Consider the following 138,992-nt stretch of genomic DNA (forward strand, 5'->3'; position numbering starts at 1 on the left):
TTAAGGATAATTCATAGGAAAGTATTTGTATATATATACTAGACGTTGGAGCACGAGCGTTGCGCGTGCCCCCCCGACGGCAAGATAAGTAAGATTCGTGAAATTGTGTTCGGTTTTTGTGATATTCGTGGTTGTGTTCGGGTTTTGTAATGTTACCTTTGTTAAATTTTAGTTGCAGCTTTGGAATATTTTATATCTTACAAATAATACCCCAAAGTTGCAACTAAAAGTTAACGGAGGTAGTAGCAAGGATACAAGAATTTACAAGTAGTAACAAGGAGTAGTGATAAAGTTTCTATAATAAGTATACTTATCTAGAAATTGTTAGATTTTAAAGATTTTTTAAAAAATGATTAATTTAGATATTATTTTAGAACGCAATATGGTTTCTTATTGAGTAAAATAATAATTTTCAAACAGCTTTATCTTAAAATGATTGTGATAATAAAGAACAGTAATAAGGAAATGCAATTTGAAAGGTTAAAGTTATTTAAAAGATTGAATGCAAAACATATGAAAGAATAGTTTATTTCTTTGTTATTAGTCTACATAATTGGTGCAATCTACACTTCTTCAAAGCTTGTTTTTGTATTTGTATATTTTTCCTTTGAGTTGCATAATGAATTTTTGTGCTATTTTTATTCTCGAAATTTGTTTTTCCTGAGTGAATATACAATCTAATTTGGGAAACAGTAACTATCTTGGCAAAAAACCTAATGTTTCTCAATAATGAGGTGTTAAATGAATTTTCTTTCTCTCTCCCTGACCTCCTCTCTCTCTCCCCCCCTCTTGAGATATCTTTTCAGCCTGCATTCTCTCTTTCTCTCTCTTCCCTTGGCCTTGTCTCCTTGTTCGTTTTTTTAATAGCTTTGAAAATTATAGACCGCAGTTGCTCCTCTCTCAATCATTCCTTCTGTTTTATTGGTCGAAACACTTTCTCCGATTTTCATTTTTTTCTTTCCTAATCCCTCTTGTCCCTGTTCCATCTTTATAAACTATAAAAGCTTCGAAAATTATAAGCTACACTTGTTCTCCCAATCTAAATCCTCCGGCTTCTTTATCTTTCCCAGCTTTTCTTTATATTTCTCTTTTTCCTAATTAACATTAATTAGTTGTTCTTGTATGGTTTTACAAAAGAGCTTCTATAGGTTCGAATAGTAGAGTATATTGACTTTGAATATAGTTAGTTAATTAAACATGTAACAAACTTTAAAAGTACTAAAATTAAACAAAGCATGTTTGTGTTTTTTTCACGAGCATTAATTAGGTTATAGATTCCTTAAAATTAATTATTAAGGGTACATATGTGTAATGTGGAGTTAGAGACAGAAAAATTAGTTGAGAATTATTATTGAGAGGGAGGGAGAAATTACTGGGATTGATGTGAAAAGGCATCATTAGTACCAAAAAAGAAAAAGAAAAAAAAAAGATGACAACTCATAAAAAGGGGCAATATTGTCAAAAGTATTAAAATAAGATTTTAATTTTTACCTACCTATAAAAGAATGCAATCTTTGTAATATGATACAATGAGACTGAGAGAGCAATACCTAAACTTGTGCTTAAGTAAATAAGTCTCATTGCAATCAAGCTGAGCCAATAATGAATGATTCCAAAATTCATCGTATTGTTAATGACAATATTAGTAATTAGCTAATGATTACAAAATTAACACTCCTATGTATAATAACTTTGAAAATGGGGTATATTTCAACCGCATTCACTAGTAAAAAATAGTAAATGGGAAGCCCCAAATGGCAAGCGGTTTTGGAATTCCGCTTGCCAAATTGTAAATGGCAAGCGGTTTGGGGTGAACCGCTTGCCAAATTGTAAATGGCAAGCGGTTTTGGGTGAACCGCTTGCCAAATTGTAAATGGCAAGCGGTTTGAACCGTGAACCGCTTGCCATTTGATTAAAACCCTAAAAGATAATTAAAAGGCCCATCTATTCTCTCTCCTCCCCTTACCCCTCAATACTCACGTTCTCTCTCCTCCCTTCTATCTCACGTTCTCTCTCCTCCCTTTTCCCCTCATTTTTCCCGTCCTCTTTCTTCTCTCATCTCCTTCTCTTTCTTCTCTCATCTCCTTCTCTTTCGTCCTCCTTCACGAACTCGATCAAGGTGCGGTGGTGGTGCATGCGTACCCTTGAAGCACGACGGCGACGAGTACTTGAAGCATGAAGACGAGCGACGGTGGTGGTGCGTGTGGATTTTCGAGTTTTTTAGGTCAAATTCGACCATGAAAACTCTAGATCTAGAGTTTTTATGGTCGAATTTGACCTTTAAAACCTTAATTTCAATTCCAAATTGGCGTTTTCATGGGGTGGGTGGAGGTCGTGGTGGGCTAGATGGTTTTTTTTTTTAAAAAGGTGGGTTGATTTTTTTTTTTTTTTTAAAATTTCGATTTTAGATTTATTTTTGGTGGGGGGTACGGTCGTGGTGGGTGGTGCGTCGTGGTTTGGGTGGGGTCTGGTTGTTGGGTGGCGGTTGTGGTTTCGGTGAGGGTTTTGGTGGGTGGGGGTTATTTGGTGGTTCTGGTGGGTGAGGGGTGGTGGGGGGTCGTGGTGGGTTTTGGTGGTTTTCGGAGAGGGTTAGTTGGGGTTCTGATGGTGGTGGCTGCTCGTGGGGGTCGTGGAGGGTGGTGGTGCTGGGTGGTGGTGTTGGTGGTCGTGGCTGGAAGTTTGTATAATTTTTGTAATTTTTTTACTTGTATAATTTTTGTAATTTTTTTTATTTACTTGTATTAATTATTTACTTGTATAATTTTTGTAATTATTTACTTGTATTAATTATTTACTTGTATAATTTTTGTAATTTTTTTTTTGATGAAAATGTAATACTTACATCACTTAATTAATAAAAATATTATTGTTCTTATATATATTTTGTTTGTGTTTCAATTTCAGAGAAAAAAGAAAAAAAAAAAAAAAAAATTATTTTTTATACCCCTAATGGGCAGCGGTTTGGCGCCAAAACCGCTGCCCATTCTCTTCAAATGGCAAGCGGTTCTGAACCGCTTGCCATTTAAATGGACAATGGCAAGCCCCCTAATAGGGAGCGGTTCAAAACCGCTTGCCATTAGGGGGTTTGAACCGCTTCCCATTTTGTTTATTCTACTAGTGATTGGACATTTTAATCTGTTCAATTACTCTAAGAAACTGATATTTCCTATTTGCTTTTCTTTTATGTATCTCTTCCTTCATTAGATTTTCGGCCTTTTGCAAAATTTGAATTATATATGAAATTGACATAAATAAATGTTAATAAAAATTGATCAAAGAAACGAATCTGAATACATCATAATTACATTAAAAATCTACAAAGATTCACAATGGATTCATGGATCATTAAGATTTGTTTTAACAACGGTATGTAGGTGACAGCTGACATGTAATGGAAGTTCTCCAATTGCAGAATAGATGGTTGCAAATTTTGCCTCTGAATCATCAATAGCCAGTTGTAGCTGAGCTCTGGAGTGGTTAGCCACATCAACTTTTCTCATGTATACTTCTATGCATTCTTGTTCAAGCTCAAGCTCAAGTAACATCTTGGCCCTAGACATTTCAGCCTTGCCCATTTCATCCCAAATTATCTGAATAAAACAGTAGAATTAAAAAAAATAGCTAATCACGGATGAAAACATGATAAACAGTTAGCTTGTATTATACCTGAAGTTCATACAAAAGAGACCTACAAGTAGTTTCCTCTTGTGAAAGAGGAGCAATGTCACCCATATTAAGAGATAACCACGAAATTATTAACCTGCAGATATATCAGTTACTGAGATAAGCAAACAAAAAAGAACAAATGTATTAACTTGCAGACATATATTTAAGAAATCTAAATGATGATGAAGGCATATGCAAAAATTGATACTTTACATTCAAGATACTTAATTCTACTATTCTAGCTGCCTTACCAGCTTATACACTTTATCTGCTCTAGAGTGCTGGGGCAAAGCAGGCCTAGACGTATATACACAAGGCACAATATAATGAAAACAAACACTAACCTACATACACATCAAAAAACAAAGCAAAGAAATAAACCAAATCTGATATAACATAGACTTGACCTTTATGATGTTTATGTGTAGCTTAAGCTAATTCACAAAGTCTATCCCATAACTTCCAGGCTTGCGCTTGTGAGTAGCTTGATGTATCATATGTCAGAAAAATGAACACCTTTAATAACGCCTTTAATTGCCCTCCCCTTTTTTATAATCAAAAGAGAGAATGCAATACATATCTATTGCCTTTATTATCTCCCCAGGCTCTTCCCTCCAATTCATCAACCCAAATACAAAGCAAAAGGGATCTGAAGCCTTATGTATCAAGTTAGTAGGATTTATGCATATATTTAAACTAAGCATTTAAAATGTATTCGCCTATAAAATTTAGGTTGGTTTGCTTAAATTAAAGTATCCTATAGCAAATTTTGATAGCTCATACACTAAGTTATTCAAGGCTCATCCAAGCAGCTGCTCATCTACTCTAGGCACATTATCTGTTTCATGCTTCTTTAACAAGTGCAGACAGAACATACAATCAATACAAGTATTTGCCAGCAAAAGTGAGAATCTAATCCCAAAACTGACCTAAGTCTTTCTTTGCTTGCTCAACTTTTCCTTGTTCTTGCAGCTTCAATTTAGGGGGGGGTTGTGTATATGTTTTCTAGAAATACTGCCTTAGTATGCCAAACTGATATTATTAGACTTTAGTTGTTTGTACAACATAATCCCATAGCTGAGGCGAGAGGCAAGTATTAATTGAAATTTTAAATAAAAATATTTGATTCAAAATTCTTTGCTCATATCGTATTGCTATTCTAATTTCTTCGTATCATGTGCACTTTTTATTTCTTTGCATTTATTGGCAATTTGGGAGCCATTAGGCAAAGAAGAGTGCAAGAGGCAATAGCACAGCGCAGCGGAGATGGTTAGCTATTTTTTTACTCCTACACATGTAAACCAAAAGAAGAGAAAGTACCTCTGTCTTACAGCAGTAGTAGAAAATCCCAGAATTTTGCTTGTAGCCAGACAAAACCTTCTGTTCATCAAGAAGCAACAGCTCAGGAAACATAAAATCATTTCAAAATAATAGGCCCAATTTGAACATTAAAAATAAAAAAAATAAAAAATCATGCATTGAATCTATTGATATGCAACATATAAATAATCTTGTCAGTGTGGTTGCTGTAAATACTTCTAGATAACCATCTTTGCATAGATTTTACTAACACAGATATAGAATAACTCATGGTGAAAACTAAGAGTAAATCATAAATGGCCCATTACACTGAAGCAAAGGGACTAATGGAGAATATCTATATATTAAAATATTATAAGCTCCATCCACATCAACTGACCTCTCCACGAACATAGTATCCCAATTCTATATTAAGATATCCTACTCACTTTGCAATATGATTGATACATATTGGCATCAAATTCATACAAAGATTTATACATATTGGCATCATGTTGAGTAGATAAAATTTTATCCGGGTTAAATTAAGTAACTACTTCAACTCAAATTTGCAAGTCAATCCAACAAACTTCAATAGCAAAGCTAAATTAGCATACTTCTTAATCAAGCAGCCATAAGCAGATGAGAACATTTACTTCTTGCTCTGTAAATCGATTCGAACAGCCCAATCCCCTCCATAACCACTGCCTTTTTCTCTCGATTTTAAGAAACTGGTCTCCAAGGTCAGCCCCTGATCAACTATCAGCTGCCTTCCATAATCTCGCCCATTGTGATGAGTCCAACCATAAGTGTTAAGGTTATCGGAATCTTGGCAAACATGCCGCATGACATACTGTCCATCCTTGACACCAATCCACTTCAATCCCGCAATCAGAGACTGCGGAGTCCTGCCATTTACAACCAGTTATTATCACTCACAATTTCACATGCAAAATTTAAACTTCAACATTCAAGTAAAACTTCAATTATACGTCAAATTAGCAATCCAAAAGAAAGGAAAAGTAGTCCTCCATCTAGGTAACTTACTTTTGTTTCAAAAAAGATCAATCATATTGCAAAGTGAGTAGGATATCTTAATACACAAAGCCAGAGAGTAGGGTTATAACCTACAAGCCGATATTATTATTCAGTATTTGATTATAACAAATAGCCCCCATCACAAACGATGAACCAAGCAAAAACCTACAAGAGCAACCAAATAATAGAAATCTGAAATTGAACAATACTATACAAAAACAAATTCCACAAATTGATTATTATTGATTCTTGAACAACAAAACACTGAGCTTATCAATTTATTTACCACTCAAAATTCTCACCAATTTATTTACCAATTTACTAAAAACACCTCAGATTTGACAAAAAATATCCTAACATCAACTGAGCTTGTTTCTCAATCAATCAAATTAAAATCCATCAATTCCACAAAACACAAACAAACATCAACAACAACACACAAATCACATCAAAGATCATAAATAAATCATTACATTCTAGAAATTAAATAAATAAATAACAAATCGACCATGCAATAATATATGAGTTTCTTCACCTCAAAGTCGAATCCACCAAACCTTGCTCCGTCTTACTCCTTCCGCCTATTTTAGAAAGAAAACAGAGAAACTGGAGGATGAGGAAAAAAAAGGGGGGCAAAAAAAACACAGTCAACATATATATAAAAGGTTAGAACCAATTAGAACAAGAAAGAGAAAGGGGAGATAGAATTGTACCTGGAGATCAACAATTCTGTTACAAATCAGACAATAATACTACTAACAATACAAAAAATCAACCCCAAAAAACGATAGATCACTTAAATTCAACCCAAAAAAACGAAAATAAATAGAATAAATAAACCCTTAAAAAATCGAAAAACAATCGAACAAATTAACCCAACGAGATCGAACCTGATGAATGTGACGATCGGAAAATCGTCTTCCACAACCTCAGACTCGAAAAATCGAAACGCCGAGAAGAATCGAAGCACCATCGTCGAAAGGGATGATCGTTGGTCTTGAGTTGCTGAAGTTTCTCTCTCCTAGTTTCCCCTAAATACTCTGTTACCCTTTTTCCTCTGAGATGAAAAGACAAAGGAGGAAGAAGGTGAGGAAGTCGGTGAGAGAGTAAGGGCCAAGTAAAGTGAATGGGAGAGCAGCAATCATCAACAAATAGAAATAAGGGGCAAAATTGGCAATTCATTAATTTTGGGGGCAAGGCTGTAATAGCACCACAAAGTACTATTCACCAGCTACAGTAAATTCTTTTGCATGTTTTATAATGGTTATAGATTATGTACGAGTACATGCAATGAGAGTGCATTTACCACAAATTATACAAAGTATAAGCCGATGTTCAAGAATGAGATGAGTTGATGAGCTAGAGCAATCACAATAAAAAAAATCATCGTTGCTCCGAAAGAAGTCATTTACTTAAGTTCTTACATTACAACTAACTAAATTAATGACTTAGGGAATTATTTATTTTTAACTAATTTTCCATATATGCCTACTTCTTATAGTCATTCTTTAATTACACATAAATTGACAAACGAGTATATGCTTAAAGTTATATCTTTAAAAATTTAGGACATATAATACACATTGAATTATTGAAACACATCCAACAAAAAAAAAACTCATTACTTCACTACTTCTTTTAAATTAGTACTTGTAATAGTTCATAATCTTCTAGATGTCGACAACTTAGAAAAAACCAAAGGTGACTATAAAAAAGAGTAAAGAAAAAAAAAACATATGAAAACGGGAGAAAAAATAGAACCAAAGAAAAACTTGATATTTGAAGCAAAGTTGATAAGAAACTAGTGGTGGGTCATAAAACAAGAGGTCTAAAATTCAACCAACACAATCTTAGAGATAAGAGAAGAATCTAGAAACCCCATTTCTATTGGTTCATTCTCCTCCTTCCTTACTTCACTCCTATATCCCTTATTTCCTCTTCACAAACTCCTCACCTTCCCTTTTCTTCAACATCATTTTACTCCTCAAATTTTTTCATTTTCTCTAAACAAAAAATGGCAGCTACAATGGCAACTACTACAATGGCAGCACTCAATGCAAAATCCTTGACTCTCAACAACAAGTCAACAATTCCATCATCCACAACAAAGCCCATTTCAAAGCCCATTTCACTCCCAAAACTACCCACCACCGGCCCAAGCCCAAGCCCATTAATCACAGCCCCAGCAATCGCCGGAGCAATCTTCGCCACATTGGGCTCAGTGGACCCGGCATTTGCGGCCCAACAACTCGCTGACATCGCCGAGGGAAGCGACAACCGTGGGCTAGCCCTACTACTGCCCATTGTGCCAGCTATTGGGTGGGTGTTGTTCAACATATTGCAGCCTGCTTTGAATCAGATTAACAAAATGAGGAATGAGAAGGCTGTTATTGTTGGGCTTGGTCTTGGGCTTAGTGGGCTTTTGTTAGCAACACCAGAGGCCCAAGCAGCAAGTGAGAGTGCTGGGAGTGATAATAGAGGGACACTGTTGTTGTTAGTGGTTTTGCCTGCTATTGGTTGGGTGCTTTTCAATATTTTGCAGCCTGCTTTGAACCAACTTAATAGGATGAGACAATAAAATTTTTAGTTTGTTAATGTTAATTAAATAAAAAAAAAAAATTGTGTTATTATTGTTATTATAATATTTTTGTTTTGTTTTTTTTTTGGGGTGATGGTGCTAGGAAATTACTTGTAATATTCTGTTTAATTTCTGGCACTGTAATGTTAATTAACCCTTTTTCTATTAATTTTGTCTTTTATTTATTTATTTATTTGGTGCTATTGACATCCTTTTTAAGGGTTGGATCTTGGATCATTATGATGTGGGGGTATAATTGATCGGGTTAGGCTTAATCTTGGGCACATTGAACTATCCGTGTGGTTGAGACTTGAACTATCCATGGGAGAGGTTTGCAATTTGCAAAGTAATATTCTAAATGGCACAAACTCATTATTGAAAATTTGGAAATGATTGTAGGATCAGTTAAAACTTTGCGTACATACTACAACAATTGTTATTGCATATCAAACATAAAGAAAAACAAAGAGGCAAATGCGCATTGTTTAGAAACAAATTCATTGTCAATGAAGAATGAACTGCAATGTTTAAGTCTATTGAGAGGTGATCATGAGATAGATCAAGACTAAGTGAATTCTCCACTGCAAGTGTCTCTCCTAATACAAGTACTTCATATAATGGGCTAACTAGATAAAGCTCACAAACTGGTAAACCATTAAGATTTAATTTCTTTGATGAACTTCGTACATAGCAAGCTATGTGCGCTCACAAACAGGTACACTACGACATCTAGCTAAGAGTAAATTGGTGTATGAGAATGCATGGATGCATCATGCTTGAGAGATACACGAGCAATGGACGTTCACTCATCATTTTCGTGCACACAAGCACACGACGGTCCCTATTAGGTGAAATGATCGTAGCAATGTACGTGGCATCCCCCGAGTACATCATTTGAGGGCATAGCCTCCCTATTGATTTCATTTTAATTTTTAAGGTTTAATTTTGGTATCGATTGAGTCAAGTTCTTGGTTCCTTCAAACAATTAACGTGAGAATGAATTTTCTTCCCTAATACAGTACAATAAAAGTTGAACTGAACCCAGCCCAAAAAGGTTGGGTTTCCATGGTTGGATTCCAGCCCAAAAAGGTTCACACTGGCCCATTCATAATTTAGCCCAATACCACCAATCACTCTTTTTTGACATCGACCTTTATTCATTCTTTCATGGTATAAATTGGTAACATTATGGTTCTTTCAGTCTTTTAGTAAAATGCAAATGAGGAAGCACTTGCGCAAGAATTGGAATTGATTTTATACATTTTTGTTTTCTCAATTTCTCTGATTTTATTTTGGGTTCAGTGACTAATTTTTTTTAGCGACTATTTGCAATCAATTTCATGAAGAGCACATATGTTCCAATATTGAGTGTTTCAATTATAATTGTCCAGGTATCCAACAAATAGTAAATGCATGAGATTCATTATACTCAAATTAACTGCTTAATGAAGATAATAAATTAATTACATGCACGCGTATGCAATTTATTTTTATTATTTTTTGTTAAGAAAAATTGATTTAAAATCGAAAAACACACTTCAAGTTTGAATTGAACCATTTAGAGTTTCATAAAATTTAGACTGAACCAGTATGTATATCTAAATTACGCTTTAATATATATGTTAAACTTTGCAAAAAAACATCTAATTAAGTCATATACAAATAATAATTACTCGTATATTATGGACCATAAGTTTCTCAATTAAAGTAGGAGATTGCGAATTGAAGACATAACTTGTAATCTACTTCCACACCACCATCAAACAAGCCAAAAATGACAACATCCAATGAACACAATAACCCCTCAATGTGCTTAAATTAATACGGAATATTTAGACAATTCCAGAAAAATCATTTTCCTAAAGCACCTTTGATAAAGTTAAAAAAAAACAATAGTTATATTAGTGCACCTCTACTATATTCTTAGATAAGTGCTTATCTTGAGTTTATTCTATAAATTAATCATGAAACATTTAGAAGTACAATATAATATATGTAAGGGACCCTCAATCATACAAATTCTTAGGAAGAAAAAGCTTTGCTTTGCACTTAAAATCATACTTTGTAATAATTTATACCAAGACATTTTGAGGAAGAAAGGTGTAGGAACAATTTTTTATACTCGTAGTAAACAAATTTCTTAAATCGAATATTCTGTCTATTTAAAGTTATCTCGTTAACATTTCCACTTAATTGGGGAGGAGGGAAAGGATTGTGTGTCTACATTGATCTACTTATTCTAAAATGTTATCTTGGTTTAAATTAGTCTCGCCCATTAATCATTGTTGGTGTTTTATACGGTGAGAAAATTTAGGTCAATTCTATAGGAACAATTTAAGATTTTAAGGGTATGTTCAGATTTATTGAATTGAGCTGAAATGAATATTTAAATTAGGAGCTGAACTAAACTACATTGAACTAATTGGAGCTGAACAGAATTAAGCTTAAATGAAATTAATAAGCTGAAGAGAACATACCCTAAATTAGCTCGTTCTTATAAATGATGATTGAGCTAAAGACATTGCATGCTTGAAATTAGTTTTGACTTGAGACTATTGATTAGATATAAAGTTATGCTAGAAACTATTTTTTTTTCTTTACTACGAGTAATGTAAAAAAGATGTTTAATTGCACATTAAAGTTGATTGGAGAATTGAGGGATCATTTTCTCAGAGGTTGTTATTAATATAAAGTATGGTATATTCTTCATGAAATTTATTTCTTAAATTTATTGTATCTAAATTTTTAATAAATAAGAATAAATGTCTCTACAAGACTACAACTATAATTTTGGCCCATAAGTACTAACATTCCTTAATACTCGTACACTTTGTAAATCACTAAGACACTATATATAGAGTATAATTTTCAGGCTGTTAGGTGATTTGTTAGCATCTATAATTGATAGATACTTGCTCTAGCTAAAGTCATCAACCAATCCATTATTATTATTTAAGTTAGAGCAACCATTCCTACGTACAATTAACCACTTCAGCAATTCATTTTTTTTTTTTTTTTTTTTTTTGAAGAGCTAATCCATTATTTATACTAGTTAATTAATTTTATTGAGTTTCATATATTCCAAAATTGAACAACTTTTGAAACATGCTACTTATGTGTAATGGAATGTAACCACTAACCAGTAAATAAACCGACCAAAGGTGGCCAAGTGTTTATTTTCGTGTAACTCTCCTAATGTGTTGCTCACCTTTTAGCTCTCTTTAAACTTTCATTGTGTTGATGAATTTAAATTTCTAATAGTATATAAGCTCAATAATTTGGGACAAAATCACCCTTACGGAAGCATGATGATAAAGAAAAAGTTGGTAAGCTACAAGACCTACAAGGCTACAACTACTATTTCCTTAAAAAAAAAAAAAAAAACCACTATACTTACGTCTTGAGGATTTCTATAGACTAACTATTTATGGAGTATATGATATCATAAAAAATGCTTATATATATAGAATAAAATAAATAAAACAATCCATTTTGAATTGATTATTGCTTAACAACTACTCCAAGTCCAACCATTCCTTTTTATTTGTTATGCTTTGGCCAACATCCATTTAAAAGATTTCAAATGTAACAAACATTAGGAACGGATAGTATGTTTTATATTAGTCTCAAAATTAGGGCATGTTCACATGTATTGAACTGAACTGAACTGATTGGAACTAAACTGAATTGAATAGAACTGAAATGAATATTTTATGAGAGAAGGATATTAGAAATTGAACTGAACTGAAATGATCGAACTGAAATTAAGCTGAAGTACAAATTTGGTTGCTTATTTCTTAGCTTTCAACTTTCAGCATTAGCGGATTAGCTGAGTCATTAATCTCTAACATTATTTTAGGTCTGCACAAGCCACATAATTTTCATGCATGCTTCCGAAGCATGTTGTTTTTGTCACAATTGAAAAACTTTACCTCCAAAACAATTCAACTTAGTGCAAACTCAAAAAACTATTATACATGTAATTACCATCAATTATCATCGTAATTTGATATTGATTTGAATTGAATTAGAACCAATCAACCGTTGACAATAGATTATAATATGTTTGAATGTCATCATTCAATCTAAATGACTCATACATACATCTATAAAGTATGTACTTAGTATGATATTAGAAATTGCTACATTATTGCATTATTGTATACCAAACTAATCTTAATCTAGTGGGAAATATTGTACCTTTCAATATTGAGAATGAAGGATTCAATCTCCACCAGGGACACTTTGAGATTCGGTAAAATCCTTTACTCTCCCAACTCGGCAATACCAAACCTTAAAAAAAAAGTGAGACTGAGGTTCGGTCAGCATCCTTCATTACCTTTAAAAAAACCAAATATTGTTATATAAAATGAGCTATTATGTACAATGATTGTAATCAATAACAATGACAATAAAAACTAATACCCCGATACAAGAAACTGCTAAACTAGTCCATTAAATTGTAATCTAAGTTTTCTATATAATTGTACAAGCAATGCAAGTATCAAAATTCAATATAGTTTTTCATCTTTCCTGTGAATCAGAAAGTATAAATATATTCATGTTCCCAATCAATTAGAGATTATACTACGATTAAAATTTTCTAACATCAAAATTGATCATCATATCTTAAAATAGTAGTATAATTATAAGACACTTGCTTGTACGATTGTCCAATCTCTCACCTATTAATCCCTTATACAGCAAGCCATTGTACTTTATTTGCATTCAATAAATATACTCAAATCTTGTTTGGAAACTTCGTTTTAGATTTGTGAAGATCTAAGAATAGTTTTTTTTAATAATAACAATAAAATTACTTACTTCAATACAAGGTTATGGTATGAAATTCTAATCAAGTAATCAATGCTAGATCTTATAAACTTTATTTTAATTATATGTTACCTACAAACTCGCTGAACTTCAACTATTAATTAGAGAGTATTAAGCTATTATCAATTTATTTTTTCATACTTCTTATATTGCATTGTCAACTGTGTAAGGATTGTCGGCGGTCGACGGTCGACGCCCACAAGGCACTACAATTGACTGACTAATTTAAATCCTCTTGCATGCAGAAAAAACATTAGGTTATTTGTTCTAGTTCTTTATAATTGCATCGAACATTTGGCGTTTACATTATCATTTGTGATTAATACTCGTAGTTTACAAGCTCTGTACTTTTGACTGTTTTTTTTTTTTTTTTTATACTTATTTCAAGATTAATACTCGTAGGTTCAATTAAGAATTTAAGATAAGATCAAAAAAGAAATATTCATTTTGAATTTCTGATAAATTTATTAAAAAAGCGTTCATGATAAAGATAGGATTGATAAGTTTATACTCAGATCCAATAAGCTAATTTAAATAAGAAATGGTAATATAACGTGAACGCTAATAAGCTCAACTATGACAATATGTCAATATGAGTATAACAAATATAGAGCTAATAAGATAAGATATATGATAGAATATGATAATATATTATACAATACACTAGCTCACTTAATCGTCTAAATTAACATATTCGGTAAATATAACATATTTGTATTAATTGACATAAAGAGGCATAGAGTATATGCAAACTTGGCTGACAATTATATATGATTATAAATAGCTACTTTTACATGATATTTATTACCCCGTATTATTAGTTTTTACATATATATAGGTTTAATACATCCGTCGTATAAAAGAATTAAAAGACTTACGATAAATCAATCCGATTTGTATATGATTTCGAAAAAGAGAGGGAAAATTGATAACCAGGCCACGTGAAATAATGCATGAAGAAAGCAAACAAGTGGCAACCCTTATAAAAACCAAACTCCCCTCCGATTAGTTGACTTCCCTTTCTCCTCCACTTTAAATTCCATCCTCAACCCTTCTTTCTCTCCACTCTCCACTCTCCACCACCCCAAGAGAGAGAAAATAAAAATAGGAGAGAGAAAATTAAATAAAAAAAAAAGGGAGAGAAAATAGAACAAACTAAATTCACAAAAAAAATCAAAAACACCATGCAAAAAATATGAAACTATACAACCAAATAACCCCAATTTTCCTCCGTTTTTTCACTTTCTCCCTCTTCCTTTCCCTCCCTCTCCTCCTCCTATTCTCTCTCAAAACCACCAACACCGCCACAATCACAACCACAGCAAATCCGGGTATTCGCATCCGACCTGGATACACCACTTACGACACTTACATCAAAAAACAGCTCAACAAAACCCTTAACCCAAAACTCCGCCATCTTTGGACCACCCGTGATTGGGACCGTAAGATCCGAGTTTTTTCGGGTTTCTTCGCTCATTTAAAGGACGAGTCATTACTTTCAAACTCATCTAAGGCGCTTTGTATTGGCGCGCGGGTTGGGCAAGAAGTCCAGGCGTTACGCCGTGTTGGAGTGTCGGACTCCATTGGTATTGACCTTGTGCCGTGTCCGCCTTTGGTTATTCACGGGGATTTTCATAAGCAACCATTTGAGGATGAAAGTTTTGATTTCGAGTTTTCGAATGTGTTTGATCACGCGCTTTATCCCGAGAAATTTGTCCGGGAGATTGAGCGGACGTTGAAGCCTGGTGGGGTTTGTGTTTTGCACGTGGCGATTACGACGCGGTCCGATAAGTATTCGGCTAATGACTTGCTTGGGGTGGATGCTTTGGTGAAGTTGTTTAAAAAGTCGGATTTGGTTCGGGTCAAGAAGGTTGATGGGTTCGGGTTGGATACCGAGGTTATTTTTCGAAAAAAAAAGTTGATTGATTGAGACTACGCCAAGTTTTTAACCGAGACCGTTTGGTTAGTTAGTTACTAGAGAGAATCCTGATCCATGTCGTTACCTGTTTAGTTATTTTTGGCATGAAGAGATGCCCATGACAAGGTAAAAGTCATTATTCATTAAAAAATACTCAAGTTGCGAGATTAAATTCAGTCTACATTATTTGTTTCATTCTAATTATGCCATTTGATTTGGTTTGTTTGTGGCTAAAACTAGGCTAAAGAGAGTAATCCAATTCTAAAAGGAGAATTTTTTTGGTGCATGATTAAAATATTAATTTTGTTATGTCCATTTTAGCAATTACCACCTTCTATTTTTTTTTTGAAAATTACCACCTTCTATTTTCAAAAATATCAAAAGTTACCATATTCTTGCCCCCCAACTACCATGTGACGTCATTTTGGGCCCATTCTTTCCCTTTCCTCCCTATTTCCCTCACATTTATCATTCCTATTTGGATTCTCATCTCCCATTTCACTTTTTTTCCTCCAAACCACCAATAATTGTTCGTCAATTTTGATTTGGAGGAGTAAATTGAAGTGTTTTTGATTGTTTGGGGGAAAAGAAGTGAAAGGGGGATGAAAATCGAGTTAGGAATGAGAAATGTGAGGAAAATAGGGAGGAAAGAGAAAGAATGAGCCCAAAATGACGTCACGTGGTAGTAGAGGGGCAAGAAGGTGGTAAGTTTTGATGTTTTTGAAAATAGAAGGTGGTAAGTTTTGATGTTTTTGAAAATAGAAGGTGGTAATTTTCAAAAAAAAAAATAGAAGGTGGTAATTGCTAAAATGGACATAACAGAAGGTGGTAATTGTCAAATTTTCCTAATTTTTATATTCTTTTCCAATATACTTAAATTTGTTTGTTTTTTACGTTAGCTAAAAGCTTTGGCACATTCATAATATAATTAAAAATGAGCAAAGGTAATGATAACCATTAAATCATAATGTTCGTTGCTTTTTGATTACTCTAAATCTCTAATCACCTAACTATATTTTAATCATACTTTTATTCCTTCATTAATGATAAGTGTGAAGCTTTGACATAGAAATAAAAAAAGAGAATTAGAAATGATTAATATTGATTATGGTAGGATTATGTCTCAATTAGTGTTAATTGCATGCCGTTATATACTTTTGCACGACAATTGGTCAATTTACATACTTAGGGAGTACATATTTTTATCGAGTGTTTCCTCTAAAAATGTGCACTTGTACTGTGTAATCTATAGAATATTATTACTCCGTAGAAACTAGAAAGCAACAATTTGCTATTTCAAGGGCCAATAGTTATTATTTTTAATTAAAGGATTCTGACTCTAGCTCCTCCATTGGATTATACTTTAACCGCATGTGTTGTCAAATATGGCCATCATAGGATGGACATTTATAAAATCAATCCTAATTTTTTTAAAAAATGCTACATTCACTACACATTAAGGGTCTGTTCTCATTGACTGAACTCAACTGAACTCAGCTGAACTCAGCTGAACTAAACTCAGCTGAACTGAATATTTTATAAGAGAAGGAAATTAGGAACTGAACTGAATTGAGTTGAACTGAACTTAACTCAGCTGAACTGAATTTCAACGTAAGAGAACAGACCCTAATTGTAATTTTGAAATTACCAGTCTTACATTTTTTTTTGTTAACTTTGTGTTTTAGCATTGATTGAATTCACATTATTTAACTTAGCTCATATGTCCTTTTAGGCTTTAAAAAAAAAGGTGCAAGCATTTTATGTTTTGGAATTGTCTTTTGGAAACATTATATATCTACTTGTATTTGATACTCCCTTTATTACTTACACAAATTTTTTATGTGGCCGGGTTACTAAAGTTACTCGATCAAGGGTTATTTGAGGGTTTCGGTCAGGGGTTACCCGATCAAGGCCTTAGGGGTTACATGAAGTGTTACTCGGCCAGGAGTAACTCGAGTAACCTCGACCACATGATGTGGCCAATCACACAATAAAATCCCCCATATAATCTTTGAATTAGAAATAAATCTATAAAAGATAAATGGTAAAAGGATAAAATTATAGTAGGAGTATTATCCACTAAATATAATCTGCAAACAGCCATATACTACTCCGCATTTATAAATATATTTGCGTAACATGGCCCATAAATGCTTTCCTGTTGCAAATTGTTGGAAAGTGATCCGTTAATTTCGCAATTAAAAACTTCTGACTAAGATTTTTTTATTACTCCCTCCGTCCCTAAATTACATTCCTCCTTTCTATTTTTGGTATTCCAAAATTACATTTCTCCTTTCTATTTTTGGTAAGTTTTTTTTAGTAAATCCACTCTCTTTTTCTGTTTTATATTTAATGCTTTCTCACTCATCCTTACCTAATCTCACTCATAATCCTTGTGCCAAATTACAATGAATATGATTGGTTAAAAATTTTCAATTAGGAGCATGTGATTGGTCCTTTTTTTTTGCAAAGGATTGATGACATGTCATGAATAATAATTAATCTATCTTTATACTTCCCATTGCATATCTAATTATTGTTATTTGTCTTATTCTTCCCTCCTTAATTCCTGTGTAAATTTCCAAACAGGAATGTAATTTAGGGACGGAGGGAGTACTAAGTTCAAAAACTGTTTGCTATAATTGTGGGTATGATACCTCTCTAATCTTTAATTTTTTTTGAAGCTATCAACAATTTAGGAGATGAACAATATTTTTCCACGACATTTTAGTGATACAACTTCTAACATAATGTGGTCTATTGTAACTATCTAGCCCAGGCATCAAGAAATGACCGAAATGGGGAGTTTTTCTTCGATACAACTTTGTGTACCTTAAAACAGAGAATTAAGACATACGAAGTATGTAGTAATTTTTTTTTGTTTTTGAAGAATTATAAATGTGCAAAATAATGCAAATTATGGATGCAGTCTTTCTTAATTGGAACATCAAGGTCTCTAAAGCTTATACACATACACGAAGTATCAACTGTTAGTTTTTTTCCCTATTGATATAAACCTCAAATGTCAGAAAAATGGCTAGATTCCCCCCCATCCATTATGGTCTGCAGTATATATGGTAGGTTTGGGAGCAATATATTTGGGATACGTTCCAAAATTGCAATCATCGAAGCTAAAAACATCCTCTTCGAATAGCATGCATCGTTAACAAGTACCTTGGCAGAGAAGGTCGTCTTTTCTGTTGTCTTAAACTCTTAATGCTGATTGTAGTATAGATTGGTTATGCTCTTGTCATAACAGAACGAGATTGTTCACGAGAATTACTATGTATCGGTAATTCGGTATAATGTGCGAGTGTTTGGCAACTAGTATGATCATGATAATTCATATTCTTCCTATTTTGTTCTTAAAGTTATGAATGTTCATGTATAACTGGGTTGAACGACTTGTCCCTGTCCAACTACTTGTTAAAATGTCTCCATTAGTTCGAGTGAACCAACGTCAGGGCCGTATCTGGGCCGGGGCAGCCGGGGCACCCGCCCAGGGCCCCAAAATTTTAAATCCATATTCGTATTATTTAAAAAAAAAAAAAAAGAAAAAAAAGAAAAAAAATTATATACTGAGAATAACGAAGTAAGAGTCAGTTAATCAAGCAAATTATTCCCTTATTAATCCCCTCAAATTAATTCCTCCTAGAAAATAGCCCCTTCATCTTTGGGAAGTTGAATTTGCCAAATTAATTCCTATAATCTAACCAAATACAACCGTATAATCTTCAATTTTCATTCATGAAATCAATTATTTGTATCATTACCTATATTTTTCTGATTTTTCATCTTCCTTCCCAAATTAATTCTAAACAGATGATTTCCCCCATAAACGTTCATCTTTGCAATCAATTTTCAACGGGATTAAAATCTAAGATTTTTCCTATAAATTATACTCTTTCAATTGTTCTGCACATATCAATTTTCTTAATCACTTTTTTCTATTTGTATTTATTATATTTTCACCATAATTATGGAGTTTGGCGTCGATGATCGAAGATGAAATCAGAAATCATACGAGTATTGGTAAGTTCTTAAATTTAACTTTTTTCCAGCAATTAATTTATTTTAATTTATGAATTATTCAATTTTACATTAGTATTTCTGAAATATTAAATAAGATGCTATACGAATTAATTTTTCCAGTTAATTCTCAATGTATCAGTTTTCTTGAATCATGAATATGATATTTGATTATTGATTATGAATTATCAAATTGTCAATTGATAAATTTTTAACTATAAATTTATGATTTATGAATTATCACTTATCAGTATCAAATTTTGTCAAATTGTTGATTGATAGATTTTAATTATGGATTTTTTTGTTATTGTAGGTGTTGCTCATTGTTATTTGACGACTTTTGGTCTTTTGGACTTTTCGGCTATACTACTAGCATCTTGCGAGATTCGGTGATATCATTCTTTAACTTTTATTGTGTTATTTATTTTAATAATGTTTCCGAGAAAATATGCATCCGGTCATGATAAAAGGGAAAAAAGAAAACGAGCTCAACATTTGATTGAATCTCAAAGAGGATCATTAGATAAATTTTTTTATAGTAGTCGAGTTGAAGAACCTTCGAATAATTTGAATAATGTTGAAGTTCCTAATGACGTGCCAATTGTTGATGTTCCTAATGATGTGCCAATTGTCGATGTTCCTAATGATTTGCCAAATGTTGATGTTCCTAATGATGTGCCAAATGTTGATGTCCCTAATGATGTGCCTAATGTTGATGTGGGTATTAATGAACATTTTATCCCTCCTTTTGATATCTATGATCCTAGGAATTGGGGTTTACTTGATGCTAAAACTAGAGATATTTTGATTGAAAAAGGCCCTATAAGAGAATTAAATCTCACATTTCCTACCGATAGCTTTTCTAGGCATTTTTCATATTCTTATTTTATAAGAAAGTTGAGTAATGGGGAAACTTCGGATAGAAAATGGTTGGTTTATTCAAAACATGTTGATAAAGTGTATTGTTTTTGTTGTAAGTTGTTCACTTCTCAAAATAACAAAACTCTTTTAGCAAATGATGGAGTGAATGATTGGAAACATTTGAGTGAGAAACTCAAACTGCATGAGAATAGTGTTGAACATTTGACTAATATGAGTACTTGAAATGAAACAAGATTGAGATTGAATAAGAACAAAGGCATTGATAAAGAGTTGCAAGATGGGATTCTTAAAGAAAAGGAACGTTGGAGACAAGTTTTGATAAGAATAATATCTGTTGTTAAATGTCTTGCTAAACATAATTTAGCTTTTCGTGGGTCTAATGGAATATTGTATGAGGATAGTAATGGTAATTTTTTAGGCTTGATTGAAATGATAGCTGAATTTGATTTGATAATGCAAGATCATGTTAGACGTATAAAAAGTCATGAAATTCACTATCACTACCTTGGTCCTCAAATTCAAAATGAATTGATTTCTCTTTTAGCCCATAGTGTTAGAATTTCTATGATAAAGATCATCAAAGAGGCTAAATATTTTTCTGTGATACTTGATTGTACCCCGGATGTAAGCCATCAAGAGCAAATGACTTTGATAGTACGATGTGTTAATGTGTCTTGTGATAAGATAAAAGTAGAAGAATTTTTTTTAGAATTCTTAATAGTAGATGATACATCAGGGTTGGGACTCTTTAATGAATTGTTAAATGTATGCAAGTCTCTTGATTTAGATATTGATGATGTTAGAGGTCAAGGTTATGACAATGGTTCTAATATGAAAGGAAAACATCAAGGGGTTCAAAATAGATTACTTGGAATAAATCCAAGGGCTTTATATATGCCATGTGCTTGTCATAGTCTTAATTTAACTCTTTCGGATATGACACATTCTTGTGTTAAAGCTATTTCTTTTTTTGGAATTGTGCAACGCATATACACATTATTTGCAAGTTCTACAAAAAAATGGAAGGTTTTAGTTGATAACGTTCCGGGTCTAACTGTTAAATCTTTGTGTAATACTCGATGGGAAAGTCGAATTAAAAGTGTTAAAGCTATTAGATTTCAAGCGCCTCAAATAAAGTTAGCTTTGCAAAAATTGTATGAATCTAGTGGTAATGATGCTAAGACTAAGAGTGAATGTGAAAGTTTAGCTAATTGTGTTGCAAGTTATGAATTTTTACTTGGCATTGTGATTTGGTATGACATTTTATTCGCAATTAACAATGTGAGTAAGAAATTGCAAACTAAGTCTATGTGTATTGGAGCTGCAATGAAGGAAGTGAAAGGTATTATTTTGTATTTTGAGGAGTATAGAAATAATGGCTTTGAATCCAGTATAAATATTGCTAAAAGCCTTGCATTTGATATGGATATAGAGCCTACACTTCCAACAAAGCGTCAAGTATTTAGAAAAAGGCAATTTGATGAGAATAATGGTAATGATGAAGAAATACAATCACCCGAGGAATCTTTTAGAGTTAATTATTTTTTGGTGGTTGTTGATATGGCAATAAACTCTTTGAAAAATAGATTTGAACAATTAGAGGTGTTTGAAAATATATTTGGATTTTTGTTTGATTCAAACAAATTAAAGTCATTAGACAATGATGAATTAAGAAAATCTTGCATCAATTTTAAGACTACATTTTCTCATAATAATTTTTCTGATGTTGATGCAGATGATCTATTTTCAGAATTAAAAGTATTGCAAATGACTTTACCAAATATGTTGATGTCGGCACATGAGATTCTAGAGTTTGTCAAAGATGCCGATTGCTTTCCAAATGCATCAATAGCTTATCGGATACTATTGACTATGCCGGTAACGGTGGCATCTGCCGAAAGAAGTTTTTCAAAGTTGAAATTATTGAAAACCTACTTGAGATCATCAATGTCTCAAGAAAGGTTGAATGGTTTAGCTACTTTATGTATCGAGAGAACTATGTTAGAGCATATTGATGTAGAAACTATTATTAATGACTTTGCATCTAGAAATGCTAGAAGGAAACATTTTGTATAAGCATTACTGTACCAATAAAATTTCTTAACTTCAAATAAAATATCGCGTATTTTATTTTATTTTTTTGCATACCCAATTTTTCTCTTATTAAATTCAATAGTTAGCTAACTAGGGCCCCAATTTTTTATCCGCCCCTAGGCCTCCGAAATCTCAGAAACGGGCCTGACCAACGTAATTGTGTATATGGCTGTCAAATATTAAATACAAACCCCACGAGGCCACAATGTATTTTTTCCGTCTGTTGGAGCGAAATGCGTATTGTACATTAGAGCAAAACCCAACACAAGATTACAGATTTACAGGCAATTTGTGACAAAATTGGGAGAGCAACAAAACGCTGCCCTTCAGATATGGTCAGAAATATCCGGGACCAAAACAGCTCACTAGGCCAAAAAAAGAACAACTTAATGTGAGACTTACACGTTTGCTGCAAGACTTTCTTGTATCTGCTTGAGCTTGGTAGGATTGATTAGCTTTGAGCGATGAGCTACACAAACAGAAATCAATCGGATGCTCCGAGTCATCTCAAGGTTCCACAATATGAACTCCGATGGTTGCTAATCCATTTAATAGCTTGTCATGCCACACCATTTTCTCTAGTTATAACAATCCTAGCTACTTATTGCTCCAATAGTTAAGCTACGGAGTAGTTTTCAATTAATTTTACTACTCGTATTTAAAATATTATAACAAATTTTATTAGATTAATGTTTACCTAGCTAACTAGCTCTACAAACCAGTTTCCTTGCCTGTCATCTTAATGCTGATAATAGAATTGGTTACGTTTGAATCAAGACTTAATTGATACTTCAAATTATGTTTTATGTGGGTCTTGACTCTTGAGGCAATTAGTTTGATTACATTCCCCCCACCTTCTATATTGTCCTCCTTTTGATAAATTGGGTTGATCAACTTGTCCCTATCCATCTAGTTGTGAGAATGTCTCCATTAGTTTGTGTGAGCCAACATAATTGGGTATGTGGCTATCCAAAAATACATTTTAAAAAAAAAAAAAACCACGATGTTTTTCTTCCTTTTCTTGGAGCGATATCGTATATTTGAGCAAAAGCCAACACACGAGTACAGATAATTTGTGACAAAATTGGAAGAGGAGCAGAACACTTCCCTTCAGATACGATCAAAAAAACCCAGACAAGAACAACTCACTAGGCCAAAAATAATGCGAGACTTACACGTCTGCAAGACTATCTGGAACAAACTCAGGAAGCTCACTATCGTTTTGTGACTGGGAAGCCACCAACTTGACCTTCTTGTATCTGCTTGAGCTTCGTAGGATCGATTCCAGCTTCGAGCCAGATGAGCTACTCAAGATAAATAACAGAGAACAATTAGATACTCCTGAAGTCATCTTGAGGTTCCATAATATGAACTATTACTAGAGATGTGCCTGGATACATCTGCAACATCGTTCTTAATTGTGCAACAATTAAAACAGAGCTAAAATTGTAACACTTACTTTGCTTTGCTTCTGTCAATACCATTGGAAGAATCTGGCAAAAGACGCAAACACAAAGACGTTAGAAAACAAGTCGCAAATAGCACCACATAAAAAATTCACAACGAAATCAACTGGAAAAATTGTACAATAAAAAAAGTGCGCTAAATTGTAGAGATTGAACAACAAGAAAAATTAACTTGAGACCAAAAGCAGCACATTTGAAAAATTGTGAACTGCACCCTTACAAAATAAGTGCAGACTCGGTTAATCACTAAGATGTAAGACCTTTAAGCAGAAAACGAATTCAATCAATATCTCCATTGCATTGGCAATCAATGACAGAATAATGCACAAAAAATTACCAGGTTGCGATATCACCACTCCTTCGCTTTCCCCTTCCGAATAATCAGATGAAGATAAATTGTCTGGCGGAATTGTAGTGGTGCTAGAACTAGTTCTATCTTCTTCATCAGAAGATGAACTAGTTCCATCATCAAATATTGCTCTTGAAGAAGCTAACCCTTTCTTTGTTTGTTTCGTGCTCAAAAGGGAATATTTTCTAATGCCAACAGATTTCTCTTCCAGCCTTTTTGGTGGCTCCTTAGCCCTTCCTCCCTCACGAATCTTCTTTACTGTATTTTCAAAGCTCATGTTCAATACTTCAGAAGACTTGCTTCCATCATCTAGACTTGCACGAGAAACACCAGTATTCCTTGAGATGCTGGTAGGATCAGCTACAGTCGAATTTACTTCTTTTAAAATTTCTGATTTTTTGACATTTAGACCGGATTTGTCATGCTTTTGATCAGTGATGGGTTTCTGAAGCTCAGAAGTGTTTGAATTTCGCTTATTCTTTTTTAAGCCAAGCAAGTCACGTCCATTAGATGAAGTATCAATAGAAGATGGTTGATCAAGTTTCTTGACCTTCTGCTTACTAGCCTGTGGTTTTTCAAGCTGCGTTGCTTCTGCCAAGACAGTGGAAACTTCTAGGCTAGGGGCCTGACTGAATTCACCATGCTCATCGTCTTGTATCACTTCTTTGTGCTCTTGAGCACCATTACTCTCAGCATCTGTAACAAGATCATCTGCCCGATCGACCTAAACCCCCCTCCCAAACAAAACAAAACAAAAGTCAGCCACCATGGAATCACTTACAGCTGCTTCACCCAATGAATTAATTTGAGAAATTGCATTTTGGTAACTTGACATGACTTACTCTTCTAGGGGCATCTGTTTCTCTCATTATATTTTTGCCAGAGATTCTGCTTCCATCATCCACACTTGCAAGGGGAACATCACCTTTTTTATTAGTTTTGATAGGAGCAGCAACTGGAACAACAACGTCTGTCAGCGAAGGTACATGTTTGTCTTGGCCTTGCACAGTGCTTAATTTCTGAATCTCAGAAGTTTTTGCATTTACTTGATTCTTCTTTGATTCAGCTAAGTTTTGACCATTAGATGAAGTATCTACAGCTGAAGGTTGATCATGTTTTTTTGCCTTCTGTTTACTTGTCCGTGACTTTTCCAGATGCTTCGATTCTGATAATACAGAGGAAACTGTTAGGGAAGGAATCTTCTTCGAATCATCATGATGCACTTCACCCTGTATCACTTTCTTCTGTTTTTTTGCATCATCAGCCTCTTCCCCCTATCAATAAAAAGAAGTTGAAATAAGTTAGTCACCATGCAATGGCTTTAGCTCCTTGACATTTTAAATATTCCAAGGGCAGTAGCTTCTTGGTAACTTAATTTCACGTACACTTTTTGGTGCATCTATTTCCATCTTTTTATCAGCTGACTGCTGCTTCTCAGGTAAGTTGGGAAGGTCCTTCCCAGAAACAGATAGCTTCTTCCTTTGGCTTCTCCTAAGGGCTTTGCCACTTTCAATCACAGTATTGGGGACAGCCCTTTCCCTTGTTTCTTCATCTGGTTGCTCTTTTAATGAAGAACCAGGAGGGACGCTGCTAATAGCTTCCTCATTTAGAGACCTCTTCTTCAGCGATTTACTCATAGTTTCTACACTCTCTTCGGGTTTGTCAATATCATTCTGCATTTTGCTAGATTCTGTCAGCGCACTAATTTCTTTCCCTTTCAGTTGGGAATCTCTCCTTTCTTTCTTTTTTTTCCTAGAGTGCTCTGATTTTGATGGAGATACAACTTCCTCGATTTCCTTTTCTCTTTCAGCAAAGTTGACTGACTCATTTTTAGAAAAGTCTGGAGCAATATTTAGATGTGACTGTGACACCTTTGCAGCAGTTCTGTGTTCTTGTTCACTTTCATTTGTTTTACTTTTCTTAGCAGTGTTGTCTGACTTCAACAGATCATCATTGGTAATAGCATTGCATGTTGTCAAAATAGCATCAGCCTGTTTCACATCCAAAAAAAAAAAAAAAACAGATTCAGTACAATATTAATCTATTTAGAGGAAATAAACTTCTTGGCAACTAGATTTCACTTACTTTTTTTGGTGCGTCCATTTCCATAGTTATTTCATCTAAACGTTGATCCAAAGATAAGCTGGAAGGATCCAATGCAGGAGCTGGTTGCTTTTTTTGTCTCTGCTTCTTGGGTTTGTCACTTTGAATAACAGTCACAGGGGCTTCTAATTTCTGAATTTCGTCTTGAGGGTCCTTTCCAGGAACAGCTTCCTCGTTTCGAGACCTCTTCTTGGGAGTTTCACTTATAGTTTCCACACACCTTTCAGGTCTGCTAGTGTCATCTGGTAAACAAGTCCTAATGTCATCTTCTTTTTGATCACCAGTTTGCCTTTTGCTTAACAGTTCCTGATTTTCTGTACCAGAGTTCTTGGATTTATTTTTTTTCCTTCTCTTCGCAGGATTCTCTGATTTCACAGGAGAAATATCTTCCTCAATTTCCTTTTCTCTATCAACTAAGTTCATTGACTCCTTTTGAGGCAGCAACAGCTCTGTAACATTGTTCAGATGCAATGGTGTCACCTTTTCAGCAGTTCTTTCTTGTCCGCCTCTGTCTCTTTTCCTTTTCTTAGCAGCATTGTCTGACATCAAAGGAGCAATATCTTGTACAGTTTCCTTTTCTACTTTCAATGGATCATGTTGAAACAACAGCTCTGAAACATTATTCAGCTGTGACGGTGGTACTTCTTCAGCAATTTTAATACCTTTTTTGTAGATATAAGGCTCTTGCTTATTGTCAGAAGGTGCATCACCCTTTGCTAGAGTATCAGGCTCTTGGTTAGAAGTTGCAGCAGGGCTATTATTGACACCATTGTTACTCTTCTTTGTTTTCTTAAATCGGGGTGTAGTAAATGAGGTGTCAATTCCACGTTCTTTGTTGAAAACTTCAGCTAAATTTGTGCTAGTACCTGCATAAGAATTTCCTATAAGGCTCATTTCCGTTTGTCAGAAAACCTTTTTTTTCCCAGATTTATGTATGATTCAAAGTCCAAGTAATGACCTTTTTTTTTTATTCATTTTCCTCTCAATCGGGTAAATATTCTTCTTTCAGAAGTCAGTTCCAACTGAAATCATATGTATCTCCCCCTTCCTTCAAGGAGGACGCAAGAAGTACAAAAGCAACCATACAGTATGGAAAAGAAAAAAATTCCTCTCTTATATTATATATTTAATAACTAGGAAGGAGGACGCAAGAAGTAAACAAGCAACCATACAGTATGGAAGAGAAAAAATTCCTCTCTTATATTACATACTTTGTATTGATAACTAAACTCCGCCAGTGGGTTTCCCGCTGCCAGTCCCAAGCCTGGATAAAGGAGGAGGGTTACGGTAGGCCAGTGACAGCCAGTATAAAACTTCGTCACATCCCATGACATGAGCCAAACAGATATTTTCGTGGGGGCGTTCCCTACTCAGCGACGCGCTGCACTTCCTAGACCCGGGTGTAGTGATAAGTATGCAAGGGTTGCTAGGTCGTCGCCCAGAAGCGACGCGCCACATTGCCCGAGTGTGGTGTCAAATGAGCAAGGGCGTGCCATTGGGGCGTTCCCTACTGAGCGACGCGCTGCACTTCCCAGACCCGGGTGCAGTGATAAGTATGTAAGGGTTGCTAGGTCGTCGCCCAGAAGCGACGCGCCATATTGCCCAATTGTGGTGTCAAATAATCAAGGACTTGGAGTTGGGATCAGGAGGGAGCGTGGGAGAAAAGAATTTAGTTTGCGGATTGGTTCTTGGAATGTGGGGTCTCTTACGGGAAAATCAGCAGAATTGGTAGAAGTAATGAAAAGACGACGCGTGAACATCATGTGCCTCCAAGAGACAAGATGGACAGGAGAAGGAGCTCGAGGCTTGGTTTTGGGGTATAAGGTATGGTATGTTGGGCAAGAAACGAGCCACAGAACAAGGAATGGTGGAGCTAGGAACGGAGTTGGTGTGGTTCTCGATGAGAGGTTGGCAAAAGAGGTGATCGAGGTCTATCGGAAGAACGATAGGTTGATAAGGCTGAAGTTGCTATGTGGCAAGGAGATTGTGAATGTTATCAGTGCTTATGCTCCCCAAGTGGGTTTAGATGCAGAAGAGAAACGACAATTTTGGGAGGACCTAGACGAGGTGGTGCAGGGTGTCCACCACTCAGAGAAGTTATATATTGGAGGGGATCTAAATGGGCACGTTGGGGCGAGCCGAGATGGCTATGAGAGTGTCCATGGAGGCTTTGGGTATGGGCAGAGGGACGCCGGTGGTGAAGCTATTATGGATTTTGCCCAATCATATGATTTAATTTTGGCTAATACTTGGTTTAAGAAGAGGGATTCACACTTGATAACTTTTCGGAATGGAGCAAATGCAACTCAAATAGACTTCCTGCTCACAAGGAGCATAGATAGACAAAGTTGCATAAACTGTAAGGTTATCCCAGGGGAGAGTGTGGTCACCCAACACCGGCTATTGGTAATGACTATTCGTCTGAAAGAGAAGGCGAAGAAAAAAGTTAGACAAGAAGAACCAAGGATAAGATGGTGGACCCTAAGGGATGCAAAAGCTAAGGTCTTTACAGAAAAGGTAATTGAAGAAGCGGATTGGGATGGAGAGGTGGATCCGGACATGACCTGGTTACGAATGAAGAACTGTTTCCTAAGAGTGGCCAAAGAGGTCTTAGGGGAAGTAAGGGGAAGAACTTCGGTACAGAGAGATACTTCGTGGTGGAATGAAGAGGTGAAAGCAGTAATTAAGCAAAAAAGGGAATGCTATCAAGCCTTAGGAAAATGTAGGAGTGATGAAACCTTTGCAGCGTATAAGGAGGCTAAGAGTAAGGCAAAGGCAGCTGTTCGCCAAGCAAAAGAAAAGGCATATCAGGAGGTTTATGAAAAGCTTGATTCCAAGGAGGGAGAAAGGATCATTTATAAGATGGCAAAGAGAAGACAAGAGGCAAGGAAGGATATTGGCATGGTGAAGTGTGTCAAAGATAAGAACCAAATGGTCCTAGTGCAAGAGGAGGGCATCAAGGACAGGTGGAAGGGGTACTTCGATGAATTATTTAATGGAAGTAATGGAGTTGTGATAGGAGATACCTCTATGAGTGATGAAGAAATCAACATGGAGTATGTGCGAAGGATTAGGAGAGTAGAGGTGGAGATTGCACTGAGGAAGATGAAACCTAAGAAGGCGGTTGGCCCTGATGGGGTACCGATAGAGGTGTGGAGGTGTTTGGGTAAGATTGGTATTGATTGGTTAACAAACCTTTTCAACAAGATATGGACGGCTACAAGGATCCCACAAGATTGGAGGAAGAGCACCTTGGTCCCGGTTTATAAAAACAAAGGAGACGCTCAAGATTGTTCTAACTATCGAGGAATTAAGCTTATGAGCCATACTATGAAGTTGTGGGAAAGGGTGATTGAACAAAGGTTGAGGGCATGCACAAGCATTTCAGATAACCAATTTGGTTTTATGCCTGGGAGATCTACTATGGAGGCAATCCATTTGATAAGACAAATGATGGAGTTTTATAGGGTAAAGAAGAAAGATCTTCATATGGTCTTTATTGATTTAGAGAAGGCATATGACAAGGTGCCAAGAGAGATACTTTGGTGGGCAATGTTGAAGAAAGGTATCCCACGAAGGTATGTAGACCTAGTTAAGGATATGTATCGGGATGTGTCAACAAATGTGAGGACATGCGGAGGGTTGACAAAAGATTTCCCTATTACAATCGGATTGCATCAAGGGTCTGCATTAAGCCCTTTTCTTTTTGCAACGGTTCTAGACGAATTAACTAGACCAATTCAAGATGAGGTTCCATGGTGTATGCTGTTCGCAGATGATATCGTTTTGGTGGATGAGACTAAGGATGGGGTTAATGTCAAGTTGGAGCAATGGAGGCAAAGGTTGGAATCTAGAGGGTTTAAGCTAAGTCGGAGTAAGACTGAATATTTGGTATGTCGTTTTGGCACTCAGAGGGGGACAAGCAATGAAGTGGTGAGTTTGGATGGAAAGGATTTGACCATGAGTGAATGTTTTAAGTACCTAGGGTCGATCATCCAGAAGAATGGTGACATTGATCAAGACGTGACCCACAGGATTAAGTCAGGGTGGCTTAAATGGAGAGCGGCCACGGGAGTGCTATGCGACCGCAGCATTCCCTTAAAGTTGAAGGGAAAATTCTACAGGACTGCCATAAGACCAGTGTTGCTCTATGGTACAGAATGTTGGGCTTCTAAGAAAGAGCATATTAAAAAGATGGAGGTTACGGAAATGCGCATGTTAAGGTGGATGTGTGGAAACACTTTAAGAGATAGAATCAGAAATGAGGTTATTCGCAAGAAAGTAGGTGTGGCGGGCATTGTAGATAAATTAAGGGAAAATCGTCTGCGTTGGTTTGGACATGTAAGACGGAGACCCGAGGGTGCACCGGTGCGAAGAGTGGAAGAGTGGGACCATGGAGGGATTAAACGAGGAAGAGGGAGACCAAAGATGACTTGGTTGGAAGGAGTGAGGAAGGATATGAAGTGCATGGATTTACGTGAGGATGAAGTTTTGGATCGTAAGGGATGGAGGAGAAAGATTTATGTTGATGACTACACGGAATAATCAAATTTGGTTCATGTTAGCCGACCCCACTTTTGGGATTAAGGCTTTGATTGATTGATTGATTGATTTGTATTGATAACTAATAATCTATACATCTTACACAGAAGTAGATTTTCGGCCAGCTCATATACATTTAGGACATGGCAAAGATTGGACATGAGCAAGCATTGAGCAACACAAAAAATTAGCTGGATGACAGGGTTTTTAAAATGGCACAATGTTTAAGAGGGCACAGAATTCACCTTCCAATTGATGAACCATCGCAGCTCCCTTTTGCAAATCTTTGACAGTGTTACCACCACCATCTTTCAAATGCATTACAGATGGTTGTATGGCAGAAGAATAGTGAAGGCCCTCACTTGGTTTATGTAGCTGCGTAGTGGCACTAACTTTGTCCTATCAAAATGGAAAAATGGAAAGAAATGAATTAAAAAAAATGAGCGCAGCATAGAGTTATGGCATACACTGATACACCTATACATAAATTTTGCTAAATGAGTTTTACTCACAGCTTTTGAGACATCCAATTTACACGAGCCTCTTGTTTTTTCCTTCAATTGCTCTTTCACACCAAAATTATTATTCTCCACATTCCCTTCTACGTCATTTCTTTTCTTTTTCTTCTTCTTTTTCTTACTACTACTCATGTCTAGAGTCACATGAGGCTGAGGAGATGATTTCAGAAGCTGTAATTCATTTTGATGACATGGAAGTGCTTCTAAGGGCTTGCATTCAATAAGCTTCTGGGACTGTGAACAGCTACCCTGTGTCCAAACTTCAGCAAATACAAACCATGCATCTGCTACCCCATGAAAAGCAGTTTTGAGAAGCATATAGTCTGGAAGATGGTAGTGGCTGCCATTTAATTTCACCTACAACAAGCAACCAAACACCAAGCCATACAGCCAAAATTATAATACAATGACTGATAAAATATATATACTCGTAAAAGATATGCATATGCGATACTATATGTGTAAGTGTGTAACTACGCGCGCACACACAAACTCCATCCCTCCATTCACTTGATTATAATAGACATTATGGATAATTATGGGATAACTTAGGTGTTGAAGCTATTTAAGATTTTAAGGGTCAGCACATAACATGAAAAGACAGGTCTATAAAACAAGTAGAATCATAATCCATGTTTGAGGGTCAGCACAAGACAGTTCTCTAAAGCACAGGTACAAAATAGTGAAAATATACCGAAAGAGCTTTGACTTCAATCCTCCCTAACAGCGGAAAGCACTCGAAATGTTCACGACGAAGTTGCCCTGCAAACAAACAGAAGAATCAATGGGAGTGGTAACCAAATTAGCCCGCTATTTTGAACTTTCTAGTAGTATGCATATATTGATATACATACAACTATACAAGAATTAATAATAGTAACACCAATTGTTCTATAATCTAGACTCCCTCCTCACATTTTCCTGAAATATGTAATAAAATTCTTGTATTTGTTACTAACACCACACCATTATATTCGGCATACTAAGCTTGTAGTATACGATACACCCGTTGCATCCAAAGTCTCTAATTATTTGATGGCATGCTTAAGCTTATTGTAATATTATACACTCGTGCAATACACCCGTTGTATACTAGACCTATTACTTATCGACTCAGCCAAATGTTCCATAAACCCAGATAAAACCCCAAAACGCAGAATTTGCCGAAATTGTAGAATCATACAATATAATAAAAGCCCAGTTCACAAAAAGCGTAAAAATTGCAATTCAAGCATCAAAAATTGATGATCAAAGACAATAATAAAACGCAGAAATTCGAATAATTTAAAAAAAGGAGGTGAGAAGTTTACGTTTGAGAGAGGTGACAGAAGAATGTGAATAAATGGGGACGATGAGATGAGTATTAAGATTGGTATCAACAAAGACAGCCCTTGATTTCTCTGCTTCCATTTGTGAGTCTTCTTCAACCTCTCTTTCCGACATTAATGGACCAGAGAGAAAAAGAGAGGCGGCAGTGATGACTGAAGAAGAAAGGGATATTAAAATTGAGGGAAGGTTTTCAAAGGAAGGATAAACGTCGTCGTTTTATAGGGTTGTTCAATTTTTATTTATTTTTCTTTTATTATTATTATTATTATTATTTTACTTTTTTTTGACAAAGGGTGGTTCAATAATCAATATTGTAAGGGTGTTGTTATTTGTCGCTCCTATTTTACCGGGTAACGCTCCCTTTTTTTCTTGAAATTCCAATCTTACCCTTGATATATAAATACGGTTTTTTCATTCCCGACCCACATTTCTCACTTCTTTACTTCTCTCTCTAACTCTCTTACTCTCAAACTCTCTTACTCTCTAACTCTCAAACAATTTTTTTGTAAAAAAAAAAAAAATTCAAAAATTGTTTTACATGGGTGATTCGAGGCGGATTAGGCTAAGATTCGGAGGGAGGACTTCTGGCGGAGCTGGTGGCAGCGGCGGCGGCGGTGGAGACGAGGTAAAATTTTTTTTTTTTTTTTTAATTTCGGATCCTGGAACTTCCGCCCAGAATATCCGGAAGTTCCATGGAGGATCCGCCTGGAATTTCCGGATCCTCCATGGAACATCCGGAAATTCTGGGCGGAAGTGTGACATCCGCCCAGAATTTCCGGATGTTCCATGGAGGATCCGGAAATTCCAGGCGGATCCTCCATGGAACTTCCGGAAATTTAGGGCGGAAGTTCCAATTTTTTTTTTTTTTTTTTTTTTTTTTTTTTTTTTTGGCCGTTTAAAAAAGTTGTTAATTTTATTTTTTTTTTCGGATTTTGTTTTGTTTTTTTTTTTATTTTGAAGTGTTATTATTATTGTTGTTATGGTTAGTATTATTATTATTATTATTATTATTATTATTATTATTATTATTATTATTGTTATTATTGTTGTTATTATTGTTATTATTATTGTTGTTGTTGTTATTTTGAAGTGTTATGGTTAGTATTATTATTATTATTATTATTATTATTATTGTTGTTGATATTATTATTACTATTATTATTATTATTGTTATTATTATTGTTATTATTATTGTTGTTGTTGTTATTGTTATTATGGTTATTATTGTTATTGTTATAACTAAAATCGGATTACTTTTTAATTTTATGTAGATCGAGGGTTCTGGTGCTCGACATGCAATATCACGACGTCTGAATGCGTCTGTTAGGAGACAGACATCTCGATCTTCACTGGCTCAGCCCGAGCAGCAGCAATACGGGTCTACTAGTGGTTGGTCGAGAGACCAACAGTCTGGTAGTAGTCGGCCCTTGTACTCTGCAAGTGGAGCACCCATATCTGACGAGGAAGACGAATGTTCGGGTAGTCATGCTGGTGACCGGGATGAAGAACAGGACCCTCAGGATTACCATATGGTATATAGGGGTCAGTTTGGGAGATTTGTTGGTAGTGGGTCGAGTCAGCCTACTTCCAGCTCTGCAGAGGCATGGTTAGTGCAGGAACCGATGCCGGGTGGGCCTGAGGATGGGTCAGTTATCCCTAGTTTTGGCGGTCACGTGGCACGGTATATCTGGATGGAGCAGGAGTGTAGTGTTTTGCGCTGTTTGAGTAGGACAAAGTTATGTTCTGACTTGTGTACTTGGCGAGGCCGTCAATCTGTGGAGGCCATTGCGGAGATTGATGCTAGTTGGTTGTCTCACTTGCCCGGCCTGATGTTTAAGAGACTTGATTGGCCGTTGATTTCTGCTTTTGTTGAGAGGTGGCAGCCAGATACGAACACCTTTCACATGCCATTTGGGGAGATTACGATCTTGCTGCACGACGTGTACAACATACTTGGGTTACGGGTTGCAGGCAATATGGTGTCCACTACTCCTAGCACGGACGTGTTACGGGACGAGTGCTCGGTCACCATGGATATGACTCCAGATGATCTGTCTGAGGTTTGCGGCACAAAGACCATTTCGCAGGGTAGTGGGGTGTTGACTGATAAGATTTTTGAGTCGACGTTGGCGGTCGACCGGGATTTTAGTGAGCAGCTTGATGCATACTTGTGGTTAGTGCTTGGAGGTACACTGTTTGTAGACAAGAGTGGTAACCGTACGCATCCTTCCTTCCTCCACGAGCTATGTCACACGGATGTCCCTATTAACGAGTATGCTTGGGGAACAGCTGCACTGGCCTACTTGTATCGGCAACTGGGCACGGCATCACGGAAAGGTGCTGATTCGATTGCTGGTTGTCTCACGCTTCTGCAAGCGTGGATTTACGAGTACTTTCCGTGCTTTCGGCCACATCAGGGTACCTTGACCCGGGACCTTCAAATGCCTCGTGCGTCTGCTTGGGATGTAGGAGCGGGATGTCCTAGCAAGAACCTGGAGCGCCTGTTAGCTTTTCGTACTAGGATTGATGCGCTTACCGAGCGTGAGGTGAACTGGCTACCGTACGGAGCTGATCCTGCATTACGAGTGCCCCCCACTTTATTCATTGGCTGCATCCAGTACCGTAACATCATTGAGCCGTACATGCCGGATAGAGTGGTCCGCCAGCTTGGTTTCGTGCAAGGCATTCCCCGCGAGATCATCAGGCCAGAGAAGGCCAAGAGGCCGACTAACTTGAAGATGTATCGGGTAGACTTCCCGACTGAGATGACAGCTGTGTTGTGGAATAGGTTTGTCCCTGGGGTATCTCAGAGTGTTGTTTTAGGTGCCCTACCCAGGCTTAGTGCTGCAGCTCCTTCGGTTGCGCCCGGTTACATGCAGTGGCTGTACAGGTTTTCTCACCCGCGGGTATCTCCAGGTCCAGGAGTTACAAGCAACCTGCCTGAGCGGACTAACACTGATTACGTACGTATTAATGCTTAATATTATATTAACAATGACTTCTATTAATTTTTGTGTTATAATATGTTATTGTTTTATTTGCAGTGGATGGGTCGGTCCATGGAGATTCACCAAAGAGCACTAGCTGAGTATCCTGAAATGTCGAGTGAGACTCGAACAATGACTGAGCAACTTGTATTTGATTGGAAGTCAAAAATGGGACTTTAGATTATTTTGATTAGATGTTCTGTTAGTGATGGTTTTAATTATGTTATGAACTTATTTGTATTTTATTTTTAAAAATGTAATGTATAAACTGGACACTTATTTTATTTTATATTTGATGTTTTGTACAAATATCATGTTAGATTAAAAGCAAATACATATAAAATTAATTTCATAAATCTAATTTTCGTACAAATGTTCAAAGTTAGTGAATGTACATTACAAACTACCTAACTAATGCATCCCACATGTCCCTTCTCAATTGATATGCTTGATCCCATCCGTTGACACTATCCTCGTGGTGTTCCGTCCACCAACCGGCGATCGGCGGGAGTGGTGAATCAGGTACAAGGTCAAGACGGATAAAATGTGATCCACCAACTGTAGCAATCACAAACTCTCGAGTCGGTGACCGAACCCCGTTGCGTGCCCTAAGCGGTAAGACTGTGATGCATGGGTAGTAGCAAGTTGGTACTAGGCCTACTCCGAGACAAATCACCCTTGCGTTGAACCACGTAGCAATAGGAAATAAATCTTGAATTGTAACCATCCAATGCCGCTCCCCGACAGCCCCACCATCCCATCGAATACGCTCCACGTTCATCCAAAGTCGCCCAAGCCCGTAAATCCGTTCGTACAAATCAGGATGACCAGCGACCTCGTTTGCTATTGTTTCCCGAGCGTCAAACCACTTATTTTGATCGCCAAAAAAGAAGTCGGCGACACAACGAAAGCCACAGTTCCCATCACCAATGACATCCTTCCAAGACGAAATGTACGACAACATTGGGGCTGGAAGCAAGTTCAAATACCTGCATTGACTAATGTCACTTGGATCTACAACACAAAATTAAAAGATAAATTATTAGTAAAGCTACACGTATTAAGTTTACATATTTTTATATTAAATATAGAATTTTAGTATTACCTGGTTCTGGGTCACCACCACGTTGAGTGTGTTGACGGTTCACATGCTCGAAATAGCTACGATCACGCCTGGTGTTATTTTTTTTCGGCCGACCACGAGGGTTAAGGTTGATATGTGGTTCTTCAAGGTGTGAATGATCTGGATGTAGCTCCTCTTCAATGATTCGCGTTACATTTCGACGTACGGCCGGGTCACTTTCCATGACTTCGTCGATTAGGGACCGAAAATGTGCAGCCTCCTCGGTCGAATCATTTACCACTTCAGGAATGTTACCACCATCACCAATAACCAGTGTCTTCCAGAAAGAATGAATTTGGCTGCTATACAATCCCGTCTGTGCAACTATCGAATCATGTATCTGGCAAGCACATGGAAGACCATGGGTCACACGCATAGCACATCCGCACCGTTCATGGACCTGGTAACTCAAATCCCGCATCCTTTTCATCTCCTTATCCAGAACTTTCAAGCAATGTTGAGACACTTTGCCATTTATACGTGACAGGGGCAACTGTCTGTACATCTGACCAATTTTAGACCTTGATGCCTCCAACTCATTACGAATTTCTATGATGCGATTACCGATATGACAATGGACTCGGGCCCATACGGTATCCAAAGCACCTGCCAATGATTCCAATTAGTAAATTCAAATACAATTACAATTACGTAACAACCAGAACAACTAATAAAATCATACAACTAACCTGTGGATGATTCAAACCAAGTTTTCACTGCTGAATGTTGGCTCTCAACTCTGCAATTGGTGGTGTTACCAAAATGAAGAATCTGGTTCGTCCAAAATTTCACAAATTTCTCCTTATGACAAAGCCATGTTCTCTGAACATACTGAATCACTTTCGGATATTTTCCCCACCTCACTTGCATGGCAGTTAGAGCACGATCATACTCCGCCTGTGTTGTTGCATTCACGATTTTGAACCATCTCCCAGCTCTAAAACTGACACCAACCGTCTTGTTTCCAAACATCTTCGTCACCTTAGCCTCCACATCTCTGTTGATGTGCCATAGACAGAGTAAATGTGACGTCCCTGGAAAGACTTCTCTCAAAGCCGCACAAAGCCCAAGATCACGGTCTGAAATAAATACAGATGGCTCTATATCAAACCCAATCAACTCCCTTAATCTCTGCAACACCCACCGATAGCTAGCCGTGCACTCGTCGCGCATGAAAACATATCCAACTAGAAAATTCTGGTTTGTCGGTGTCACGCCTACTACCTCAAAGAAAGGCATGTTATATCGATTGGTCTTGTAAGTAGAATCCATACCTATGACATGTGGGTATGTGCGGAGTATGTTGACCATGATCGGGTGCACCATAAATGCATGTTGCAAAACGTTGTGATCATCGTTCGTGACCCAGTAAATGTATTTACTCTCTCTCGCCAGATGAAGAAATTGCTGAACAACTCCTCTTCCTTCGGACATCTCCATCCTGAAGTCATTTCGGCAATTGTAAATGTGTCGGATGTTTGGATGATCATCAGGAAATTGCTCGGCAATAGTGGACATGATGTTACGGGGAGCAACCTTGGACTTTGTCATGTCCCGCACAACCTGTTTTGCACCCGGACTCAATCCGCTCACTTTACGGTGTCCCTCTGGGTACACAATCATTGGGTGGTTATGTGTCCCGGTGTGATCATTTTTCGCAATGATCTTCCAACTTTCGGTGCTGACATCATAATATATCTTGATGTAGAATGGACAACCATTAGCTTTGGTTTTGGTGTCCTTCCGTATCGCGTTCTCCAAATCTCTCGGCTTGCTCCTTCGTGACCGATCACATCGCAAATACCGATACGGCCGACCATAAATGGTTTTGTTATAAGACGATTTCACCAATATAAATCCCAATTTTATGGAAACACCATCAGCCCATGTAACAGCATCGTCAAATGTAGGAAAAAACGTATCGGTGACAAAATTCCCACATAATTCACACCGTCACCGCCTTCCTCAGATTCCATATCCTATACAAATTAAAACAAAACATGCTTTATGTCAAAATAATAATAATAAAAACAATAATAATAATAATAATAAAAATAAATAAATAATAATAATAATAACAATAACAATAATAATAATAATAATAATATTAATATTAATATTAATATTAAAATTATATTTCTACTAATTAATAATAACAAAATCAACAACAACAACAACAACAATAAAAATAACAGCAACAACAACAATAATAATATCAACAACAACAACAATAATATCAACATATTAATAATAATAATAATAATATTAATAATAATAATAATTAAACATATTACTAATAATCATATTAATACAACAAAATTACATTAATTATCAAATACTAAATCACAACAATAATCACAAGACATATGTTTATAAACGTACTTAAAAAAAAAAAAAAAAAAAAAAAATTTGGGACATCCGCCTAAAATTTCCGGATGTCCCTAGGTACATCCGCCTAAAATTTCCGGATGTGCCTAGGTACATCCGCCTGAAATTTCCGGATGTACCATGGAACATCCGGATTTTTTAGGCGGATCCCAACTTCCACTTGAAATTTCCGGATGTTCCATGGTACATCCGGAAATTTTAGGCGGATGTACCTAGGACATCCGGAAATTTTAGGCGGATGTCCTACTTACCGAAAATAAAAAAAAAAATACTTACAGAATGATCCGACGCATTCTCCGGCGTACGTATGTTCCACTCGCCGTCCATGACCCAAGACCCGTCGGAAAATTTAACGATTTTTGAAAATAGAAATTTTAGGTGGTCGTGGGGACCGATTTGGTTGCAAGGTCGTGGGGACCGATTTTGGGAAGCTCGGGACAACAATGTCGTGAAGTAAGGGTACCGTTTCATGTATGGTGTCCAAATGGGGAACAAGTTCATTTTTATAACCCATATTGCATAAAGGGCATAGTGGTAATTTCAAGAAAAAAAGGGAGCGTCACCTGGTAAAATGGGAGCGACAAATAGCAGTTGAGTATTATTGTAATTTGTAAACTTGTAATTGAACATTTCGCGGCTATCTTGTAATTTTGGGAAAGGGTTTCTTTTAGTATATTATACTCCCTCATATACTCTGATTAATGATTACTCTCTACTTCTACAATTAGCAAAAGTAAAGGCGTAAAGGTTTCCTTCAACTCTTCATCGTGGTGTCAATTGTCAAACTTGCATTCGAACAACTGAACAAGACATAAAAAGTTAGAGATGACTTCTTTATGGTGAGAGTACATTCCAATTAGTATTCATATGAGACATTTTAGAAAGGTACTTAAAAACAAATTCGTGCAAGTGAGGCTCAGAACAAACAATGTCAAGTTAATGTGGATTGGAGTGTGCATGCGGCCCAACAAGGTGTATGACCCGAACCCAACAAAAGATTTGAAGGAAACCCTTCATGCCTTTATGAATTCAAATAGTTTTTTTTTCCTCTAAAATTCATATTCTCCACGAAGAATAATTGTCAACCCTACTATGGAGTTGGACCGATCAATTATTATATGATCGATTTAGGTTAAATCAGATAAACTAAATTTGGATACAAAGGTTATGTGACCATGTGCCAAATATATTCCAGCCATTTTTGCATAAATAATAGGTAGATGAGGGTGGTGGTCTGGTGAAGATTCCACAAGGTCATGTAATTTACAATTAACAATTACCACTTCTTGATGAAATTACTCCGAAAATAATTTAGACTTTCCATTGAAAAAACAACAAATTGGTACAGAAATGCAATATAGCCCCCTAATGATCGAGGAATAAACAAAAGATCAAGCAGAAAAATTCTCATGGGGATAATTTAAGGCACATCGCTTATATTTGATACACATCCTAAAGAACCTAGACAACCTCTTTTGGTCCGCATAGAGAGAATGTGTTTCCTTTTTTACTCTTTCTTTCTTGAATCCTTGAGTTGGCCCCTCTTGCGGATTCCAAGACAGAACCTTAGACGCCAGGCATCAATGAAGCTCTCGGGCACACAGGATGCTATGCCCCAGAGAAAAGAGTGTGGCCAGTAAGGGGTGCAACGAGGCTCGTAGCCTATGTGGCGGATACCAGCCTTTGCATAACCATCTGTTGATGGAACAAAGAAGGAAGATCTCTTGATAGAAGCCATCTTTGTTGCTACATAGAGTGGAACCTGCATCCATGAGCCATTTGCAATATGTTAAGAAATGAGAATAAAAAAAGCTTGGATTTTGAAAAACTGCACCCATGAGGCTTGTATCACACAATGTAACAACATGAGGCAATTTAGGACATTTGAATCAAATTTACGCAATTTATCTTTATAACATGTTAACATGAAGCAATTAAACAGATGCATGAAAGCCTCGATTATGTTGAGAAATGAGAATAAAAAAAAGCTTGAATCTTGAAAAACTGCACCCATGAGGCTTGTATCACACAATGTAAACATCCAAGAACAGAACAACATGAGGCAACTTAGGACATTTGAATCAAATTTACGCAATTTATCTCTATAACAATGTAAACACATTTCAATCCCTCAGCAGAAAATCCCCCTGCATGTTGGTAACTCGTGTCAGGAGTTCGTTTCAAAAGCTTAGTGAATATTGGAGATGAACCAATGTTTCTATAGTACAGAAGAGGATATCTCAATGAAGCCAGGGTCCCCTGAGTAAGGTAATACAGTATGTTACTGCTAAAATTTATTTGTAACCGCGCCAATTTAAAAGAAAAATCCTATGCTTCCTTTGCTAGCAATGGAAAGCCTTTTACTATAAGCTTCTTATATCATTGTAAGGTGTGATCATCACTAAAGATCACAACAATAGAGGAAAGACACCATAGCTTAATCACACCTCTAACAAGGAAAAATAAAAAACAACACAGAACAAGGTGATAAACTTGCACAGGGTAGGAAATCTAGAAAAATTCTAAGGATGAGAACAAAGATGAGATGTATACGCAAAGATAAAAGGCTGAAAAATAAGAACTGCTTATAAAGTGAAGGAAAGATGATGTACTAATGTCACAGAAAAATTTCTAGTTGCTCCTTCCAAAATGCAACACAAGTATCATCTTGCGACTGTTTATGGGGTATGTTGAGCATCAAAAAATGCTGCAAAATATTGGAATCAAATGGTGTGTTTTGTGGTGCTGAACAGGAGGACCTGGACCATTTGTTCTTTCACTTTGAGTAGAATGTGAAGCTACAGCAGTGAGCACTTGAGTTGCAGGAATTACCATAATGTTTTAATTCAGTTTATTTTTTAATGTATTTCCATACATAATTAGGAAGTAAGTTCTAGAAGCTACAGTGAGGTACTAACATAAAACGATGACAATTTCAAAAGTTTTATTCCAAGACTTGATCTTTGACATCCAAAATTCCTGAAAAATAAATAAGTTCTGTATTTTCTTATAGGAAAATTACTTATATTACACTTTTTCATATTTTCAACCAAGACAAGGAGTGGGAGAGAGCAAATTAGTGTCTTCCTATATGATCTCTCAATAGAACTTTCAGGATAAAATAAGAAGTATAAAGGTGAGCCAATTAGCAAAACAAGGGATAATCTTACAAGAAAAGAAATGTAGGTCAATAAAATTTGGAAGGTTGCACTAATCCAGCTAAGGAAAAGGCGACACGTTTTGAAATGTTCTCCATGATATGTGGAAGGGCAAAGCAGCAATGCAAGTCAATGTCTCACATGTATTACTTGTGCAAACATATCACACATTATAAATTTATAATACCAAAATTAGTTCCAGGGTAGTTAGAAATTTGGCTTTACTGTCCCTAAACCATTCAAATGACTAAGCATAAGTCACTACCTAACATGTTGGGCAATATTATACACCAAAAAATAACAATCATTGATTCATAGTGATCACAACAACGTGCACGCGTTGACGGCATTGGTAAATACTTTACTAAAATCTTATGATCAATAAAATGAAGCACCAATCTCATGTTTCTTATGGACAGCCAATAAAAGCAACAATCTCATGCTTCTAATTTCTAATAAATTGCATAAAATGCAATAGTATAAAACACAGCAATATTAGAATCTGACTTCACAAATGATGATTTAACATAAAAATGCATAGAATTATCAATAATAACTAGCTCAAAAACAACATAGAGTTTGATCAAATATGAATGAAACAGTACCTGACACTGCACATCAATCCCCATATTCTTGTACTCAACATACAAGCACCTCGAAAACTGATCAATATACCTGAAAACAAATCACAAAAATGAACAAGTACATCAACATCAAATCGAATCTCAAATTCTTGTATTAGACGATCAAACCGAGTAGTATCAGCACGAAAAAAGAGCATAACTTACGCTTTAGTGGCAGCATAGACAGAATAAAGAGGATCAGATGGAATAACAATAGCAGCACCAGAACCAATATTAACAATAGCACCTTTCCTCTTCTTAACCATAATAGGCAATACAGCATGTGTAATCTTACTAGTTCCTTCAACATTAACCTTAATCAAATTATTCAATAATTGTTCATCAACTTCATGAAAATACCTAGCATAAGGGTAAGAAACCCCAACATTATTAATCAAAATCCCAACATCTAAACCCTCAATTGCTTCTTTAACCCTCTTAACACCTTCATCTAAATCCCCAGAAAAATCAACCACCACAGTTTTAATCTGGGTATTTGAATTTTTACTTTTGATTGAATCACTAACATCTTTGAGTTTATCAGGATTTCGACCCACCAAGATTAAATTAACCCCTTTTCGAGCTAATTGGAAAGCAAAACCCTTGCCAATTCCATCAGTGGGTCCAGTAACAACTGCCCAAGAACCATATTTCTTCAAATTTTTTGGGGGTCTAAGAAAATTGATATAAACCCATTTTAGAACTCCCAAAAGGGTTCTTAGAAGAGTGAAGGATCCAATGGCAAAGAAAAAGATGAGCCATGAAGGTTGTGATTTGAGTTGGTGTATTAAACAGACCGCCATTGATGGAGCTCTGTAAATAAATTATGGGATCTGAAATGAAGATCTGAAGAAGAAAGGGTTGATTGAGAGACTTATATAAGGAGGAGAGAGAAAGTGGGTGAAGTTTGTTAGCTGCTAGCCTGCTACTAGTAGTATAATATGGAGGAGAGACGGATGAGCAGCAATTAATCAAATGGTAGAGTTGTGTACTGTACTTTGTTTCAATGTGGTCGTTGGAAGTTGATGAGCTAAATTAATGAGATATGAATGTTCACAAGTGTAAATATGAAGTGATGGGTTGAGACTTGAGGTCCTTGAGGTAGGCATGGCAATTAGGCAATGACACATACCCCGTATTAGATTATCGATTTAAATTAGCTCTTTATAATATTCATTTCAAATCAATTTATCAAAATTACATGATATGATTTTCAAACAATAGTTTATAGACATACACAAGTAGAGACTAGAGAGGTCTCTATTGATCTTGTTCAATTCTTATTCTCTAATCGACTAGACTCAGTAGTTCTAACTGGAGCATATTTGTTTAGTCAAACTACCTAACCACGATTTGGTTATATGTATGATATAACTTGATAGACCAAATCAATATAAATTGAAATTCTAATTCATAATTCTAAATTACTTATTGGTTCCTAACTTGAGCACTTCATGAATTGGTTTACCCATACTTATATTTGTGTCGCGGTTGTAATCAATTTTGCCAATCCAAACAAAACCCCTTCTCTAAAAAAAATAATAATAGAAAAAAAAAAATCAATATCTTTTTTTTCCAGCTAACTATTTTACAAGTATAGGTAGCAAAATAAATTGTTCAATTACGATTCGGGTTTAATCACTCTGAGTTCAGATCGGATATTGAAATCAATTTGGATTGTATTACTTTTGACTTTTCGAGAATTGAGACTATTGACAATTACAAGTAGTTAATTACAAATTACCTGCATTCACAATTTGGATTGGTTGGCCAACCGCGGAGTAATTTAGGACTCTCAATTAGAATATTTCCATTATAATGTTCCGGTGGAACTTAGTCGTATTTTAGAGGAGGACATTCGAGGTGTGGCCTTGCCACGTCTAATCCCTCCGTAGGTAGTCTTTTTTGCTTTGTTGGGTGTGCGTGTGTTTGTTTTTTTTTTATTTTTATTTTCTTTTCTTGGATGTAAGCATCTTCATTGGAATCAAAAAAAAAAAAAAAAAAAAAAAAAAAAAAACCTGCATTCACACGTTGGGTCAGGTCAAGTTAATTTTAGCAGAGGTCTAACCCAACCCTTAATAGAGAACCAGTAAGTCTGCAAGTTGGTGTTGAAGTAGCAGCTTGAGCTACTTGGCACCCTACAAGAAAATGAATCAATAAAGGCCCAATTGGAAAACTTGGTCCAAGGAAAATTATGATGCTCCATGAGATAGACCATGACTAAAAGCCACTTGGCCCACTAATCAAACATTTCTTCTGTTGATGCAACATCATTCTGAAATAATGTTGATTAACATAATTAACTTTTGATGTCAAAAGTGTTTCATATGTGATCATTGTCATCATTCATTTTACATTTGTTTCTTGGACAGAAATCTAGAATCATGCTATTTTGAAGATGTTCACATGAAATAACTTACAAATTCCGAAATTTAGTATACTAAAAGATTAATAATCTCCATATGAAGACTAATAAAATATACTCAACAATCAACGGCCCAACATAACACATATGTAATGCACTGCCAAGGATAATCGTGACTGTAATGAGCTTTGTACTATATCTCAACGACTCATCCTCGGGCAAAGGCTGATTATGGGGCATGGAAGCTATGCTAGTTTGTTCTCCTTTTGAAGAATTTTCTTACGCAAGTTAAGAAAATATCGAAGAAGCAACCAATTCACCAAGGAGTCAGGCAGCGAGTTGAACAAATACCACTGCAAAGCATGAGTCCAGTAAGGAACACAAAGGGAGTCATAACCGATCCATCTTACACTCGCTTTGCTGTACTGCTCCGGTGAAGGGATAAAGAAGGATGATCTCTTTATGGATGCCATCTTTGTTGCTACAAGCAATGGTATCTGAAAAACAATAGTCCCCAAAAAAGCCGTTTATAAATTGCAATAAAACAGAACTCATCCACATTGTGCACTGATGTATAACAGATTTAATTTACGGCGTTACCTGACACTGAACATCAATTCCAAACTGCTTGTATTCCAAACTCAAGCTTCTAGAGAACATAGCAACATACCTGTAATTAAGAGCATTTGATGGTGTCAGTATAATTATCACATTGACTACATGATTTTAACCGAGATGTGAAAACTTAATTTAGACGGAAGTATTACTTATTTTTGATGCATAGATCAACAAACAACCATGGGATGTGAAAACTAAATTTAGACGGAAGTATTACTTTATCTTTGATGCATAGATCAACAAACAACCATTTAATTAGGAAGGATTCATTTGAGAGTTTCAGCACAATACTCCCAACTTATGTGCAATCTAATTACCAAAGGTTGGTACCTTTTTTTTTTTTTTTTTTACTGAGTAGCATAATCTGACAAAATTAGAGAAATTCCGCACAAGGTTGGTTCAAATGTACCTTATTTCAAAAAAAAAAAAAAGGTTCAAATGTACCTAACCAACCACAGTTTGTACTTTGTAGGGTCACAAATTTATTAAACACAGTTTTTGTTAGGATTTATACTTGAATTGAATGCCACAGTCATTATCCAAGAATTGAACTTTGCCATCCAAAAAGCTTCAATTAATTAGTAACACTGATCAAGTGTCACAACTTTAACAACAAATCCAAGTACTCCATACAACTAAATTTAATCGTCACATTACTAATTCATACCGAGTACTATATTCCATTCTAACGTATTTCACCAACAAAGTGGTTAAATCATCTAAATCTATTAATCTAAAAATAAAATTTTAAACTAGCAAAGAAATAAATAAAACAGAACATTAACTATTAGATCATCTAATTTTTATCTAGTCATGACACAAAAATATAATCGGCAAATGGAGCAACTAACATGAAACAGAACGAGTAAAACTTACGCTTTTGTAGAAGCATAGATGGAATAAAGAGGGTAAGAAGGAACAACAAGAGAAGAGCCACTTCCAATATTAACAATAGCACCTTTTCTTCTTTGTAACATACCAGGAAGAACAGCACTAGTAACCCAATTTACACTCCCAATATTCACATTTACCAAACTACCCATCCCTTCCAAACCAACCTCATGATAAAATCTTGCACCATTAGTAGATAATCCAACATTATTAACCAAAATCCCAACATCCAATCCCTCAATTTCTTCCTTAATCTTCTTCTTAATCTCTTCCCCACTAATCTTCTCAAAGTCAATGACTATAATCTTAATCTTACGTTTAAACTTTGCCCAAATCTCATTAGATGTAGTTTGGAGTTTTTGGGGGTTTCTACCAATCAAGATCAAGTCAAGACCTTTGGAGGCTAGGTCAAAGGAGAGAGATTTACCAATACCATCAGTGGAGCCAGTGATTAGAGCCCATGAACCATAGTTGGTTAATTTTTTGGGGGGTCTTAAGAACATGGACCAAACCCATTTGAAAAATTTGAAGATTTGGGTGAAGAAAACTAGGAATCCTATTAAGAATGAGACTAATACAAGGTTATCTTGATAATTTGTGGTTAATTCAGATGCTGCCATTTTATTCAAAAGAAAGATCCAACAATGTTTTGTGGATACTTGCACTACACAAGAGTACAAGAGTTATAAGTAAAGAACGATAGATATTTATACTCACTTACTCAGCAAATATAAATTGCAAAATTTTCAAACCCCTTGCCCTTTTTGGGTTACAAATTTTCAAGTATACCCTTGCCTTTTTTTTTTTTTTTTTTCAAAAGCCTCCTTATTAAATCACTTTTTTTTTTTTTGGAAAAACCTCCTTATATTATGGGTCAGTTCAGTTCACCTCATTTTCACTTATTTCAGGTATAATAAGTTCAGTTAAGTTCAAATAAGGGTTACCCAAGTACAAACTACAACTAAAATAAGTTTTAATAAGTTTAGATAAGTTCAGATAAGTGAAAATCAGATGAATAGAACGCACCTTATATTTTTGCGAAGTCATACCTATATTCCAATGGGTTTGACCCTATTTTCCGATATTGACTACCTCAATCCACCCACGAAACCGCTTCCCTCCCCAGCCCCACCCCTTCAAATTCAAACCCAAAATGTGCGTTTATTAATTATACATAAATTAACGGAATATGGGGTGTATCAAAAACAATACAGTATAAATTATATTTTAATATATATATATATATATATATATATATATGGACTAAGTGTATCAACTAATTTGCACTCAATCATTCTGCAGTTTCCTTACAATAGTTAGGTGGAATTTTCTTTTACTCCCTTCGTATTTTTTTAAGTGTTGCATTTTCTTTTTTGACAAAAAAACTATATTAAAATATTATATCTCTCTCCTCTCATGGTCCCCATCCAAACCCACTACTACTTTTTTATTATATTTTTCCTCTCACATTAATTACTTTTCAATAAACTATTAACCCTACTATCTTTCTTTTACAATTTTTTAATACTTCAACTACCCAACTTACCTCTTATTTTATTTAAGTCAATTAAATTGCCTAAAACTATGTGCCGGTCAAACCGTAACATTTAAAAAAACACGGAGGGAGTAAGTAGTATTTTTTAATAGAATTTTTTTTTTTAATAGAATTTGATTAATAAGTATTTGCAATTTGCCAATTTTGCATAGTTCTAAGACTTCTAACCAAGTTTTTATCAACTATGGTTAGCTTAAGTTCTGTGGATGGATCTTTCCATTTATTGTAATCTTAAACTAGAACAAAATTTTTGACGAATTGATTATAGATGTAGAGTTGCCTAACTAATAATTGTTATATTTTATTACTAATTTTTACTTGTTTAAAATATAAACATATATTTTATTACGAATTAATTATAGATGTAGATGTATCACAATACCTAATAATTAAAAAAATATATTCCGTGTATAACTTCAAACTTTTACGAGGAGGAAAACTTAAAAAATATACTCTATAACTCTAAAATTGGGTATTCTCGAATTGAAAAAGAATGGGGGTCCTATATTCTGGACATAAATTATAAAACCAGTAAAAAATATGAAAGAAATTAGTAAAGTTGGTGGTAGTCGGGAGTTATAAGTTATCAATTTATTACTGCATAATAAGAAAGGGGGTAGATGGTAGTTGTAAGCAAAATGGTCTCTACTATACCATTACTCGAGTCATGCTGATTAATATCTATCTGTTACATGTGGCTGGAAACTCGAGTTACTCAATCAGCAGTTACTCTGTTAGAGATTACTCGAGTTACCCGGTTAGGGGTTACTTGGCCAGGGGTTACTCGAGTTATTCGGTCAATGATTTATTACTTGAGGGGTTTAGTTAGGGGTTACTCAGTCAGCCAGTCAGGGACAGGGGTTACTTAATTGGTCAGAGGTTACTCGGTCAGGGACAGGGGTTACTTAATTGGTCAGGGGTTACTCGATGAGTTACTCGGTTCGAGTAATTTCGACAACTCGACTAATCCCTGACCGAGTTACCCCGGCCACATACACAGTGTGCCAGCCACACAGAAAAATCCCCCTAAACAACTCTTATTTGTTAGTAATAATGCAATAATAAAGTTACTGAACTTGCATATTCTGTGGGGAAAATAACATGTTGTCAATAATGATCATTTTTTTGGTGAAAATTGTCAATAATGATCATGACAATACAGTTACAAATCTAATGAAACATAGTTATCTAGACATACTATTATACACTAATTAGTCAAAAGAGATGAACATCAAATCGTTGCACTTCTTCATTTCTTTTTTTCATAAAAAAGTTTCACATTCCAATACTACCCTTCCTACCACATGCATGTATGTTATATCATGACATAGTGGGCAATGTTTATTACGCCCTTATAGTAATAAAAATTATAAAATCAATAAACCTGTCAAATTAGAATGATGATCGGCACGATTTAAAATTCTTCATCATATATTATACTTACTAGTGACGACTTGTATATTGAATTGACTTTCTAAGGCTGGAATATTAAGATTATTGACATGCTTGCTATGTACTCCTACATCAATTGAGCATCAAGAATCGATCAATGACCAACTAAACGAGGTGAACGATTCATGATCAACCTAGTCTTGTTTAGACTTTGCAAAGATGTAACGATCAAACACAATTTACTTTCTTAAACTTTGACTAGCCTTACAAAAATTAAAAATTATTCTATCATGTTTGTTGTAATTTGTAAATGATAATGAACTAATTCAATATTACAAAGTTTCATATGTGGCTGGCCACACCGTGTGATCGGGATTATTTATTTAGGGGTACTTGGTCAGAGGTTACTCGGTTGTTCAAGGGTTACTCGGTCGGTTAGGATCGGAGTTACCAAATCAGTATTTTTAGCGTGTGTCAGCTGGCCACACAGAAAACACACTGATTCAATATAATTAATTATAACAAATTAATAATAATAATAATAATAAAAAAGAAACTTCGTAATATCTAATGATCATAGAATTTAATTAATTTAGTGTAGCAATAGTCAAACTTTGATCAACCTTAAAAGCCAAATTTTTTTTTATTAGCTAAGGTTTTCATCTTCAACAAAATATAATCTAAGAAAATATGATGATGAAAACAAGTAATTCATCATCATATTTTTCAAAGCTTATACTATCATGTAACGTACTAACCTTAATCTTTCTTATGGTTATAAGCATAGATAACATTGCAATAATGGCTCAACAAGGGAATAGTAACCAGACAACAAACAGCACTAGGTTAAGGATCGCGGTTCCGGTTAAAGATGGCTTCACTGAGTTAGCCGATGTCAATCGCGATCCAACCACCGGAGAGTACATTTTTAAAGGTTATACAATCGACATTTTCAAGACTGTCATAAATTCCGCCATGCCTTACAACGTGTCGTTCGATTTCATCCCGTTTGCTATGCCTAATGGTTCCATGAATGGCACCTATGATGATATGCTCCGAGCTGTTTCTTCAGGGGTAAGTCTTCTCCCCCACCCTTATCACTGACCTTATTGTCTCACTTAGAAAGTCAAAGTTTGCAACACAAAAGTAACGATTCAATTGATATTTTTTATATGGTAATCAATCAATAACTATATACTAAAAGACACATCAACAATGACACGTGTCATTTTCTAGTGTGTCCTTTAGTTTTTTTTTAAAAAAATCTTTAGTAAACAAACTTATACATAAATAAAAAGATAGCAAAATAATACATAAATAAAAGATTTGATAAATCTTATACATAAATAAAAAGATAGCAAAATAATACATAAATAAGAGATTTGATAAATCTTATACATAAATAAAAAGATAGCAAAATAATACATAAATAAGAGATTTGATATGTTTTTCAATAACATATACGGAGTACATTGGCAAATATATAAACTAAAATAAAAATTAAAAAAAAATCAGATTCTTAACATAATTGTGCCATAATGTTATGTACAACTTATTACAACAATAATTTTATTTAGATTTATTTGATTATATGTTAAAAAGCTCCAAGAAAGTAATTTGAATTTCAAATATTAAAAAATAGATAAAATAAAAGATTTGATGTATCCCTCTACAAATAAATATTAACAACTATAAATTTAAGAGGAAAAAAAAAAAAATCAGATTTTAACATAATTTGTGACATACATAGTGACTACCGAGTGTAATGTACAAAGTTTTAAGAAATCTAATTGGTTAACAACGAGAAAATTTTACCAATTTTTTATGAAATTAAAATATAATAATATGCATATTGTCAAATGCGTTTTAAAAATAACTATCTGGCTAATAGGCTCTTTTATAATTATTAATTGTAGGGTCTTTTAAAATAAATTCATTACATCATATAATATTTTAGAAAAATTCATTGTTAATTTAATAATAGTTTTCAAAAATTACCGTGCATGGCACAGGACCTAACCTAGTATTTATAAATATGATTGACATTTAACATCTTTACTTGTGTAATTGTTAAATTTTATTACTAATTTTTACTTGTTTAAAATATATACATATATTGAGATTAATCCAATAATTAGATCCAACATCATTAATGAATTAATGAGTCAAATCAAAAGAGGGTCGCATTTTATTATGTTAAAAGAGGATTGGGCCATATAGGTCTCAAGTCCACAATAGATCGAAAATAGATGGCTAACAAACAATCATGGAAAAAAAAATTGAGAAAAATGCCAATACTAAATTATATGAATACAAAGATATCCATGTATTTTTTTCAGAGTTGTACAAAAACTGGCCCAATCAATTAAATGGACATAACAAGACCAGCCCACATTTATCAACTCATCACTGAAAATTAATTTAACTAATTTTGGTCCAATTTTTTTTGGTTAACTTTATCTGTCAAATTGGCAAAATTTAGAATATATTGGCCATACTCAATAAGGGTCCCACCCATCCTTTAACCTTGACTCAAACCCTATATTCATCGTTGCCCATAACCAAGTCTATAGCAAATGATGATGGTCAAAATGGAGTGAAAAGATATAGTGTCAAATTAAAAGCCAAATAAATAAAAAATACATACATTAGATGAGTAATAAACTATACATCCTCTGTTTTTTTAAATTGCACAATAGACGTTGGACTCATTTTTTAGTAGTGGAAAAATAAGGAAGAGATAGAAATTAAAGGTAACATAAAATTTCCAAGTGGTGTAAATATAAAATCAAGGAAGTACATAGATCTATGATAATAATCTTACATTGATCTATCCAAAATATTGCAACTTTACCTATTACACCACCAAAAATTATGGGAGATCAATATTACGTATTTTAAGAGCATCTCTATTGGTAAGTCAATTTGACAAATTTAGTGTGTTATGTTACATAGGATTTCAAGCTAACTTCCTTTTTCTAGCTAGTTTGTGTCACAATGTTTAGCCACTAGCCTACTAGCTTGCTAGATAATTAAATGAACCCTCTTAAATCTTTCATATTGGATACTTTTTCTTGAACAAATTAGCTTGTCCAAGCTAATTTTTTTTTTTTTTTTTTATTTCGAATGGTCAAGCTCAGAAGCGGGGCTACAAAGGCTAACAATGACAATGGCTTTGGCCCTAAGATCATCGTACATATTGGGGGGGGGGGGGGGGGAGCTTATATATTATCGAACTTTGAGACCCTTTCACTTAGAAGGACTTGTATGTGCAATAATCAACCACTCTTCACATGCTCAAAGACACTAATTACAATTATTGGCCAGTTTCTCTAAATTACTCATAGTTAAATAACAACCTCTCCTCGAGTGATGAAACTCCAATTGCCAACGACATTTCTATAAGCAGGAGTATGATGCAGCGGTAGGCGACACTTCTACAAGGCACTACAGGACTGGGTGGGCCGACTTTAGCACGCCACTCTCAGAAACCGGAGTGTCGATGTTAGTTCCCTTACGTCTCGTGGCAGGAAATAGAAAGCCTTCATTTCTTACGCGTCTTCCTTCCGGTATAACAGCGGCAACTGTGGCTGTTTGCGGCTTTTCTGCGTCTATCTTAACGTTCTGGTTTTATGCGCGTTGTCAAGGCACGGATTCTGGTAATGAAAATAAACTCATGACTAGTTTTAGAGAGGACTCTGATCCGTCCTTTTTTATATTATAGGTACAACTAGAGGTGGTTATTGGACAGGGTAGCCCAATGATAATAGGGTCAGGGCTAAGCTTATAGGGCTTTTAATGGACAAGGTTATTAATGGACAGGGCCCTTATTGGGTAAGGTCCATATAGGACCAACATGTTTTTCCAATTTAGTTGATAAAGAAAATATATAATGTAAAAATAATTATATAGATTAATTTGTATTCATATGTATTTAATAATGGCTTTGTCTAATATTCATTTTAATTGATATTTTGTAGGTCCGCCCATTATCGACCCGCGACCCGCATTGGCCCGACCCTATATTGACCCCATAAAATGTGACCTTCTTTGACCCTGACCCGCAACCGACCCTGACCCGACCCGCCCAATAACCAGGTCTAGGTACAACTAATGGAAATATACTTTGTTATAACAGTAGTGTAACCAACAAAAAGGAACGAGTAGTATATCATTAAATGTTCCACGGCTACTAAACACACATGCCATATAAGCTATATGAAGTTTATTTAAAAAAAAAAAAAAAAGGAAAAAAAAGTTGTAACTACGTATGTAGAAGTTGCTCTAAAAGTTCAGGCTTTCATAGTCAAAAAAAAGTTTACACAAGATTACGACCAAGTTTTAGGTGGTAAATAGAAAAAATAAATAATATTTTACATTAAAGTTAAGAGGTGAAATTCAAAACTTGGGAGATCGAGGTCAATCAATATATGTCCACACTAATTGTTTTATAACTAACGTTCGATCAATTTAATAGGCTTGTGTTATGTGCTATTGTTCGATCGATGACCAATACAAAAGCAATTTTGCACTCGCGTTCATGATCCTTAAATAATAACATACCTAATCTTTTTGTGTAGGGGAAACAGCTTCAAGACGTACGAGGCTAGTGATTGTGCTATGCTTCCTCATGTTGGTAATCATAACAACATGTTTTGGTGCAATCATCATCTATTTGCAAGTCGCACCAAGGCAAGTTCCCCTTGTGAACCGCAACATGAACGATTTCATAAGAAATGGAAGAAATGTTGGATATCAAACGGGATCTTTCGTTCGTAATATGCTCACTCAAAGAGGCTTTTCGGAATCACAGTTGAAGTCCTACTCCAATGAAGAAGAACTTGTAAATTTACTTTCCAAAGGAAGTATAGGAGGAGGTGTTGATGCAGCAATTGATGAAACACCGTATCTTAAGCTTTTCCTTGCCGAACGTTGCAATGCTTACACCCTTGTGCCTTTAGCCGCTTTGCATGCCGATGGTTTTGGCTTTGTAAGTCTATTATCTAATCTCTTTCATTAGATTATTCGTGTGGTCAAGTTATTTCAAGTCAAATCATCATTTTGAGTCAAAATTGGGCTATGTGATCTATTTACAGAGTAACACGTGTTTATTTGGCTCATTTTCATAAGATATTTTCACTCAAACTTAGGCTATGTTTAGTTCACCTTAGCTTACCTTTTTTTTTTCTTTTTTTTTTTTTCCTCTTAACCTCACCTTAGCTTACTTTGACTTATGTAATCTGATATGAACTTTTTTAAAAAAACTCGATCTAAACTTTTTTTTTTTAATAACTTGATTATAAATTTTTTTTGGTAGTATGACACATATGATTGTCAAATTTGATTAAACTTTATTTGATTAAACTTTAACCTTATATTTTCATTAATTCATGAGGAAAAGACATACTACATATCAAATAGGGTCTTAATTAATTTGTATGAATGACATTATGTAATTCAATTTTCATAATTTTATTAGTTACATAATTAAAGATATATAGCCATGAAAAAACACACATAAAAGTATGATCTAAACTTAATAGTACAGTATTATTTCTGATTTGAAATAAGTAAAACTTTGTAAGATACTTATGAATAAGCTGAACTAAACATGACCGTTTCTCCTAACTCTAATTTATTCACGTGTGATTTTTGGATTTTATACATGCAATTTGGTGCAGGCTTTTAAAAAAGAGTCTCGCGCTGATCTAGTGCGTGATATCTCTATAGCAACATTAAAAGTGACAAACAACGATGAACAACTACGTAATATCAAAGACAGAACAATTGGTGACCTAGACTCGTGTCGAGAAAATCGAATAGATGCAACTGAATTTATAAATTGGAAACCTAGCTTGTGGATTTTGATAACAGGAATCGCTGGGGTTTTGGCTCTTATGCTCGTCTGTTGTCCTGTGTATTTTGAATGCTATAAGTCGATCACTAGCTAGATCCTTAGTGATCGATTAGCCCCTGAATTTATTTGTTATAACTTGAATTTTCATGTATGATATGTAATATGTACGTGCAAGTACCCTATTGTAAAAAAAGTGACTTTATTATCGAATGTGTACAAAAACACTAATACGGGGATACAAATCAATAATATGTTCGTTTACAATTTATTTATTTATATTCAAAATTTGTGATGATTTTAAAGAATTTACTTAAGAAATTTGTTATAAAACTATGCTGATCTCCTCCGAATGCCTATAGAGAGGCGCCATGCATCAAGCCAACTATTGGGAAGGTGACTAGCCAAGTACCATTGAAGTGAATGAGCCCAAAAGGGTGTACACCTTGCTTCATACCCAATACGCCGGACTGCAGCCGCGGCATAATCCTTGGCCGTGGGGATGAACAAGGTTGGTCTCTCGACGGATGCCACATTTAAGGCCATTTTGGTTGCAACATACAATGGTACCTTTGAACACAAATTATTTAATACAGTACTTAATCAAGGTAATAATTCTATACATGTACTACATTTGTACTTTAAAGTTTACAATATGAGGCTTTGTCTTATGTACCTGGCATTGCACATCGATCCCTTGATTCTTGTACTCCACATGAAGACTTCTCGAAAGTTGATCAATATAACTGCACAACGCATAATTTGGTCCCACGTCACCATATGAATAAATTGTTCTTGAGAGAAAGATAGATTATACGAATCTATATGAAAAAAAATTAAAGATCATTTAATAAAATTTATACAGAGTATTCTGATAACAATGTGATCTTGTCAATTGTCAAATTCAATTTAAATTTCAGCTACTTGTCAATGTCAACCCCTTAAGGGGTTAAACTAATGATAATTATAATCATAACTACCAAGTATTAAATATAATTTTTTTTATAATTATTTTATGTACTTTCAAGACGTTGGATAACTACTCTGATATAGTGGTATTAATGAAATGCATGTCAATATGTCATAATAACGTGTCAAACGACAAACGGTATAATTAATGTTTATTTTACTTTAATATTTTCACTTTTAACTTTCTTATCTAAGTTAACGTTTTAGAGAGTGCTCATTAATTAGCTTTTGCCATATATCAATATATGATTGCATCCAAAACACGTTGCATAAAAACATGCCACAGTCGAGGAAGTTAGGCCAATTACTTGATGGATCCTTATTTAATAATATTTGGCGGTTGAGAGTTGGAGCATTAATTAGATATGATTTCGTTGGAACGAATAAGGTAGCTAGGCAGCTAGCTACTGTTTCTAGTAGATTGTGTATAAGTAAACTAGTCCATGTTCTATTTTTAACTTGTTGACGGTTCATGTTTAGGTGATAAACGCGGGCCTGGGCCGCACCCGTAAACCAAGAGAGAGAGTCCACTTCACAAATCCAAGGAGGTTCCATCCCAAAACCATATGGCAATAGGAGGAGTAGCCCCTTAGCCTTATAAAGTGTTTAAGTTTCTCTTTTTCAACCAATGTGGGACACTTACATGTGGTGACACTTGAGAGGTTTATTCTTCAACACTCCCCCTCACATGTAAGGTCCCTTTAACTCAAGGATCACTTGATCCAATTCAATTTGGCCCAGAATACTTGATGCCATTAAAGGTCTCAAACTTTGGGCCTGGCAATATACTCAAACCATTAGAGGTCCCATACCGTGGGCCTTGCTCTGATACCATGATAAACGCGGGCCTAGGCCGCACCCGCAAACCAAGAGAGAGTCCACTTCACAAGTCCAAGGAGGTTCCATCCCAAAACCATATGACAATAGGAGGAGTAGCCCCTTAGCCTTATAAAGTGTTTAATTCTCTCTTCTTCAACCAATGTGGGACACTTACATGTAGTGACACTTGAGAGGTTTATTCTTCAACATTTAGAAAGGTTGGTAATCTATTCAATCTTAAATTCTCGATTACTATGCCCTCAAAAAAAAAAAAAAAAAAAAAAAAAAAAAAAAAAATCTCGATTACTACTCGTACTACTGACAAGCCAACTTTTATACTAAGTAAGTAAGTATCCCTTAACCTTTTTAAATTCAAGGGAGGTTATTAGTATACTCCACAAATAATACTACGAGTAATAAAAATATTTCATCCGTTTAACGCAGTTAAATTTGACACACATGTTAATGCATTAATTTGACTTAATTTTATAACCTACTCTCTCCGTCCCTAAATTAAAAGTCTCTATCTCTTTATTATGTGAGTAATAAATGCTAGAAAGAGGCTTTGTATTAAGGGACAGGGGGAAATTATATTTCGTGATAAGATTTGTATTATAACTAAAAAATAATGTCAAAGTTAATACTTCATATATATGAATACATAAAAAAAAAGTCAACTATGTCAATTATTTTAGAACAGAATGAGTACATACATCATACATGACATATTCAATATTAATTACTTTTTTCCAAAATAATTGACATAATCAAGCTTGACACACTACTTATACATAGAGAAAAAAAGCCAATACTTTATTTTAACATGTACAATTATATACATATGATCTATATCTAACAACATTACAAGATAACATTTGATCATAATTTGTTAGTCAAGGGATAGATAACATACCGTTAAAAAATAAATAGTGAAAAAAGTCAACATGTAATTATTACAGAACGAAGGAGTTAAAAGTATGAAAAATATGGACACAGTGAGTTTTGTGATTAGGTTTAAAATTCGAAAGTCAATTAAAACGGAACAATTGAAATATACATAGTATTTTTTTTTAATACATTTTTTTCTTCTAAACCCTATTCTGCTCACCTTTTTGTTCGGCTATCTAAAGTCTTTTAAATTCAGATTAGTTCAATTAATAAATATTAAGAAAAAAAAATCAGATAAAATTAATAAGGGTTACTCATGCTCAAATTATAACTAAAAAATAAGTCTACAGAATTAGATTGTTACACCTCTTTACACATGAAGAAAACCATTAATATTTTCAATTATGGAGTACATGCAGGTAATAACTTAAATACTTTGTCGAAGGTATGATATAACAAAATTTCACATAATAATAATACTTAAAATTAAATAATTGTACTTACCCCTTAGTAGCAGCATAAATAGCATAAAGAGGATGAGAAGGCACAACAATAGAAGCACCAGAACCAATATTAATAATTGCACCTTTCCTTTTTTGTAACATATTAGGCAAAATTGCTTTAGTAACTCCATTTATAGATCCAACATTTACTCGCAAAATCTTCATCCATGTATCTTCATCTATTTCATGAAAATACATAGCTTTTGGATATGTTATTCCCACATTATTAACCAAAACTCCAACATCTAACCCTTTAACAACACTCTTAACCTCTTTTATAACAGATGATATGTCCCTTGAAAAATCTATTGCCACCACTTTGATGTTTATGTTAGGGAACTTGTGTCTGATATCACACGCGACATGTTCAAGTTTGGTTGCACTACGACTAACAAGGATGAGGTTGAGGCCATGAGCCGCGAGCTCAAAGGCAAAGGCTCTTCCAATGCCATCGGAAGAGCCGGTGATTAGTGCCCATGAACCATAGGTGTTTTTGAGGTCTTTTGAGGGTCTAAGGAAGGAGATGTATGTCCATTTTAAGAGACATAATGTGTGTTTGAAGAGGTAGAAGATGCCTAAGAATGAAACAAGGGAAATACATAAAGGTTGGGTTAGAAGGAGGCCCTTGCAAGCTAGAAGCATGGTTTATTGTTGGTTAAACAGAACAAATTTGTAAGAAAAAATTCATGGGGGTTCTGTTCTTATATATATTAAGTAGCTAAGTATGGGTACCTATACAATACATTTAATAATGTCCCCTTCAATAAGTAAACGTCTTCTTATTAATTGCTCCATATAATTATGAGTTGATTTGATCAATGTATGATACTATTCCATTCTCATGTATTCCTTCCATTAACTATATATGATGATTTTCTATGGGATAATCGTAAGTTCGTAACAGTCTTAGTGTTACAAATATAAAGAAATAGAGAATACTCATTATAAGGTTGTCTCAAATGGTGCACTAATTTGAAGTGAAAAAAGTTTATCCGAACTAGGCAAAATGAAGTGATGCAGTTAAATAGTTACAAAAGGAGTAAAACGAAAGGAGTAAACTTTGCATAAGAGATTAGAGTTCAATACCAATATAATAAAAAGACAGTGATAAATGTAAAGAGGGAATGCTAAACTATATAAAATTTGGAATTGTATACCAATAACTTCAATCTAGTAATGCTATAAATAAAATTTTGCATGCCTGCAATACAGAACACAAATATACAATGAGAAGAATTGACAAAATTTACTTACATATTCGGAAGAATTATGTACGTTATAATAAAGTTAACCTCATGGTCTTGTATAAGAAAAATGCAGAAACTCCTTTCCAATAACTCTCAGAGGAGGTTTATATCACACCATATACTTTAAAAATACCCGCGATTACAACAAGCCTGCTTGATCCATCCATGTTCCCAACCATTCTAGTCTTCGATATTCTGGATCATCAGGTTGGTAGAAATGCGGCAATATCATTGTGATTTGTGAGGCTCAAGATATGGAAAGTATCCAACCCTGATCACGATCGTTGTGATGGCAGAAGATTGTCTTGGTGAAATGGATCATCAGCGGCATGCACATAGCTGAGTCTTGGAGTGACGTTCCAGCTCATAGCCAACTCCAAATCATGTCCATTTGCTTTTGCTCCAGCTTCTTGAAGCTTCATGTAATATATGGATGACCAGTATTCCCTTGCCAAGTTCTTACGGAAAGGAATTCAAAAGGTGGTTAGTCACTTAGTCCCTCATGTTCAGAAGAGGTATCTCAGTATCAGTAAGCAAGAAATGTCTTACCGTTTTTATCAAGTGCAACAGCTCATTGAGAGCAGTTTTGAATAAATCGGGGTGAGCAAGATCAGCAGAATTCAAAATTTGTTGACGAGTCCTGTGGGATATGTTCACCTCCATAGGAGACCCTGGCATTGAATAGTTTCCCATATTATGAAGTTAACAAAAGCAAGCAAGAATATGTATGAACTCCATAAATATCTAATTTCAACTCAAGTGAAGGGTCAGATGGATTTTTCTCATTTATTTGCTTATGGCTTATGATCAACCAAACATAATCAGGAGATCAAAGCTTGTGAGCACAAGTCTTATTTCAAAACTATATATCAATGGGTCTAGGCCTTGTTTTCTTCACATGAAAACTCTTCGATATCTAAATAATAGAGCTTATTCATCCTTGAACCAAACTCATCTAGAGTAAACTTCTTAACCCTGATTTTAATAGAATTTATTTGAACATCATAGCCGTGTGTGTAGAGCTGGCAAAAACTAACACGACACGATAACACGACACGAACCGGACACGAAAAAAGCGGGTTAGTGTTGAGGGTTTTCGACCCGTTTAATTAAATGGGTCGACACGACTAGTTAAACAGGTCGGGTTAGTGTTTAAAATTATAACACGAAAGTAACACGACCCAACCCGCATAATAGGCGGGTCATGTTCGGGTTAACCTGTTTGCCTGTTTACCCGCTTAACCTGTTTAAAATCATAAAAAATCAGATACTTCAAAATGGCCCAAAAATTAACTATGGCCCAAAAAATTAAAATGGCCCCAAAAATATTAACCTAATTTTACATTTTACCTAGTACCTAGCCGTCATATATAATGCGTTTCACTGTTTCATACTAGTATTCTACCCTTTTCTCAATTTATCAATTTCTCACGCACAAGCATCTCAAGGTAATTGCACAAACATCTTCTTCCTCATTTCAGTTGATAATTTCTTGTATGATTAATTATCAATTTATACAACTTTTTAATTTATGTTCATCTATTAGTTTGTTCATCATTTTCCTAATTTGCTTCTGTAATCTCGTGTTTCATTCTTAGATGGAATCTGTGCCTTAATCCACTCAAATTGATGGAGAAGAAGATGACCCAGAGCTTAAAATTGTTAAGGAGACACGGATAAATCCGACTAACAAAGAAAAGGGAAACATAATCGGGTTAAGTTTTTGAACACGAACACGACCCGCTTAGCTAAACGGGTTACACGTGTTAAATTCGTGTTACCCGTTTAATAAACAGGTCGTGTTCGTGTTTAGCTTTTCTGACCCGTTTATTAAACGGGTCGTGTCAGAGTTTGAGGGCCTTTAACCCGTTTATGATTGACCCGAACACGAACACGAACACGAACACGACACGACACGACCCGTTTGCCAGGTCTACGTGTGTGCAACTGAACTATTAGCCTTAAACTGAATTATATCTAAACAATACTGAACTTTACAGGCCTTATATTAAATATATCTGAGCTTATGTGAGCAAACTCAATTTCCTAAAAATAAAAAATTCCCGACCAGCAGGATTAATAAAAAATTGAGATAGCAAATTTCTTAATTAGCCAAGACAATACAGTATTATAGTTGCTTTTGTATAAACATGTACAAGAATAACTTGAGAGGGATAAGCAACCCAAGATTAAGAAAATGAAGGTTGTTTTGGTGATGTGCTGAATATAAAATCGAACACACATTATCATCAATTTAACTGAATTTTTTTACTCACAGATTAATAGATGAAGTCTGAATAATCTTCTTGACTCACCTGCAACAATGTATTTCTGAATAATGTGCCTTGCCATATAGATTCTTCTTACAGTGTCATCTGCAGGTAATTCTCCAAGCTCCAGCACTTCCTCATAAAAGTGGACACTCTCCCCAGCCAAACAACTGCAGCTCAAAAATATTAAAACTCATTATCCTCTATACCAGCATTAAAGAATGGTACAATTACATTGTTTATAATTGTTTATTATTCAATAATAATTCACCTAGAACCTCAACAGCTTTATTTGGATAGCCAATGTGTACAGCAGGTCAGCAGTATAGAGTACTCCAATATTCACTAGGTGATCTAATTTATGTCGAAATTTGAAAATTCGAGGAAGATTAAAGAGATCTTAAAGAAAAGAAACCTGTCAGCAAAAGCCATAAAGGATTGTCGGAATCTTTTATCCAAAAGAAGCTTATCAAGAGGTTCATTGCAGTCAATGGCCATTGATTGTCTCTGTAGCTGAATTTCATTGCCAGGAATGCCTAAAGCCTGACCCATGCTTTCGTATCTGGGGCCCTCCTTTTTCCTCAAGCTGATTTGTGAGAGAAGTGGTTGTGAGCTTGAATAAGAGAAGAATGCCAGTATGAATATGCTTGTCTGTGGACCACAAGATTTGCCTGAAAAACATTAGTCGACTGAACTATAAGATGAGCTTCAGCTAAAATGAGATGTAGACTTAAATGGTCACAGCCAACAGCCCAGCAGAGCAAAATAAGTTGCATACCATTAATGCAAGCAGAAACCTGGAGCCAACTCGAAGCCATTCAACATCTTCATGAATTTCATTCAGAATATATGCAACCACCCAGAAAACTGAAATTCAAGCAAGATAATAAGATAAATAGGAAATCAATTGTGTGATTTCAAGCAGGAATAGGCAGTCAGCCATCTCATCTAGTTAACTGTATCACTCACTGCATATGTATCATCTAGTTAACTATGTCACTCACTGCACATCATAAGCCAGTGAAAATCTTGATAAGAAGAAGCAGCATACCAAGAGAAATTGTAGAAACAACTACTCCTCGCCAAAGGTCTTTGAGTTCATCAAATCTGAAATTCACATGCTGAATGGACCTTGTCAACCCAACAAATACAACAACATATACAGAGTGTAGGACCATCGATGGAGTGACCCACTGAGCAGACATTTGACACCTATAGTTCAATGGTTTCTTCAGCTGTATAACTGCACCAGAATATACGCAGTGCTGAAAAAATAATCAATTAAAAATGGCAGAATCATCAAGAAAATCCAATATGCATAGAAGAACTAGAGTAAGAAAAAATTGAGCAGAACAGTGACACATAAAACTCATTTTGCGATAAAATAGCTTTGACACCGTCAGCATCTTACTCAAGGATGCAACAACTTTAAAAACCCTTAAACATTAAGGAAGGGGTACTACAAGCCTACAGCCAACAGCGAACACTAAGCCATACTCCATGTATCGTATGTTCATTTGTCTTCCTCTGAAATGGTTAGAATTTTGAGATACATTTTACTGCACAAAAGTCCTTGATATGCAAATAAACCTCCCTTTTTTGCGGGACTACCTACATGACATCACTATCAAAAACAGAATTCAAGCCTGCATTTACTAGAATATACAACTATACGTAGTACGAATTGATACTTGATACTGACCACGGTGGCAGATGTTTGATCTATTAGCAGAGAGATACAAGCAATAAATTTGGTCAATAAAACCAGTCCACTTACTAGCAGCTCCAGCGATCCAAGGGAGGAGAACCAATGGGAGAATAATATGTGACCTTATAGGTGGTAATCGCTTCCTGAGACATGAGAATTCTGAAAGTTAAGCTATATCCCTGAATTGGCAAGATAATAAACCCAAAATACGCTTCTATCAGAACCTATCTAATTAACTAATCACTACAAGAGCACAAAGGAAACAGGAGGGTTTACATGGCCATCTCATCCTCCTACGATTTTATCATAGAAACTTAATATTTCATGTTTTAAAGTTTGACTTACTTGACAAAAATGAAATAGAGATGGTAGACTTGTACTATGCGACAGCTAAGCAATAAACCAAATCCAAATGGTCCTTCAAGCCAAACTGCAGGCAAGTAGCTCAAAGAAAGTTAGATTTGCACAAAGCTGAGCAAACAAAATTATTTCAACATATGATGAAAGTGGAAACTACCTGCCCAGATATAGCAAGACTGCCACCATTGCCTTCTTTCAATGCTGATCAAATTGACTGACATCTACGATGAATCGTGCAAAACAACTTGCAAGTTAGAAAAACGTAGCGAATCAAACATCTAGCAAAATTCACCACAATGTACATGCATCCTCACCACAACCGATACCAAAAGGTCCAAGCTAGCAAGAATCTGTACAGCCGGGACCCAAAATGCACTGCCTTTCGGAATTGACAGCTTGTGATATAGGAACGGGAATGCCGAACGGGCAAGAAGCCTGTACATGAAAGAAAAAATATTTACAGTATAAGCAAGCATACTACAAAGCCATCAAGACTAAATAGCAAGCCTAACTTCAAAGCTTTGGCAATGGCAACTCAATACAGTCTTGGGGGATGGTTCAGTACTCAGAACCTCAGATCGAATCCTATCTACATTACTATCACTACATAGCAAAAACACATATACACCCAACAACAGTAGATTTATCAAAAATTTCAGATAAATCAACAAATTTTATTAACTCAATGAAAAAGTTGGATAGTCCATAGTAGCATTACCCTAGAGACTAGAAATTAAGTAATTATTAATTAACCAGCAATAACCAAACCAATTGATAAGTAACCCATCAACTTTTAGCATAAGTTAACCAAAAATCCCCAAAAAAAACTCAGAAAAACTAATCAAAAACAGTATTCAGTGAAACACATTTTACAGGTTCATAAACAGACATAATTAAGTTAAATTAACACAAATAAGCAAGAATCATTGAAACAAAAGTTGACCCATTGAAGAAAAAATTATGCTATTAAAAGGGTTAAAATTAAAATTGATGATTTAATTACAACTAATACAAAAATGAAGAAATTGATATAAAAAGGGAAAAGTTAGAACATACAGAAAAAGAGAAAGGGCAGATACAGAAACAGCAACATAATCAGTTGGGCAACCTCCAGATTCTGCACATCCTTTCATTTTTCATGAATCTTAAATAACAGAGCATTAACAATTGAAATTAATTAGATTTCTAATAATGCTGCTGCTGTAGATCAGTTGTTTCAGCTTCCATTTTTCTCTCTCCTTAAGTTTTTCTGCTGGGTGTTTTTATTTTAATGAACACAGTCAATGGTCATAGTCTCATAGACGTCAATTTCAACGTTTGTTATTTTATTTTATTCTTTTGAAAAATCTGGTATAGCGTGATTGCCACGTGCTCTTCTAGAAGGGAGGTAAATGGTGGCCGGTGGGTCGGTTTGGTAAGGGAAATTTTTTTTTTTTTTTTAATTATTATAAAGTATTAAGAATGGTAAGATACGAGGAGGGCCTCCCACCCTATCACAAGAATGGGGGGCTGAGTGAGGAATCAAACCCCCAAACACTTGGCCACTTGGGAGGAGATGGAGGGACTCATTCCTCAAGCTTTTGGGAGTATGTTTGGTCGAGAAAGGTTTTAATTAGGGCTGTCAAAGTTAACACGATACGATAAGTCGATAATTCGACAGAACTCGCCCTTCAAAATGTGTATTTATATATACTCTGATTAATTTATGTACAAGTTTTTCTTAAATCAATAATGTTTGGACAATTATACCCTCTAAAATGTTTATTTACTTATTTTCTTTTTGAAACCATTTACTTATTTTTCCTCATTCATAATAATTACATTTTTTTAACTCTTTAAAATAATGCGTGGACATTTATATCATATATTTGCTGACCCCAAGGCACTCAAAGGATGCTTTAAATATTTGCTTTGTACCGCTAAAACAAACTCCAATATCATAAAAATTATGCATTGTTTAATACTTATAAAGTATTAAGAAGGAAGGTTTTATTATACAATTTTTTTTTCTTTTCCCCGGGGGTAGCACGTGCAGGCCCGTATCTGGGGCGGGGCAACTGGGGCGGCCGCCCAGGGCCCCAAAATGGAAAGCTGAACTTCGTTAAATGGGCTCCGTAATTCAAGAACTTATGTCAAAGTGTCAAGCCCATTAAAATTTTTCAATTCTTCCTTGTAATCTAGTACTCCGTATTATTGGAAATAATAATTTATCATTTTCCAAAAAAATTACTCCAAAAATTTATATTACTCCCTTAATTCGCTTCAATTCCTTAATAATCACATCAAAATTTTCAATTTCCCAATTTAAAATCAAATATATCATGAAGAGAGAGAAAGATAACAATTGGGAAAACTTTCCATCCAAAAGCTTTAAGGAATTCATCATACAGTCATACCTCTTGAAGGTTCAGTTTATTTGTTTCTAATTTACTTTTTAGGAGTTTACATGAAAATATTGGCGTAGTTATCATGTTTTTGATGTAATTGTTAGTAGAATTTTTGGTGTGACAGTTTTTGACTTTTTGCCCAAAAAATTGATAGGTTTTGTGTTTAAAAGGTAAAACAATTTTTTGTGTGCAGGTTGAATGGTTTAATTTTTTGCCCAGAAAATTGATGGGTTTTGATGTTAATAAACAATTGTATACAATATACACTATGGTGGAAGCAGAGTAGACGGTGTTACATAAAAAAAAAAAAAAAAAAAAAAAGGTGATTTTTTTTTATTATTTTTTTTTTTTTTTTTGTAACTTAAAACTTAAAAAAAAAAAAAAAAAAAAAAAAAAAAGGGTACTTAATCTTTTGTGAATTACGATGTTAATAAGCATATCCTAAAATTCCTTTTATCATTTTTTGGCATACCTTTAAAATTCAAATTTTTATATTAACATCACTCCTAAATTAGGGCCCCAAATTGATAGTTCGCCCTTAGGCCACCAAAATCTCAGATACGGGGCTGAGCACGTGCCCCCCGGGTTCCAATGTAGATCCGCCAGTGAATATATATATATTTGTTTACCTATTTTTTTTTAACTCTTATTATTGCTGACAAGACCTAAATTTGTGATGTAAAAATCAAAAGAGTTTGCTATGCGCGCACATTAGCTGCCCTAGTTTTTAAAAATTGTAAAAGATTGAGATATAATTAGAGATTTTTTAAAAAAAAAAAAAAGAAATAGAGATATTGTTTATTTAGATTAACAAGTATCCTGTTTCAAAAAACAAAAAAAAGATTAACAAGTATCCTAAATGATAGATATTATAGGATTATTATAATATTTGTCGCAGAGTAGGATATATTTGTGATATAGTTTGTATTCTTATCGTACTAGGTTTTCTAACAAGATTAGGACTAGTATTGTAACACTATATATATTATTTAATGGTACACACTCCAACCCAAAGAGTTTTCCCGAAATCTAACATAGTATCACAGCCTAGATTTTTTTAGAATTCACTTTTAGATAGAAAATAATAGTCAATGTATGATATATCCTTTTATTTTTTTTATTTTTTTGACAAGAATGTATGATATATCCTAAACACAACATTTTTTATCTTTTTTTGTGCAACATATCTTTTTATTTTTTGGTGAGATTGTGCAACATATCCTAAATAACGCAAATATAATAAGCAATCTCTCTAGTAACATCAAACGTTACAATTAGAGGGGAACAGAAAGTATATATATTAACTCCAATGGTAAATTCCTCTAATAAGCAACCCTCAACACTACGTTAGCATGGAAGGATCATCAACTGAAACAAATCAAACAAAGAGCGATAAAAAGCTTATAGAGTTTACCTTAGAATCAGGCAAAATTATAGAACCACCACCTTGGAGCCGGACACTGAGTGTTTGTAAGCGAATGCGTACCTACGCTGTGGTGTGGATGGATCCGGCTAATAGGATCATGACTCCGGTTGACAAGCATGGTGGTTCGAACCCAATATGGAACCATAATTTACTCTTTGTGGTGGACAAAGAGGGTAACAACTTGTATTCTAACCAAAACTTCAAGGTCATAAACATAGAAATATATTCTTCTGCCGTAGGGCTCATGAAAAAAGATCGTCTCATAGGCACCATCTCCTTGCCGATGAAGGATATACTTGCTAATACAATTTGCAACTTCAACAATTGTAAGATTACAAGTCAGAACAAAATAGGTGGGGGGCTGCTGCTCGCGGGGTTGATCAACATCAAAACTAGATTGAATACTTTATATAACTCGTGTTTCTTGGAGAAGAACCGGAGGATAAAAGAAGTGATCGAGAATTGCACTATGTGCACGATTTGCTTGGAGGGATTTGATGAATTACAAAGGAGAGATGGTCTAGTCTTAGATGTGTGGGTTATCAAGATATGTGGTCACAAGTTTCATGAGGGTTGCATTGTTTCTTGGTGTAACATGCAAGGCAAACACACTTGTCCTACTTGTCGTAGGGTTGTGCATCCTGATGAAATAAGCATTGTATAGTTGCATAACTTATGGGAATAACCATCACTTTTTTTTTCTTTAAATTGGAAGAGAGAATATAAAATAATAAAATTGGGTTCACTAGCTAGTTGAGAAAAATGACTTAAATATTATAAAAAGCTTTCCAAAGAAGGAAATGGAGCAAGTATTTAAAAACAGAGGGAGTAGGTCATACAAGGAAAGTGGAGCAAGTATTTAAAAATAGAGGGAGTCAGTATATAAGGTACGACCTATAAACCTATATCGAGTTGACCACGCTCATACTTATTAGGTAACTTGGTCGTATAATATACATGAGGCGACTTAATAGGTTTACAAGTCACATCATATATGCATGTGACTTTATAACCCAACTTAACTAGGGGCTTAAATTATATTTTTAAAGTATATATGTATATATATATATACACTAAAAGACACACCAGCAATGACACGTGTCATCTCCTGGTGTGTACTCAGTTTTTTTTTTTTGCTGAATAAAATGTTATTATTAAGGAAACAAATCTTATACAAAAATACTTTCGTAATCTTATACAATATAATTACTTAAATTAACATATGTTGACATATCTTCAATACATATATTTATAGCTAAAAAAAAGTACATTCCACTACAAGAATATATCATATTTATTGTTTTTTCTAAAAATGGTTTATATAGTTATTTATTAGAATTCATAATTCTACTACAAGGTATTCATATAAAATCAATATTTATAGAAAATTAACAACGTACATTTTATTATCCCGTCGATAACTCATTGTTATAATAATAATAATAATAGTATTCTGTCAATAATCTACTCTACGTATACTAAAATAGAGGAACCTTAACTAAAATATTACACACGTCACTATTCATCACAAATCTCCTACAACCAATAAAATTTATTTCTCATACATTTCAATCTTTATATATTATTTCATATTTTTACAACACATTATTTTATATCTAATACATTTTTTCGCCTTGATCAAAATTTGTCAACTATATTTTCAGATATTTTTTGGTTTATAAATAACCTAATTAGAATGATACAAAGTATAACAATTATAAGTTAATAATGGTTACTGAAAATTACCGTGCATGGCACGGGAACTAACCTAGTATGTATGTATATATATATATATATATATATATATATATATATATATATATATATATATATATATATACACACACACACACACACACACACACACACACACACACACACACACACACACACACACACACACACACACACACACACACACACACACACACACAAGTAATGACATCTATCAGCTAATCTTGACTCTTTAATTTAATTATTTTATATGATATGTCAGCGTTAATTATTATAATTGGTAATCTTTTAAAAAACATACAAGTAATCAATCAATAACATAATAATAAAACAAATACCAGGAAATGGGAGAAAATCATATGTCCCATAATTTGTGTCCCACAGGTGTTCCACTAAATATTATTGGTTCTTAAAATATTTATTTGCCTTTTAAAATTTGAGAAGTGAGACCTTGTAATTATTACAACCAATGATATTAAGTAGAACACAAATGGAACATGAAAAATGGGACAGAGGATTTAAACCCATTCCCTTGTTACTCATTTTTACTTTTTTTTTTTTTTAAAAAAAATATTTATTTTAATTAGATTTTGGTGTTTGTTTTTTGCAATTTATCTCTATAACCATACTTATATTTCAAGCTGCAATAATTAGAGAAGAGAAAAAATGAAGGGTTGTTGTCAAATTTTTTTAGAGGGGGAAAAGCTAAAATGTTTTGGTTATATTATGATTTATTCAATAAATGGAAGGCATTAGTTTTTTATTTTTATTTTTATGTGATGTGCTCAACAGTTCAAGCATAACATATGGTTTTCTAAAAATATTTTTCTTTATTTTATAGATATTTTTACATAATAATTCAACTTGAATTTTAAATCGTATGAAATATGTATGTAGTATTATGTTCATATTGGGATTAGCATTCTTTTTGAGGTAATTCGATGTACAAATAAATTAACTGAAGTTAATCTGCTTATTTAAATACAATGACAACTATTTTCATAAACTTGATGTTCAAATCAAAGTTTTGCTTATCCATATAAGATGCATGTTCAAGAGACTAGAGATGCTTATATAGATTGAATGTTTTGTATGTTAATAAATGGTCATTTTGAAATAAGTACATCTTCATTCCTATTTAAAAGCGTGGTGATGATTGATAGATGTTTATTTGAATTTGATGTTTACCAACGTTATTCAATTGTTGTTGTTCAATCCCGTTATTCAGATAAATTAGATTCCCTGTCATGATTTGAATTTGAATTTTATATTTCAATAAATGTTCATTCTCATATTAAGAAATGTTCATTCTAATATTAAATCATGTTCATTCTCGTATTAATAAAAAAGTAGTGTTAATAGAGTTGGTGGGAGAGAAAAAAATAATAAATTTCTCACGCAACACTACCCAACTTAAACTATTCATATGTAATATTGTGTCTTAATTTTAAAATGTGATGATCATTTTCAAATAATTAAATGTTCGTTTACAATTGCACATGCATGTGCACATGAACTATACTTTGAGCATTAACCTGCATCCTAAATTATTTAATTTAATATTTGAAGATAGTGTTTTAAATGTCAATTTTTTCACATTTATCTTCCATACAACCGAGCAAAAAGATATCTTTAGAGAAAAAAAGAGTAAAGTAGCTTAGAGTCATGTTAGCTTTTTTCTTTTAGAATTCAATCTCACTTTTACAAAATGTTCATCTTCATATTAATAAATGTCCATTTTCAATCGAATACACACACACATACATACATAATTTTTTCATTTTTATTTTGAGTAAACATAATCCTTTCATTTTAATAGTTATCCATTGCGATTTTGATAAATAGTTATCACATATTAACATATGTTCGTTTTTTATTGATAGATGTTCATTTTTGATACATAGCTTTTAATCAATAAAACTTTATCTTTGGTTCATTACATTCAAACTTCGAGAATAATATACAAAAAAATATTATACATTTTTCATCAATGATTACAGGAAAACATCAATTGTAAAATCGCAAGTTTCCACCAAATAAAATCTTTCAACAACTTGTCCTTGAGTTCAAAGAAAAAATCCTTCAACAAGTCGTACATATTATATTTTCTTCATTTTCGAAATACAGAACGTTCATAAGTAAAAAATTAAATGTTCATATATTATATAAATAAACTACATGTTTATAAGAAACACATCGCACCAAAAACAAGCAAAAAAAACACCACAAAGTAGCTTTAAATGAAAGTATGTTCTTGCAATAAGATGTTCCATTTGATCAAAATTATTTAATTAAACACACTTTATTTTTTTAATTAACGTTCATATTAAGTTTATGTGTGTTCGTCTAAATATGTATACCGTATTGAATAATAAACCAACCTTATGTAGTGTTCAAATATTTTAAAATTAATTATTAAAAGTGATTTTTGTCATGTATAATTGTTGCTCATAAGTATCATAAAATTTATGTTCATTTTGAATAGACTTTATGTACATTTGTAGAAAGTAATATATGTACATCGGTCTTATAACATGTGCATACATTAACCAATTAATAAGAAAATAGGAAAAAATTGTATTATTATTGTATTATTATTATTATTATTATTATTATTATTATTATTATTATTATCATCATCATCATCTAAACTTTTGAAATTTTGCAGTTAATCAATCATTACTTGAACAACCTGTGCAAAATGTGTTAGTCCGTCTTTTCACTTCTGTGCATAGTGGACTTGTGAGTCTTTTCACTGTTGTGTGGAATGGGCTTCTCAGTCTTTTCACTTTGGTCTGGACCGGACTTGTGAGTCTTGTCAGTCTTTTCACTGTTATTTGGACTGGGCTTATCAGTCTTGTGACTTTTGTTTGGGGCCTTCTGGATGTCAATGCAACTGAAGACGATTGCAATCGTCTTCGGTAGGTTGTATAAAAGGAAGATGACGGTGGAGAATTCAAAATGGTGTTAAAAAGTGGAAAAGGAAGATGGAAAATAAATGACACAGACATCTAATATCAAAGCAATAGCAGGATGATTTATTTATTTTTAATAAAAAAATTATTAAAAATATTATAATATGAAAAAATAATAAATTATTTAATATTGAATATTTAAATATGATTTCTTTTAAAAAAATGATAGTATAATATGCAAATTTTGAGTTGTCTATCAACATACTTCATATTATATTTGCTAACTATATATGTGCAATAATATATATGAGTACGTATTTTCACGTGATTTGTTAATTTATAAATAACTTCATGTCATAAAACAGTTACATTACACAAACTTAAATTTGTTTATATACTTTCGAACTGATTACAAAACAAAATAAAAGTGTAATTATTTTTGTAATAAAATACAATTTTGTTTCTTATAATTTATGTTTCATTAGTCATTAAGAAAATGTATTTACTATATGTTTTAATGATTTATATCAATACAATTATTTATATTTGATTAAACTTTATTTTAATATTTTAAATTCACAAATTTTGCTAGATTCGTCAATTGGGAGTAGAAGAAGAATTTGTTCAATAAATCGATTGGCTTGTGAAGATCAAAATGTTTCTTATACGACAGTAGTAGATTGAAAAGTTTGTTTTGTATTAACTTGACAAAAAATACTCCTTGGTTAGAACTATTGAACCAACCTTTTTTTACGCAAAAGGGGACATTATATTACATCAAAGTGATAACAACCACTTGAACAAAAGCAGCAGAAACTGGTGCATGTTTAGCAACCAGGAAAGCTGAAGAGAAATAAAAACAGGACAGAAAATAAAGAAACAGAAAGCAGTAAATTAGTTTGAAGCACTAGCAGTAGCAGAAACACTAGGAGAACTTAGCAAAAGGCCTAATAGGTAGCATTGATACATCTTGTTGAAAGATCATAGGCAACAGTAAACATCAGGTTAGGCAAGACCTTGATCAGTAGCTTGGTATTCTGGAATCTCAGTAGCATATAAATCAAAGACCTCTGGTGGGGGGAAAAAGTATTGTTCTTTTTCACCCTTCTTGACTTCAACCTAGTGTGACTAGGTTTACATTTGATGACAAGATTTTTGTTAGGATGATTTGGTTCGTTGTTTGTTATTCCCATTGCATGAAGATGAAGCTTTAAGAGTGTTAAGGGCTGACAATGATGTCCTTTCATGATTACTATATATATAACATAAGATTAAATCTTGTATAGTATGTACTTCACAAGTATGACAATTTTTTAAAGACATCAATTAGTTGATCTTTACTCTTTAATTTAATTATTATATATAATATGTCTACATTAATTATTGTAACTATTAATTTTATAAAAAAAACATATAAGTAATAAAATAAATTATTTTCAGTATTTTAATTTGTGAAACTCTTTGTCATAACTCATAATACATTTAGTTGGTGAATATTCTTGTTCTTTTTTTGAAAAAAAAACGCTAATAACTCCAATTTCATGTTTAAGGAAAAAAAAATCATCTACCTCATTATTTCCTTGATTTCTAATCATAGAAAATGTGCTAATTTAATATCTATCAATAATGTTAACCTATTGTTCCAATTATAACTCACTAATTAAGCCAAAAACTGGACATTAAACTTGAACAAGCTGTTGGATATTCATAGGAAGGCAAACATCAAAGCCATTGATACATTGAGTTGCAATAACAGAATATGTTGCTTGAGTTAGATGATAGCCATCCCAAAAGTAGTGTTCGTCGGGGGCTAAGCATGGTGATTCCACCGGTATGCATGAGAATGTACCATTTCCCCATGTATTACAACACGGATTACTACTATCTCTTAACCCTGCAAACATTACATGTATCTGAGTCATTTTGAGGTTCATTCATTTTAAAAGAGTTATCGTCAATAATACTTGGCCTATTGGGCACTTTAAAACTATATTGCATATGAAATATTTAAAAAGGTTTAAAAAATGTTGACATACCATATTTTGTAGGATTGATGACAGCATCGTATCCTAGTCCATGTGCCTTCCCGAAAATAAAATGTGAGTCTTGGAGAGTAGTAGTTAAATTTTTGAGCAGTAATCCAAGTTGAGTGTTGAACATATTAACGATTTCATTTTTATTTTCATCGCATTTTCCATTTAGCTTTGAACTCTTAACAATTGATGGAATGCAACCAATTGGACCTAGCTCGAACACCAGAATCTTCCTTGCTCCAAAATTATAGAGATTCTGCAATTTTAAAAGCAAAAATTTATGTATCAAATATTATTACTGAAAAGCTTATTTTAAAATGATGCAATAAATCAATAATTTAAAACTAATGATAAGTAAATGTAAATTTTAGACTTTGGTACGTACACAATGTATTTCTTGGTTATAATCTCATTACTATGCAATTTACAATAAATAATCTATGTAAAAATTGATAAGAATACCTGTAATTTTAGTGATAATGTATCAATGAGGAGTTGTGCAAATTGTTGAGGATTATATTGTTTCCTTGTTTGGAAAAGACCAAAATAAGTGTTGATGTAATCGTTATTTCCCACTGAGAAAATGAAAAGAGATTTGGCCATGTGTTGGGAAAGCTCGGCTGAGCTTTCGTATTTTGAGGGCAACTGAATTTCAACTGTCTCTTTGAACATTTTCATTTGTTCATCCAAATTCAAGCATTCACCCTGTAAAATAAAAGACGTGTGTTTAAACATAACTTTAATTACGACTTTGTCTGTATATCAATTAAAATTAATACTCCGTATTATTACTAAAAATTACTAAAACAAATTTGACAAATTTCATGTGATAACTTTTGTTTCCTTCTGTATTAACTAAAAAAAAAGTACTAATGAGATATCCTATAGATTCAATTTTTTTTATAGATTTTTTAGAAAGTTTGAATTTATATGATGATCATGTGCCATGGACATTAGAGTCACTAGTCTCACTACACATAAATCATCCGAACTTTCTTTTTTACACACTTTTTTTCATTTACTTTGGAAAATGTGTGGGCCTCACTTTCTTGTAGCCCATGTGAACGCTCTTTGGATCAAGTTTGACTTAGGTAGTTCACTTTACTAAAGCACTTCCCAAATTCTAACCCAAATTCAATTGGACCATTAGTCTTTGCAACACACTCATATTTCTCCAAATTGGCACATACAAGTACTTGACTTGAGTAAACAAAATCAACTAGCCGAGGATCAAGGAGTGGAAGGATGGTTAGTCCCTCCATCTCCCTCCGATGTGACCGGGATTCCACCCCCACCCGTCTTGTGATAGAGGGGCACCCTGTAGCTTTAAAAAAAAAAAACAACTAGCCTCAAAACTCTACTAAAATCAAAATACTTACATACATCCAGGTATATCTAAAGTTTTAAACGAAACATAAAATTTTGGCTCGGACTTACTAGTCTACCCACATGCTTTAGTAGCTTAGCTAATTGGGACAAAAGAATTAACTAAATCAATTATATACTACGTACATATAATTCCATCATATGTTATTGAAAGAAACAATCACTATATAAATTTGCCCTTTTCTACGGTTAAATTTATGACACTCGATCAAACTAGGCCCTTGAACCACAAATTAAAGCAACTTAGCTGATTGAGACAGAAGGAGTACGTAGCTAAATCGATTAATTATATAATATATAGAATCCCTTCATATGTCAATAAACAAACATATAATTTGACTTTGAAAACATTGTAATAATAAACTCCATATGGTAAATATCTATGCGCAAATTAGCTAAGTGAATCACAATTGCCCTCTAATGATATATATTGTACCTTCCAATCTTGAGGTTTGAGATTCACTTCCCACTAAATCAAGACACTTTGAAGGTGAGGATCAATTGCTCCTTCCCCTCACCTCAAAGTGTCTGACTTGTAAGGCCGCAAATATCATAACAAAATAGTCGTGAGAGTCGAGTTACAATTCAGGTTATTCTCATTACCCTTTAAAAACAAATCGATGACACCTAAGTAAATTCTTGAATATCTGATCTCTAATACATATTATGATGTCGGAAGATCAAAACTTCAAAAGGTGTGATTTATGCTGATATATGTAAATTAGCCAAAAAAAAAGCTAAGTAATTTATCCTGATTTAGACATACAATGAAGACTTTTTTTTTTTTTTTTTTTTTTTTGACAAATACAATGAAGATAAGTTGGGCCTAAAATGGGGAATATATATATATACATTAATGCGTGCCAAAGTTTTATATCACTATATCGATCAGTGTGACATACAGTATATCACATATTCACATTGAAATGAGCAAAATAATTGCGAGACACAATCAGGGTACCATTAATTCATCCTACATTCCTAGACACTTCTTTTTTTTTTACTCATTTGCTCATTTAGCAAAAGCGATGAACGAGTAAAAGTGAGTATAATTGTCATTTGGTAGGGTTTAGGGTAACTAATTGGTGTATACTACTGAGTACGTACTCTGTAAGACTGTAAGTTTGTAGTATACTGTGTAGTGTGTACTACGGAGTATATGTTTACGTCCAATATATCTGCAACCCATGGAGTTTCATATTATCTAACAATATCTTTTACTACGTATATACTCGTAGTCCGTATAAGTTTATAAAGTGTTAACACGAACTATACCACACCCAATTTTAAATTACATCATATCATTATTAAGACCCTTTTTTATGAACAATTTAATTTAGGGACTAAATTATTATGAGAAAAGAGTTAACGTTATGTATTGCTTACAATAAACTTTCCTGTTTCAGGAAGAATTCCGCAAGACCCAGATGCATAGTTATACCCCATATACGACGTTGGCTGGAATACACTAACTCGCGGTGGAGGATACGGCACTCCAAGGTAGTCAGCTACATACATACCATACTCACACCAATCAATTTAAGCTCAATAGCAAGAATTTTGAATATGTTTCATTTTACATTCATATTTCTTATGTTTATAAATTTCAAGGGAGCAAGAACTAAAAAAAATCAATGTTAAAATTTTCACTAAATAAACAGCACATAAGAGTAATTGTGTTATACTTACGTACCTATAAAATCGGCAACGGTTTTTCCATTAGTGAATCTCCCCGTAGGTAAACTTCCAGGAAAATCGAGACCATACGGGGAATAATTAGCCTTAGCCAACGTAGGCAATAAATTATTATTTCCACTATCGAATGATGAATCACCAAATACATAAAGCGCAGGAACAAGAGGTTGTGGTGAACTGCATTTTGTGGACAGTAAAATTGAGAAAAATAAGATTAATATGTACAAAAATAATTTTCTTGAAACCATTATTTGATATTTGTAAAAATATGAAAGGTTTTTATTTATTAATTTTTTATCTTGTTATATGGAAAAATATGAGTGTTTTGCAAAGCCTGAAAACATAGAAGGGTTATCAAATTATTCAAATACAAAACAGTCGAACATATGAAAGCCACATTTATTTATTGAATAGAAAATGAATGAGTATTTTTATTTTATGTTGCTTTATATAGTATGTAGGAAGAATATTTTTTTTTTTTTTTTTGGTGAAGGAGAGGGGCAAGCCCCAATGTAGGAAGAATATGAAAAGGGGTTCAAGATTAATGATGCAATCCAGCGTCAATAATCGTCACGTTGCTTTCTTGGTAATATGGGAAATAGTCATTTTTATTCAGTGCTTTTTTTTTTGTGGGTTGGTCACTTGGTCAGGGTTTGTAAGGGGTTACTTGTCTAAGCCTTTAAGGATTACTCAATTGTTCAAGGGTTACTTATTATGGAGTTACTCAGTCGTTTAACGTGTTTTTCTTGGGGTTATTTATTCATGGGTCACTCAGTCGGTGAAAGGTTATTTATTCTGGGGTTACTCATTTGTTTAGAGCGTTTTCAGTGCCCGAGTAACCCTAACCATGTAACCCCGAGTAATCCCTAAACGATTGAGTAACCCTTGAATAAGTAACCCCAAAATAAGTAACATCGGCCACACAGTGTGAACAATCATATATAAAATTTTGTGGGCAACTTTTGTGTGTGGCTAGTTAACACACGAGTAACCATTGACCAGGAAACCCCTGACCGACCAAGTAACCCCTAACCGACCGAGTAATTCATGTTCCCTGACCAAGTAGCCTCTGACGGACCAAGTAACCCCTGACTGACTAAGTAACCATTGACTGAGTGAGTAACCCTTTAATTTAGTGACCGAGTAAACCCTGACCAAATAAGCCCGACTTTTCTTTCAAAAAAAAAAAAAAAAGTAGTTGGTCACATGATGTGACTAGCCATATATGAAAGTTTGTGTATTTTTAATAGATTGAGAGTATATTATGTTCAAATATTTTAAGTTTGCAAAAATTTAGAGATAGATGAAGAAGTAATTCGTATGAGTTAGGTTTTTTTTTTTTTTTTTTTGAACAATTAGTATTAGTTACTCGTAGTTTAATTAGTGCACGTCCATTCATTATTCATTAGAAAACCGAATAATGATTGAAATAATCATTACTCATCCAAAAAATTTCTCAATGATCAATATTTATTACGGAGCAGCAAGATATGCCGCATTATGTTCCATCAATTTGCAGGTAGCATTAGTATTCATAATGTACAATGTGAAATTTGCCACATATACAATTATACAAACACTCAAACACAAAGACAAATAATACATACTCGTATTATAGAGTACATACCCAACAATTTTCTGTATTTTACAGAAAAATTGATTGAGATAATGATGGATATTTTGTATTTTTCATCATCAAGACAAATTCAAGTGGAGACATATTTTACCTTGAATAATATCTTACCCCTAAAATAAGTAAAGTATATCATTATAAAAAAAAATTATCCTTAATACAAACTCTTAAATAAACATGGTCCACAAAATATTACAAACATTATGAATTATGATTGTTTTATTAATTAAAATAGCTAATTATGTTAAAATAAAAGTAATTGTGTTATTATAAATGTCATAATTTATTTTTTTACTAAATTTCTAATATACTAGTCAATATGAATAAAAATAGGTCACTAGCTATGTTAAAATTATGGTCATTATGCTCAACATAACGTCGTACTTTATGTTCACTATAATATTAAAGGTCACATAAGTTTTAATGAAAGTTACTATGTTAAACTGAAGGTTACTATCTTAAAATTAAGGTCACTATATATTTTCAATAAAACATTAATAGTTGTGCACATATGGAATTTAGGTCCACAATAATATTATTGTAAACCAGATCCGCACAAGTTTTTTCTCATCCTCAAATCTTCAGTTCAATATAAACTTCAATGTTCCATCAATGGTGGATGGAAAAAATTCACAAATAGTGGTTTTGTGGCAGTTGTGGGTTACTATATATTGTCCACTGACCATATACCAATCAATAATCTGAAGTCATAAATTAACTACTTTTTTGACGACCGCACTCTCAATGATTTATTATCAAAATTATAAACTAAAATTTTGTGACATATCATTCCTTAGACTATGTTTAGCTCACCTTATTATTTCAAAACCACATACTCCGTACTTTATCGTTTTATGTCTAATTTCATCGATAAATATCCTCAATGCCATAATAAAAAAGATTATGCAAAGTACCTCTCTACTCTCTACATTACCTCTCGTTCAAAACTAATCACTATGTCCCAAATTAATGTACCGAATTCAGGCCATTGATTTTGGTAGAAGAATGGGTGTTTAAAAGTAAATTGATGAGCAATGAGAGGCTATTCCTCAACCAAATGCATCATCGATCTGATAAAAGCTCAAACTTTGGTTGTGTTGGAGTTATGAATATGTCGGACCACTTACTTACTTGGATAGAATTTACAACTAACGTGCTAATAAAGAAGTTGGTTAGTAGGTTAGTTTTTATTTGATGCAAAGGAGCTAAAATCCAAATGGTTAGTAGGTTAGTAGGTACACGTAATTTGGTAGTGTTTTAATTATAATTTCCTTGAGAAAATTTAAGGGACTTTACTCAATGAACCCACTTAGAAGTTAGAACCCCTTGTTTCCTCCAGTGGCATGGAGTGATAGATAATTTTGCATTTAAATTCTCAACAAATATATTGTCATATTTATTGAGAATTTGAATGCAAGATTATATCCATCACAATCACTCACATATTCCTGATCTCAACTGTTTCTTCGAGACACACCCATGCAAGATCGTTATCACTCACACATTATTCCTCAACTACTCATCTACGGAGTAGTGTTTTTCTCTCTCTTTTTGGTTCGTTTTTATTTAATTTTTATGTTTTAATTATGTGTTTTTTAATTTGGATTTTTGTTTTAAATTTTTGCTTATGTGTTTAATCAAATTTACTAGGTTTATTTTGATTTGTTATCAGCACTAACAACCTTGATTGGTAGAGGAAGTGGATGAAAATTGAAGGGTGTGTGGGCAGAAGCAAGGGTATGATATGTGGGAAGCAAGCCCGACCCTTTGCAAGTTTGCATGTCTAAGAGCGTGTTCGGTAAAATATAGCTGTGAAGGTAGCTGTAGTTGTGGAAGCAGCTATTAGCTGCGTAGGTAGGTGTTAGCTGTCAACAAGCTGTTAGCTGTGAAGATAAATAATTTAGATATGAGTGTTCGGTAAAGTAGCGGTTGACTAGCTGTTACATATAAAAATCAATATTTTATTTTTAAAACTATAGATTAAATTTTCAACAGTTACCTCAAAAGCTACCTCTAATTTCAAAAGCTAATTTTTCTAACTTTTCACAAAAGCTACCTCCATCACTAAAAGCTACCTAAAAGCTACTCAAAAGCTAGCGCCGAACACGCCCTAACATGGGACATGTAACAGACCCCCCAACAAAATGGGGGCTTCAAATTAAAGGATTTGATTTATTTAATAAGCAATATTTGTTTTAATTATATACTGTATTTATATATATCATGCTTTACGTAGAAGTAGTTAAGTGCTTTTAAAATTTTAAACCAAAATCAAACGTTTAGGTGGTCAATGGTTCAACCGTTCAATTCCTTAATGCTATAAAAAAAAATTAAAAATAAATCCAGAACATAATAAAATAAAATAAAAAATGATTTAGATAGAAAAATTTTCTTATCTTGGAATTGTTGAAGATACTCTCTTTATTTGTTTTTAATATGCTACATAATTAATCTTTTATCCATTGTTGTGCTTACTTTTTTTTTTAGTGCAAAATTGTTGTGCTTACTTAAAGATACATAAATTACTATCGATTAAAATGGTAAGTAATGTGATATTATATTACGAGGTTTAATATTCAAATCTTATGAGATGTTTTTTCGCAGAACTACGTGGCACGAACACAATTTTAAGCACGCTTTTTAATATATAAGTATAAAACGTATATCTGGTCTAGACCGAAAACCGGAAAAATGAATTTCAAGACTCGAAGATCAGACCGATTAATTCATATATTTGGTCATAACTACGATCAAACTCCAATATCCTCGTGGTGGCTCAATAAACTCAGGAACCGTCATAAATTTGTAAATTCCTACAAAATAATACCAACCCTATAAAAATACTAAGAAAAACGTATATTTTTAAAAATAGCCCCCCCAGAGCTCAAATAAGCACAAATATGACAATGGGACGAGGAATAAAATTATATATAAATAGACTCATCAATTTCCCCACCAAAATCTAGCCGTCATAACTCTAATCTCATCAATGACTCCCCGAGGAATTTTATAAACTCCCATTATATAAGTTGGGATGGCTTGGATGACGAATTTTTTTAGAGTTTCCTTGCCCGCTCAAGACAAAAGCTTCTCCTTCCAACCCTGGAGCTTCTTCCAAATTCTCTCTTTCAAGGCTGCAAATACCGGGTTTTTTTTTACCTTTCAATATGGTTAGGATGCCAAGATATTTACCATGAGAGTCAACCTGCTTCATCTTCAAAAAATCCACTAACTCCCTTTGCATACATGAACTCACGTCTTTGCTAAAAGAGACCTGATTTTTCATAATTAATTTTTTGACCGGAAGCTGCTTCAATACTGTTGAGTACATCAACTATCTTTGAGCATTCCCTTCGGTTGGCTCTAGCAAAAAGCAAACTGTCATCAGCAAAAGGGAGATGAGAAATTTCGGGACCATTCGAGCTAGCTTTAGCCTAGTGAATTTCTTGATTAGTCACAACCTTTGTCAAAAGGCAAGAAAAAGCATCAACAATAATCATGATAAACAAGTACGGAGAGAGAGGGTTTCCTTGTCTCAGACCTCGTCTTGGAGTAACATCCCCACATACAAAACCATTAATGATGAAAGAATATGAGACTGTCGAAACACAACTCATCACCACTTGAACGCAACAGACACCGGAGAAGTTTCTATGGGAAAAAGCCACTTTACTTTTATCGTACGCTTTGCTCATATCTACGCTTTGCTCATATCTAGCTTGAGAGCAATGGTACCTTACGCCATGCACTCCTCTTTATCATAGAGTGGAAGAGTTCTAAAGCAATAAGAACATTGTTCCTGAGAGACTAATTAAATCCACTAATTTTATCATTTAAAAAGGGATTTTTTGTCCAAAACTACCTTTATTTGACAACTTTTTGTCCAAAACTGCCTTATAATTTTTTTTTGTCCACAACTACCTTTAAAATGAATTTTCATTGTTGACCACTACCTAAATTTTTTTTGACCTTAATTTTCAGATCATTCAAACACATGTGCAGGGCACATGTTTTATTTTTTAATGATTTTACTTTATTTTCATCCATTTTCTCTCTCTGCGTATTCAACCCATATCATCACTTTCACTTTCTTCTCTGTTGTATCATACTCATACCCTAAAATTTAGATTATGTTGAAATCACCCTAATGAGCAATTGATGATGGAGCACGGCGGTCCCTTATTTTCCTTAAAAAACAGGAAAAAAGGGACAAATCGGGAGAGAAGGAATCTCGGAATAGAATAGGGTCTTTGGCTGCTTTCAGGACGGCTTACCGCACAGGATTCAAAATTAGAGTCAACTAATGTTTAAGATATTTTGTTAAAACAGATCAAAAACCAGAAATGTTCAATGATATGTAGGTTTGCATATTCATGATAATTGTTTTGTACAGTAAGTTATTTCAATTAAACAAAAAATTAAAAACAAAAGGTAATTCGTAAGTACCAAGCTCCATTTATTAGTAACAACTTACAACCAAAAGACCACATTATTTACGGCTCAAAAGATCTAATACATTATTTGTTCATAATTTTTTTCAAATTTCAACCATCACCAACCAAATAAAAATATACAAAATGATGATGCCATAGTAGCAGAACTCGTTCAAGGTTCGTAAACATTCCCCAACAACATCTTACTTCCTATTGACATTTATGATCTACAAAAGAAAATAAATAAAAATTATTTAAGAGAGAGAAAATAAAAGCAAACCCATCAAATTGAAGGAAGACAAAATCAAGGAAACCCACCAAATTGAAGAATGATAAAGCTCATTTTCGTTGAATATGAGTTACAACAATTGGGGTTTATAGAGTATTGATGTTTTCATGTGATTGACAAAAAATAAATAAATTCAAACAAAATTAATTGAGGTAGTGTGTGTTTTTTGGGGGGGAGTATTGAGATTTGAGAGGGATGGAGTATCAAGCTTGTGGAAGAGAGAGAAAAGGAAAAAAAATGGGAGAAATATTAACAAAACCATAAATAAATGAGACATGTGCAAGGCACATGTCTTTAAGTGACCTGAAAACTAAGGCCAACGCCTGAAAAAAAATTTAGGTAGTGGTCAACAATGAAAACTCATTTTAAAGGTAGTTGTGGACAAAAAAAATTTTATAAGACAGTTTTGGACAAAAAGTTGTCAAATAAAGGTAGTTTTGGACAAAAAATCTTTTAAAAAGAGGTTGTTAAAATACCGCCCTCGATCTGTAGTTAACGCTCGCAAAATAAAACATGTTTTACACATTTACCCCTCATATAAACAAAAAGTATTTACTATCATAAACATCTTTTTAACCCACACTCGCTTCCTCTTTTCTCTCTTAAAAACTTGTCTCTCTCTAAACCACCACAAACACCACCACCACCACCTCCATTTACCACCCACAACAACTCCTTCTACTAGTTCTACATAATTTTTGCGCCAAAATGCCAAGGGACAAAGGTAAGGCCATCATCGGAGACGATGCAAGGTTCATTTTTTTTGTTCTCCTGGTATGAGCTAAAACGCACTTTTCTTTTGAAACATCAAGGCGGAAACGCGTAGTTATTTCGAACCATCGTCTTCTGGGCGGTAAGGGTGAAACGCCCAGAAACTTCGAACACCTAGGCGGTGATTCAAAAAAGTTAGGTATTTCTACCTAAATCTATCGAAAAAATTGGATCATTTCAGATAAACTAATTAAAATATATCAGAGGACACAATTATTCCCCATAAACCTGATATCTTTGGACCTTAAAAGTATGTGATCTGATGGTTTGTATTTGATTTCTGCAGGCGAGTTCGACCTCCTATTACTAAAAATTTTCTCGTTGCAATTTTCTTCCTTGGGCTTATTGAGCATGAGAAGACAATGCTGGTTTTATAATATTCTTTAATACCTTTCTTTATAATATATATCCCGTGCAATTTGTACGGGTACACTCTAGTAGTAGAAATAATGGAGGATTGCTGCCATTTAGATGCACAATATATGGGCATAAGGTGTGACAATTGACATCTACAATGCTAAGTGTTAAAATCTATACGAGTGTTACCGACTTACCGAGAATGATCCAATAAATTTTCGAAATCCAAGTTCATTAGATGGCTTGATTACCATAATTAAACCCTTATTATACGAACGATTTATAATGAGATAAAAACACCCAATGTCGATCCTACAAGTAATTATAACACTTGTATCTTACAAGCCCCTGAGGCACAATGAAGTTTTGATCAAAATCTAAAGGCATCTCCTTAGATGGTTCCAAGCTGCTCTAGTCCATCAGAATGCTTACTCTTGAATATATTGCAATAAGGTTTCATCTATGAAGGGGAAGGCCTCTCCTAGCCATCTCATTGAAGAAAGAGTAAGGAAGGTCATGAGGTCTAAAACAACAAAAGGATACAAGTTAGATGTATAAAAACGAAAAAAGAAATACTACCTCCGTTACATATTATTTGCAACGATTAGACATTTTTCCTCTTTACTTTATGTCCAATCGTTGCAGATAATACGTAACGGAGGTAGTAGTTATGAAAAACTTTCACCAAAAATATAAATTACCCAGTGGTCAGCATCCTGGCAATATAAGTGAAAGGCACCCAAAGACCTTTCAAGCTCTTAACTGAACAAGGAGTCCACACCACATTGTTACTCTTAGAATTGTAGCCGATTGGCTTTACTACCCCAATTGGTATCAAATCAGCTTTATTTCCACAAACAATAGTTGGGATTTCTTTCCCATTTCTGCATTCAAATTTTAACACAAATAATCCAAAATTACCAGGAAAAACGATACAAAATAATAAAACTTAAAAATCAACAATAGGGAATGTGTTGATTTCATAACATATGAGTACACACACCTTTTAAATAATTCAATCCAGTCATCAACAGGCTTCATACTGGATTCGTCAGTAATATCACACATGATGATAGCACAATCCATATTAATACAGTCCCTCTCTTTGCTGCATCAACCAAATTTGAGGTTTATTAGAAAACAATAAACATTGAAAGGACAAGGAAAGCTAATCGGTCCAAATAATTAAAACTTACAAAAATTTGTCATTGAATCCCTCCGTCATCGGATACTCGTAGCACTGAAGCCTAATTCTTTTGCGTTCTGGAAGACGAGATGTTCTGAACTTGAATGTTTGAACAGCAGGTTTGGTTGTCGCTAAATAGGAAACACAATTCATTAACAAAACCATACATTGTAATGGATTAACTATTTTACTCAATAATATGAAGAGACTGGATGATTGAAAGGTTACAAGGTAGTAGCTTGAGGCTACAAAAACATTCACTCATAGTCAAATCCTTTCCATCCAAACTCACCACTTCATTGTTTGTCCCCCACTGTCCGACTTAGCTTAAAGTCTCTAGATTCCAACCTTTGCCTCCATTGGTTGGAATCTAGAGGGTGTAAGCTAAGTCGGAGTAAGACTGAATATTTGGTTTGTCGTTTTGGTACTCAGTCGGAGTAAGACTGAATCTACTTACATCCTCATTCTTGATTATTAATTTCTGAGATACCTAATTCATAGCATTGGTGTTGATTCATAAGTAATGACATGACATCTATCAATTGAACAGCTTGATATAACCATCTCCGTTGATTCCTTAAACAGGAACTTGTACTATTAAGTTGTTTTCTGAGACAATTTGAAGTATTAAATAAAAGAAGTATTACAAGAAACATATTTTCTGAAATCAAGAGCTTGGTTGCACAAAAACATAAAATCTGGTTTATGATAACGAATCAAAAGGATTGAAATCAAATGCGTCACAGTTAAGGGGTGATGGAAGTGTGCAACTAGATAGAAAGACACTTAGCATAAGGGATAGTTGGACACAAAGCCAAGCGAAGAAGAAATTACGATATGATGGAAGAGAATAATTATATAGTATCCTAACAGGTTTGAGACAATTGCGTTCCATCAAATCCTAATCAAACGCGTCACAGACAATGGCATTACACAGGAAAGAGAAAGGAGTATGATGGTTCTTAGTTGAGCAATAACACCATAAACAAAGATAGATATCAAAGTAGCTAAAACAGAAAAGCTCCAAGCAGTTAACTTTACATTCTAATCCCATGTTAGATAAATACTCACGTTCATAATCTTCATTGAAGCCCTGACAAAGAAGCCTCTTCACAAAACTTGTTTTTCCTGCAAGATTAAATAAAAAAATCATCAAAAGACAATTTTAACAAAAATGAAAAGCAAGGAAATTGAGATTTGGGATTCTTACCAGTTCCAGGATTACCAATTATGAGACACTTGAACGTTCTAGTCTTCCAAATTCCAATGAATGATTACTCGATTCTTAGGATTCTTTGCTTGATTCGGTCGACACTTGTTTGCTTGATTCGGATTACAAGTCATGGTTGATTCACAGATTCTGATGAATATAAGTAATTGAAAAGAAGAATTTGTTAAACAGGGTTGTGCAATACATTAGCAACCAAATTAGAGTGAATTATCAAACAAGGCTCGAATAATCACATAATTTTATGGATATTTGATTCAACTATCAAATTTGGATTAAAACCAAATATGAGACATTTGAACGTTCGAGTCTTCCATCAATTCATTGCTTAATTTTTTTGTTACAGCAGAATTAACAAACACCAGTAAATTTATCGGCCTAATTTCATAGTTCAATCCTAACATTATAAGGTTGTCCAATACAATAGCAACCAAATTTGATTCAATTATCTCGAAAAATCACATGATTATGGGGATATTTGATTCAATTATCAATAATTTTCTTTTCTAGCAACGCAATCGCTCTTTCATAATCTTAGTAATTAAAACCAATAGTTGAGATTTTCGAACCCTAAACTTAATGCACTGACAATTAAATTGAATTAAATAAAATCCTAGATTGTGAAATTGATATGAGGATTATAAACAAAAAGTAACTTGCCTCAGAAGCTGCTTCAATGGAGGATACAAGTTTTCTCGATAAAAACGTGGAGTGCGCTTCAATGGAGAACAGAGGAAGTTTTTTTTTTCCTCTTCTTATAGACAATGGTTAGAGCCCATTAAAAGCCCTGACCCGTCACATTTATATAAATGGGCCAGATCTAGACCAAGTTATTGAACAAGGTAGCCCAATGATAAAAGGGTTTATGGCCTTCACATATTTGACCTTTTAGATTAGAATAACTTATGTGAGTCATGCTCATTCATATATCCATATTTTTAAAATTTTGTGAAAAGTTCAAACTTATACCGAATGCAGATCCGACCCATAGATGTATTTGTATGAAAAGATTACATAAGTCATATACTTATGTAATCTGTTATATACTTATGTTAATAGTTATATACTTCGTATTATTCATTTTCTGCCTTAAATAATAATGTGTTCTGTCCTGGTAGAACAATAATGTTACAAAGAGATTTCTATTTCTTCATCAAGCCATCTAAATATCTAATGAACTTGGATTTCGAAAATTTGTCAGATCATACTCGGTATCTTTCATATAGATGAAAACCCTTAGCATTGCAGATGTCAATTATCACACCTTATGCCAAATTGTGTATCTAAAAGGCAGTAATCACTAAACTAATAATGGCTAACACAGCCACAAATCGCCAGGTTACATGCAGAAATCATTGTTTTCGTGTATATACATTAAAGTATTCTAGGCTTCTAGCTCGATATTTGTTTGGATGATCTTGATGTTTGCTGCCATAGAAGGGCACCAACAAGATTATTCAGCGCATGAGAAGCCATTGGCACAACTAAGCTTGAAGAAACAATTGTAGCATAGCCATATGCAACCCCTACAAACGTTGCCCTGAAAACAAAAGGTGCATCTCTTGCCATCATTTGACTAAAGCAAGCTACCAAATATGATGCATTATCCATAGACAAGACTGACTGATGTCTGTTGATGAAAAGGGAGGAATAGAATACCAAATAGCAAAGGATGATTTCCGACCACTTCCCAAGTGTAGAACGCCGAACAACGCTGCAACTGCCAAAGCACTTTTCCAGTTTAGCCCCAGAAGCGGTAGCAGCCCACCCCGGAAAAGTAACTCCTGGACATCCCATCAGTCAATTAGAAAACTGCTGGGCCGTTGAATGAGGGCAATTTGATAATCAGATGCAAAATTTCATTCAGGTTATAAACTCCTTGCTAACCTCACTAATCCCAGGAAGGAAAGCAACAATAAGATAATCATATGCCTCTAAGGATGTCAGGACCTGCAGAGCACGAGAAAAAAAAAAAAAAGACAAATGATTTATAAGAGTGACTAAAGAAAGAATAATTCGGAATATTTATTGATCATATAAATTAGACCTTTTCAATATAGAGAAACTGTACGTACCTGTCTATTGGCTCCTTCACTTGATTCGGAAAACTCAGGCCATATCTTCAGCAATGTATACCTTGACAAGGATATCAACACAACCAAACCAGTAACCAACTCGAGATGCCATACCTGAAAATCAACTTTAAGAGAAAAGAATATATGTTACTCTCATGCTCTTAAACTGAACAATAGCAGAAACAGTATGGGAAGACAAAGATTAATTTGGCAATCCTTTGACTTAAAAAAAATAAAATAAAAAATAAAAAATAAAAAATAAAAAAACACACACACACACACACACACAAAATAGAACCATAATGAACAACATCATCAATTCTTCTTATTAACATAATTCAAGCACAATGATGAGGTACCAGGATTTTTAAGTACACTTCTTGAGTTACTGGTACATCGGTATACCTCCAAGAATAAATCAGTGAATCTTATTATCTACAAGACTTGCTAAGAGGTAAGAATAGATCACTGATTTCGAGTTTGCCAGTTACAAAACCAAGAAAGATCACCTCAAAAGTTCAAATTAAACATTAGTTCAGTCCTCCAATTAAGCCTCAAGATAAATACAAACCGAGTGTTATATGTGATTTCATCACTTTGCTATACTAATATGCAGAAGCCCAATTGCAATGCTCAGTGTCAATTCTGTCAAAGATGTTAATATAGAGATATGGAAATGAAACTTGGGAAAAAACAGTAGCTCATACATGATACTTGGGAGCAGTCAAAGACAGGCAATCCTCTTGAAGATGCAATTTGAGATACCTGCAAGCTTGCCATCAACACTTGTTGGATTAGGAAACTTGTTACACAAAATTACCTTGGCAGACCACTCTTACATATACCACCTCCGTTTCTTATTGGTTGTAACAAAGGGGTATTATCTATGAGACGCATATAGTAATAATAAGAAACGAAGGTAGTAAAGATATCACACATCAACAGTCGGTAACTTCTAATTAGAATTTGGATGTATGGAAAATATCAAAGTTAGTGCATCAAAAAAATTTCAAACTGTCTTAGATAAAGAGAATTCTTGGACTAGCTAATATATGGACCAAGATAGTAATCAAACTAACCTCCCGAATCGCCAAGCCTAGAGCCGCTATCAGCCCAGAAGTCACGGTACAGGCTCGAAGAACAGTGCCCCTTGAAGGAACATCATTAGTAACTAAATTAAGCTCACTTTTCTCATTCACCAAGGCAAAATCATCATTGATGGTATCAATCTTTGAAGGGACACTATCTTTCACCCCATTATTATCATTGAATGAATTCTTACTACTATCCAATTTCACCTCACTTTGCTGTTCCTTAATTCTCTTCAGTTTCTTGGCTGATTTTCGGCCTGCGAAAGCCACTATCCTACCTCCGAATTCCTACTTCACAGGATCAAATTTACAGCACATAAGAACTACAAACCCCATCCAAAATCATCATCCCAAAATCAAGATTAAAAATTCAAATTTCATGGCAATAATCTTACAGGGTTTAGCTGGGTGAGGCCAAAAGTGTTTCCATCTGAACAAATAAAACTCAATATTCAACAATGTAAAATTAAAGAAATAAAATCAAGCAATAAAATCAACCAAATAACATCACAAATCACAAAGATGAAACTAAAACAATAGTGGGTATTCACTAATTTACAAAATTCTGTAAGCAATTAGGTGATTAAGATGGGAAATTGAAGAAATTTGAGGAATATTAAATGAATAGAAGAGTATTACTGATGTGGGTTTTGTTGGATAAGAAGTTAGCTGCAATCCTCCACCTCCAATAATTTGCAGTGAGCAATCCCATTTTACCCTCAGTTCTTCAACAAGCAGCAGCACATAGCCACATACAATACAGATTTGCCAAATTGAGGAAATTTTGTTTAATCTCCTTAATAAAATGTCTAAAAGATGTCAAGTTTATGCGATTGTTATTTTTACTTTATTTAACGGCTTATCACGATAATTACAAGTTATTTTTACTCCGTTATGAATTCCTCCCTCCGTTTCATTTCATATTATGTCTCGCCTACAAAAGGTGAACTAATGAAATATGTTGTTGTTATACTTGCTAATGGTGTAAATGCCAACATGTTACAATGTAAGTAGAACATAACATGCAATAGTGATTTCCATTCAAATAGTTAATAGTAATTGGTAAATGAAGGTGTTCTTCAAGGGGACTTAGGCTTGACATAGTCATTTGTTGTGAAAAATGATGTAAGGAAATTGAAGGTTCTTGCTCATATTTTTGGTTAATCAAACTTATTATACTGGCCATCTAATTATTATCCAATACATCATGAATTATTTTTTTAAAAATCCGTTTTATTTTTTTATTTCTTTGGTTGTTTAGATAGCCACAAGGGTCGACTTCGTATCAGTTTTGCACAAGGTCAAATTTTGGCTATTTCAATTTGACATTTGTGATAAACCGTAGATTATTTTTGGCAAATAGGCAACATCCATGGAATTCTTGATCATAGCAGTATGGGTTTATGGGCCTTGATGAAGACATAGAAATTAGAAATCTCTTTGTAACATTATTGTTCTATCAGGACAGAAAACATTACTATTATTAGAAAGCGAAAATGAATAAATGAATAATATATTACTATTAACATCAACAAAATTAATTTAGTAGATTGCACTATATGACTATTTCAAAAAAAAGATAGCACTATATGTATATCTATAATCTAATACAATTCTAAAGTATCAATAGTATTGCTGTTGCGTGTGGCCTAGAAATCTAACCCTACAGCCAAACTTCATTACAAGATGGTTCCCAGTAACCATATGTGCAAAAAGAGCCAATATGCAATAAATCCAAGACGAGCTCGTGGCCGACTCATTAACAATCGACCACCGGATACCCTGCATGAATTGAAAATGAAGAATTAGTACCAGAGTAACAAATGAGATATGACTACACGATTATCAAGGTAAGATGGGAGGCTTTGGCTACTTATCATATTGGTTATTTGGTTGTCATACTTGTCAAAATGAAGGCATAACATTAACAACCCTAGGCCGGTTTGATAATAAATGTATCCATCTAAAACATGGATGAGAAGCCTCGATAGTTGCTGGAATATATCCGGCTTTGAATGCAATCTTATGTTTCACAAAATTGTCTGGTACATTATAATTATGAAGTAGAAACACAGTTTGTTTCACTAAAGAATCAGAGTATGTCATTTCTTCATTTGCTACTACTACGTTCAGTAAATCTATTATCTAAACTCCATGATAAGCCCGCTTTGTGCACTTTTGAAAGTTTGGTACATATGTTTCACTCACCAGTTCAATTCATTTCATTCCCTTGTCCTATAACTTATAATATTGAACACGTACGTACTGAACATTAACACATCACATATAATAAGATTCAAGATGAGATAAAAGCTTACCATATTCCATCAATCCGATCAGCTAACATCTTTCCTTGTATTGGAACAAGACCTGATGTATTAAGAGACTTGAAGACATGACCTGGAAAAAAAAAATGTGAAATTTAATCATCCCAAAATTGTCAAAAAATTGTAAACCAGAAAGTTCTCAACCCATTATTATACAGACCTTTATCCTCAACTGGTTCATTATCCAACAGTCGACTTGATTCTGAATCAATATTTACAGCAATATGATCACTTGACCCCTTCCGCAATGTTCTTACATGAGTAGAAGATGGAACAGGAGAAATTGTAGCTTTTGATACGGAACCCTGAAAAAAAAACAAGGATCTCCTCCAGTCATACACCAGTCGGTGGCCCGGCACTCAAACAACAAAAGTTAAACATGCCAAATTTCTATGCAGCAATATCACAGTAATACTAGCACACTTTCCAGAAACGAACAATGACATATACACCAAAACACATGAAATCTGATAGAATAACAAAGATAGAAACCTAGAATCAGACTACAAAACTTTTATATGAAATCTATTGGAGAATACCCAACTAAATTTCGAATTTAGGCATAACTAACCAAGTGATATATGTAATGCCTTAATAGTCAAAAGCTATATAAGCAACCCCAGTGCACAAAGCTATCCATAATCTTACAGCACAATTCATGACACATTAATAATATATGTAACCAAAAAGACATAAGATACAGAATGTTAAGAAGTAAGTAATTACCACATCTTCAATTTCAGAAATTTCAGATGCGGAGGGTTGTGAAGTTGCTTCAAAAAGGCTCCTTTCCTGGATTGTATCAGGGGGAACTACCCTAGATTGAAGTGAATCTTCAAGTTCTTTCACCTTCAATAATAATTCATCCACAGCCTTTTGACTTCCATACAACTTTGAATCAAGCTCATGCACTTCAGATTTTGAATTTTCGGACTCCATAATTATAGCCATTACCATCTTTTCTAACAATTGTAAAAGATCCCTTGTAGGGATTTTCCCCTGGTCCCCAATTGCATCACCTCTGATTTTATGGATGATCCTCTGCAAACCTGATTCAAGATCAACTAATTGACCCTTGACCTCAGCCAACTCTAGCTCATCACTGTCCTTCCAGATCTCTGAGCCAAGTTCATGGTCTTTAGCTTTCAATTTTTCACATTCCAAAGTTAACGCCATTACCATCTTCTCCAGAACTTGTATAAGATCACTTGTAGCAAGAGGCTTCAAGTTATCAATTTCATCACCTCCCAAATTCTTGATAATTCTTTGCACACCTGCCTCCAGATCAAGTAATTGCTCTTTAAGCTTTGCAATTTCTTGCTCAGAATTGATGCTCTTTTTAACCTCTAATTCAAGTTCATTGACCTTGGATTTCAAATTTTCAGAATTCGAGATTGTCATCACTACCCGCTCTTCTATTACCTGTAAAATATCATCTGTAAAAAGAGGGTCCCCAATCATATCTCTGGTGGCAAACTTCTGAACAATTCTGTCAAGCCCAGATTCCATGTTTATAACTTTGCTCCTAACAATCGCCAATTCTTGCTCATGGCCAATGCTTACTTGAATTCTTTCCTTCAGATGTTCTATTTCATGAAGTTGATCTGTAACGGCAGTCTGCAGTTCCTCTTTTTCATGGGAAAGCAATTCAATTTGATGTTGCAACTCAGGAAAGGTATCAACTACATACAGCAGCTTCTTTATTTGGGATGAATCCTGAGGCTCCAAGTCTCCACCCTGAGAATCTTCCATTAATACATCTATCCAATTTGTTCTACTCACAAGGTTCTCCACATGAGATGCCCAATAAAGTGCCTCTCCTGCCTCTGAAATCGAAGACATAAATAATGAATTAAGATCTAATCATGCAAAAGCTCACAATATTACAAGTCCTCCAAATATTAGGTGGGCAAATTTTGAGGGAAGAAACGAGTATATATACAAGAATATGCTCACCTTTCTCTTTCATTAGCAAACTGCTCTGCAGTGATGATATCTCAACATCTTTCTCCCTCAAGCTAGCCTCAAGTTCTTGATTATTTTCCATCTTAAGCTTTAGCTCGCTGCATGTATTTTGTAGTTCAGCTAAATAAGTCTCCAATTCATGGACCTTCGTATTGGATAGATCCCGTTCCTCCAGTCTCTTGTCTGCAACTATTTTCAATTCAATCAGGTTATCCTGCAATTCCTCGACTTTTGACGAAAATTCGTTCCTTGAATTCCTCAACTGCTCGCACACACCACAAGCTTTTCTGGTAGCAAATAACAACATCTCAGTAGCTTTCGCATGCTTGTTTTCACTAAACTTTGGCTCATTTTCTACATGATCACTAGATGTGGTTATTTCGGCCTTTTGTTTGTCAACTTCAGATTGTAACACTTGTGTAGCTTCGAAACAAGCAGACAACAAAAGTGAAATATCATCTTCCAGAGGGGCCACTTTATTTTCTAGAGCTTGATAATCTATTTCCATACTTTTCACCTTCTGGTCCAGAAATTGCAGCTCCTCAGCCCTAGATGTTATCAGTTTGCTTGTAGACTGTAATTCTCGCACAATAGATGTATCACATTCATTCAGAAAGGAAGAAAAACCATCAACTTTCTCAGTGAAGGTCCTCTTTCTCATGTGAAAGCTTTCCACTATCTTCTGAACATATAAGGAAACATCACTACCCTCTACTGCATCTGCATGATTGCCAACACTATTCAAACCAACAATGTCATCAAGGCTCACTGAAAACAATTTTGATAAGCAAGAGGGTTCCTGAAAAAACAGACAAGTGAAAAACTAACAATAAGCTTCCTTAAGAAACACCAATGGAAGATAAGCTAAAACCTGTTGACTGATAATAAAGAAACTTATAATATGATATGAAGCTTGAAAGTGTGAAGGATTTTACTTCAATGTCTTTAGAATCAACCTTTAGCTTTACAACAGGATTCAAAAGGTTGAGAGGGGGAGGAGGTTCCTTAAAACATGTGCAATTAACACATATGTGTCAATGTGTCCAAACTCCAAAAGATAATTGGTAACCAGCGAGGAGGATATAAAGGATGGTGAAAAACATCCAGAGTGAAGGGGGGAGAGAGAGTTGACAAGAGAATATCTGTATGACGCAGGTGAATGCAAATGCAAATTAAAGATTAACAGTTAAAAGCATATGATTGCATGTTACCTCGGAGACAGGATCATTTTCTGGACTCAACTTAGCACATCGACCCCTGATGAAATTGAACAAGCCTTCCATCTCTTTGAGGCTCTCAAATTTTGACTCGCAACATTTCCTCAGTGAAGAGAGTAAAGTCTCATCTTCACCAAGAAGTTCAAGTCCTTTAAGGTGATCAAAGAGCTCCAAGGACCTGCTTTCCAAGCTACCATGAGTTCCAGCCAACTCCTCTAAACAGGTATTAAGTTTGGCATTCAATGTTGATATTTCCTGTTCGTTGGCTTTCTTTTCACTATCCAGTTCAGCATAATCATTTTCCACCTTTGAAAGTGCTTCTTCAAGAGATTTTACACTTGAGTGTGCCTCTTGCAGCTTGCTATCCCAGATGTCAGCTTCTTCTTTCAACTCCTTCAATTCTTTCTCCAAGTCAGTTCTAGTTACCAGTGCAGCATTGGTTTCATCAGTTAACACAGAAATTCTGTTCTCTAATTGAGATACAGTATCTTCGAGAGTTTTCACAATTGTGGTAGCATTTGACAATTTGCTGGTTAGATCAACAATTTCAGATCTTGCTTTATCTAATTCTTCCTCTGCAAGAACTCTACTAGATTCAGCTTCTTCCTTCTCCTTGCCAAGCTTGGAGATATTGGTTTCTGCGACTGCAAGAGAATTTTCCAGCTCTACTTTAGCTGCACCAGCTTCAGCAAACAACTGTGCCTCCAGTATTGCTTTTTCCAGTTGTTCTTGAGCAGAAGTCTGGCCAACTTCAAGCTCTTTCTTCTCTTGAGCAAGTTGAGAAATTTTCTCTTCTGCAACTGCCAGTGCATCTTCAAGCGACTTGATAGCTGACTGAGCTTCTGAGACATTGGTAGTCAAAGTTTTAATTTCAAGCAGTGCATTCTCCAACTGTTGCTGTGCCTGTTCTTTCATCACTTCACAGTCGTTTAAGTACCCAGCAAGCCATCTTAATTTTTCAACAGGCTCTTCAAAATTTGAATCTGCAGGTAGTGTAATGCTACTAATTGACTCTGTCAGAGAATTTAACAACTTGTTGCTCATTGAGAGATCCCTTTCTAGTATATTTCGTTGATCACCTAGAGCAACAAGATCTTCCTCCAGCTTTGCAATGCCCTGAACCTGTTCAGATAGCCTACTAGTCTCATTTTCATAGTTACTGATTGCCAGAACTTTCTGCTCTAGTTCAAGCTTTAACTTCTCGATTTCTGAACTCTTCTCATCAATAAGTTGCTTCAAGCCTTCTCGTTCTTGAACCAGTCCCTTTCCCTTTTTCACCGCCATTGATAATTTTTCCCGTATTAAAGACGATTTTTCCTCAGTCCGTTCAAGATCTTTCTGCAACTTCTCATTATGTTCCTTAAGAGTGGCTATTTCTTCAGAAGCCTTTGTTGAATCAATAAACAACTTATCCATCTCCACTTTCATCTTTTGGGTCTCGTCTTCCAACAAAATCTCATGGAGAGCCAAGTCTTGGTCCTTTACATACAAGAGCTTCTGCAAGATTTGATAAAAATCATCTTTGACCTCTGATGATTCATGAGTTGAACTGCTCCGTTCTTTTATTGTTGCAAGGCATTTCTCTACAAACACACCTGCCTCTGAAAGTTGGCTGTCATCCGCTATGACTCCAGAAGCCTCCAGCAAAATCCTCAACATGTCTTCCTTCTCCGATACAGCTTGATGCTCTCTTTGAAGAACTGCTTCAAGTCTGTAACTCATATCGTCAAACTCCATTGTGACATAATCCTTCTCCACTAGGATTGTTGAAAGTGAAGCAACTAAACGGTCCATCTCATTGGAAGCCATGTCCCTTATTCTAGAATTCTCCACTTGCAATGCACCTATTTCTGCATCAGCCTCAATAAGTGATTCTCTTGTTCTTGTAATCTCATTCTGTAGCTTTCCTATTTCAGTATTTGCCTGATCAAATGATTTGGCAAGCCAGCTAAGTCGAGATTCAAGGTCTGAAAAAGAAATATTTTCTGGGAGATCAATTGACAACAAGGCATCAGCCAGTTGATGGAACTTAATGGAATCATCCTTCAAAGCATTCCTCTCTTCCACAAGCCATCTGATTTTTTCAGTAACATCCTCTGAAGTTGATATCTCTGGAATACCACTCTGAAGTATAATATCTTCCAACTTTTCAAGCATTAGATCTTTCTGCACTAGCATATCTTGCAATGATGCACCTGACATTTGGCTTTTCATCAACTCCTCCTTAATCAATTCAGCAGCTTCTAGCGCACTGGACTTCTCTTGCAATTCAACAAGACATTTCTCCAGTTCACTTGTTTTATCAGCTATAGTTTGTTTCAATGAGTCCCTCTGCTGAACCAATGCCTTCCCCTTAGTCACAGCCAAGGAAAGCTTTTCTTTGGTATTAGAGTACCTGTGTTTTTCCTGTTCAAGTTCAGCTTTCAATTTCTCAAGTTCTGCATTTGCTGCATCAGCAACTGCCCTGTGCGTGCCAAGTTGCTCCATCAGCTTACTGTTTTCATTTTCCATATGGCTCATTTTCTCAACAAATTCTGTTTCCTTATTTCTGAACCCTAGCAATTCTTCATTTGCTGCAGCATATATCACCCCAAAATCAGCCTGCTCTGCAAGTTCAGGCCTCAACTGCGCCAAACACTGCCTTAGCTGATCACCTTGATAAAGGAACCAGTTATAGTTTTCCATCAAAGAAAACACACTTTTCTCAACATGAGCTATCCTCCCTACAAGAGAGTTATCCTGTAATTCTCCTACATACACAACAGATGCGAAAGAACTCAGCATCCTGTTTGTAGCATCCTCCATGTACTGATCCTTCTGAAATTGAACCTCTGCTGACTCATTTTGAACCGAATTCATATAAGAATTGACAACTTCGCGTGACACTGAAGCTTCTGTGGATTTTGTATTCAAATCCTGAAACTCTTCTACAACATGTCTAACAAACATGGAGCATTCATGTATCAATTCATGCAGTGGTGTTTGTTCTACATCTGCATGAAACCGGTCAAGAGATCCAGATTGATTTTCGTTAAGCAACAATTGCTTATTGATTAAATCCCTCATCTGATCTCGAAGATTAGCAATCCCTTTTGCAGCCATCTCCATCTCATCCTGCATCACCAAACAAAAAAATAATATCACAATACCATCTAAATTTACAAACAAGGGAAAAGTCTGTGAGAACAAGTGAAAACCTTGTGTTCCCTCACAATGCTTTCTTTCTCATTCACAGTCTTATCTAGCATGGCTCGTAGTCTCTCCATTTCATCCACCATGTAATCATTCTGCATCTCATTGTCCAACCCACTAAACCGAGCCCGGGGCTCATGACTTCTGTCTTCTTCCCACTCCGGGCTCTCTTGAGTCATCGACTCTCTACCGTCAGCTCCCAAATCCTCAGGGGCATCAAGAAACATATCTTCCCTCCCAGCATCCTCAGACACCACCACACCATCAGAATCTCCACCACTTCCATTATTATCCGCATTCACAATCACCCCGTCATCATTACTATTATTACTATCATAATTAGCTTCTCTTGAGCTCATTTCCTGCATTAATACAACACAAGACTAACTTTATCCATTAACATCAACAATTTTGAAGTAGCAATCACCTACACAACCAAACATAGCAATAAATGAAGCCATAAAACACCCTTTATTTTTTTTTTTTAGTGTTTAGAGAGCCACAAGGGCGAGGGCAATCCCAAAATCACCTGGAATCGGGAAGGGAGCTCTAACCCTTGAGCTATCCCTCACTCTATTATACATCAATGCCTCTCAAGAAGATCTTACCTTTATGATAATAGAGACATTTCCAATCAATTCTTAATACATTACACAATAGTTGTCTATTATAATTCACTCAGTATAAACCAAGTCGTCGATATGATACAGATCAATCCCTTCTCGCGCCAAAGATCTTACCCTTTCAAAAGTAACCTTCTTTCCACCTCTATTCCATTTCCATTTCCATTCAAATTCCACATAAATGTTCATTTTTTTCAAAAATTAATTCCATTCACTTATTCACCTACATTAAACCCTACTAACTACAATTCATCATCAACTTATTCTATTTTTCCTTTCGGATTCGAACACGAAAACCATGAACAACTCAAGCTTCAAAATACTCTACCAAACTAATTATCATTTCTAAAATAGCTCATTAGCAATCTAACAAATAACAAATTAAAACCTTATATATAATTAGCAATCAAACAATAAAAATTACAATATAACTGAAATTAGCAACCAAATTAAAAGCATTAATGTCAAAAATTAATACCTGATTATTAGTTGACTCAGAATTCACACCGACATCTTCTTCATCATCATCATTAATTCCTGCTACTGCTGTTAATGTTTCTGGGTTATTCTCAGAACCATAATCTCCCGACATTCTTAATCACATTCAATCAAATTAATCTACAAACACAACTCAGATTTCAATCCCCCAAAAAAAATTGAAAATTTGAAAAATTGAGAATTTGAAAATAATACCCTTTAATCTGGGAAAAGAAACGACGTCGTAGTGAAGAAGAAAGAGGGATTGTAAGTAGAGTGTATGTAGAATTGTAGATCCAATTGAATGAATCGTAGAAGTGAGGTGAAGTAGGAGAAAGAAAGAGAGACAAAGGAAGAAGATGATTAATACGACGTCGTTCTTTTCAGTCGATGCTAAACCTTAATTAATTTTTAGTTGTATTTTTATGAAAACCGATGTTTTTATTTTATTTAATGATTTTGTATTTTATGGGATTTAGGGAAAATATAATAATGAGAGGAAAGTGTATAACATAAAGTTAGGCAAAAAGAAATGAAGGTGTTACGTTGTTGGGACGAATGAAGAAGGAACAAACAAGGCAAAGGCGTAACACGATGTGTTTGGGAAAGTGTGTGATGCGTCAACTGTTTATGGTGTTGGACTACGTACCAACTCAAATCTAAAATTTGTCTAACTAGTCTATTCCAAGTTGTACAAAGACAAAAACAATCGTGCGATTATCTTTTGTGGTGCCTTTTGGTGCCGCTATGTGGTGTGTCGGTAATGAGCTCGGGTGAAAAGATTCTCGGAGTAATCACTAGTCAGACTAATGTATGACATGATATGACATGACATAGTACAATAAGTGAATAACGTTTTTATTGCACCTATGTTTTTTTTAGAATATTACGACGACTTCGATAGGGTATAACTAAAGTGATCTTCTTCTTTTTTTTTTATTTGGTGAAGCCGAGAGACAAGCCCCAAAGAAAGGACATACCTTAGAAGTTAGTTAGAACAACTAGAAAAGAAAAGAATAAAAAATAAAACAACTAGCTAATACTAAAAAAAACAGAGGAACTACTTGTTATTAACCCGAACTTGTCTTGGGAAAGCCACACCGCGCAAGTCCTCCAATAAAACGGCCCTAAGATCCACCGAGATCGCCTCAAACATTACCAAATTCTGCTTTGAGAGAACTCCAAAGTTTGCCAACCAATTAGCAGCCTGGTTAGCTTTTCTGAAACTGTGCTCGATAGTAATTTCCTAATCATTGCGTCTGATTAAGGACTTACATTTTCGAATGAGATGAATAAATGGAGAGTTTGTGGGAGTAGATTCCACCAACATACGGACTACGACTTGAGAATCCACCCTCAACTTGACCTTTCAATGACCTTTATTCCAAGCAATCGCAAGCCTCCTAAAAACAGCTAGGATCTCTGCCCAAGTACAAGTGCACGAGCCACACTCCATTGCAAAGATTTCGAAAATTTCCCCTCTTGGGCCACGAATAATCCGATAATCCCTCCTGCTCCCGCTAGGCCTGGGTTGCCCTTTGTGGCACAATTTTCGCTACCTCTCCCAGGACCAGAATGATTACCCCTACTCGATGGGTCTACATCCATCCCTATAGAATGGCTTTGCTTTTTTCTCTTTTTCTTTCTCCCCAGCCCCCCTTCGTCGCTTCTGGCGAAGCTACGAGCCTACTTAAATAGCTTACGCTTACTAAGCCTAGTCTAGGTGTCAGCAGGTGCGCGGAGCCGGAGCCCGGCATGTTCGCCCGCTGGGCCGAGTGTTCGCCCACTGATCAGTCTTCGCCTGGGCGGGTAGCTATCCATGACTTGTTGAGCGCCCCGCAGGTGTCTGTGTCTTGAGAGGGCTCCTCTTCCCAAAGCAACTCTCGACGAGAGAATCCAGGCTATTCAGGATGAAACGTTTAATAGATGCAATTGTAGGAATGCTCGTTTCATATCACGCTTGACAGCGCCTTGACTTCAGATTTGTATGTAAGCAAACCCATCCCATTGGCGATGCATCCCATCTCACAAAAAATGTCAGCTTTTATTCACTTGCTTGTTATGTTGTTAAAAGCTCGCTCATAAGCCCTTTGAATTTCTCCAACCCTTTTCAAGATAAAAGCATCTTGATCAATAGGGATTTCACTATCCCAGTTTTTAGCTACCTCACTTCTCCACTTCTAGAACCACCAACACGATACTGCAAAAATCAAAGGTCAGTCTTCACAATTGAGTTCCCTCTTCGTATCAAGATTATAGAGATTTCAGTCTTGCAATCCCAATTGTTGTTGCTGACCATCAAACCGACCTCTCAACTTGTTCCAAACAACCTTAGCTGCAAGACAAAATATCAGTATATGTTCTATACTCTCCTCAACATACCCAAACATTAAACATCGAGGATCTTGAGTGAGGTGCCTCAAGAATCTTGTAGCATTGGTCATTAACTTCTCTTGATAAGCAAGCCAAAAAAAGAATCGAATTTGTTGAGGGGCTTCCAACTTCCAAATACTCTTCCATTGTTTCTGATTAGCATCTTCTTCTTTTGAATAATCTTCATGGCAGATTTCATAGTAAAAGCCACCATCCGGACTGCCCTTTTAGTGAATGCTATCAATCGCATCCTCGTCTTCCACTAGCTCAAAAGCCTGGATTTGTTCAAGAATCTCCCCTGAGAGATAATCTGCAAACAATTCAATTTTCCAACCACGATTGACATCCCACATGTTTTGCACTTTGTAATCGAGCTGATGTGTAGGGGGTTCTATAATCGCTTGCTCACTAAGAGGAGTCGAGCATGCCCATATATGCTTCCAAAATGATGTTGCCTTAACATTTCCCACCGCAACACTTGTACCTTTTTAAGCACATACACATTTTCAAACTATCATCTTCCATACATTAGAAGAATCCACCTTTAGCTTGAACATATCAATGTTGCAACGCCCCTCACAATACTTGTGCCGTAAGATTCTTGACCATAGAGCATCGGGTTCGATAAGAACTCTCCGTCCAATCTTGGATAAAAGGCAGCATTTGATTGTCTCATAGAGCGAAACCCGAGTCCACCCTCATTCTTGGGCCTAGTCACTTTATTCTAGGATACTAAATGCCACTTACGCTTCTCATCTTCTCCTTATTTATGAATTGGATCATTCATTCATTTGGATGTAACCTCACTTTAATCAAACTATACATAAGTTAAAAACCCATTTCCTAATTAAAAAAAAAAAAAAGAAAAAAAAAAGGTGTTTAAAGCTTTAAACCCACAACTCGTTAAGCAAGAACAGAAAGGAGACAACAATGGAACAAGGAAAGAAGGAAGCTAAGAGAGTGCTGGTAACATTTGACATCGATGGAACCTTAATTCGAAGCACTGGCCCCACTTCCAATCACCTTCATCGTCAAGCTTTTTCCCATGCTTTCCTCCAAGTTTTTGGTATTGATGGTACAATCGATGTCATTCAGGTTTATTAATTCATAATCCAATTTAACCTTTTTTGGGTTTTAATCTTAGATACCCACTTTCAAATTTTGTTACTTTGTTTTAATTTGGGTGTATTCTTCATATAATTTGTGCCCAATTTGATTAAGGGTATTGTTCATGTTGATGGGGTTTTTATTTTATTATTGAATTGGTTGCTTTCAATATTTTTCTTGAAATGGGGTATATTAATTTGTGATTATGGAATATTATGAGTAGTTTACAGTCTATATGATCCAGTTTATTTGTCAAAAACCTGTGTAACATAGAAAAAGCTCGGGTTTCAGAATCGAAAACGTTTCGAAAATGGGAATGTCTCAAGTCCCAGCCATTTTTAGGCTTTATTAGTTTGGATAATTTGGGATTTTGGAAACGGGAAAACCTCAAAGTCTTAACATTGGGGTAAGAATTGAGAATATTTCATTGATCATATTTATCAAGTTTTGATTGTTTGTTCTTTGGCCTTATTGTGTCAAATTTGAACGGAGTAAAAGGGTTGGCATTTGGTTGCTAATCTTTTTCTGAATCTATATAATGCAGTAGTAGCTTCTTCGTGATTGTAGGTCTAATTTAGATACATGTAATCCATGGGAATGAAATTGATGACGAAATTATGGTGGTTTCATTTGGTGCTTGTTCTTTTTTTTTTTTTTTAATCAAGAGAGATATTTAAATAGCAACTTCAAGAATAATAGAGCACTAATATTCTTGTGCAGCATCATGGTTCGACCGATCCTGCAATCCTTGTGAACACGCTTGTCCACTATGGGATACCATCTGAGGTTAGTAATTGGTAGCCATTTGGAATCTTGCTGCATTTAAACTCTTGATTTCATATATTCATGCCTTATTGGAACTTATCACTTGCTTTGTTTATGATAGAAAACTGCTGTAATTGATACTCCTAGACTCCTAGTCACTAAAATAGAATTTATTTCTGGTCTCTATTGCACTCTTTTATGCGAAGGTGATAACAGAAAAGTACCATTGCAATAGGAGTTTGATACAAATCACGTGATTTTTATCGCCAGGCAGGGCTAACTAATCATTGCACTCTTTTATGTGAAGGCAATTATCTCCTAGAAGTAGTTAATCTGAGGTGAGGCATTTAACATGGTCCCCTAGCTAATAATTTTTAAGTAAAGCCCCAATTGTCTCATCGCTTTTGGCTAGGAGGAATATATTGCTGCTGCCATTACTGGCTCAACATCTAAGAGTTTAAACTACAAGTTGATGACCAAAGTGCTATATACTAGTATATGATTGCATAGACTAATTCTTTTGCCCTGATACCCAAATGGTTTAGCTCTGCTTTAGCTGTGTAATTTTAGCTGCTAACTGCTTGTTTATATTTGCACACTTGTCCACATGTACATCTGAGTTATAATTCTGTTTTCGTTGCTTATAAAGGTTGCTACTGAAAAGCTCTCGGATTTAAAGTCAAAGATGATTGAATATGCCAAGGGTCATGCTAAAGACATTGTAGAGGGTCTTGAAGTGCTTCCTGGCGTTGTATCTCTCCTTCAAACTTTGTCATCAAGAGATGCTATAGTCATTGGACTGGTAAGTTTGCGTAGATGCATGTTTCTTGCTTCATATCCTACACAATCGAGCACAACTCTCTTTTGGTTGTCAACTACCTGCTCTGAAAGTATTAGTTGGGTCTTTGAAACTTTTTGTACGATTCTCTCTTTTTCAAAGTACATTTTTCTTATTTATTTTTTACCCTGAGGACTTCTCTTGTTATTTCTGCAAGAATACTCAAATAGAAGTTTTAGTTTTGAGTTTGAATTCAATTTAATGCATCCGGCGTTCTACATTTCCATTTGCATGTGGACATAAAGTAGTGGGAAATAAAAGAGAAAACCTTCGTAGAGCAGTGGGGTGGGTTGGGGTGGGTTCTGGGTACTGATGCTTTGTGTGGTCATAGTACTTTAGAATTCATGGTTAATTGGTTATCGACATCTTTTCTCTAAATTATATATAGACTTTGGTTCAAGCTGGTATTCTTTGGATAGGTGCTGCCTGCTAACAAGGTTTAGCCTCTATGCCTTGGGTGTTAGTTTGTTTGGTTAAATGGGAACAGTTGGAAATCTTAAGTACAGTCTATTTCCAGGCAACCTACAAGTTTCTAGATTTATCTTGGTCTAAAGGTGCAATGTTATTTGGCTACAACACATGCTTAAATTGAAGGGATTAGGATTGCAGTGAATGACCTCTGTTATCCAAATCTAATCACTTTTGCAGCAGAATTCTTTTGTGCTTTTGTCTTAATACCACCCTCGTTATGCTCTAGGTTACTGGCAACTTGGAAGAGATTGCATGGATGAAGATGGAAGGCTTGGGCATCGAGAAATATTTTAGTGTTCCACATATTGGAGGGTTGGTTGACCATTCATTTGTATAACTTGATCTTTTTCTGCATTATCTCTGGCTGATTATTACCTGATCTCAGGTTTGGGAGTGATCACATTGACCGAGGTCACCTTGTCAAAATTGGAGCAGAAAGGGCTGAAAAGCTTTTTCCAGGGAAATTTGATTTGCGAGTGCATGTTGGAGATACAGTATGTAAAATAGTGAAATCTATTACCGTAAAAAAAAAAAAAAAAAAAAAAAAAAAAAATTGATTGTCAGGATATTTGCTTACTTTTTGCTTCATTGCTTCAAACACAACCATGTTGTAATAATAAATGGGAGTAAGATGTTTTATTAACCATGGCTTTTATTTGCTGGTCAACATACCTAATTATCTACTTCTTATGCAGCCAAATGATATTCGAGCAGCTGAATTTGGGGGAGCTTTGGCAATTGGTGTTTGCACTGGCATCTTTGGGAAGGAGGAGCTGGATCAAGCTAGCAGTGGAGGAGCTGTCGTTCTCCAAAATCTTTCTGATTGTGAGAGCTTCTTAAATTTGCTGGGTCTTTGAATTTGGCTCCCTCTGTATACTGGTATTTCAGATAATTACAGTAATTATTGTTGCTTTTAAACTATTGATATGCTTGAGTGGAGTTAAAATATTATGTCATGCAATAATCTTACATTGACTGCCATTTCAAAAATTTCGACAATCTTTAGCAGAATTGTTCACAAGTTTGGGATAATGAGATGAGATGGTCGGACGTTTAATTTCTTAGCTTTTCTAGTGACTAATATAGTACTTTTGAACGCTCCCTTATCTGCTCCTGCACCTCCCCTCCACCCTTCCCACAAAATAACAGAAAGATATATATCAGCTGAATTATGGTTATGAGGTCAAAAATAGTGAAGCTTTTGTAATTTTATTAATACTAGGGCGGCTAATGCGCGGTCGCGTGCGCCATAGCTAGCCATGTTCGGGAAGCTCTTTTGATTTTGCCTTATGTCACAACTTTAGTTGTTGGTAGCATTAATGAGGGAAAATATGTAAACAAAAATGTCTGCACACTATTCTTAAGAGTTCAAAGAAAGAGACAAGTAACAATGAGGTCAAATAGGTAAATACATATTTTAAAGGGTATAATTGTCCAAACACTATTCATAAGAGTTATCTCAAACTTTTTAAAAGATTGGGATAGCAATTGGATTTTCAATTAATTCTAGTAAAATATTTTTCCTCGAGTTCTCTCCCTTGCTCTCAGTCTGATGATTGAGAAGATCTGAACTTTTTATGGTCTTGAAATGAACACTTTAAAATGCAGTCATATTGATTATGAGAGAGGCCCCCAAGCTATAGCATTGGTGGAACTGTGGAAGCCTTTTTGTACACTATGTTTTTACTACATGAAGCCTTTTTGTGCACTATGTTTGTACTACATGAAGCCTTTCTGCATCAGGTTGCTGATGAAATTAGTTCTACTCAGCAATCACGTCACTTGATCTTTTCTTTTTTTCTTTCTTTTTTTTTTCCTGGCTGGTTCTGTCGTTTATTGATTGAAATCATTGAATATATTATTGCTTGCAATTGAATGACCCTTCACATTTTGATACTGTAATAATGGCTTATGACAAAGAAATACGGGGTATAATAATTTAGTAGTGGGAGCATTTTGCTGATGCCATATATGGAGTAGTTAAAAGTAGCAATCACTCACAGTTTTTGGTATAATTTAAAATTAAAAGCTAGGGAAAAGAGTTAGTCATTTGCCATTTTCAAAAGGAATATAAAATATTGAATTTCATTGACTTCTGACAGTTCAACTACTGTTTGATATTCTATGTACTGTTTTGGTATGCTTATTCATTCCTTTTGATAGAAGTTCAGAAGTCTATAAAGTATTCATAATTTATATAAATGGGTGTATGAAATATGCCGAATATTCTCTGTGACTTTGAACTTATAAAACAAGGTAGAACCTTGTCTTTCGAACTCTGTCTGCATCTATCTCTACAAACTACCTTGTCAGAACCAACAAATCCTCAGAGGAAAGAGAGATGGAACAAGGGAAGAAGGAAATTAAGAGAATACTTGTTACATTCGACATCGATGGAACCTTAATTCAAAGTGATGGGACCAACTCTAACCATTTCTATCAAGCTTTCTCCTATGCTATCCTGCAAGTCTTTGGAATTCATGGTACTATCGACGTTATTCAGGTGCTTTATTTATTATCTCATTTTTCAAGCATTTTGTTCATATTGCATATTATAAATGATTAAATGTCGACTTTATTGTCATTTTTACTTCTGTATGATTAAGTTTATTATCACTGGTAATTGGCCCCATCTTATTTTTGTCTTTATTAGTTTGGGTTTTGCTGATTAACAATGAGTTATATAGATTAGGATGAAACTTGAGCAGAATTTCCTAGTATTGGGTGATTTTCCTTAACATGGAATGTGTTCGGTTTGCTGTCATATGGCATTAACTGATAAACGATTCTGCTAGCATCTCAAAGTTTGGTCAGAAATCATCAATATCTGAACGACTAATCAACCATGTATGTCCATGATTATTTTCCCATTTGATCATTCATGTAATATGTCACCTCCTTTTTAATTTATGGGGGCTGAAACACAATTATTATAGCTATAGATATGGCGGACTGTAAATGATGTATGTAACTTCTATTGGTAACTCTCTGCTGTGAAGTACAGAGTAGTTGATAACCTGTAAGATAAACTGATAAAGGGTTGAATAAAAAAGTGTATATTTTCTTCTTTGTTTGTTTATTTAAATTTTCTTTTGATTACAGTTTTAGTGTATACTTGACTCCTTGGCCCTTGCCCAATTTCCCTGCCCTAGTTTGTGAGGCAAGTGCCAATTAGAGGCAATTGGTAGGGCAGCAGTATGGTGCAACATGATGTTTCACTTAAAATTTTCTGGGTTTTGATTGTACTAAATCATGTTAGTGCACATCTTCATGACTATTTACTTTGATCAAGAAAATGGTTAAATACTAGAACTTGAACAATGAATGTTGTGGCTGCTGGCTGCCTGGCTATTGCTACTCTATGCTTACTGCTTCAAGTTTTGTTAATTGTTTTCCTTCCCCCCATTTTTTAGAATTAATGGAATGAATCATTTTTTATTGATATAATCCAAATTTTTATTCCAGACTCATGGTTCGACTGATCCTGCAATCCTCGTGAACACGCTTGTCCACTACGGTATATCATCTGAGGTTGGTAGCTTTATTGTATTACTACAATTTTTTCTGTTGTGTTTACTATCATTCTATTTTTGCAATGTAATTTGGGGAGGGGTGTGTTTGAAGTGCTGCTGAATGTCTGCTGCATTAAAATTTCCGCACTTTGGTCTGCAAGACATCTCTGAATTTTCCGTAGCATTCTAGCTATACGGTTTCCTTGCTTTGGCTTTAGTAACTAGTATTTCCTACTTTGGAACTAGGCCAGATAAGTGTGCTTCAAATCTATGTTTCACTCCAATTGGCGCAAAGAAGAGGTATAGCCTTGTAGAGTTGTAGTCTTCAATGCCAGCTTGTTTTATTCAGATCGTAAACATAGAGCTCCTGTTCACCCAAGTTTAAAGATGTCCTCAACTCATCAAAGGTTTAGATTGGTAAGTCCTTAATTGATATCAATGTTGTGCTATATGCCTATATGGAGTGAATTATAAGTAAGACAAAGAGATGGACTATAATAACAAAGAAAATGCTTTTTACTTCATTCCATAAATAAACAGATTAAATTGTAGGATACACGTTAAGAACCAAACAACTAAAGCTAATAAGTATGAACACTATCCATGATCTGATGAGTTGGTACCATGGCTAACCCACAACCAACTAAATCTCAGCAACCTAAAACTTGCTACGAGCCTACGTATTGATTGATAACATAAAATACTCGTGCTCCTATATACAAGTATATACCATTATATAACTGGCCCATCATGTAACTTCCCCTAGAACGAGGAAAAATATTAACTCCTCTCAAACTATACTACTCTGAAGATCTGAAGTCGCACCTTTCTTTCAATTCGGTGACACTCATTACACCATTTGCTGATATTTTTCTGATCATTTATTTTGACAATATCTTAATTAATATTCTTCTTGTTGTATCAAGGTCGCTACTGAAAATCTCCCGATTTTGATGTCAAAGATGACTGAATATGCAAAGGCTCACGCTGAAGACCTAGGAAAGGGTCTTGAAGTGCTTCCTGGTGTTGAATCTCTTCTTCAAACCTTGTCATCAATGGATGATGTAGTCATTGGTTTGGTGAGTTCATATAGACATTTTCTGCTTGATATATTTAACAATTTCTTTTATCTGTTGTTTTACTTTGTTATGAGTCTTGTGCTCCAGAAATTTGAACCTATACAATTTTTTATTATGACCTCTCGTTCTTAGGAATAGTATATCTCTCCTATTTCTTGCGTAGATACAAATGTCATTATAAATGAAAACAATTATTCAAATTTGGACATAAGCATGGCCTTTTTGATAGATATCATAATTTATGAAAATCAAGAAAAGTAATCTACTAATTGGCAAGGCTGTGGGTGCTGATAGATTTACTCCTGATGCTTTAATTTGCTAGTTGTCTGACTGCATTCAGCTTAAACTGTGAGTAAATTTGATTGCATTTAACTTGTCTGACTCTGTCCTACAAAAAAGGTTCTGTAGTTTGCTTTAACCTTTATGTCTCATTAATCCTGCTATCAGGTTACAGGTAACTTGGAAGAGACTGCATGGATGAAATTGGATGCCTTGGGTATCAAGAAGTATTTTAGTGTTCCGCATTTTGGAGGGTTAGTCAAAAAAACATGTCAACCATAAGTTAACTATCTTGTTAGGTTGTCTATGATTGACGATAGTTCATTTTTCAGATTTGGAAGTGATCACATGGATCGAGGTCATCTCATCAAAATTGCAGCAGAAAGGGCTGAAAATCTATATCCTGGGAAATTTGATTCCCGACTGCATGTTGGAGACACAGTATGTGTGGAGGATCTACTCCCTATAACATTGCTTGTTAGATGAGTTGCTTCCTATGCTCCTATGATTATCTGCAGAACCTTGGTTTGTTTTGTCTCAAAAATATAAACTAGTGTTCTGAATTATTTGGATGTTCTTTTGCAGCCAAATGATATTATAGCAGCTGAATGTGAGGGAGCTTTGGCAATAGGAGTTTGCACTGGCGTTTTCAGAAAGGAGGAGCTGGAGCAAGTCAGCAAAAGAGGTGCTGTGATTCTTCAAGATCTCTGTGATTATAAGAGCTTCATAAATTTGCTAGTAATATAAATTAAATTATGTTAACGCATGGTACATTATGTAAGCAAGGGGATGCAATTTTTCCTGCTGTGCTTTGAATAACATCTAAGTGTATCATTTCAAATCTTAATCTGAATGCTCTTTAAGGCTTGAAATCAGCCAAATTCAGTTATTCACCTAGTTTGGCCATGCTATGTAGAGTGCTTTCATATATATATATATATATGCCCTTTCACCTCCCTGTTTTGGAGGAGCTTTCCTGTTGCAATTGTTGGTAATTAAAGCAAAGTATCTTTTTTCAAAGATGTACATCAAAACTTAAGTTGACTTATAGCAGTTGTCACTCTCCCAAATTTTGTACATCTTTTTTTTCCCTCCTCACAACACTTTGACTTTTCCACTATTCATTTTGATTAGGCATGATGATTTATAACTAAATAAAAATATAGCCATGTGAGATCTTATTAGATTTGTCTCGATTTGTTTTTTTTAATAATATCAAATTTTATTGTTTTCTACATAATGATAATTAAAGATATTAGTGATTTAAGTAATACATTGCCAAGTATTAAATGAAGAGTGTTTTCTCCGATATTAGGCTAGGCCCTACACCCCCGACTCAACCAACCCCTTTTTCTACTCCTTGTTTCTTTGCCACTCTCTTGTATCAACTTTCATTTGAGACAGATTGAGTAAATATTGTAATATGTGTTGCAGTAACTTCTACAGCTAGAGACATCAATACATGATCCGTGTTCGGGGTAATTGTTGCAGCTCTCTAGCTACCCAACACAAAATAATATTCAGGATAACCTGAATCACACTTAGCAACAGAACATCCTGAATATTTTCTTGCCAGCAAAACATACTATACAAACCAAAAGAACAACCAGGTCATGCGATAAATAGAGAGCTTTACATTATACTAAAAATATATACCTTGACGATTGCTAGGTAGAGATTTTAATTACATGTTGGAAGATTAATTTTTCATTCTTTTTGCCTTTTAAGTGAGACAGAAAGAAGAAAATTGGTTTTCTAATTTTTACTGTACAACATCATTACATCTGCTTTTCCTGCTGATTTCAGATGAATTATTTTGCCTTATTCTGTACAATTTTCTGACTGATTCATCAACCCTTTTGGCAGAAGTACAGAAAGCTTGAAACTAATATCAGTTATATGACTAAGTTCTTCTTAAAGACCTGGGTTATGTTAAGTAATTAGAGTAAACCCAGAAAGGAGCTTCTGTTTTATCCTTGGGCAAACTTTGAATATAGAGGTAAAATCTTGACAGTTCTTCTGTTGATACTGCCTCTGCATCTATTACTTCAGATTCACTTGTCAGAACCCATAAATCCTCTGATTTCACTCTTTTTAATCCTCCTCTGCAGAAGGGGCATGATGCAGACTTTGTATTCCTACAGTTTTTGGACAAAGAAAAAGTCAGCTACCCATTCATTCTTAAAAAAAAACTACGTATTTACTGTACAAACTTAGCACGGTTATTTGACTCATACCCTACTCAAGAGTCAAGACATGTTCTTATAGCCTTTAAAAATAAGTTTCAGGATTTAAGTTCAATTTCGAGGAGTTCTTGTGCAAAGAACGAAACTTGAGTGTCTCACTTTAACGGTGGATGTATGTTGCAAGGTGACACTCAAGAACGAACGCTATGTTATTTAGTTTTTCGACTTTCACAAGGAGTGTTAATCTTGGGTGCAACCTCGCAAAACTTTTGACAGTGTTGGGCGGTAAAAGAAAAAAAAAAGATTACTGTAGTTTTACCAGTTGCGGTAACAGTTGATGCACATTGCATGACAGCAGCCAGGCAAGACCATTTTAGTAGTCGGCACCAAACATATTTCACATTCATCCTCTCTTTCTTGATCAATCACATTTTGAAGCCTACCAATACCATGCCCTAATAAATTCTCCTTGTCACCACTTTTCTTGGTCAAATTAATTCTGCTTTCGCGCTCCACCAAATCATTGTGAAGCCTTGTTAGGGAAGGAAGTATGATAGCTGCCAATTTTCATATTGTTTAAAGCAAGTTAGCACGATACAATAATATTAATTAGCGATGATAAATCCATCTCAAATATGAGCAAAAACGACCAAATCTTTGAAGCACTTTTAAAATTGAGTTTTTTGCCATGTATTGGGGCGTTACTTCAATTAAATAAATCCATTCTTGCGACAGGTTGACTATAGTATTATGTACTCCGTAATTATTTAATGATCTTAATATTTAATTAATGTACATACCATAGAATTCTCTAACTGTTGCCTTGCTTCCTTGGGTAGATATATGGGTTCTTCCATCTGGATAAACCTATATTGAAATATTCAACGAATTTGATTAATTAAACTAGCTTAAGAAAATTGTTTGCTTGGGAAACAATTTTTCATGTTCATATCCCCCAAATTAATACATGTATGTAGTTAAGAACTCGATTCTCTATTTTAACAACCAAGAGTCCAAAATAGCATATTTGGGGATGTTTACTTATGTATGACTGTATGAGTACGGCTTAAACAAGACTAGAACAATGAAAAACCCAATTCCTAAGAAATTCTGCTTCCTATGCTGGTGTTCCACAAACCTAACAAACCCAATACTCACTCTTACATGTATTGTAGAATAGCGAGTTTAAAATTCTCGAATATAATAGCAAAGCATAAAACGATAAAATAATCGCGAACAAACATAAAAACATATTAATTCTTTTACAAAAGTCTAAGAAGAAAGACCAACCTCATATATAAGAATGTTAAATAGATTGAAGTAAAGTGGGAAAAAGCAGGAACAAGAACTATCAAGCCATTGGAGCAAAAGATAAAGCAAAGGTGAAAGTTGATTGTACTCCAATCTCATATGAAGGCAAACACCTTTTTTTGGTCTTGGAATTGCAGCTACCCTGTTAAAAAAAAATATAATAATAATAAAAATAAATTAAACATTACATATTTACCTTTTCTAAGACTATGTAACTTTTTAAGTAACAGATTATACAGAATTAGGTAAGTCTTCGTCCTGTAGCCAACTGGACAGGGGCGAAGGCGTTAAGCATAAGATTATTATGTACTTACAGGGCATTGGCATGTTGTATATCAGCTTCTAGCTCCTTGATTAAATCTTGGTATGAAGACCTTCCTACTTGGTAATACATCATTTCCATGTTTTCTAATAAACTTTAGTAGGTATTTGTTTTTCTAGGAAGTGTTTAGGGATGTTTTTTCTAGAAAAATTGTGGTTTTCAGGGAATAGAGGAGAAAAAGAAAGCTCAAAGTTTGAGTTTATATAAATATTGATGGGAGATTGTGTCTAATAGTGAGTAAATAATTAATTAAGGTGGCAAAGTATGATTTGTGCTCCTCATTATCTTCTTGTGTTTTGGAATATGTTTCCTTCTTTTTAAGACAAACAGATTCTATGTGGAGTAGTATAATTAATTGTTTTAGTAGTTGTTGGTAGCTGATTTTTTTATTTTTTTATTTTTTTTGAAAAAAAAATGGATTATGTTATGGACCAATTCAATTAACTTGATGGGTATTAATACTCCGTATTAGTTAGAATCCTTTTTTTTTTTTTTTCGAAATTAAATATTATTGGCAATTGTACTCGTATGACTTTAGACCATATTATTATTTTCAAACTTTAGCCATATCTCCCGTGTCCTAAAAGAAAAGGGCTTTTTTTCTCAAAAAAAAAAAAAAGAAAAGGGCTTAGCCTTGGTCATTTTTTTTAAAAAAATTTTATTTAAATTCTTTTTTGGAGGGTTGACATAAATAAATGGTCTTAAAGGTAGAGGGGTTGGTAACTTGGGAGAAATAGAGCCAGCCACTAGACATCACCCCCTGATAATCTGGCCTATACTTGCAATTAATGTCAACCATTTTGCTCTTTTTGGAAAAATTAAATAATAGAAGTAGATTATTCTTACAATCTTTTGTTTTTTTTTTTGAATTGTTTGTTTCTTGTTGATTAAGAATATCCCCTTTTATTTATTTATTTTTTTTTAAAAAAATACTACTAGGCTTTTTAATATTCTCTAACATTTGTAATTGTGTAGTCATTGACTCATTGGTTTATTTATTTTATTTTATTTTATTATAATATTTGACTATGACAATTTTTTTTTCAATATTCACATTAAAAAATAATTAAAGATTGCTCAGTTTCTTGTGTTATAAGAAGTACACTTTTCATGGACAATGATCATCGATATCAAGGACGGATCCTGAATTTATTTATAAACCGAGCCGAAGTTATAAAGTATTTCAATTAATAAAGTCATATATATATATATATATGAACCCGTGAGGCTTGATCTTCCAAATCTATGCATCAAGTAACTAACCAACTAAAATAGGGGGGGCTAACACTACTACAAAATTTATAAAAGAGACCCTTAATAACAGACCCTTTATTTTACTAACGGGTTTGTTTGATGTAAGAGATCCAATATTAATGATAACGGGTCTCTTATGTTTATAAATACGAGTTAAAAGACCCGTTGTGTAACTTAACGGGTCTCTTAAAAATATTAGGGCCCACAATGTCGGTGAGAGATATAATATACATATCAAAGAGATCCGTTCTTAATTTTAACGGGTCTCATACGTATTACAAAAGACAGTGATGATTTGTCTTCCATCTTATTTTCCATCTTATCCTCTTATTCTCTCTCAAAACCCTAACCTCAATCCCCAAAATCAAAATTCTCCTTCCCTCACTAGAAGGCGCCGTTTTCAACTTCTTCCACTTCCTTCTTCCTTCTTCCATTGAAGCTTTGTAATTAAATATTCTAAGAATGATACTCTCTCTTATTTTCTTTCTTATTAATTAATGGTTGTGGGCTATTAATTTTTGCATTCTTATTGAACCCACTCTGTATATCTTCTAACTCAAAAATGAAAAATTAGCAAAAGTTTTCGATCTTGTGAGGCATACTCCTCCTTGCATCTCTGGTTCTCCAAGCTAGGTACTCATCAAATCTCTAACTTCATCTACTTTTAATTTCTACAATATATGTTGTGTATTGTTTCATGCACAGATTTGTATTCTGAAAAAGAAAAAAAATTACCATTTAATTTTGCTCGATAAAGGATCCAAATTTGCATTAGCAGTATATGCTGTAGTTTAGCCTTGATTTAGATCTACATGTGCTGAATATTGTTCTAGAAATTTTGATTGATTATTCTCATAATTCTGGTTAACTTGTAAACATCTTAATTGGTTTTCTTGGGGTTTGATTGTTAATTTCTAGGTGTCAATCGGAGACCATGGATGACACATTTGAGATTCCGTCACTGAGGAAATGACTAAGTTGGAGACTTGGAGTTGTTAAATATTGAAGCTTGAAACTACCATGGAGCTGCTACAACGTTTGAGCGTGCTTTCCCTTTGATTGCAATTTCTTTTTTTTTTTTCATTTGTTGTAAAACATTATTGTGTAAATGTAATTAAGAATGGAAATTAAATTATTTTTTTAGGATAATTATGTAATTTAATTATGAATTTATATTTATTCATTCTGATTATGGATTTATCGAAATAAAATTTTTTTTTGATAAAATAAAGAGGCTAAGAGACCCCATTTCTTTGATGACAGGTCTATATATATCTAACAAAGAGACCCCATTTCTTTAATGAGGGGTCTCTTTCACTACTTAAATTATTCATTAAAGGACTACTCTAACAGACCCCCTTTCTATTACAACGGATCTCTTTTCTCTTAAAAACAGACCCCCTCTAAAAATAGGTCTGTTTAACAAACAGACCCCTGAGATAGAGACCGTCCAAAGAAGGTCTCTTAGGCATATTTGGACGGGTCTCTTTGGCTTTTTTTGTAGTAGTGTAAGACCCGGGTAGGCCCCTCTAAATCCGCCTATGGTCGATATTGAGTTTTTTTTTTTATTTATTTACCAACATTTAGATTAGGGGTGATATTATAGGAACCAATTCAATATGAGGTTTTTTTGGTGTTTAGGGAGCCACAAGGACGAAGTGAGAATCGAACCCAGAATCTCCTAGAACCGGGAGGGAAGATCTAACCACTTGAGCTACTTTCACTCTCATGAACCAATATGAGTTCACAAAGCTTGATTATGCTTGCTTGATAAATATTGGTAAAATTGTACATTAACACTTACATTCGAGAGCCATTTAATTCTCAAGTTAGGGCATGTTCACATTTAATAAATTTCAATTCTGTTTAGCTCTAATCAGTTCAGTTCATCTCTTAATTTCTCTCTCTTATGAAATATTAATTTCAGCTCAATTCAGTTCAGTTCAGTTCAGTTCAGCTCCAATCAGTTCAGTTCAGTTCAATTCAGCTCCAATCAGTTCAGTTCAGTTCAGCTCAGTTCAGTAAATATGAACAGACCCTATTAATAGTTTTTTACTTCAAAGTTCATTATTAATGGATCAAATAGGAATGGCTAAGATGAAGATAAGGCAACACATTTATTCCTTCAATATCTCACTTGTTTACCAAAGAGTCTACTTGTTGATTTTGTCTTCTGTTTTTTTTTTTTTTTTTTTTTTTTTTTTTTTTTTTTTTATTAATTTTCTATTCCCTCTTAATTTAATTATTTTAATCTTTGGGAATATCTGATGTGATGGTGCTACTCAGTAATTCATAATCCTTACAAGTCAAAGTCAAAGTCAAAGTTAAAGTCAATATCAATTCATAATTCTACCATTTATTATTGCGTCATCATTTATTACATTACTAAGTGTTACGGAGTACGTGTTTTCAAAAAAAAAAAGTGTTACGGAGTACATATTTCACTTTAATTTACAAATTGATTTTACTACAAAGTAGTTTGATAAATAGTACTCATATTACATTTTTTTTTTTTTTTGAAAAATAGTACTCGTACTACATATTTGTATTGAATTAAACCCAATTCTAAACACTTGAGAGGCCAAGTGAATCATTGGACAAGGCTTAATCAAATCAGGCAAACGAATAGCTATGTTATTTTTATTCTTTAGAAACAAAGTAGCTCACGAATTTGCTCATCTTCAACCTTGGAAGGTCAAAGAGTGTGAAATAGTGCTTTCCCGCCTCATGTACTTGCTCTTGCTTCTGGTGATTTAATTAATTAAGCTCACCCCTCGGGGTTTCTTCAAAAAGAAAAAAATAAAAAAATTCATGATTAATAATTATTATTACTGCAACGGATTACACATTGTTTTACATTCACAAGCAAACTTTAATAACGTATTCCGTCCGTCCTATACTATACGTAGGGCCTGTTCATATTATATGCACTTAATTTCAGTTCAGTTCAGCTCCAATCAGTTCAGTTCAGTTCAGTTCATCTCCAATCAGTTCAGTTCAGTTCAATTCAGCTCCAATCAGTTCAGTTCAGTTCAATTCAGCTCCAATCAGTTCAGTTCAGTTCAGCTCCTAATTTCCTTCTCTCATAAAATATTCATTTCAGCTCAGTTCAGCTCCAATCAGTTCGGTTCAACTCCAATCAGTTCAGTTCAATTTAGCTCAGTTCAGTAAATGTGAACAGACCCGTAGATCTAAACATCGTACTTAAAGGAAATAACTTTTTTTTTTTGAAAGGCACTTAATGGAAATAACTTAAGTGAAGCAGTAATATTGTAATAATAATAAGTCAATTTTAATTATTTAATGGAAATTACTCAATAGTTATACTACCTTCGTTAACTATTATTTGCAACAAAGGGGTATTATTTGTGAGATATAAAATATTCCTTTGTTGCAAATAATAGTTAACGGAGGTAGTATTTTATATCATAAATTAATCTATAATTGTAAATAAAATTTCCCTATATGCAAGAGAATTCATTGAAAGGACAAACGGAGTTAGATAACGGTGATACCCTCAAGGAGGAAAGACTATTAAAAAGGACACTCAAATACTCAATGAGTCAATGACATAATTTGAGGAAACCTTAACTCAAACCCAGAAATACAACTGTAATATAGAAACACAAAACAAGTAATCCAAACTATTTAGCCAAATAAATCTAATCTAGTAATCATTTTATTCATTGTTTCCTCTGAAGCAAGATTAATTATCTATCATTCGTACATGTATAAGCTAAACCGGAAACTAATGACCTGAAAGTTACGTATCCTACCAATATTGACTTGATCTCTCTTGTAGGACTCCTAAATAGAACCTAAACAAAATTTCTAAGCTAGTTGTCACCTTTAATCATGATAATATCATATACGAGTATGAAGATGTACTTAATTTTTCCAATTTCATGTAAACTTCCAATCACATTAATTATGATGATCCTCCGGCAACTACATTATATTAATGCGAAATCTATATACGCTTTTAAATTCTTATCACATCAATCAATCCCAAAATCTATGTCAACTAATCAACTCGATCATAATAAGAAATTGACCTCCAATCGGCCATTACCAACTATAGATCAGCATCAAGAGAGGACTAGATCGATTCAAAAACACTATCATCACAAGTACAAGAAAGATCAATTAAAAAGTAACAATGAACAAATCTACACTATAAACAAAAATATTCTCATGTAAATTGCTGCTTTGAAATTACAATCACACCTTTAATATATGCTAAAGGAAAATATAATGAACCGTAACAAGTAAATTAAAGTAAAAAACAATAACTAAACATATATGTTTAAAACCTAAATAAAATAGTAAAATTCATTTTTAATCAATCAAACCCGAGGAATAACCTTGGCTCTCAATGGATTCTTCATGATCACAGTAAACTCAAGCTTCTCGGTAAAGTCAACCTTACTATTTTCCGGAAATGCCCTCCATTCAAATTCTTGGACTAACCTTGCAATCAATAAATTCACATGTATTGTTGCCATACTTAGACCCGGACACACACGTCTACCAGCCCCAAATGGTATCATTTTCACTTCTCGTACCCCCGTGATATCCGCATCCTCCCCACCCGTTAAAAACCGATCCGGATTGAAATTTTCCGGGTTTTTCCAAAGTTTTGGGTCCTCCGATATCCCGGGTAAAAATAATTCCACATTGCACCCCGTGGGGATATGGTATCCCCCCAGGGTAGCGGGCTCGGTGACCGCGTGAGTTAGTGAAAAGTAAGTCGGAGGGTGTTTTCGTAAAAGCTCCTTCACAAAGGCATGCAAGTAAGGCATCTTATCAAGGTCCCCCTCATCAACGGGCCGGGTACCCACTGTGGATCGAATCTCGTCATACATCCTCTCTTGCATTGCCGGGTTCTCAATCATCCGGGCCACGGCCCATTCGATAGCAGTCGCAGTAGTATCAGTCCCCCCGTTGATAAACTCCGAACACAGGGTCACTATCTCGGGCTCAGTCGGGCCCGAATCCCGACCCTCAACCTTGACCTCAAACAACGTATCGAGATACGAGAACGGCATCGCCATAGGATCCGACCCAACCCCGGCCCGAAGAATGGCCCGTCGTTGTTCGATGAACGGGCGAAGCGTCTCGATTTGCTTTCTCCGAACCTCCAAAGCTTCCTTACGTTGCTTGGAGAAAAACAAGCTAAGAATAGGGAGAAAGTCGTCAATTCGCGGGTTCACCGTAATCAACACCTCCTTCAACGTATGATCAATCTTATCGATAGTTTCCTCACTCATATGAACTCCGAAACACATCGACAACAATATGGTAAACACCGCGAAACGAGCATTCTTCAGCACGTAAACGACGCCGTTTGGGTCCTTTTCGGCCTCGGCTTTGATCCTTTCTACGAACTTATTCATAGCAACATTACGCACACCTTTAAACTCCTTTAGCCTAGATGAGCTAAGACCGTTTTGAACCATGTTTTTTCTTAGGGACCGCCAAACCGGACCGTAAGTTGCAGCATTGACAGTGAACTTGTCGCAACTAAAGATCCCTCGAGTCGGGGTCTCAGCGGGTCGGGTGGCGAACACCTGACCCTTTTGGATGAGCGCCTCGTGTGCTAGCTCGGCGCTGCTGACTATAATCAAAGTACGTGACCCCATCTTGAGTGTAAAGATGGGACCGTAAATTGGTTTTAGGTCTCTTACGTATTCAAAGAAGTATTTCCCCGAGTTGGCAACCTGGAATAGGTTGCCAACTATGGGCCATCCTGGAGGACCTGGGGGAAGTGTACGCCTTCCCCCAGACCTTGAGGATGATTTTACCTTACTCTTAGAGGAGGAGGAGGATTTGTTTTGAGTGAAGATGAACCCAAAGGAAAGAGTAGTAATCAAAAGGATTGCTAAGGAGATAAAAATGAGGTGATAGTAAGAAGAGAAATCCATGTTTGTATGTATGTACACTCTGTATAGTACAGTGTGTGGGTAAGGGGTGTAAACGAGTCGAGCCGAGTATTTAGAGAAGTGAGTGATGAGGATTAAAGAGAGATAGTAGTAGTTGTAGGCATCGTAAGAGAATGAAGTGGAATGGTGGGTAGGAGTTAGAAGAAGAAGAGGGGGGTATAAGAAATGGAAAATGCTGGAAAATTTAGGTGAATGTTTTAAATGAAGGGTACCTGTGAAATTTTAATTTCCAACGCATTGGTGAGGCTAGTTAAATGTTGCAGCTGCCAACTACAGCCCTAATAATAGTTAATGTTGTAAAGTGTAGTGGGACATTTTTATGTAGCATGTATATATGTGGACTATAAAAATTATGCCTTTAATTTCATGTTATGGAAAAAATCATGGACATTCTTGGTATCTTCAATATATAAATGTTTAGTCAAAGAGATAAATTTTTGATTTTACTCTTTTAATAAAGGCTAATCAGTAGGCGGCTTAGATAGGTGAGATTTTGGTTAGAAATTTTCTTACGACTTTATTTGTATATGTGAAGTACTGAAGTACGAGTACTCCTTATGTGTTTATCTTTGTCAAGGTTGGTTTTATTACCACTTGATATTATTGTTATTTTGGGTAATCATATACAAGTACGTAGCTTTTAGGGTTACCGATAATAATTGGGTAAGAATAATGAATAACATATTAACGTGTTGATCGGTGTAATTGATGTTTTATTTATTTATTATATTCAATTTTAGCACGTTATATGTAACATATAGATAGGACTTTATTTACCATTCTTAGAGTTCTTCCTAAATTATTTTTTTAGTTGTCTTTAATTATCAATAAGTTAAAATAATGAGATGAATCAATTAAGATCTCACATGTGTACATGACTATCTTAAATAAAATCACAAAAAATTGGTTAATATAAACTTTGTGAATAAGTTCAAATGTCAAAACATGCTAATTAAATAAGAACGGAAAAGTTACATATTCATACTCACATAATCTTACTTCGCATATGATATTAGTCATATTACTCCAATCATGAATACATTAACTTTAGTAAGGGTTTTTGTCCAAAAAAAAAAAAAATAAATAAAATAAAATAAAATAGTAAGGGTCAAACGGAGTAGTTTTGTACGCAACATATTTTCATTTTAACTCCTTAGACAATATATAGGTAATGTTGTTGTACGTATAAATTAAATGTGATGAACAATTTTGTCAATTTACCATCAAAGAAGTAATACTTAAATAGTTTGTTAAAAAAAAATAGTAGTACTTAAATAGTTAAATGTGCCTATGGGCGGTGGATAGAAAGTATAGTCTACTACAATTAAGTCAATAGGTAGGGGCAGTTGTTAGTTTCATTTATCTTCCCGTATCAGATAGTTTGTCAAAAGTGAAAAATTTTATTACTAGTAACTTCTTTTCAATTGTTGGTTAGAAACATGAATATTGTTAAGAACAATGATTTTTTTTTTTTAAAAAAATACTCCGTATTTTTTTAGGAGAGGAGAATTCTCTTGCAAGTTGGGGGGAATTTTTTTATCAATTTTTATTTTTATTTTTTTTTTATTATCAAAATTCCCTCCAATTGCAACAATATTTGTGCAAATTTAACTTTTCCATATAAATTTTGTTTTTCAATATACATTTATTACTTACCCTCAAAAAAATTAACATACCTAATGTAAATGTATCTTTTCAATACAATTTTACTACTTTTATTTAAGTTTCTTAATTCCTGTGATTTTTGTCCTTAAGGGACTATCATTTGGGGACGGATGGAGTATTAATTATAACCAATAACTTAAAAAAAAAACTGAGGGATCGACCCCTCCCTGCTACAATTAAGATCCGCCATTGGTTAATACACTATTCGAACAAAATTAATGTTTACAGCATCCACAATGGCTAGCTACATGTATATGTAGTTTTGGGTTGCCACATCATAAATCTCCAACCTACATGATTTAAATTACAACTTATACAATGGTAAGTTACATTCTTTTGTAATAAATAAACCATACAAAAAATAATAAATAAATAAACAAGAAAATACATAAAATATATTATACAAATAAATATAGTAACATTGGGTGGAGTGGAACTACATAGTTTTATAGAGCTATGTAGTTTGGCTTAGCTACAAGAGGTTGTAGCTCCACAATGGCTACACGTAGCTAGCAATTATTAGAAATTGCTAGCAGGTCCTTATACACAACCATTGTGGATGCTCTTAGGTGTAAGCTTGTTTAAAATGAATATGGACATATGAGAAAATGAAGGTACTCCTTCCATGGCTCCATGTATGATTAATTAAAGGCCTGTTCTCTTAGGTTGAAATTCAGCTCAGTTTAGTTCATGTCAGCTCAGCTCAGCTTAGTTCAGTTCAGTTCAACTCAGCTCAGTTCAGTTCATCTCCTAATTTCCTTCTCTTATAAAATATTCATTTCAATTCAGTTTAGTTCAGTTCAGCTCAATTCAGTTCAGTTCAGTCAATGAAAACAAGCCCTAATTGTACTTAGAATGAAGTTTACGGGAAATTGTAAGGTGTGGACCAAATTGATTATTTCATTATACCAGGTTAGTGGAATTTATTAAATGGTTAGTAGGAGAGAAATAATAATTGTCCCATTCTTTAAATATTGTAAGGTTTATGTTTTTAGTTGACACTATTTACTCATCACTCTTTAACCACATAAACTTCATTCGTTTTTAAATACTTGCAATAGTTTATTAGTTTGACATTAACAGTATACTTCTTATTAACTTTGACTATAAATTTTTTTTTACTACTGTAGTATATAAAAATCAAGTGTTATTGTTATACTTCTTCCGTTCTCTTTTAATTGCAACATTTTGATTATCATACTTAGTAATAATGCATAATTTCAACTCTTTATACATAGTACATCTAATCATAAATAGGTTTAAAAAAATATTAAAATTTGATAGTGTACAAATATAAATGGCAATTGGTCTTGTATGGACCCGGTCTACAATATTTATTATACACCCAAAATTTGATACTTTCAAATAATATAATCAAATTCTGGATGATAGAATCACTTTTTTAGATGATATAATTATCTTTTTGTGAGTTATATTTTGAATTATATAATCTCATACGAAACTATTTAATGAAATTATATAATTATCTTTAGGATGATAAAATTTAAAATCATCTTTTTTGAATGATGTAACTTACTATTTGATACTTTTTATAATGATAAATTCACTTTTTGAGTGATACATTTACATAACAATTTCAGGATGATATAATCACTTTTGTAGTAATATAATCACATTTCGTATGATATAATCACATTCGTATGGTATACTAGAAGGTTGGGTCTACAATAAGTTATTGTAGACCGGGTCTATTTTAGTCTTTATATATAAATGGTTCTTGTTAATGAAATAATGAGTGTACCGAAACGTTAGATAACCAATTATACTATTTCACAATATCTCAGGTGACTGTATGTTACCCAAGATATCAATAAAGGTACGAATTTTTGACAAAATAAAGGTACGAATTTACAAATAGTTTCTATGTACTATCCCTGTTTTGATTTATAATTTTGTAATTTTGGATCACGAGGAATTGACATGTTTTTAGACCTTTTGGTGTAAAAAAATCTAGCGTGACACAGTGACAGTATGAATGCGTGACAAAAGATTATTTCCTTGTTCTTTTCCTTTTTATTACTTCAGCTTTAATCGACTACAGTGAACCAGTGGACACTGGACAGTGGTTGCTTTCACGGTTTTATTTGGTATTGTTGCCGCCAAAAAAATCGACATTATGGATTATCTCATCAAAATTTTTGATAACTTCTGCAAATTAAAGGTAATGCACTCAACAATTCAACCTTTTTTCTATATCAATTACATTATTATTTGCATTGAATCAAACAAATTCACAAATTCTACAAAATTGTAGTTTACGAATTACGATCATGATTTTTTAAGCGCTGCTATAATATGTAAATTATCTTTGAATGTTGAGTTTTTTCTTTCGCTTGATTCTGATCGGAAGATATTTATATCATCAGATTTTGCTTAGAATTGATTAAAATGTGTAGTAATTGCAAAATTTGCTTGTAATTAGACCTAGCTCTTCCGAATTTGTTACTCCGTATTTATTTTTGCCTCAATTTGGGGTTTTTGGTACTGATACATTATGTATTACCCTAATTAACTTGAAAATGAATGTCTAACATCATAATATGGCTTTAGGAACTTAATTTTCTGTTTGATCCTTTTCATTTGATTATTGAGACTTGCGAGTATGCGTTTTTTTTTTAAATGTCAGTTTATCGCGTTTTGTAGGGATAAAATTGCGTATATCTAGACCTTATTGTCGAGATGGGTTTGGATGGGGCTTTTTGTTGTGTTATACTGATACGTAAGCTAGTAACTTTAGCTGTCACATGAATCATGTGTAACATACCACACGTCCATAACATTATTATTTATAGTTCGATGCCTTCGACTGAGGCGATTTATGGGGGTCAGATACATGTATGCAATGTCAATGCTGCATTGTATAGAGGTTTTTGCTGTTGGAACTTCTTTATTACTTAGACTTCTTAAAGGGGGTTGGCACCTTTGTGGGACTATATGTTACTCCCCAAATTGTGAAATTTTGCCATTTTACGTGGGCGGAAGTGGTACAACAAGGATAAAGGTGTCGAAATCTATGCCCATTACCTGACCTTACAATCGGACACTAGCTGCATTAACCACCACTAAAGACGAGTATGTCTAACATGTCTTAAATGGGTCTGATAAGTATTTATATATATGTATCCAAAAGGCTCTAAAGAAAATAGTTGACGTTTAATATTCAAGCCAAGTAAATAAGTAATAATGTTAGATTTTGTGTCCACATTTTGCCTATGAATTATTATCATATTTTTAGTTTAGATTATCATTGGTGAAAACTGTGTTCAAGAATTTAAGATGCCATGTTCTCTTGCACATGTTTAAATTATTGACAACGTTTTTCAATTTGAGCCTTTGCAAGTCAGCTGTTTAAATTTCTGCCCATACCCAAGTCAGAAGTATCGTAGTTTGGCAAGTTGAATTGATTAGTACGAATGATGAGCTGATGAGCTGCAAGCTTGTAGTTTACAGCAAATGGGTGATATTTTTTCAAATCTCGATTCAAGTTAGAACTTTGTTTTTTATACCAGTTGCACAGACACTGTTGTAAGTAGTCTTCAATGGTGACGGGTGGGAAAGTTTGTCCTATATAGGGAGAAGAGGATGTGATGACTTTATAACTCATTATGTGTTATGTGTTATGTGTGTAAATATTTTGGGCCTACCATAAAGGGCTTGGTATGCTAGTGTATGGGTCAGTTGTATACATATCAACATATGCATGTATGTTACGGTCCATAGCAAGGTATGGGATTTGAGTCCCACATCGGCCATATGAGGGCTAATGTGGGGTTTATATAGGACAATGAGCTCTCCTTCTCTTGAGCTAGCTTTTGGGGACGACTCTCCTATTGTCTTGTATCAATATACGAAGCATGTTTCTATTCATACACTTAGGCATAAGGTTGAATGGCGGTTATATTTTTTGATTGATAAACTGCCATATCTAGAATCCTGGAACACAAACATGTATATGGGAGTTAATATAATCCTAAGGTCAGAGATTAGTCTCGTCCTATACTATTTTGTACTTCGTTTTAATTATTTGTAATTTCTAAAGGACAAGTGTAATTGGAATGGACATGCCCCAAAATTCAAACTTTATCACCTTAATTTAGATGAAGTAATTTTGTACAACACATGATTATGCAATGTTATGCTACATTTTGTATGGGTAACCTGAAATTATCTTACATGCTTATCTTGCAGATGGGGTAAAACGAGCATTTGACAAATCAGGACTCTCTATCTCAAGGAAGCTTGTCAGCAATGTTTTCCTTGAAGATTGTGCTCTACCACTACCTGAAGAAATATTCTGGTTGTTTTCTGCTCCTTTCTCTAACATCACTGCATCTTGTATAGCCATGATAATTTCCTGCATTTTAGGCCGTGAGGTTCCGTATTGTTCAACACATTGTATGGCTACTTCAGCCACTCTCCATGCAGACTCTAGCTTTACGCTGTCTGCTAGCAAAGGATCAATCATGCTTCCAACATCCCCCTTACGGATTAATGATCTTGCCTACAGAAGGGCAAAATTTATTACTGATGTTAGTCAAACATAATTTGTTAGTGTTGAAGATATTAACCAAGCAAATGCATATCAATTGTGGTGTTTTTTAATTCATATATGATATGGCATGTTATTCTTGGTTAGCTGCATGTGCACTTGATCATGAAATTTAATATCTGCTGTCACTTTTTGAGGCTAGACCACCAGAAACCACATTAATTTCATGTTTCATATGTTGGAAATTTGTATTGCTACCAAAGATTCTTTGCTGTAAGAATAATTTATCCAATGGTTCAAACATATAATGCCCCTGAATTATGAAGCAAACAAAACATACCCAGTGTACTATATTCCAGTCAGTCCCGTAATCTTCTGTGATGGGCTTTCTTCCAGATATCAGTTCCAAGAGAACAATACCAAAACTATAAACATCGCTTTTCTCAGTGAGCTGCTGACATGCATAGTACCTACAGGAGCAAGGTACATGAACAGTTAAGTAGAAAGCATGTATGGAAATAAGAAAGGATTACTTAGATGTTTCACGAAAATCTTACTCTGGGTCTAGATATCCTACTGTTCCTTTAGCTACACTTGATATGTGAGTGAGATCTTCTTCAGCTTGTCTTGAAAGGCCAAAGTCTGCTACTTTAGCCCTCATATTTATATCTAAGAGGATGTTGCTAGTTTTTACATCTCGGTGAATGATACTAGGACTGCATCCAGTGTGCAAGTATTCTAGGCCTGTGAAGCCAGAATTTAGCATGTCTTTGGTACCATATAATTCAGGGAGAGAAATTATTCATGTAATACCTTTAGCTGCATCTTCTGCTATGCGCAAACGAGTTAGCCAATCTAGCTGTCTCTGTTTGATAGGATCTGTCAGAAAATGACTTATATAAGGTGTCAGATTTTACAAGTTAGGACATGATTACAGACAGTATAAGCAAGAAATTGGGTTTGAAGAGCAGACCGTGTATGTGGTCTCGCAGGGTCCCGTTATGCATGTATTCGTAGACCAAAATTCTATGGTTTGCTTCTTCACAATATCCAATAAGAGGAACCAAATTTCTGTGATGAATTCTTGATAACAGGGATACCTGCAATAATTATATGGTTTATATGGCAACATTAAATATCTAGAATTGATATTTGCTGGACTTCTCTCATGTGCAATTGAATATACTAACTTAGCTTGATAATGCTTCTATGTTGGGCTTAAGATGATTCTTTAGTATTCATGTTTAGTTGAACTTGCAAAGTCAAGGCTTTGTATCACATTTGAGCTGAATTTACTTGCATGACATACAGAGAATGCTTCCTGGCTACTATTTAAAAGGTGTATGATTGTGAACTCTTATAAATATAAAGGTAGAGATTAGATTACCTCGGTTAGAAACTGTTTGGTTCCCTGGCTTGTTGGGTCACCTATGATTTTTACTGCGACTTCCTTGCCGTCCTTCATCCTTCCATAATAGACAACTCCAAAGCTTCCTCTTCCAATGTTCTTGGTAAATTTCATAGTGGCAGCTTCTATTTCAGACAGCTTAATGCAACATGCTACACCGTCATCCATTAGATGCGACCCTCGTGTGAGGTTATGGCCGTTCTGAGGCTTGGTGATTGCATGCAAGGAGCCCCCTACTTCATACAGAAATATAACAGATTTTTGTAAGCGGTTTGCCCTTGTTGTATTTGACAATACAGGTAATAAGCTTAAAGTTACCTTTATAACTATTTTGTTGAGATGTCGTTCTTCTGAATTTACGCCATAAAAGCCAAATTGCTAGAATTATAAAAGCTCCCAATGCTGCCCCTGAAATTCCTACAATCAGCTTCACTTTTGTCCCTTGTCGCATTCCTTTTGTTAACCCAGGATTTCCGTTGTAGCTGCAACAGATAGCATATGCTTTAGAACCACAATAATCTTCCTACATTGCGATGCTATATACACTAAGAGTCCCCTCTTGGAGGGCATCGGGAATGGTAATTTGTTTATTGAGTTCTCTGCATTTGTTTGAGGTGTACTCACTTAAAAAATATTTTCCTGCTTAGTAATGCTGGAGGTATTTTACCACTGAAGTAGTTGTTCTGAATGTACCTGCACAGAAAATTGCTGAGTACCAGACCAATTGGTTGTATTAAGTTACAAGCAATTCCATCATGAGATAGGAGTTTAAGGCAAGTTGGGAGAGGGTCTGTCTCTTTTTATATGAGACTTACAGCTCCTGTAAACTCGGTAAGCTACTTAGATAAGAGGGTAAAGATCCATTGAGTCTGTTGTTCTCTAAATGCCTGCCCACGGAAGAAAAGTGTGAGAACAAAATCAGATGTTGCCAGAAATCTTATCAATACTATGCATGTTTGAGCTGTAGCTTACACAATTTTCAAGTTGATGAGGTTACTGATATCAGGGATGGGTCCAGTGAGGGAGTTACCATCCAACCACCTGACATATTACATTAGAAATACGATGAATAGCTGCTGAAAATATGTACAAGTTCAATTAGTCCATGAAGCAGAAAAATAAGCTTACAACTCTGTCAATGCATCCATATTCTGAATCTCAGGTGGTATAACCCCCGTCAGATTTCTCTGTGATAAATGTCTGCATGGAAAACCAGGAGAAACCTTAATTTCTGGTATGTAAGGATATCTGTAGTCTTTCTTGACAAACAATTTGATCATTGTGCTTGCTTTCTTATGGTGCTTTTCACCCACATTCAAATCTTGAATTGGTCCTTGCATATATGTAGTATGTAGAGCAGTTTGGTTTATAGTTGACATTGCAGATTGCTTACCCTTGGAAGTTACAAGTATGAAGTATATAGTTCCTCTACCAAATTGAATGTAAGTAGCCCTAACTGTAACAATCTTACTTACATTGCAGTGATTCGTCGTGGTGCAGTTGAGCTGCAGATTACCCATTCCCATTGTGTTGGAGTGCAAGGATCCCCTCTATCTTGTTTCCCCGGGTCAGCAGGCAGTGTGACAAGAATGGCATTAAGTGCAATCACTTCCAGCAGAGAAAACATTATTAACATCAGTTGGGGTTTGTTAAGGTGAGTCAATATCTACTTGAAATTAAATTTCATTTATTTCTGTATCACATCACAAACCTACCATCTTGAGCATCAGCTTTTGAACCAATCTGAACATATTTGCTGATCTCAATTGCACTCAAGAGCGGACCTTCTGTTGAGTCTGGTGTCTTTACAAACGAAAATGACAGAACAAAATCCAGAGTCACATTCATGTAGCTAGGTTCATAAAGCTTGTAGGTTCCATTAGCATTCTCTGCTATATTCACCACTGCATTGCTGTAATCAGGTACATAAGGATGCTCCATTCTGAACTTCCGAGTCTCATTTGATCTCAGATTTTCTATCTCTGCAAAATATGCAAAAGCTCTAGCATTGCCTGGAAAATCTTCTAGGGTTAGCCGGTAGGTTAGGTATCCTTCTGTACCAACTACTGCAGTTTGCATCACTTTAACGGGTGGATACTCTCTGTTATTCACTTCTATGTTCTTCGTTGTTTCGATTCTTTCTGTTCCTGGAGCTACTCCTACTAGAAAATTTGGCCTTTTTACTTGGTCTGATTCCCATACTCTATCAAATGGGTCGTCTGGGTACCTTAAATGAATAAAAAAATCCTATATTTGATACTCATGGTTTTTCAACAAAACATAGTGGACAGTCAAGCGATATTTGTATAACTGTTACACATATAATAAGCAAACTGCGGTCATTTCAATAAAAGAAACCACAACCATTCAATGCAGAGTATATTTGTCATTTCAGATTTTGTCATACATTACAGTTACTCAGTATTTTCCAAGAATTGGTTCATACCTTATGGGATCTTTCGTAGGAGCTCCAAAGTTCACCCTAGCAGCAACCTTCATGTAGAAGTTGTCCTCATAATCCGTGGCGTACATTGAGAGATTCAGTGGGCGAAGCTCCAGGGTAGAGATAAAGGGAGACCCTGTAGTTGCACAGCAAAGACAGACATCAATGGAGCTTGAAGGTGCTCTGATGATCATCTCTTTAACATACGTTCTCGATCCGTCGAACACCGTGACAGTTGCCCACTTAGTTGCATCCAAGTATAGCAGAAAGCTGGGGTATGTGTCTGCAGTTTCTGTGCTTCCATATAGAAATGTTGCCCTTACAAGGTACCTTCTCCTTTCCTTTGTGTCTAAAGTATAACAGTATTTTCTGTCATCTGTTGGGAAATCCCTTCTCTTTTTGTAGGGCTCCCATTCATCATTTGTGTTCTGAATATCTACTGTTTTTCCATGATTCATAATTCCATTGTCTGATATCCATGCTAACCCTGTTTTTTTGTCAGTGTAATTACCTTCTCCTCCACAATCTATACTGGTAAACTCTGCATATAATCATATGTTATGATTATGAATAATCTAGCTTTGAAGGTTGAATACATGTTAAAATTTAAATTCAAATTGAATTTTAAGTTAATAATAGTACTACTATTACATACCTGTGACTTGGGAGTATATACATGGTAAAGAGAGAAGAAGTAAAGCCAAAATCTGGAAATATGAACCCATTTAAGATCTTGAAAAGAGAGAGGAACTATATTTCTTACACTAAACTTCTTTCAGTGTTTCAATATCAAACATTTTTGTGCTCTTTGGTTTTTGGTGCAAATTTTTTACTTGGGCACCTTTTGCTTTTCTTTATCTTCAGCTTTTACTTTTCGTTTTGATGGAAGTGTTTTGAATCGAGAAATGCTTAACCAATTATGGCTACTCAGACTCCCTATTCGGAATTAATTGTCATATTGTTTTAACTCTATGTTATAAAATTAAATTTTGCATGATTTAATCTTTGAAAAAGATCCCTTTATAATATTGGACTACTTTTATCCTTTTTCTCACCACTTTACTCAAATTGTGCCTTCACATTAAATAATCTAATCATACATTGTTATTTTATAATATAAAAGATGATAATTAAATTAAGGCATGTTAATTTAGCATATGTGACTATTAATATTGGACACAGGGAGTATTTTACATACTACCTCCGTTACATATTAGTTGCAACTTTGGGGATTATTTGTGAGAGATAAAATATTCCAAAATTGCAACTAATATGTAACGGAGGTAGTATAAATATTACTGTTCAATGTTCAGTCACGGCTCTGAACTGTAACTTTCCTCAATTTCAGTTTTCTATATGAATATTAGATGATGGAATCTGCTTTTTATGAGATAAAGTCATTTTGCTTGATTTTAAGCGTCACTTTTTACCTTACCTTTGGAAAAGAAAAGAATACACCATGCAACTTTAAAGCCAAAGAAAGCACTCGAGTAGATTGGAATCAGCTTATTTGCTGTCTTTGCCTAGAATCGTAGTAGAATAATAATTGTGGTCGCTTTTTAATCACATATCTGAACTCTCTATACATAAAACCGTGTGGACCTATTTATGCTGACATTTGAGAGATTGCCATATCATTGAATCTTAACCATCAGATTTGATTTGATCTTAGAATATTTCCTGCGGTTTTTAAACTGTGGTCTTGATTGAATACCCTCTCTATTTCGCTATTATTATCTGTCTTTCAATTTTTTTGATTATCTTAAATTGAAAGTTTTAAATGTTTAAACCCCCTCCTAGTATGTGTCACATCATAAAATCTTAACATTTGAGTGCTCTATTCTATCACTGGACACTTAATAAGTACTCCCTTGGTTAGAAATATCGATAGTCATAATGTCATATTGTCTCAAACTCTTAGTAAGGATCTATCATTATTTCACTTAAATATCCTTATGAAAATATGATAATTGTCTTCTTTTCATCCCCCCCCCCCCCAATTCACATAAAAGAGTATGTTTAGGAAAAGTTACTGACATTCAAAATTTTTAAATATAATTGCTATCAAAAAATTTAAATATAAGTCAAAGACGAGACGGATACCATGATTAGTCATGCTATCACTCATTAGTATGCATATGTTTTCAATTAATGGCCCTTATAAGAAAATAGAGGTTCCGCTAAAATATTGCACGCTCCACAGTTTATTTTCAGCCCATGGAGTTGTCTGGACAATAACCAAAATATAAAATTTATAATGACAAAATGATTGCTTTTGTAATATGATCAAAGGGATCTTTACCATGCAAGGATACTGGATTTTGCATGCCATCATTATGTATTTTAGTATTCTATTTCATTTGTTCCCCTTCTCTTTTATTTATGTGCACTTATACTGTAATTATTTTTCTAAATCTCGCTTTTCTTTTTTGTCCCTTTAGACCAAGTCAACATCTCCTTTTAAAAGCTCAAAAAAGCCATGAAGAGTGGTGTTTTTCTTTCATATGAACACAAATCAAGGTTGGTCCAAATTTCATCAGTAGGTACCGTGACCCTCACTAAATTCCAGTAAAAAGGTTCATTTAATTTGTTTGTTCTATTTTAAAAGTACCATTCAATTTGTTTGGTTCATAGTTTTTTTTCATAAGTATTATTGTTGTCCTCTTTAAGAGGTTGTATGTTTGTTTGCTAGTACTATAAGTTTCTTTCTTTGGATTTTAATGAAGTACCCTATCTTTGGTTTTTTCGTGGGACTTATTGCATTGACAGTACTAGAACAATACCAAGGTCCAAGGTTACCAACCTAAATTCTTAGAGGGATGGTATTGGCTGCATGAAGTTAAATGTCACATTGTCACCCCCATGATCCTACGAGTTACGCGTGTATATATGTAAATATTTTTCTCCATTCATTTCTATCCAATGGAATGCAATATGATCCTAGAAATCCAATTATGGAGTGTATTACATCTTTATAAAACCTTTCCATTCCGGACATAGGTGGTTTATCGTTAACATCTTAAAAAATTTGTAGTTGTGTAATGTGCACCCATTAGGCCATTATAAGTAACACAATTGTACCCCTATAGTCAGGGTTCTTTTTTCGTCTTAAAGTTAAGTTCTACCAGTGTTCATCCACTCTCAAAGATCTCTCTTTTATGAGACCATTATACTCTACTCAGTTCTTAGTTGACTCACTTCTGTTTTGAGTATCCTGCTGTGATAGGGTATTTAGGGCTACTTTATATGATATTATAGTAGTTAGGATCTAAAATCTAAGCTACTTATCACTTATCAGCAAGCTAAGTGATCTTGGCTCTCTAAAAGCTGATTTGGGCACTCCCATTACAAGGACAAAATATTTTGTGCTCTACTAACACTGAGGAGTGCAAAATCGATCTTAGGAGTGCCAAAATTAGTGTCCCCTAGTTATATTATAGGTCTAATTTAAAATGAACTAATTTAATACATCTCTCTTGAATTCCTAATGACTATGCTCTTTGTACTACTGAACAAAGTTCTCAATAGCAATGATGACCAAACAAGCACTGTGAACTTCTAGGAAACTAGTCACTTTGTTTTTCTCTGTCACACTGATCAATGTACTATTGTAACATGGAGCTAAGAGCACTCTCATTCATGGGCAAAAAAATGCCCATGAGGAGAATTTAATGATAAAAATGCTAAAAATGTTATCCCACTCATGAGCAAAAAAAAATGCCCATGAGGAGATTATCAAATGCCCATAGGAATGGCAAATAAATTGCTACAGTACCTATGGGCCCATGAGTGTTTGTGAGAGAAAATATAGGAGAGATGGTGGTGTGGTTTTTTTTTTTTGTTTAGCCCATGAGTGTGGGAAGAGTTCTGAAATAAAATGCCCATAAGAAAAAATGGAAAAGAGGAGTGAGAAAGTTAGTAGAGAGAGAGTGGCATTTTTATTTTTTGCCCATGAGTGAGAGTGGTCTAAGGAGACATATGAGAGCCTTGCAATTCTTACAATATTAATTAATTAACAATAGGACTTCTATCTTTTATCAATTCTTGGGAAACCAACACAAAACATAGCAATTTACTCTCATTTTATTGACAAGGATGAAGAAACACTCAATTATGTGCTGAGCTCTAATTTTCATGATTCTATGCTCTAACCCAATTATCTCATAGGTTCACAATTTCTTGAAAACTCCTGAATATTAGAACTTCCCAATACTCTTCCTTCACATCACAATGGATATGTTAATTGTTCAAGAACACCTTGATCTAATATTTATGTGACATGGCACATGGGTATAATCGTATAAGTATAACTTCAGTCACATCCTCGGTCTAGGTTGAGTTCTTCATGAAAACATACCTTAAAAACAAAAATTCTCATGAGAGTTGTGCTTTTATTTGGCTGTATATGATTATATGAACCGATGTCGTGATCTTCAGTTTAAAATGTTTATGAAAGGGTATTTTGTTAAAGATGTTTATAATCTTGGTCATCATCCTTAAAGTAAGATGATTTTTAGGTGTTTTCTCTCCTGTATGCTTTAAGTTTGTTTTTTCTTGTTAAAGAAGTTTTAGCATAAAATAATTTCATAATATGGTTAACTAAAATGAGATGGCTTGCTATTTAAATACCAAAAATCATCTGTGATAAACTTGTAACAAATATAATGGGTCATATTATTTGGGTACTTCTTAAGTTATCATATGTTGATCCATTGGACTTGTCCTAGGGGTTCTACCTATTTGGGCCATCCTATAATCTTTATTGAGTAAGACATAAATAAAGCCCATTAGTGCTCAGAAAAAGTGGCTTTGTCATCAATTGTTGATGATGAGCAGTTGAGCACACTCCAGAATAAAAAGGCAAAATAATACTTATAAAAAGGAGGTGAAAATCAGGAAGTGCTTACCTACAAATTAACATTTAGTTGAAAATTGAATTAGGTAGCAAAGAGGTGGTATGTGGTGGGGTCCAGGGGGAGGTTCTATTGATCAGCTTCTGGCATCACTTTTCTTGGTAATTTGGCTGTTAAATGAAGAGTCGTAAGCTATTTTTCTTTTTTGTATACATCACATAATAATGTATTGATTTCCTAAAAGAATATATGTCATAACTGATTTTGTAGTGAATTCTTAATAATCTTGATCTTTATATCATTGTATGATCTACCAGAATTGTTTTGTTGAAGAAATTAAGAAATGATGTTTTACATTATGACGCTGGTAAGTTTAGCTTGACAATTTTAAATATGACGCATTATTTTAACATAGAATTGACGACACTATTAACTATATTTTTCAAGCATATCTTAAATTATTGCAATATTATATGAAAAAAAATAATTAGAATTGAATATAAGTCCGACCACAAAATTATTTGGAGAAGAAGTTAAGACAGAGGTTGGAAGAGAGATTAATTGAAGACATCCTTTTCTTTCCTTGGAGAAGGAAAAAGGTTTCAATGTTAAGCAAGTGTGCTTTATCTTATACTTATCTTTTAATGGCAACTAATTTTTAAAGTTGTCACTACATACCCCTTTCCTTTCCTTATTGCTCTTCTTTATAACATTCTCTCTAGAAAACTCCTCTCTTTCTCTCTCTAAAATCCTTCCCTGTTTTCATAGGTGTACTTTCTAGTCACAATATTCTGGTGAAAAGGCTCAAAACAGGACTTATGTGGCAGAAGCAGCCCAGCAAATCTTCTTACAGAGAATCAATCAAAGCTCTTGAAGCTGATATTCAGCATGCCAATAATCTGTAAGTTTTTCAATCTTCTGTTTTTATAATTTGAGCTTCTAATACATGTTCATAATGGGATGTTTCATATTTTTGGGGTTGTATACCATGCAAATGGTTAAAATTTAAAAGTTGGTGTATGCAAGTATATATCATGGAAATGGTAAAGTTAATTTGTTGAAGGGCTTGTTTATTGTATGGTTTTATAATATTTTTTAGGTGACAATTTATATTCCTTTTGCATTTGTGTAGCATCCCCTTTTTCTGGGGTTTATCACATTCTATTTTTGATTTGATTCTTAGAGTGTTTCATACTGATTTATGAATTAAATTGGTGCTTTTTATTTCCAGGGCAGCTTCTCTTCCAAGGGACTACTGTGGGGATAGTGTTCAGATGAGACTATCTTACAGTCCTTTGGCACCCTTTTTCATATATTTGATAGAATTGATGGATTATAGTTGCACAGATGCCCTCCCTAATTTTTTGGGACTGCATCAAATTTTAGTATACAAGGTGTGCCTAATACCCTATGTTGTATACTTGTATATGCCATTCTTCATTACTCCCTCCATCTCATTTTATTTGGGTCAAATGGGGCGAGTAGAATGAGACAGAGGGACTAATTTCCTTTTTTTAATGCTTCCTTGACAACAAACTTATATTTTGGAAATAAATGCTTTTGATTAGGTTTATGTTGATGGAATGCCAACAATGTCTTCCCAAGAAAAGAAGGCGTCTTTAAGGGAATTCTATGGTATAATAAAATTAGTCTTTTGTTGCTTTTATTTATTTATTTATTATTTTTTTTATTGTATTAGTTCACATTTGAAGCATAATTTGAAGAATTTTAGGAAATGTTTGCTTGCAGCTGTGATATACCCATCACTTAGGCTGCTAGAAGGTAATCTAATTGAATCGGAAGAAGGTAGCAAAAAAACTAGGAGCTCAGATATTATGAGCCGAAAGAGATTGGATGACAAGTGGAAACTTC

The 138,992-nt window shown here is 34.5% G+C and overlaps 20 protein-coding genes and 1 pseudogene across 27 annotated transcripts in view; 8 read left to right on the top strand and 13 right to left on the bottom strand.

Annotated features, from left to right (window-relative positions):
- Positions 1-3,233: 3,233 nt before the first annotated feature.
- Positions 3,234-7,763, bottom strand: LOC145603073 (uncharacterized). Its single transcript, XM_081659194.1, has 6 exons — positions 6,894-7,763; positions 6,539-6,584; positions 5,622-5,873; positions 4,987-5,046; positions 3,667-3,760; positions 3,234-3,590 (listed from the first exon to the last, which is right to left on the bottom strand). Exons 1-6 carry the CDS (start codon positions 7,183-7,185, stop codon positions 3,336-3,338), a joined length of 999 nt encoding a protein of 332 aa, XP_081515320.1. The 5' UTR covers positions 7,186-7,763; the 3' UTR covers positions 3,234-3,335.
- A 146-nt stretch (positions 7,764-7,909) lies between these two features.
- Positions 7,910-8,770, top strand: LOC145603074 (photosystem II reaction center proteins PsbY, chloroplastic-like). Its single transcript, XM_081659195.1, has one exon. It carries the CDS (start codon positions 8,018-8,020, stop codon positions 8,579-8,581), a length of 564 nt encoding a protein of 187 aa, XP_081515321.1. The 5' UTR covers positions 7,910-8,017; the 3' UTR covers positions 8,582-8,770.
- Positions 8,771-14,510: 5,740 nt separating this feature from the next.
- Positions 14,511-15,499, top strand: LOC145602880 (uncharacterized). The gene has a single exon (XM_081659033.1). The coding sequence runs from the start codon at positions 14,610-14,612 to the stop codon at positions 15,342-15,344; it is 735 nt and encodes a 244-aa protein (XP_081515159.1). The 5' UTR covers positions 14,511-14,609; the 3' UTR covers positions 15,345-15,499.
- A 4,294-nt stretch (positions 15,500-19,793) lies between these two features.
- LOC145600773 (uncharacterized) lies at positions 19,794-22,319 on the top strand. The gene is made up of 2 exons (XM_081656638.1): positions 19,794-20,320; positions 20,477-22,319. Exons 1-2 carry the CDS (start codon positions 19,794-19,796, stop codon positions 22,317-22,319), a joined length of 2,370 nt encoding a protein of 789 aa, XP_081512764.1.
- Positions 22,320-23,250: 931 nt separating this feature from the next.
- LOC145602928 (uncharacterized) lies at positions 23,251-32,768 on the bottom strand. Its single transcript, XM_081659072.1, has 10 exons — positions 32,626-32,768; positions 32,010-32,077; positions 31,310-31,672; positions 31,043-31,196; positions 26,238-27,121; positions 25,538-26,143; positions 24,995-25,426; positions 24,141-24,876; positions 23,797-23,830; positions 23,251-23,641 (listed from the first exon to the last, which is right to left on the bottom strand). The coding sequence occupies exons 1-10, from the start codon at positions 32,756-32,758 to the stop codon at positions 23,509-23,511; spliced, it is 3,543 nt and encodes a 1,180-aa protein (XP_081515198.1). The 5' UTR covers positions 32,759-32,768; the 3' UTR covers positions 23,251-23,508.
- A 2,434-nt stretch (positions 32,769-35,202) lies between these two features.
- LOC145603033 (uncharacterized) lies at positions 35,203-35,971 on the top strand. Its single transcript, XM_081659162.1, has 2 exons — positions 35,203-35,607; positions 35,689-35,971. The coding sequence occupies exons 1-2, from the start codon at positions 35,287-35,289 to the stop codon at positions 35,809-35,811; spliced, it is 444 nt and encodes a 147-aa protein (XP_081515288.1). The 5' UTR covers positions 35,203-35,286; the 3' UTR covers positions 35,812-35,971.
- Positions 35,972-40,437: 4,466 nt separating this feature from the next.
- Positions 40,438-43,940, bottom strand: LOC145600956 (very-long-chain 3-oxoacyl-CoA reductase 1-like). The gene is made up of 3 exons (XM_081656837.1): positions 43,089-43,940; positions 42,906-42,975; positions 40,438-40,904 (listed from the first exon to the last, which is right to left on the bottom strand). The coding sequence occupies exons 1-3, from the start codon at positions 43,724-43,726 to the stop codon at positions 40,650-40,652; spliced, it is 963 nt and encodes a 320-aa protein (XP_081512963.1). The 5' UTR covers positions 43,727-43,940; the 3' UTR covers positions 40,438-40,649.
- A 1,395-nt stretch (positions 43,941-45,335) lies between these two features.
- LOC145602431 (very-long-chain 3-oxoacyl-CoA reductase 1-like) lies at positions 45,336-47,451 on the bottom strand. The gene is made up of 3 exons (XM_081658622.1): positions 46,783-47,451; positions 45,889-45,958; positions 45,336-45,785 (listed from the first exon to the last, which is right to left on the bottom strand). Exons 1-3 carry the CDS (start codon positions 47,415-47,417, stop codon positions 45,534-45,536), a joined length of 957 nt encoding a protein of 318 aa, XP_081514748.1. The 5' UTR covers positions 47,418-47,451; the 3' UTR covers positions 45,336-45,533.
- Positions 47,452-50,545: 3,094 nt separating this feature from the next.
- LOC145600774 (glutamate receptor 2.5-like) lies at positions 50,546-55,695 on the top strand. The gene is made up of 4 exons (XM_081656639.1): positions 50,546-50,818; positions 53,154-53,403; positions 54,325-54,734; positions 55,426-55,695. The coding sequence occupies exons 1-4, from the start codon at positions 50,546-50,548 to the stop codon at positions 55,693-55,695; spliced, it is 1,203 nt and encodes a 400-aa protein (XP_081512765.1).
- Positions 55,696-55,931: 236 nt separating this feature from the next.
- LOC145600776 (very-long-chain 3-oxoacyl-CoA reductase-like protein At1g24470) lies at positions 55,932-59,419 on the bottom strand. The gene is made up of 3 exons (XM_081656640.1): positions 58,779-59,419; positions 56,275-56,344; positions 55,932-56,168 (listed from the first exon to the last, which is right to left on the bottom strand). The coding sequence occupies exons 1-3, from the start codon at positions 59,417-59,419 to the stop codon at positions 55,932-55,934; spliced, it is 948 nt and encodes a 315-aa protein (XP_081512766.1).
- A 470-nt stretch (positions 59,420-59,889) lies between these two features.
- On the bottom strand, positions 59,890-65,606 carry LOC145602037 (regulator of G-protein signaling 1-like). Its single transcript, XM_081658146.1, has 11 exons — positions 65,419-65,606; positions 64,677-64,797; positions 64,520-64,583; positions 64,348-64,432; positions 64,072-64,145; positions 63,346-63,537; positions 63,073-63,161; positions 62,710-62,945; positions 62,340-62,464; positions 60,574-60,695; positions 59,890-60,482 (listed from the first exon to the last, which is right to left on the bottom strand). The coding sequence occupies exons 1-11, from the start codon at positions 65,493-65,495 to the stop codon at positions 60,300-60,302; spliced, it is 1,368 nt and encodes a 455-aa protein (XP_081514272.1). The 5' UTR covers positions 65,496-65,606; the 3' UTR covers positions 59,890-60,299.
- Positions 65,607-74,394: 8,788 nt separating this feature from the next.
- On the bottom strand, positions 74,395-78,426 carry LOC145602331 (GDSL esterase/lipase 7-like). The gene is made up of 5 exons (XM_081658518.1): positions 77,937-78,426; positions 77,630-77,751; positions 75,320-75,562; positions 74,861-75,113; positions 74,395-74,718 (listed from the first exon to the last, which is right to left on the bottom strand). The coding sequence occupies exons 1-5, from the start codon at positions 78,184-78,186 to the stop codon at positions 74,504-74,506; spliced, it is 1,083 nt and encodes a 360-aa protein (XP_081514644.1). The 5' UTR covers positions 78,187-78,426; the 3' UTR covers positions 74,395-74,503.
- Positions 78,427-85,678: 7,252 nt separating this feature from the next.
- Positions 85,679-89,078, bottom strand: LOC145600777 (GTP-binding nuclear protein Ran-3-like). Its single transcript, XM_081656641.1, has 6 exons — positions 89,015-89,078; positions 87,679-87,735; positions 86,618-86,738; positions 86,425-86,529; positions 86,123-86,305; positions 85,679-85,944 (listed from the first exon to the last, which is right to left on the bottom strand). Exons 1-6 carry the CDS (start codon positions 89,076-89,078, stop codon positions 85,878-85,880), a joined length of 597 nt encoding a protein of 198 aa, XP_081512767.1. The 3' UTR covers positions 85,679-85,877.
- On the bottom strand, positions 88,966-91,911 carry LOC145601680 (uncharacterized). 2 transcript variants are annotated; one of them, XM_081657734.1, is made up of 8 exons: positions 91,641-91,898; positions 91,397-91,431; positions 90,990-91,289; positions 90,618-90,675; positions 89,911-90,035; positions 89,723-89,785; positions 89,495-89,619; positions 88,966-89,375 (listed from the first exon to the last, which is right to left on the bottom strand). In XM_081657734.1, exons 1-8 carry the CDS (start codon positions 91,711-91,713, stop codon positions 89,228-89,230), a joined length of 927 nt encoding a protein of 308 aa, XP_081513860.1. In that variant the 5' UTR covers positions 91,714-91,898; the 3' UTR covers positions 88,966-89,227. The 2 variants fall into 2 exon arrangements, with proteins under 2 accessions (XP_081513860.1, XP_081513861.1); XM_081657735.1 differs by having other exon boundaries at positions 89,257-89,394; positions 91,641-91,911.
- A 618-nt stretch (positions 91,912-92,529) lies between these two features.
- LOC145601492 (trans-Golgi network-localized SYP41-interacting protein 1-like) lies at positions 92,530-101,324 on the bottom strand. Of its 2 annotated transcripts, XM_081657514.1 has the most exons (9): positions 101,019-101,324; positions 100,804-100,943; positions 99,708-100,064; positions 96,505-99,624; positions 95,285-96,092; positions 94,055-95,154; positions 93,489-93,633; positions 93,320-93,401; positions 92,530-92,783 (listed from the first exon to the last, which is right to left on the bottom strand). In XM_081657514.1, the coding sequence occupies exons 2-9, from the start codon at positions 100,915-100,917 to the stop codon at positions 92,681-92,683; spliced, it is 5,829 nt and encodes a 1,942-aa protein (XP_081513640.1). In that variant the 5' UTR covers positions 100,918-100,943; positions 101,019-101,324; the 3' UTR covers positions 92,530-92,680. The 2 variants fall into 2 exon arrangements, with proteins under 2 accessions (XP_081513640.1, XP_081513639.1); XM_081657513.1 differs by having other exon boundaries at positions 100,804-101,324.
- A 2,670-nt stretch (positions 101,325-103,994) lies between these two features.
- On the top strand, positions 103,995-107,274 carry LOC145601494 (uncharacterized). The gene is made up of 6 exons (XM_081657516.1): positions 103,995-104,270; positions 105,003-105,068; positions 105,697-105,849; positions 106,583-106,668; positions 106,742-106,850; positions 107,052-107,274. Exons 1-6 carry the CDS (start codon positions 104,106-104,108, stop codon positions 107,211-107,213), a joined length of 741 nt encoding a protein of 246 aa, XP_081513642.1. The 5' UTR covers positions 103,995-104,105; the 3' UTR covers positions 107,214-107,274.
- A 132-nt stretch (positions 107,275-107,406) lies between these two features.
- On the top strand, positions 107,407-113,223 carry LOC145601495 (uncharacterized). 2 transcript variants are annotated; one of them, XM_081657519.1, is made up of 7 exons: positions 107,407-108,859; positions 109,822-109,887; positions 110,795-110,947; positions 111,395-111,480; positions 111,559-111,667; positions 111,812-111,911; positions 113,093-113,223. In XM_081657519.1, exons 1-7 carry the CDS (start codon positions 108,698-108,700, stop codon positions 113,107-113,109), a joined length of 693 nt encoding a protein of 230 aa, XP_081513645.1. In that variant the 5' UTR covers positions 107,407-108,697; the 3' UTR covers positions 113,110-113,223. The 2 variants fall into 2 exon arrangements, with proteins under 2 accessions (XP_081513645.1, XP_081513643.1); XM_081657517.1 differs by lacking the exon at positions 113,093-113,223 and having other exon boundaries at positions 111,812-112,198.
- Positions 112,865-115,302, bottom strand: LOC145601493 (E3 ubiquitin-protein ligase AIRP2-like). Its single transcript, XM_081657515.1, has 5 exons — positions 115,038-115,302; positions 114,703-114,865; positions 114,213-114,279; positions 113,732-113,969; positions 112,865-113,364 (listed from the first exon to the last, which is right to left on the bottom strand). Exons 1-5 carry the CDS (start codon positions 115,124-115,126, stop codon positions 113,154-113,156), a joined length of 768 nt encoding a protein of 255 aa, XP_081513641.1. The 5' UTR covers positions 115,127-115,302; the 3' UTR covers positions 112,865-113,153.
- A 5,167-nt stretch (positions 115,303-120,469) lies between these two features.
- On the bottom strand, positions 120,470-122,386 carry LOC145601395 (cytochrome P450 77A2 pseudogene; annotated as a pseudogene).
- A 5,603-nt stretch (positions 122,387-127,989) lies between these two features.
- LOC145600968 (putative LRR receptor-like serine/threonine-protein kinase At1g67720) lies at positions 127,990-133,286 on the bottom strand. 4 transcript variants are annotated; one of them, XM_081656850.1, is made up of 15 exons: positions 132,923-133,286; positions 132,271-132,808; positions 131,540-132,051; positions 131,300-131,432; positions 130,953-131,024; positions 130,797-130,865; positions 130,640-130,711; positions 130,449-130,532; positions 130,143-130,306; positions 129,804-130,060; positions 129,390-129,516; positions 129,230-129,295; positions 128,974-129,160; positions 128,757-128,886; positions 127,990-128,428 (listed from the first exon to the last, which is right to left on the bottom strand). In XM_081656850.1, exons 1-15 carry the CDS (start codon positions 132,990-132,992, stop codon positions 128,105-128,107), a joined length of 2,805 nt encoding a protein of 934 aa, XP_081512976.1. In that variant the 5' UTR covers positions 132,993-133,286; the 3' UTR covers positions 127,990-128,104. The 4 variants fall into 4 exon arrangements, with proteins under 4 accessions (XP_081512976.1, XP_081512978.1, XP_081512977.1 ...); XM_081656852.1 differs by having other exon boundaries at positions 130,449-130,517; positions 132,923-133,285; XM_081656851.1 differs by having other exon boundaries at positions 129,804-130,057; positions 132,923-133,285.
- Positions 133,287-137,621: 4,335 nt separating this feature from the next.
- The window catches only part of LOC145601624 (E3 ubiquitin-protein ligase AIRP2-like), a 2,686-nt gene continuing 1,315 nt past the window's right edge, over positions 137,622-138,992 (top strand). The window contains exons 1-5 of one of the 2 annotated variants that reach the window (XM_081657678.1): positions 137,622-137,719; positions 137,889-138,021; positions 138,352-138,514; positions 138,689-138,755; positions 138,870-138,992. The exon at positions 138,870-138,992 is cut by the window's right edge and continues 112 nt beyond it. In XM_081657678.1, the coding sequence (XP_081513804.1) occupies positions 137,939-138,021; positions 138,352-138,514; positions 138,689-138,755; positions 138,870-138,992 (436 nt within the window). In that variant the 5' untranslated portion in view covers positions 137,622-137,719; positions 137,889-137,938. Of the gene's footprint in view, positions 137,720-137,742; positions 138,022-138,351; positions 138,515-138,688; positions 138,756-138,869 lie in introns of those variants that run through there. The other variant, XM_081657677.1, reaches the window with a different exon arrangement.

The sequence above is a fragment of the Chenopodium album genome, chromosome 21, assembly GCF_948465745.1.
Source record: "Chenopodium album chromosome 21, dcCheAlbu1.1, whole genome shotgun sequence".
In the NCBI taxonomy this organism is placed as follows: domain Eukaryota; kingdom Viridiplantae; phylum Streptophyta; class Magnoliopsida; order Caryophyllales; family Amaranthaceae; genus Chenopodium; species Chenopodium album.

What these genes read in the sequence shown, in the direction of transcription:
- LOC145603073 (XM_081659194.1), bottom strand. Translation starts at nt 7,185, where the DNA reads ATGAATTGCCAATTTTGCCCCTTATTTCTATTTGTTGATGATTGCTGC. An exon ending in CCGATCGTCACATTCATCAG is followed by an intron (nt 6,585 to 6,893) that starts GTTCGATCTCGT and finishes TTTCTAAAATAG; the next exon opens with GCGGAAGGAGTAAGACGGAG. An exon ending in TTGGTGGATTCGACTTTGAG is followed by an intron (nt 5,874 to 6,538) that starts GTGAAGAAACTC and finishes TGTAAATGGCAG; the next exon opens with GACTCCGCAGTCTCTGATTG.
- LOC145603074 (XM_081659195.1), top strand. Translation starts at nt 8,018, where the DNA reads ATGGCAGCTACAATGGCAACTACTACAATGGCAGCACTCAATGCAAAA.
- LOC145602880 (XM_081659033.1), top strand. Translation starts at nt 14,610, where the DNA reads ATGAAACTATACAACCAAATAACCCCAATTTTCCTCCGTTTTTTCACT.
- LOC145600773 (XM_081656638.1), top strand. Translation starts at nt 19,794, where the DNA reads ATGTTTCCGAGAAAATATGCATCCGGTCATGATAAAAGGGAAAAAAGA. An exon ending in TCAAAACATGTTGATAAAGT is followed by an intron (nt 20,321 to 20,476) that starts GTATTGTTTTTG and finishes AAATGAAACAAG; the next exon opens with ATTGAGATTGAATAAGAACA.
- LOC145602928 (XM_081659072.1), bottom strand. Translation starts at nt 32,758, where the DNA reads ATGTCGGAAAGAGAGGTTGAAGAAGACTCACAAATGGAAGCAGAGAAA. An exon ending in GATGGTTCATCAATTGGAAG is followed by an intron (nt 27,122 to 31,042) that starts GTGAATTCTGTG and finishes ATTCTTATGCAG; the next exon opens with GTACTAGCACAAATTTAGCT. An exon ending in ATTGACAGAAGCAAAGCAAA is followed by an intron (nt 23,642 to 23,796) that starts GTAAGTGTTACA and finishes TATCTTGAGTAG; the next exon opens with CTCATCTGGCTCGAAGCTGG.
- LOC145603033 (XM_081659162.1), top strand. Translation starts at nt 35,287, where the DNA reads ATGCCGGATAGAGTGGTCCGCCAGCTTGGTTTCGTGCAAGGCATTCCC. An exon ending in AGCGGACTAACACTGATTAC is followed by an intron (nt 35,608 to 35,688) that starts GTACGTATTAAT and finishes TTTTATTTGCAG; the next exon opens with TGGATGGGTCGGTCCATGGA.
- LOC145600956 (XM_081656837.1), bottom strand. Translation starts at nt 43,726, where the DNA reads ATGGCGGTCTGTTTAATACACCAACTCAAATCACAACCTTCATGGCTC. An exon ending in GTCTATGCTGCCACTAAAGC is followed by an intron (nt 42,976 to 43,088) that starts GTAAGTTATGCT and finishes ATTTGTTTTCAG; the next exon opens with GTATATTGATCAGTTTTCGA. An exon ending in GGATTGATGTGCAGTGTCAG is followed by an intron (nt 40,905 to 42,905) that starts GTACTGTTTCAT and finishes TCATGGATGCAG; the next exon opens with GTTCCACTCTATGTAGCAAC.
- LOC145602431 (XM_081658622.1), bottom strand. Translation starts at nt 47,417, where the DNA reads ATGGCAGCATCTGAATTAACCACAAATTATCAAGATAACCTTGTATTA. An exon ending in ATCTATGCTTCTACAAAAGC is followed by an intron (nt 45,959 to 46,782) that starts GTAAGTTTTACT and finishes TCTTAATTACAG; the next exon opens with GTATGTTGCTATGTTCTCTA. An exon ending in GAATTGATGTTCAGTGTCAG is followed by an intron (nt 45,786 to 45,888) that starts GTAACGCCGTAA and finishes ATTGTTTTTCAG; the next exon opens with ATACCATTGCTTGTAGCAAC.
- LOC145600774 (XM_081656639.1), top strand. Translation starts at nt 50,546, where the DNA reads ATGGCTCAACAAGGGAATAGTAACCAGACAACAAACAGCACTAGGTTA. An exon ending in TCCGAGCTGTTTCTTCAGGG is followed by an intron (nt 50,819 to 53,153) that starts GTAAGTCTTCTC and finishes TTCTATAAGCAG; the next exon opens with GAGTATGATGCAGCGGTAGG. An exon ending in TTGTCAAGGCACGGATTCTG is followed by an intron (nt 53,404 to 54,324) that starts GTAATGAAAATA and finishes CTTTTTGTGTAG; the next exon opens with GGGAAACAGCTTCAAGACGT.
- LOC145600776 (XM_081656640.1), bottom strand. Translation starts at nt 59,419, where the DNA reads ATGCTTCTAGCTTGCAAGGGCCTCCTTCTAACCCAACCTTTATGTATT. An exon ending in ATTTATGCTGCTACTAAGGG is followed by an intron (nt 56,345 to 58,778) that starts GTAAGTACAATT and finishes TGCGTTGTGCAG; the next exon opens with TTATATTGATCAACTTTCGA. An exon ending in GGATCGATGTGCAATGCCAG is followed by an intron (nt 56,169 to 56,274) that starts GTACATAAGACA and finishes TTGTGTTCAAAG; the next exon opens with GTACCATTGTATGTTGCAAC.
- LOC145602037 (XM_081658146.1), bottom strand. Translation starts at nt 65,495, where the DNA reads ATGAAAGGATGTGCAGAATCTGGAGGTTGCCCAACTGATTATGTTGCT. An exon ending in GTCTTGCTATATCTGGGCAG is followed by an intron (nt 64,433 to 64,519) that starts GTAGTTTCCACT and finishes ACTTGCCTGCAG; the next exon opens with TTTGGCTTGAAGGACCATTT. An exon ending in CTCTATTTCATTTTTGTCAA is followed by an intron (nt 64,146 to 64,347) that starts GTAAGTCAAACT and finishes CTCATGTCTCAG; the next exon opens with GAAGCGATTACCACCTATAA.
- LOC145602331 (XM_081658518.1), bottom strand. Translation starts at nt 78,186, where the DNA reads ATGGTTTCAAGAAAATTATTTTTGTACATATTAATCTTATTTTTCTCA. An exon ending in CTGAAACAGGAAAGTTTATT is followed by an intron (nt 75,563 to 77,629) that starts GTAAGCAATACA and finishes TTTATTTTACAG; the next exon opens with GGTGAATGCTTGAATTTGGA. An exon ending in CATTATCACTAAAATTACAG is followed by an intron (nt 75,114 to 75,319) that starts GTATTCTTATCA and finishes TTAAAATTGCAG; the next exon opens with AATCTCTATAATTTTGGAGC.
- LOC145600777 (XM_081656641.1), bottom strand. Translation starts at nt 89,078, where the DNA reads ATGCTAAGGGTTTTCATCTATATGAAAGATACCGAGTATGATCTGACA. An exon ending in GACAAATTTTCGAAATCCAA is followed by an intron (nt 87,736 to 89,014) that starts GTTCATTAGATA and finishes TTAATCTTGCAG; the next exon opens with GAAAAACAAGTTTTGTGAAG. An exon ending in CTTCAATGAAGATTATGAAC is followed by an intron (nt 86,739 to 87,678) that starts GTGAGTATTTAT and finishes TTTCCTATTTAG; the next exon opens with CGACAACCAAACCTGCTGTT.
- LOC145601680 (XM_081657734.1), bottom strand. Translation starts at nt 91,713, where the DNA reads ATGGGATTGCTCACTGCAAATTATTGGAGGTGGAGGATTGCAGCTAAC. An exon ending in ATCCAACAAAACCCACATCA is followed by an intron (nt 91,432 to 91,640) that starts GTAATACTCTTC and finishes TTATTTGTTCAG; the next exon opens with ATGGAAACACTTTTGGCCTC. An exon ending in TGACTGCTCCCAAGTATCAT is followed by an intron (nt 90,036 to 90,617) that starts GTATGAGCTACT and finishes TTTCTCTTAAAG; the next exon opens with TTGATTTTCAGGTATGGCAT.
- LOC145601492 (XM_081657514.1), bottom strand. Translation starts at nt 100,917, where the DNA reads ATGTCGGGAGATTATGGTTCTGAGAATAACCCAGAAACATTAACAGCA. An exon ending in AAAATGATCCTGTCTCCGAG is followed by an intron (nt 96,093 to 96,504) that starts GTAACATGCAAT and finishes CTGTTTTTTCAG; the next exon opens with GAACCCTCTTGCTTATCAAA. An exon ending in TGAACCAGTTGAGGATAAAG is followed by an intron (nt 93,402 to 93,488) that starts GTCTGTATAATA and finishes TTTTTTTTCCAG; the next exon opens with GTCATGTCTTCAAGTCTCTT.
- LOC145601494 (XM_081657516.1), top strand. Translation starts at nt 104,106, where the DNA reads ATGGAACAAGGAAAGAAGGAAGCTAAGAGAGTGCTGGTAACATTTGAC. An exon ending in ACTATGGGATACCATCTGAG is followed by an intron (nt 105,069 to 105,696) that starts GTTAGTAATTGG and finishes TTGCTTATAAAG; the next exon opens with GTTGCTACTGAAAAGCTCTC. An exon ending in AGTGTTCCACATATTGGAGG is followed by an intron (nt 106,669 to 106,741) that starts GTTGGTTGACCA and finishes ACCTGATCTCAG; the next exon opens with GTTTGGGAGTGATCACATTG.
- LOC145601495 (XM_081657517.1), top strand. Translation starts at nt 108,698, where the DNA reads ATGGAACAAGGGAAGAAGGAAATTAAGAGAATACTTGTTACATTCGAC. An exon ending in ATGATGTAGTCATTGGTTTG is followed by an intron (nt 110,948 to 111,394) that starts GTGAGTTCATAT and finishes TCCTGCTATCAG; the next exon opens with GTTACAGGTAACTTGGAAGA. An exon ending in GACTGCATGTTGGAGACACA is followed by an intron (nt 111,668 to 111,811) that starts GTATGTGTGGAG and finishes GTTCTTTTGCAG; the next exon opens with CCAAATGATATTATAGCAGC.
- LOC145601493 (XM_081657515.1), bottom strand. Translation starts at nt 115,126, where the DNA reads ATGGAAATGATGTATTACCAAGTAGGAAGGTCTTCATACCAAGATTTA. An exon ending in ATACAACATGCCAATGCCCT is followed by an intron (nt 114,866 to 115,037) that starts GTAAGTACATAA and finishes TTTTTTTAACAG; the next exon opens with GGTAGCTGCAATTCCAAGAC. An exon ending in AACAGTTAGAGAATTCTATG is followed by an intron (nt 113,970 to 114,212) that starts GTATGTACATTA and finishes GAAAATTGGCAG; the next exon opens with CTATCATACTTCCTTCCCTA.
- LOC145600968 (XM_081656850.1), bottom strand. Translation starts at nt 132,992, where the DNA reads ATGGGTTCATATTTCCAGATTTTGGCTTTACTTCTTCTCTCTTTACCA. An exon ending in TCAACAAAATAGTTATAAAG is followed by an intron (nt 130,061 to 130,142) that starts GTAACTTTAAGC and finishes TTCTGTATGAAG; the next exon opens with TAGGGGGCTCCTTGCATGCA. An exon ending in ACTGGAATATAGTACACTGG is followed by an intron (nt 128,429 to 128,756) that starts GTATGTTTTGTT and finishes GCCCTTCTGTAG; the next exon opens with GCAAGATCATTAATCCGTAA.